The 144,179-nt window shown below is 39.4% G+C and overlaps 3 protein-coding genes, 2 long non-coding RNA genes and 1 pseudogene across 13 annotated transcripts; 5 read left to right on the top strand and 1 right to left on the bottom strand.

Moving 5' to 3' along the window:
- The first annotated feature begins 51,692 nt into the window (after positions 1-51,692).
- Positions 51,693-52,246, top strand: LOC134734437 (cell cycle checkpoint protein RAD1-like; annotated as a pseudogene).
- Positions 52,247-56,479: 4,233 nt separating this feature from the next.
- Positions 56,480-71,165, top strand: AIM2 (absent in melanoma 2). Of its 4 annotated transcripts, none has more exons than XM_063626953.1 (7): positions 56,753-57,046; positions 58,695-58,859; positions 60,168-60,449; positions 64,995-65,128; positions 67,366-67,785; positions 69,975-70,163; positions 70,930-71,165. In XM_063626953.1, exons 3-7 carry the CDS (start codon positions 60,188-60,190, stop codon positions 70,963-70,965), a joined length of 1,041 nt encoding a protein of 346 aa, XP_063483023.1. In that variant the 5' UTR covers positions 56,753-57,046; positions 58,695-58,859; positions 60,168-60,187; the 3' UTR covers positions 70,966-71,165. The 4 variants fall into 4 exon arrangements, with proteins under 4 accessions (XP_063483022.1, XP_063483023.1, XP_063483025.1 ...); XM_063626955.1 differs by lacking the exon at positions 58,695-58,859 and adding an exon at positions 59,147-59,225 and having other exon boundaries at positions 56,781-57,046; XM_063626954.1 differs by having other exon boundaries at positions 56,781-57,046; positions 58,695-59,225.
- A 6,074-nt stretch (positions 71,166-77,239) lies between these two features.
- On the top strand, positions 77,240-81,283 carry LOC134734439 (uncharacterized). The gene is made up of 3 exons (XR_010117604.1): positions 77,240-77,810; positions 78,397-78,473; positions 81,143-81,283. It is a non-coding gene; the product is annotated as an uncharacterized lncRNA (long non-coding RNA).
- Positions 79,090-119,905, bottom strand: IFI16 (interferon gamma inducible protein 16). 6 transcript variants are annotated; one of them, XM_063626944.1, is made up of 11 exons: positions 119,536-119,905; positions 114,769-115,053; positions 113,725-113,840; positions 113,007-113,174; positions 111,120-111,524; positions 109,232-109,420; positions 97,393-97,560; positions 84,615-84,782; positions 82,098-82,517; positions 80,484-80,675; positions 79,090-79,426 (listed from the first exon to the last, which is right to left on the bottom strand). In XM_063626944.1, exons 2-11 carry the CDS (start codon positions 115,043-115,045, stop codon positions 79,346-79,348), a joined length of 2,184 nt encoding a protein of 727 aa, XP_063483014.1. In that variant the 5' UTR covers positions 115,046-115,053; positions 119,536-119,905; the 3' UTR covers positions 79,090-79,345. The 6 variants fall into 6 exon arrangements, 5 of the variants coding, with proteins under 5 accessions (XP_063483014.1, XP_063483013.1, XP_063483015.1 ...); XM_063626943.1 differs by having other exon boundaries at positions 79,090-80,675; positions 119,536-119,834; XM_063626945.1 differs by lacking the exon at positions 84,615-84,782 and having other exon boundaries at positions 119,536-119,803.
- Positions 119,906-122,364: 2,459 nt separating this feature from the next.
- Positions 122,365-127,948, top strand: LOC134734440 (uncharacterized). Its single transcript, XR_010117605.1, has 2 exons — positions 122,365-123,386; positions 127,354-127,948. It is a non-coding gene; the product is annotated as an uncharacterized lncRNA (long non-coding RNA).
- Positions 127,949-129,056: 1,108 nt separating this feature from the next.
- PYDC5 (pyrin domain containing 5) lies at positions 129,057-129,428 on the top strand. Its single transcript, XM_063626957.1, is given in 2 exon segments — positions 129,057-129,216; positions 129,219-129,428. Coding segments are annotated over 2 exon segments (342 nt in total). The 5' UTR covers positions 129,057-129,084.
- The last annotated feature ends 14,751 nt before the right edge of the window (positions 129,429-144,179 follow it).

The following is a 144,179-nucleotide window of genomic DNA, read 5'->3' as shown; positions in this document are numbered from 1 at the left end:
TTGAGATGGAGTCTCGCTCTGTCACCCAGGCTGGAGTGCAGTGGCGCCATCTCAGCTCACTGCAAGCTCCACCTCCCAGGTTCATGCCATTCTCCTGCCTCAACCTCCCGAGTAGCTGGGACTACAGGCACCCGCCACCACACCTGGCTAATTTTTTGTATTTTTCGTAGAGACGGGGTTTCACCGTGTTATCCAGGATGGTCTCGATCTCCTGACCTCCTGATCCGCCCGCCTCGGCCTCCCAAAGTGCTGGGATTACAGGCGTGAGCCACCGCGCCCGGCCTATTCTATCAATTTTAGATTACATTTTAATAACTGATAATACCAGAGACTTTGCAAACTGGAGGAAGAGATATTCCCTGGTAACTACCCATAGCAGTGGCCACAGTGCAGGAAATGAGTGGAGACTCCCAGGCCAATGGCAGTTTAGTCTTGCATTTTCCTTCTCCCTTCCCTGACTTCCATTCTCAGATAGGAAATAGCTCTCATCACACGAATGTGTTCAGAGGCTTTTGAAAAGCTGAGAATGTCAGGAAACAAGAGATTCAAGTTAGAGGCAGAAATGAAGGAACATTCCTTTGCACAGTTTTTGAGGGTCTAGAATGGCCATCAAGCAATAGATTGGAGTGGACTGACTTGCAAATGTTTTGCTCAGAATTCCTGGCCCTAGAATGGAAGTGTTTTTTGTAGCCATGAATTCTTATAGTCACAGTAGGACTGACTGTAAGAACTGCATGTTTTCTAATCTCTTGTCCACAAAGGTCATGGAAATCTGGACGTAACTCTACCTGAAATTCTGATGCCTTGACACACAGGCCAACCTTGCCCCTGCATTTCCTGGTGTAAGCACTTTTTATTTACACACCTTCCTCTCTCTGTCCTCTTTTTCTCTAAAGGCTCAGCCATGAACCATTCACATTAGAAAAACAGCCTCTAATCCTCACAAAATCTATGAAAAGTAGATATTATTCCCACATTAGAAATGGGAAAACTAAGGCTCAGAGAAGTGAGTAACTTGCACAAAATTTCATAGCTTCTAAGTAGCAGATTTGACAGTCAAAGCCACATCTGTCTAAATTCACCTGTTCTCTTTCTCTCTCTGGCTTTCCCTGGCCCTCTAATTCTTTGTATTGTCATTTATAACCATGTGGCCCTTAACAAGTGACTTACCCTGTCTCAGCTTTAGATTAAAATATAATAGTTCACATAGGCTCAATAAATGTTTATTTAAAAATGAAAATCACTATATGGACTTACATTCTAGTAGGAGAAATGTTGTGGGTCTGCAAGCGTCTTTGCCTTGACGCTATTACTGCTTTTATATTTGTCTCCTAAATCTAAGCTCACAGCCTCTGGCTAAGCATGTGAATTTAGCTTGTTCTACTGCTAATATGTGCCTACTATTAGGTAGGTCTTTGCTATAAAGCATGTTCCAGTGTATTGTTGCTTATCTATTATTTTGCTTTCATACCATTGTGCCGACTGGGAGCATATTTCCTCTCATAATGGTCACGATTTTTAGTGGAGGCTTTCCCGGGATATGCTGTTACCAACTCACGACATACTTTGGCTCTGGTACTTGTCTCAGAGAAGCAGTCAGGCTTGGCAGCACAACCAGCATGCCAATAGCCTGTTCCCTGGGGACACTGCTATCGCTGCCTCCCAGACACTTTACCTCTCCAGTTGCACCTCAGCCTGCTAACAGGGGAGTCAAAAGCAGAGAGGAGGCATCACTTGAAGGTAGGAAAAATAATAAAATCAAGTTTCTAGCTTAATGTGGTTTGGAAAGATCTGTTGCCACCACCTAAGATGCACCTGGAAGATAAATTTTTCAGACTTTTCTCCTGCACAACCTTCTTGTTGCCTCCCATGTCATCACCATCTCACCTGTTTTCCTCCTGCTCTCCTGGGCTGGGGAGAGAGGTGCGCTGGTGGTTCTCCAGTGGACCTCTGAAACATTGGGAAGGTCAAGGCTGTGATCTGAGGGGTTGTTCTGTGTAACCAAAAATATGTTACTCTCCAAACAGAAAAATGAAATAAAAGATTTTTAACTCTTCTAATAATTGTCATGCCACATGAAGAAAAATTTTAGGAGCGTTACATTTCAGTTCCTGTTTGCATCTGGTTGCCCTATAACACTGTATCCTCTACTTTAGTAAATAAACTGGGGAGAGGATTCCAAAGAATAGTAAAGATTACAGAGGACGGCAATAGATGAGAGACCAGAGGTTTTATATAGTCTATAACGGGGGCTAGGATGCTTTTTCCAGAAAGGGCCAGAGAGCAATATTTTAGGTTTTCTGGGTCCTTCCATCTCTGTCAAATATTGCTATTTGTTTTTATTTACAATTCTTTGAGAATGTAAAAAACATTTTCAGCTTGGAGTCCATATCAAACTGCATTGCAGGCTGAATTTTGCTTGTAGTTTGCCAAGGCAAACTCTAGAAGCTCATTCTCAGTTTTACTACCACAAAATATCATTTTAAAAAAAGAGAGATGTAATATGGCACATTTTGAGAGGAAGCAATGAGCAGAAATATTAGGAACGAGCATTAATAATTAGGTAAGAATTTCTAGAAGACAAAAATGAAAGGGAGGACAGAGATTATGAGGCAGTAATTGAAAGGAGTTAGGGGTGTGAGAAAGAGACAGATCTAGAATGAGAATGGAACAGTGTCTTGAGCAAAATAGAGAATTTGGGAAAATGGAGTAAATGAGGTAAATTTTCTCCTTAGCGTAGATAGTGGCAAATATACCCCAGCCCTGCTGTGTAATAGAGTGAATTTGCATGGGTATTTGAGAAAAAATCTACTCTTATCTTGTTTATAACTATAGTCTTCTTTTGACTATATGTGGCAGGTTGTAGGTCTTTACCTGCTTTCCTGCTACCTTCCAACACTGTGGTTTAGCACTTGTTCAGTTAGCTGTTGTGATTTAAAAAGAATGGAAAGTGTGAAACACCCACTTGTTGCAGGTTGGCGAGGATTGGTGGATGGGTGGGAAGGATGCACAGCAATAAATCTGGGCAGCTTTCTATGGATTGTGAAGCAAATGCACTAATATCAGCCATCTAACTTTTGCCAAAGTATGAATCTTTTTTCCCAGATACTTAACTATCAGGAAACATTTACAGATGAAGAAACAAGAACATCTAAACACAGACTGAGGTAATAGAGAAAACAAGGAAATGAATCTCAAATATACGACGAAGTTGGAAAACAGAACAACAGGATACTTTTAGCTTGAAGTAATTTGAAAGACAGAGACTGCTAAATACCTTAGAAATGTTGGATATCACAAGAAAGGGCCAACTTCCCTCAGAATTATGACAAAACACTGAATTATGAGTTAAGGTGTCTTGGCTTCAGCCTTTAGCCTACTCCTTGCAAGTCTTGTGACTTTAGGAAAGCAATTTAGATTATCCAAGTCTCAGTTTTCTCATCAGGGAAATGCAGAGAGTATTTTTTTTATAATGGTGTTTTTATTTGTATGTAAATATTAAAGGTCTTGTAAGCTATAAATAACTATGATAATGACAGAGATTTTATTAGTCTTAGTATTTCATTTGTGGGTTGACTTTACTCCTGCATAATAGGAAGCCACTTGTGTACAGTGACTTGAGGGGTTTCCAAAGGATTCTCTGCCTGTCAGATTTCTCCTAAATTAAACTATGATGAAATGACTAAATCATTTTCATGGAGACCAAAGTTTTTATAGCCTCAGGTTAATTGATTTAGGAACATTAAGATGCAAATGTTATCAAAGACAGGGCTCAACACAACTGTAGACATCTAAGCTCTTGACTAACTGGTCACCTAGCAATGTCTGGAGTGAATGGGTCAGAATTGACACTAAATAGGATGGCCCAAAGAACTTGGGGTCACCATGAAAATAGTAAATGCCTATCAAGAGAACACATGAGAGGAGCAAGGCATAAAGAAGAGAGGAAAGGCCTTCGGCAAGTGACTTCACAATTTTGACTCAGGCTGGTTTGTTCTGCCGAGAACCAAGGTCTTTGAGAGATGGCAGCCTTTGGTCTTTGTTCCTTTGCATTCCTTCTCAGTGCCATTGTTTTTCTGAACAAATGGATCCCAGGACTGTGTCCCGAGTAATCCTCCTAGAGCAATCATGGTCTGGACAGCTAACTTTACACCAGCAAGTCATGCTTCCCATCCAGGGGCCACTGCTTTCAGACTCCCTTGCTTCCAGTTGGGAATGGAAGCCAATGGCATGGGCATGGCTATGACAAATCTTTTATAGGCCAGCGTGGTTAAAAAGCAGATGCTCTTTCTCCACTCTCTTTTTCTTGTCAGCTTACTGGATATTGATGCCAGTGGCAATATTGGCAAACAAATCTTGAAGATAGACGGCCAGAGAAATGATGGAAGGAAACTGTGTCTGAGTCACTTCTTGGAAGAGAGCCACCAAACCAGGAGCACTTACATCCGACTGGAATGTGAGCAAAACATTCTTTTTTTTGGTGTTAAGCCATTGAGATTTTTGGTTGATATAGCAACTAGTGTCACTGAGATTAATGCAACTACTGATATTACTAAACTTTCTCCTGAGATGACTCTGTGTTCTGCAAATTGAGATCTGCTGGCCTTTTTTCTTGATCTGTACCCTTCACTCTTTACCTTCTCTCCCCAGATTCTTTCTGCTTTCTCTGCAATCATATCTTCAAATGAATAATGAAATCAACAATGAGCAAGAGAACAGAGAAGTAATGATTATTTTATTAATTTATTTTATTTTTCTGTTTGATTTGACTGCATGGGAATAACCAAGAAGCTGAGTAGAAATCAAGGACAGATGTTTGCAGGCTTAAACTCCTGTGCTGGAAGTGGAAAAGGTATAAACAGTAAAGGCTTTAAGTTTCAGTGACATGATTTTAAATTGAGAGCCAAGAGAAAGGATACTTTCTCACACTTTGCATCCATAGGATCACTTTCTTGATTATTTCTGACTTTCCAATTGGCAGAGTGCCCTTGAAATGTCAGCTTTGTCAGTGGAGCACCCTGCAGTCATTACCTGGCCTATAACATTGGCACAGGATGCTCAGAGAGTGGTTTCTACCTAAAACCAAGCTATGTGCTGGGAGCCTAGGTATAGATACTTGGATAGGAGAGAAAACTGAGAGCACAGGTGTTGAAGGAGATCAAATTACACACACAAAATAAGTAAACAAAGAAACAAAAATTTAGAAAAAAAAACATGCTTACAAAAGCACGTCAAACTGGTCTCTGAGATCTTATAATTTTCCCACTTTCACATTTATATAAATTGTGTTCACAGGTACACTCACAATATGATCAAGTAGTGTTTGTACCTAAAACAATTGTCACAGTGTGTTATTTGAGCAGTAGTATTGGGTAAAATGATGGCTTCTAAATAAGAATTACTCTACAGTTACCTAGGGATTAAGTGGCTTAACTGGAATTGAAAACATGGTTTTTGAGGGCTCCCTCAATGCTTCCCATCACCAGTTTATACAGGCAATAGAGAACTCATTTGTCTTGAATAATTCTTTAGCTTTCCACAGCTGAATATCTTGCTCTTGGGGAAAGAGCGTGCTATGATGTGCTGGATTCTGGCTGAGAATCTCTGGGTTTGAATCTTGGCTCTGCCACTTACAATCTTTAGGAGGTTGGTTAAGTTACAATATTTCTCTCTACCTCAGTTTCTTCATTGATAAAGTAGAAACAATCAAAGGACTTACCACATACATTCATCAAAGGGATTAAATGACCTAATAGAAGTAAATTATTGGAATAGTAACTGCTAAATAAGAATCAGTTGTTGCTAGTGTTGTTTTTCTGTTGTGGGGTAAATGCATTTCCTTCTGTTTGAGCTTCTGTTTGACTGGAACACAGTTGATCATGCCTTCTGACTCCTTCAGCCTTCTCTAGAATGTATTTACAGCACTGGATGTCCATAACCAGCCGTTCCTTCCAAAAGTCACAGCTAGGCTCTAGCCTTTTCTGTGGAGCTGTAATTCCTTCTCCTTCTCCATTTCTCCATTGATTCTTATCTTCCTTGCAATTGAGTGCTTTCCCCTCAATGGCAGTTTTACACATGCTAATCCAATCTTCTAGATCTGGTTCAAGGGTTGTAATGATGAAAGATTTTCATCAATTGGAATAAGAATACTTAATCCTTAACATTTTTGACAGCCAGCTCTGTGGCAAGAGAGGACAGTTTGGGAGCAAAAGACAGAACAATAGCTGTGATAATGACACAGGCAAACACAGAAGGGCAAGAGAACAAGCTGTCCTAGGATGCTTGTGTAAGAAAAATTGCACGTCTTGTCTTCCTAATTAAAAGCTAAAAAATTGACTGAATTGCATATCTAATAGATAACATGACTGTACAATAAAAGGAATTATATTGTCTTTTGCACACAGGACCTTTTACTATACGTCTTTTGGTGGCACAATTTTTCAGGATGAAAAGTACTCAAGGAAATCTTAAACTTAACCCAGAGAGAGGGATAGGGAAACAGAGAAAGAGAGACAGAGAGTGGCACACACACACACACACACACACACGCACACACACACACATAGGGTGGGGGAGAGAACGAAAATACATGCTTTATCCACTCTGTCCAATGAAAAAACTTAGAAACCATTATGATCCAGTAGTATTGAGCACACCTGACATTCAGGTGTTGTTTTCTAAAATACCATTCTCTCTAAAAAGAACAAGGGCTCCTTATGGAACTGGCTGATTCTAGGTTTCAGACAGGGAATATTTACAGTGATTTTAAGATCTCTTATTGTATCAGGACTTTCTAGAGAACAACTGGGGTCTTGACAAAAGGATACAGCTTGAAGGGGCTGTCACTGACTGAGTTTGGGACAATATGAGCATTAAAAAATAATGTTTGTGATTGATCATATTAATAAAAATGTCCAAGTCCAAAATGACATTCAAAAAAAGAAAAAAGGGAAAGATAAAATCTAAGATTATTTGCCAGAGTAGAGGTTATTAGTACACCAACTCCTTACACTGAAAATTAGTAATTAAAAGGAAATAATTAAGCTGCACCCTCCTTGTATTTGTCAGGATAGATAGGTTATGGTGCAGTAACAAACAACCTTAAAATCTCAGTGGCTCAAAACTAAAAAGTGTATTTTTCACTTTCACTACATGTCTCTCCTGGGGTTACAAGCGTTCTGATTCATGTCATCCTCACTTAGGGAGGCGTCTCATGCTTTCACTCTTTGGCACTCATACCATCCAGTAAAAGAGGAGCAGATCCCAAGGAGCCATTGCTTCTTTATTCGGAGTTCTGATGTGAGAGATATGTAATTCCAAACTAGGGACTGGAGCAAAGCACACCAGAGCCACAGCTGGGCCTCAGCCAAATCACAGACCTGTGAGCAAGAAATCTGTGTCATTATATGCAACCAAGATTCCGGATTGTTTGTTACTGATGCAAAAACTGATTAATACACCCGTTATGTATGCAGAAGGGGAAAAAAAACCCCCAAACACCAGAATATTGGTGAATAGCCCAAATGACAACCGTATGGCGTTTTAAAGGACGAGCTCTGTGAGTATTGCAGAAGATTCCCAGCAAATAAGTGTAGAAAGAATAATACCAGTAAAAGTCACCATTTTGATATCCTGAAATAATTGGTTCAGGAAAGAATTATCAATGAATTTTGGAACCGTTAGGTAAAAGTTTTTTAGGAAATAGAATATTTGGATGAGGCCTAAGTACCACCCTACAGATATTTGCTCTTTATAATGGGTGAAGTACCCTTTAAAATAAAACTGTCATCATGAAACTACGCCTCACTGACAATGGACAGCTTGACATTGTGTGCCTCCTGAGGTAATGCATTATGAAGTAACATCACTGCCTTTGAAGTACCCTTACCTCAAATGTTTTATCTGTGTGTAATCAAGGCATTTGTTCAGATTCCTAATACATAAGGAGTACAGGAGACACAGTATGTGTTAAACAATGCTATGAGATACAACAAATCAGGAATGTGGTAATTTTATAAAGCTGTTGTTTGAGACTCTTTAACATGCTCATGTCATGGGGATACAAAAGCACAGTCTGTGCTTTGTTTTATTCTGGTTTAAAATTAGCAAAATATATAGAACAACTAAATGCAGTGCGTAAGCCTTGATTGGATTCTAGTTTGAAAAAGCTAACTACTAATGTGTTTGTTGTTCAGTTTGGGAAATTTCAGTATGGCCTGGATGTTGGGGGATATCAAGGTATTTTGGATAATGTTTCTGGGTGTGATAAAGGTATTGAGGCTGTATAAGAGATTTTTCTTAGTTTAGGAGATGTAAGCTGATGTAGTTAGTGGTTAAATGTCATGACATCTAACCCGGTTTCAAATGCTTCATCAATAAATTTATACAGGGACACAAACATACATACAATTTTGCAGTTAAGGCAAAATGTTAACATTTATTGCACCTAAGTGATGGGTATATAACTTATCTTACTCTGTCAAATTTAAATTTGATTTTCTTTGTAATAAAGCAGGAAACAAAATGAAGCAAGACACTGCACAGGGAAAGGTGTGTGTGTGTCTGCCTTTGTGTGTGTGTGTGAGTGAAATTCAAAGCTGTGTCTAAAATGTCATCCTGATCTAGAAGTCTAGTAAGGTCAACATGGCCTCAGCTGTTTTCCTTTTCTTTTGTATTTTTAACCATTTTATTTTAAAGGCTCTGAGCCTGAATGATTGCTCTTGAACTTCTATGTCCTTGATATTTTTTCCTTGTCCAAAGAATAATTCACTAATTAAGGAGAAAGAGTCGATAATTATACTTTACTTGACTCAGAGCCTCCTGGAGAAACCATATATTACTGGATAGCCTGGTGCTTCTCTGTTTTATAAAAAAATCTTGGATAAAAAATTTATTTGTTATACTTGATATATTATTATTTTTCCTAAGGTGTTTTTGTTCCTTAAGGTTAACTTTACCTTTTCTCCAGAGCATATGTTTTCCTAATGCCTCTAGAATCCTAATCTGATCTTTTTTAAGCCTCATTCTTTGTGAACTTTTTGTTGATTCTTGGCCTTCAGCCTCTCTCTCTGTCTTTCTCTCTCTTGTGCGCACACAAATGCACCTGTTTCTTCCGTTTTTAAAATAACTTTTTTCTGCTACTACACAGCCTTTCAAGATGTTTTGCCCTATCTGTGTTCTTCTCTTGACAGCTAAATTTCTGCTAACTACAGTCTATACAAGCTATTGCCATTTTCTGGCCACTTACTCATTTTTCTCATTCATTTCTGAAACAACTCTCACTAAAATCACACAAAAAATAACTTGATAGTCAAATCCAATTTTTTTTTCTGTACTCACATATCTTTCTCTTTCTGCAACTTAAAAAAAAAAAATCAGTACCTTTTCCTTCTTGAATTTTCTCCCTGTAGCATTCAGGAGACCTTAATACAGTTTCAGAAGAATTTCTAATGCCAGGTGACTTTACTTTTTTTTTTTTAATTTGAGAGGGTCTCCCTGTGTCACCCAGGCTGTAGTGCAGTAGCACAATCTCGGCTCATTGAAACATCCACCTCCCGGGTTCAAGTGATTCTTGTGCCTCAGCCTTCTGAGTAGCTGAGATTACAAGCATGCGCCATCATGTCTGTCTAATTTTTTTGTAGAGACAGGGTTTTGCCATAGTGGCCAGGCTGGTCTCAAACTCCTGGCCTCAAGTGATTCGCCTTGGCCTCCCAAAGTGTTGGGATCACAGGCGTGAGCCACCATGCCCATCCCCAAGTGACTTTAGAAGACTGCAGTTACACTGGCGTTTTCCAGGTAGGACTGGTCACTTTATTGGACCCTTTCCCACTAAACCCAAGGCCACAGTTGTTCTAATTAGCTCAAACTGCTGCCTTCTCCCAGGCTCAGTTTTCCTCTTCCATTTGAAACCCTTTGTGCTCATGTGTTTTCCCCTTACTTCCATTCTGTTGGCTTGTACCTCATGACTCCTCAGCATAGTCCCTCATACTGACCATCTGTTTGGGGTATTTCCTTTGCTTTGACTTGAGTTCTCTCCATTACCCTGTCTCTTGTCCGCTACTCTAAGTTGTGAACTCCCTTGAAATCTGGGAAACAAAGAAAGAGCTGTTTGCTTTCATTTCTCTACACCTAAAATAATCTTTGGCTGAACTCTCAAGCTAATAGGAGAAAAACTGTACAGGCTTGTCAGAAACAGGAAACAGAAAGCTAAGAATTTTAATGGGAGGAGCCTTAAAATCCTGTAACACTTGTGCCTTCTCTTTCCCAGGGATTAGCACACAGTTAAACAGTAAGAGCTAGTCAAGTTTCTAAGTGAAAATAGCCAATAGCACTTCTTCCTGGCTAACTTTCAAAACTTCTTATCATGTCCCACCATTATTCAATAAAGAACTCTATCTGATATATGTTCTTACCCTATCAAAATACATGGTCATCCCTGAAGCTCTGACTTAAGGACTAGGCTGCTGTGGAAGGAGATTCCAGTGAGGTAAGGCCTGTGGGAAGTTTTCTAGAAAAAGCTCGGAGAACCAGTTTCTAATCAGAAAATTAGGAGGAAATAGTAATTATGGGTTTCTGTGATGGAAAGAAGGGCTGGTATTGACTATATTCCAGAAAAGAAAAAGCTGTAGGTAGTCCGATTTGAAACCTCAGTTAACTGAAAGTATAGACGTCATCTTTTATTTCACTACAACTGAGGCCTTAACAAAAGAAAGTACATTTGGCTGCATCAGGAATTAGAATAGATTGTTGAATGGGTTGACCCAGATGAAGTCTAAAAGGAATTATAACTTTCTGGGTGTGTTGTCTCCAAGTATCTTAATTGACATAAATTTATATTTAGAAGAGATCTTTTGATTTCTGGCTGAAGGAGAGAGAAATATAGGGCCTGGGGAGGAGTTCCTAAATAAAAGATAACAATGATATGACAAAATGCCTATCATGTAATATTAGGTTTGGGCCGGGCGCAGTGGCTCATGCCTGTAATCCCAGCACTTTGGGAGGCCGAGGCGGGTGGATCATGAGGTAAGGAGATCGAGACCATCTGGGCTAACACGGTGAAACCCTGTCTTTATTATTGCGGCACTATTCACAAGAGCAAAGAGTTGGAACCAACCCAAATGTCCAACAACGATAGACTGGATTAAGAAAATGTGGCACATATACACCATGGAATACTATGCAGCCATAAAAAATGATGAGTTCGTGTCCTTTGTAGGGACATGGATGAAACTGGAAAACATCATTCTCAGTAAACTATCGCAAGGACAAAAAACCAAACACCGCATGTTCTCACTCATAGGTGGGAATTGAACAATGAGAACTCATGGACACAGGAAGGGGAACATCACGCTCCGGGGACTGTTGTGGGGTGGGGGGAGGGGGGAGGGACAGCATTAGGAGATACATCTAATGCTAAATGACGAGTTAATGGGTGCAGGAAATCAACATGGCACATGGATACATATGTAACAAACCTGCACATTGTGCACATGTACCCTAAAACCCTAAAGTATAATAAAAAAAAAAAAAAAAAAAAAGAAACCCTGTCTTTACTAAAAATACAAAAAATTAGCCGGGCTTGGTGGTGGGTGCCTGTAGTCCCAGCTACTCGGGAGGCTGAGGCAGGAGAATGGCGTGAACCCGGGAGGTGGAGCTTGCAGTGAGCCAAGATCGCGCCACTGCACTTCACTCTGGGTGACAGAGTGAGACTCTGTCTCAAAAACAAAACAAAACAAAACAAAAATATATATATATATTAGGTTTGAAACATCAGAGTATAAAACTGTATTCTGAAAACAGTATTCTTGCAGTTAAAAAAATGTCTAGTAGATAAACTCTTATACCATAAACTCCATATTCAAGAAATTTGGCTTTAAACGTTTTTCTGTTACATATTTTAACTTCTATTTCCTTTAGTCCATTAGGTGTCAAAAAATTTATTTCATTTCATTTAATATTGGACCCCACTTTTCCCATAGCCATGGATAAATTCCTAGGGTTTAGGGAACAAATTAGATTCATATAACTATTCTTTGAAATTTGTTGTGACATCTTTTATAGACCTGTTGAGTATATAATAAATATTTCTAAGTATTCCATCAGATCAAAGTTGTTAATTGTATTCTTTGACTCCCATATTTTTGCCTTTTTGGCTACTTGAATTATAACTTATTGAAATAAGAGTGTTGTAGTCTCCCATTCTCATGGTGGATTTGTCAGTTTATTCCTTGAGGTCTCTCAATTTTTGTTTATGTCTGTTAAGTCTATTTAATGAGGTGCATGCAAGTTTAGAATTGTTATATTGCTTTAGTGACTAATGTTTAATCATTGCATAGAAACACTGTCTTTAACGAAGCTATTTGTCTTAAAGTCTTCTTTGATTATTATTAATATAGCTATACTAGCTGTCTTTTGGTTAGTATTTGGCTAATGTATCTTTTCTCATTCTTTTCTTTTCAACCCTTCAGTATTTTCATGCTTTAGGAAAGTCTTTTTTAAATAGCACAGGAACTAGAGTGTGTCTTATTCCAGTCTGACATTGTGTTTTAACTGGCAAGTTTAATTTATACATATCAGGGTAATTGATATATTTAGATTTGGTGTTAACATCTTGTTTATTTATTTATTTTTCTTTCTTTATTTTTTGAGTCTCGCTCTGTCACCCAGGCTGGAGTGCAGTGGGGCAATCTTGGCTCACTGCAACCTCCACCTCCTAGGTTCAAGTGCTTCTTGAGTCTCAAACTCCTCAGTGGCTGGGTTTACAGGTGCCCACCACCATGCTCGGCTAATATACGTATAATTATATATATATATATACTTTTTTTTTTGTAGATATGGGTTTCAACATGTTGGCCAGGCCTCGAACTCCTGGCCTGAAGCGATCCACCCGCTTCAGCCTCCCAAAGTGAGGCACTGCACCTGGCCCCATCTTACTTATTTCATATTATACTTCTTTTTTCTATGTTTGCTTTCATCTTTCAAAAATCTTTTTTAGGACCAATCTTTATATATATTTTCTTTGATTTTTGTTTCATAAATCCTGTCATAAACTCTGTGGGGGCAAGTCATTTTCTTAAAGTACAAGTAAATTGCTTCCAGATGTAGTTTTTTTGTGTAACTGTTTAGTAGCAAGTTCTCTTTCTCTCTTTTTAAGTGAGGTGAAACCCACGTAATGTAAAAGTAACCATTTTAAAGTGAGCAATTCTGTGGCATTTAATACATTCACAGTGTTGTGCAACTACCACCTAACTAGTTTTAAATAACAACAACGTCTATTTTGCTTTGCTTTGTGATGCATTTTAATAGACCCTACGCCAGGTTATTTTAGCCTTCTTGAACAAGGCTATTCATACCCAGCACTTTCCAAAGGAGATGTGGACTGTCCTTGGCCTAATTCCTATTCACTTTGCTATTAGAATAACTATTGGTCTAATTTGAGGTCAAAGAGCAGATTTCTTTACCCAGTCCTACTGTTCTTGCTGTGGTTGTTTTTGTGAGCTGGCATTTAACTAGGGTGGTTTTGTCTAATGAAGATGATTCTTGTCCTACTTACTTTTCATTGTAGATGCTAAATACTAGATTAGAAGAAAGCCATCCCCAATAAGCGTTGTTATTAGAGCTCTACCTGCCTTTACCCTCACCTAGAGCACATTAGTGTAAGTGTGTATAATTCCCTAGACGGTAAATGGAATGTGACGTTGCAAGAGTCCCGCACTCTCACCCTACCCCAAACCCTTCTCTGATGTGCTCTAGACATTCTAACTTCTGAACCTATGTACAAAAGAGAGGAATGTGAACAGATGACACTTTAGCCACTAAAAAAATTAATATGTGTGCAGTGAAGGGTCTGATCTCAGTTGTCTGCTTGGTGCAGATACCATTTCTGTAATCTAGAGGGGCAGGAAATAGAGAAGGAACACATATTTTCCTAACTATGATTTTAGGCAAACAGATTTTGGGTAGCACAGTTTATTAAAGTACTGATTGCTCTTATCAAATCATTTCCATCAGCTTCTCACACTCTGGCAATAGGTTGGCTGACGGTGTCAGTTTTTTTTTTCTTTAAAATCTGCTTAATATTTTTAATGGCACTTTGAGGTCCATAGACCCTGGTATACCAACGGCACAGCTAGAGGGTCTAAAGGAACATAGAATTTGGGCTTCTTGTACCTAGTGGTGCTTCTAATAAAAAAGAATTTTTTAAAAAACATCAGTCTGACTATGGTCAGATAACCTGCACACGCAAAAGTTTGGTGATAGCTCTGATTTTTTTCTCAAAATGAGATGCCATAGGATGGCTCCTGAGAGAGGTTTTTTGCTGACCATGGTCTTGGTCTTCACTTAGAATAATAGTCTCCAATCTCATCCAGGTTGCTGTGAATGCCATTAATTCATTCCTTTTTATGGCTGAGTAGTATTCCATTGTGTATATATACTACAGTTTCTTTATCCACTCATTGGTTGATGGGCATTTGGATTGGTTCCATGTTTTTGCAATTGCAAATTGTGCTGCTATAAACATGCGTGTGCAAATATCTTTTTCACGTAATGACTTGTTTTCTTCTGGATAGATACCCAGTAGTGGGATTGCTGGGTCAAATGATAGTTCTACTTTTAGTTCTTTAAGGAATCTCCATGCTGTTTTCCATAGTGGTTGTACTAGTTTACATTCCCACCAGCAGTGTAGAAGTGTTCCCTGTTCACTGCTTCCGTGCCAACATCTACTATTTTTTTATTTTTTGATTATGGCCATTCTTTCAGGAGTAAGGTGATTTCACATTGTGGTTTTGATTTGCATTTCCCTGATCATTAGTGATGTTGAGCATTTTTTCATATGTTTGTTGGCCGTTTGTATCTTTTCTTTTGAGAATTGTCTATTTGTATCCTTATCCCACTTTTTGATGGAATTTTTTTTTTCTTGTTGATTTGTTTGAGTTCATTGTAGATTCTGGATATTAGTACTTTGTCAGTTGTATAGATTGTAAAGATTATTTTCCCGCTCTGTGGGTTGTCTGTTTATTCTGTTGACTGTTCCTTCTGCTGTGCAAAAGCCCTTTAGTTTAATTAAATCCCACCTATTGATCTTTGTTTTTATTGCATTTGCTTTTAGGTTCTTAATCATGAAATTCTTGCCTAAGGCAATGTCTAGAAGGGTTTTTTCCAATGTTATCTTCTAGAATTTTTATAGTTTCAGGTCTTAGATTTCAGTCCTTAATCCATCTTGAGTTGATTTTTGTATAAGGTGAGAGGTGAGGATCCAGTTTCATTCTCTTACATGTGGCTAGCCAATTAGCCCAGTACCATTTGTTGAACAGGGTGTCCTTTCCCCACTTTATGTTTCTGTTTGCTTTGTCGAAGATCAGTTGGCTGTAAGTATTTGGGTTTATTTCTGGGTTCTCTATTCTGTTCCATTGGTCTATGTGCCTATTTTTATACCAGTAGAGTATGCTGTACTGGTATGCTGTTTTGGTGACTATGGCTTTATAGTATAGTTTGAAATCAGGTAACATGATGCCTTCATATTTGTTCTTTTTGCATAGTCTTGCTTTGGCTATGTGAGCTGTTTTTTGGTTCCATATGAATTTTAGAATTGTTTTTTCTAATTCTGTGAAGAATGGTCATTGTATTTTGATGGGAATTGATTGAATCTGTAGGTTGCTTTTGGCAGCATGGTCATTTTCACAATTTTAATTCTAGCCATCCCTGAGCATGGGATGTGTTTCCGTGTGTGTGTGTCATCTATGATTTCTTTCAACAGTGTTTTGTAGTTTTCCTTGTAGAAGTCTTTCACCTCTTTGGTTAGGTATATTCCTAAGTATTTTATTTTATTTTATTTTGCAGCTATTGTAAAGGGGGTTGCATTCTTGATTTGATTCTCAGCTCGGTCGCTGTTGATGTATAGAAAAGCTACTGATTTGTGTACATTAATTTTATATCCCAAAACTTTGCTGAATTATTTCATCAGTTCTAGAAGCTTTCTGGAGGAGTCTTTAGGGTTTTCTAGTTAAACTCTGATATCACCACAAACAGCAACAGTTTGACTTCCTCTTTTGTGATTTAGATGCCCTTTATTTCTTTCTCTTGTCTGATTGCTCTGCCTAGGACTTCCAGTACTATGTTGAAGAGGAGTGGTGAGAGTGGGCATCCTTTTCTTGTTCCAGTTCTCAGAGGGAATGCTTTCAACTTTTCCCCATTCAGTATTGTGTTGGCTGTGGGTTTGTCATAGATGGCTTTTATTATATTGAGGTATGTCCATTGTAAGCCAATTTTGCTAAGTTTTAATTATAAAGGGATGCTGGATTTTGTTGAATGCTTTTTCTGCATCTGTTGAGATAATCATGTGATTTTTGTTTTTTATCGCATTTCTTGACTTGCGTATGTTAAACCATCCCTCCCTCCCTCCATCCCTTGTATGAAACCGACTTGATCATGGTGGATTACTTTTTTGATACGTTGTTGGATTTGGTTAGCTAGTATTTTGTTAAGGATTTTAGGATCTATTTCATTGGGGATATTGGGTCTGTAGTTTTCTTTTCTTGTTATGTCCTTTCCTGGTTTTGACATTAGGGTGATACTGGCTTCATAGAATTAATTAGGGAGGGTTCCCTCTTTATCTATGATGTGGAATAGTGTCAATAGGATTGGTACCAAATTTTCTTTGAACATCTGGTAGAATTCTGCTGTGAGTCTGTCTGGTCCTGGACTTTTTTTGTTGGTAATTTTTAAATTACCATTTCAATCTTGCTGCTTCTTATTGGTCTGTTCAGGGTATCTAATTGTTCCTGATTTAAGCTAGGAGAGTTACATCTTTCCAGGAATTTATCCATTTTGTCTTGTTTTTCTAGTTTATTCACGTAAAGGTGTCCACAGTAGCCTTGAATGATCTTTTGTATTTCTGTGGTGTCAGTTGTAATATCTCCCATTTCGTTTCTTATTGAGCTTATTTGGATTTTCTTCTTTCCTTGGTTAATCTTGCTAATGGTCTATCAATTTTATTTATCTTTTCAAAGAACCAGCTTTTTGTTTCATTTATATTTCATATTTTTTTGTTTCAATTTCATTTAGTCATGGGTATGCTCCTGTCCTAGAGTTTTCACAAGAGCTTTTTCGTCTTTCTGCAACACTCTTCCCCAGGTGGCTGCATAATCTCAACTCCTTCAAGTCTTTGCTTAAATGGTACCTTCTCACTGAGGCATAGTCTGACTACCCAATTGAAATCACATCATCCACTCCCCCCTGCAATCCTGATCCATTTTTCTTATCCTGCTTTAGTAATTCTTATTTCAGTAACATGCTGTAGCACACACACACACACATACACACACACACGTGTACATCTGTTGATTTAAAGAGTAAAAGAATAAATGAAAACCTACCTAAACCGTGGCTCATTTCCTCAAAGACTTATCAGGTCACTGCAAGCTCTAAAGAGACAAGAGGTTAATAGATGATGGTGATTTACTAGTTTATCCCTAAATTGGATGTCTTTTGCATTTTTTTCCCAAAGGATTATTGGAACTTTCTACAGCATAGTATTTGACTACTTTACCATAGACCAGTATAGAGAAAGTTTGGAAGACTAGTAGGTCTTCATGATCTCTGGAAATAATCTTATAGCAGCATCTATATGTTTTGTCCAGGAGGAAAGCTAGTCCTGCAGTAATGGTTCTAAAAGTAAAAGGTATTGGCACTGGCACAGTACTGTGTAGTTTACAGACCTCTCTCTACCCTGCCATTTTATTTAATCCTCATAATAGCACTTCCTATTATCTCTATTTAGTTGATGAAGAAACAGAACCCAGAGAAACTAAGGACTTTCTGAAAGGTATAAGGCTAGTTGTGGCAGAGAGCCTTTACACTTGTGGTTCAGTGCCACATTTTTACTAATATCACTTTCTAAATTATATCAGGGCAACCTTTCATTAGTTGTGCCTTTTGGGATTTTGTAGGAAAGTATGCAGGAGACAGAGAATGTTCTGATCCACAACCCGTGAGGGGATGTCAATGGTGTCCTAGTGTGCAGCTGCACGCCCTGGGAGCAAGGCCTCAGGCATTTTCCACCCAGATCTGAATGGATATTTTCTACAAGGCTTTCAGAAGAAAGAAAATTTTTTTCTTTCTCACATTTCACAGTCCTTTTCCGGTTTCTTGCTGTTCCCACAACCATGACAGCTATAAGCATAGTGATAGGTAACATATATTGAACACACCATGTGACATGAACTATTCATGAATTACACACTTAATGTGTTGACAGCAGAAGCTTGTCTAGAGCAGCCACTGTGAAGATGCTGGCTGTAGCAGGGGAGGCATGGCTGGACCTATGTGCTCCACAGAGCCTGTGGGAGCCAGGAACAGGTGGAAGCCCTGCCTGCTTCTGAGTTGGTGGAGCGGGAGACTGGCGCTCCCTGGGCATGGCTGCAGCCACCCAGCTGCAGCTCTGGACCCAGCGTTGCTGTGCTCTTGGGGGTTTGGAAGCCCCCCCTTCCCCTGCAGTCTCAGAAGTGCCTGCTCTCACTCCCTGGCCTCTCCCTGCACCTGGCATCTACTCCAGTGTGGAGCAAAGTTGTAGCTGAGCCCAGGCACTGTCATGACCTTGCTGTGAACAGCCTGGGTGCCTGTGGACAACACAATTAATGGAGACAGGAGGAAGACAGGATCCCAGGCAGAAAGGGGTGGGTCCCCAGTGAAGCCTCACCTTCAAACCAAGGATAGACCGAAGCATGGGGGCCAGGCTGTCAGTGTTGGGTGGAGTCTGCAGCCTGGAGTGAGAACTTATGGTGCTTTTTCCAAGCTCACCTATGACTACCCATGGACCAATAGCCACACCCTTTCTCTCTTCTGAGCCCATAAAAACCACAGATTCAGCTGGACTCACATAGACATTGGGACTACTAGCTGCAGAAGGAGCTACCCAATTCAGGTCTCCTCAACTCATCAGGACGACATGCCTGCAGATAGGAACTACTCACTCCAGGTCTCCTCTCTGCTAAGAGCTGGACACTCATCAGGACGACCTGCCTGTGTATAGAAGCTGCCCACTTTGGGTCTCCCAAAAGATGTTCCATCATGCAATAAAGCTCGTCTCCACCTTGCTCACCCTCCAGTTGTCCACTTACTTCATTCTTCCTGGACATGGGGCAAGAACTCAGGACCGCTGAATGGTGGTACTGAAAGAGCTGTAACACAAACAGGGCAGAAACATGCCCCCCCACTCACTGTGTTGCAGGCTATGAGAAAGAGGAGCTGTGGCCCAGACCAAAGGGCTCCACGGGCAAGGGCTTTAACACCCTTTTTGGAGGTCTGTGGTTTCTGGCATCTGCAAGCTTTTGGATGCTACTGCATTCCCCCTGTCCAGACGTCAGTGCCTGCAGCAGAAGCTGCTTGCAGTACGTCTGGTCCAGCCATAGCCTCACATGGAGCCAGTGCCTATGCTGGTGCCTGGAGCTGCCTGCCCTGCCACAGCAGCTGGAGTGCCTGGCTGTGTGCAGTGGCTGGACCCCACACTTGCTCACTCACATACCCCTTGCTGCTCTGTGCATGCCTCACCCTTGGGAGGCATGGGATCTGGGCTGGTAGCGCAGGCCAAGCACTGAGTGGGTGGAATGAGCCCAGCAGGCCCAAGAAAAACTCAGGCAAAAGTGCCACTAGCCACAGGGGTTTCCGGCTGGTGAAACAACCCCTGAAACATCCTGTGACACATATAATTCCCTTATATTTCACACCAACTCAATGTCGTAGGTACTATTATTGGTCCACTTTTCATAAAAGGCCCAGAAAACACATTTGAGCACATCTCCTAGCTAGAAAGTGGTAGAAATGGAATTTGAACTCATGTAGTCCATGCTCCAGAAAAGCATTGTCCAATAAAAATATAAAGCAAGCACATGTATAATTTAAAATTTTCCAGTAGCTACCTCAAAAAAGTAAAAAGAGACAAATGAAGTCAATTTAATATGTCTGATTCAACCCAATATATCCAAAATATTATCACTTCAACATGTAATCACTATAAAAATCACTAATAAGACATTTTACATTTTTTGTATTAAGTCTTTGAAGTCTGGTGTGTATTTTAATCTTACAGCACATCTCAATTTGAATGATAAATTTTAATCAGAAATATTTCATTAGTATTTAGATTTCATAGAATTTAGTTGAAAATGAAGGTTTACGTGTTTAACTTATTTCAATCATACTTATTTTCAATAACTGAATTGAATATGAGTTTTAAATTAAAACTAAATACAATATAAAATTCAGTTCCTCAGTTGCACGTTTAGGATGTTTGAGAGCCGTGTGTGGCTTATGGCTGCTGCTGTGGGCCGTGTAGGTTCAGAGTCCATGCGTGCAGCCATGATGCCATATTGCTTCAATATCAGGGGAGAAGCCCTCTTGTCACTGTGGCTCTGCCCCCATTTCCCCTACCCTGGAATAGTCTCTTTCCATCTTCTTCTCATGGAATTTTCAGATCTTCTGACATTTAGCCCCTAATATTGGCATCCTTATATTGGGCATTAGTATTCAAATACCCCAGTTTACACAGACCATACCACCTACTTGGGGAAAGTGAAACTTTATAAAATAAAAAAAAAGTGTAGGTTTTTCCTGTTATTTCTGCTTACTAGATCAGAAAATTTGGGATGACTCATCCTGGGGGAAAATAATAGCCAGAGAGATTTATGCCAAACCTCATTACTTTTTTTTTTCTTTTTATTATTATTATTATACTTTAAGTTTTAGGGTACATATGCACAATGTGCAGGTTTGTTACATATGTATCCATGTACCATGTTGGTGTGCTGCACCCATTAACTCGTCATTTAGCATTAGGTATATCTCCTAATGCTGTCCCTCCCCCATCCCCCCACCCCACAACAGTCCCCGGAGTGTGATGTTCCCCTTCCTGTGTCCATGTGTTCTCATTGTTCAGTTCCCACCTATGAGTGAGAACATGTGGTGTTTGGTTTTTTGTCCTTGCGATAGTTTACTGAGAATGATGGTTTCCAGTTTCATCCATGTCCCTACAAAGGACATGAACTCATCATTTTTTATGGCTGCATAGTATTCCATGGTGTATATGTGCCACATTTTCTTAATCCAGTCTATCATCATTGGACATTTGGGTTGGTTCCAAGTCTTTGCTATTGTGAATAGTGCCGCAATAAACATACATGTGTATGTGTCTTTATAGCAGCATGATTTATAGTCCTTTGGGTATATGTCCAGTAATGGGATGGCTGGGTCAAATGGTATTTCTAGTTCTAGATCCCTGAGGAATCGCCGCACTGACTTCCACAACGGTTGAACCAGTTTACAGTCCCACCAACAGTGTAAAAGTGTTCCTATTTCTCCACATCCTCTCCAGCACCTGTTGTTTCCTGACTTTTTAATGATGGCCATTCTAACTGGTGTGAGATGGTATCTCATTGTGGTTTTGATTTGCATTTCTCTGATGGCCAGTGATGATGAGCATTTTTTCATGTGTTTTTTGGCTGCATAAATGTCTTCTTTTGAGAAGTGTCTGTTCATGTCCTTTGCCCACTTTTTGATGGGGTTGTTTTTTTCTTGTAAATTTGTTTGAGTTCATTGTAGATTCTGGATATTAGCACTTTGTCAGATGAGTAGGTTGCGAAAATTTTCTCCCATTCTGTAGGTTGTCTGTTCACTCTGATGGTAGTTTCTTTTGCTGTGCAGAAGCTCTTTAGTTTAATTAGATCCCATTTGTCAATTTTGGCTTTTGTTGCCATTGCTTTTGGTGTTTTAGACATGAAGTCCTTGCCCATGCCTATGTCCTGGATGGTATTGCCTAGGTTTTCTTCTGGGGTTTTTATGGTTTTAGGTCTAACATGTAAGTCTTTAATCCATCTTGAATTAATTTTTGTATAAGGTGTAAGGAAGGGATCCAGTTTCAGCTTTCTACATATGGCTAGCCAGTTTTCCCAGCACCATTTATTAAATAGGGAATCCTTTTCCCATTGCTTGTTTTTGTCAGGTTTGTCAAAGATTAGATAGCTATAGATATGCGGCATTATTTCTGAGGGCTCTGTTCTGATCCATTGATCTATGTCTCTGTTGTGGTACCAGTACCATGCTGTTTTGGTTACTGTAGCCTTGTAGTATAGTTTGAAGTCAGGTAGCGTGATGCCTCCAGCTTTGTTCTTTTGGCTTAGGAATGACTTGGCGATGTGGGCTCTTTTTTGGTTCCATATGAACTTTAAAGTAGTTTTTTCCAATTCTGTGAAGAAAGTCATTGGTAGCTTGATGGGGATGGCATTGAATCTATAAATTACCTTGGGCAGTATGGCCATTTTCATGGTATTGATTCTTCCAACCCATGAGCATGGAATGTTCTTCCATTTGTTTGTATCCTCTTTTATTTCATTGAGCAGTGGTTTGTAGTTCTCCTTGAAGAGGTCCTTCACATCCCTTGTAAGTTGGATTCCTAGGTATTTTATTCTCTTTGAAGCAATTGTGAATGGGAGTTCACTCATGATTTGGCTCTCTGTTTGTCTGTGATTGGTGTACAAGAATGCTTGTGATTTTTGTACATTGATTTTGTATCCTGAGACTTTGCTGAAGTTGCTTATCAGCTTAAGGAGATTTTGGGCTGAGACAATGGGGTTTTCTAGATATACAATCATATCATCTGCAAACAGGGACAATTTGACTTCCTCTTTTCCTAATTGAATACCCTTTATTTCCTTCTCCTGCCTGATTGCCCTGGCCAGAACTTCCAGCACTATGTTGAATAGGAGTGTTGAGAGAGGGCATCCCTGTCTTGTGCCAGTTTTCAAAGGGAATGCTTCCAGTTTTTGCCCATTCAGTATGATATTGGCTGTGGGTTTGTCATAGATAGCTCTTATTATTTTGAGATACGACTCATCAATACCTAATTTATTGAGAGTTTTTAGCATGAAGGGTTGTTGAATTTTGTCAAAGGCCTTTTCTGCGTCTATTGAGATAATCATGTGGTTTTTGTCTTTGGTTCTGTTTATATGCTGGATTACGTTTATTGATTTGCATATGTTGAACCAGCCTTGCATCCCAGGGATGAAGCCCACTTGATCATGGTGGATAAGCTTTTTGATGTGCTGCTGGATTCGGTTTGCCAGTATTTTATTGAGGATTTTTGCATCAATGTTCATCAAGGATATTGGTCTGAAATTCTCTTTTTTAGTTGTGTCTCTGCCAGGCTTTGGTATCAGGATGATGCTGGCCTCATAAAATGTGTTAGGGAGGATTCCCTCTTTTTCTATCGGTTGGAATAGTTTCAGAAGGAATGGTACCCATTACTTAATGAGGTTCCAAAATAGCTCCTGCAATTACTTTTTAAATCTCCTTACATCTTCCTTTGGCTGGCATGGGTGAATTTGGGAGAGAAAAGTGACTCGTCAGAAACAGAAAGGAGGAAACTCCTCTTAGAATTTCGTTTGCTACTGCAGATTTGTTATTCGGGAAGGCTATGGAAGTGAAAGTGAGAAGAAAGGAGAGGTGTGCAAGGCAGTGGAAAAAGGGAAGACTCAAGAGTGAGTGTATCTCTCTTGTATTCTAGTTAATGGTAAGCACCACCTTAAAAATAAGGAAAATGATTATTTCAGTCACCTTGCTCATGTATGCCAGGCCTAGATCCAAAAGCAATGGGTTGAGGACTATGAAAAGCTTCCTCCACCTACCCTTGTTTTAATTCCTCTCTTGGTGAAGTGGAAAGAGGAGATGGCTGTCTCTCCAGATTGACCTGGAGCAGGTTTTGCTGCTGTGACTGACTGTCTTTCTGAGATGAACACTAAGCTGAGGAATATTGTGAACCCATACCAACATAGTAGATGCAGAAAAAAAAAAAAAACGTGGGGATTGTGAAAACTATGATGTATTAGCCTGTTCTCACACTGCTATGAAGAAATATCCAAGATTGGGTAATTTATAAAGGAAAGAGATTTAATTGACTCACAGTTCTGCATGGCTGGGGAAGCCTCAGAAAACTTATAATCATGGTGGAGGCATTTCTTCACAGGGTGTCAGGAGACAGAATGAGTGCCAGCAGGGAAAATGCCAGAAGAACATAAAACTACCACATCTCATGAGAACTCACTCATTATCATGAGAACAGCATGGGGGAAACCACTCCCATGATCCAATTACCTCCCACTGGGTGCCTCCCACGACATGTGGGAATTATTACAATTTAAGATGAGATTTGGGTGGGGACCCAGAGGCAAACTATAACTTCCCACCCCTGGCCCCTCCCAAATCTCATGTCCTCATATTTGAAAACACAATCATGCCCTTCCAACAGTCCCCCAAAGTCTTAACTCATTTCAGCATTAACCCAAAAGTTCAAGTCCAAAGTCTCATCTGAGACAAGGCAAGTCCCTTCTCCTTATGAGCCTGTAAAATCAAAAAAGCAAGTTAGTTACTTCTTAGATTCAATGGGAGTACAGGCATTGAGTAAATACACTCATTTCAAATGGGAGAAATTGGCCAAAAAGAAGGGGGCTACAGGCCCCATGCAAGGCCAAAATCCAGGGGGGATGTCAAATCTTAAAGCTCCAAAATGATCTCCTTTGACTCCGTGTCTCACATCCAGGGCACGCTGATGCAAGAGATGTGCTCCTGTGGCTTTGGGCAGCTTTGCCCCTGTGGCTTTGCAGGGTACAGCTCCCCCGCTGGGTGCTTTCACGGGCTGGTGTTGAGTGTCTGCTGCTTTTCCAGGCACATGGGGCAAGCTGTTTGTGGATCTACTTTGTGGGGTCTGGAGGACGGTGGCCCTCTTCTCACAGCTCCACTAGGCAGTGCCCCAGTGGAGACTCTGTGTGGGGGCTCCTATCTCATATTTCCCTTCCACACTGCCCTAGCAGAGGTTCTCCATGAGGGCTTTGCCCCTGCAGCACACCTCTGCCTAGACATGCAGTCATCTCCATACATCCTCTGAAATCTAGGCAGACGTTCCCAAACCTCAATTCTTATCTTCTGCATACCTGCAGGCCCAACACCACGTGGAAGCTACCAAGGCTTGCAGCTTGCACCCTCTGAAGCACTGGATTGAGCAGTACATTGGCCCCTTTTAGCCACAGCAGGAGCTGAAGCAGCTGGGATGCAGTGCACCATTTCCCAAGGCTGCATAGAGCAGGGGGCACCTGGTCCCAGCCCAGGAAGTGATTTTTCCCTCCTAGGCCACCGAGGCTGTGATGGGAGGGGCTGCTGTATAGGTCTCTGACATGCCGTGGAGGCATTTTCTCCATTTACTTGGTGATTTACATTTGCCTTCTCATTACTTACGCAAATTTCTGCAGCTGGCTTGAATTTCTTCCCAGAAAATGGGTTTTTCTTTTCTACTACATGGTCAGGCTGCAAATTTTCCAAATTCTTATGCTCTGCTTCCTCTTGCACACTTTGCCACTTAGAAATTTCTTCCACCAGGTACCCTAAATCATCTCTCTTAAGTTCAAAGTTCCACAGATCTCTAGGGCAGGGACAAAATGCTGCCAGTTTCTTTGCTGAAGCATAGCAAGAGTGATGTTTGCTCCAGCTCCCAAGAAGTTCTTCATCTCCATCTGAGACCGCCTCAGCCTGGACTTCATTGTCCATATCACTATCAGCATTTTGGTCAAAACCATTCAACAAGTCTCTAGCAAGTTCCAAACTTTTCCACATCTTCTTGTCTTCTTCTGAGCTTTCCAAACTATTCTAACCTCTGCCTGTTACCCAGTTCCAAAGTCGCTTCTACATTTTGGGGTATCTTTACAGCAGTGCCCCACTATCTCAGTACCAATTTACCGTATTAGTTCATACTCACGCTGCTATGAAGAAATACTCGAAACTGGGTAATTTATAAAGAAAAGAGGTTTAATTGACTCACAGTTCTGCATGGCTGGAGAGGCCTCAGGAATTTTACAATCTAGGCAGAAGGCACCCCTTCACAGGGCAGCAGGAGAGAGAATGAGTGCCAGAAGGGGAAATGCCAGACGCATAAAACCATCAGATCTCATGAGAACCCACTTGCTATCATGGGAACAGCATGGAGAAACCGCCCCCGCCTCCAACCCCGCCTCCACCCCCACCCCATGATCCGATTACCTCCCACCAGGTCCCTCCTACAACACGTGGGGCTTATTACAATTCAAGGTGAGTCTTGGGTGGGGACACAGAGCCAAACCATATCATATGAGTATATGTGATTTTTTCTAACTTATCTATGATGAAAGTGAGGTGAAAGTGAGGTGTAATTCTTGTTATGTATATAGATGAGACAGCCTGGGTCAACTGAATCTACACTTCAGCCTGGGGGACGGTAGATCTGGGAGCCATGTAGATGTAGATCCAGTGACAGAAGTTTCATCCATCCTCGGTGCCCTTTAGATTTTACAAAGACTTTTCACTTCCGTTATCTCACTTGAACTTCCCCAAAAGGACATAGAGCAGATATGACTAGCCTGCTGACACTGAGATTCAGGGGGTTTAAGTGGTTCATTTGGGGTCACAGGACCAACTAGCCACACAACCAAGAACCAGGTCTTTGACTTTAGCTTCCTCTTCACTAAGCTTTGCTTTCCTCTACAGGTAAAATGTAAGACAAAGAACACAGGAATGCAGATTCAATTGTTGTAAAGGAACATTATAGACTTTCTAGACCCTAGAGACTAATGCAGGCTTAGGTTCAGAATGAGTCTAATAGCCACTTCTCTACTTATTCCTGCCTCCAGCTTTTGTAACAGGAACATCTAGAATTTCATCATTTCTCTCCAACTGACCCATTGTTCCTCTCCTTCCTGATTTCATGCACTCCTTCTTTCCTTCCTCCCTCTTTCCCTTGGTCCTGCTTTTTCTTCTTTTCTGCCAAAAATATTCATTACATGCATTTGATGTGTTAGATATTACAGGAGTACTAGAAAAATAAAGATGAACGTAAAAAAATCATTTCCAAACACAAATGGTTTTATAAGGTGACCAGGTAGATTTTTTTAAAGTTGCAGTAGAGAAATAGTAGTGTCATATAGGAGAGAGTGTTTTATAGGTGAAGGTGGCTAAGGGTTGGGAAAGTCTTTATTAACATGGCGAGTCAAAAGAGCAAGGTCTGGAAGGGTAAGTAGGAATACCCTAGGCATTATAAGGTAAAGAGCAGACCATGTTTCTGGAAAGTTTACTTTGCATGATGATTTTGCCAGGTTTTATCAGCCAGTTCACTTATTGTGGGCATGGTGTCAGGGTTCCTAATTTGATTGCAGACCATGGAGCCTTGGCTGAAGCACAAACGATTCTCATGGTAGAAGCTAAAATGAGGGGAAAGGCTGGGAGTAAGAATGACATTTTGCTCTCATTTTTTTTAAGGCCAGAGAAGGCAGTTATTAAAGCCAATGTGCAAATGTAAACCCAGTTGGGGGAATTATTTGAAGCTAGGGGATTTTCTTGCTGCTCTTTAAATGAGTCTCAGACTGATCAGTCTCTTGTCTTAGACTGATCTTGTTTTTAGAGGCAAGGTTAGGCCTGAAAGCCAAGATTAAGTGATCCTCTGGCTTTTGCTGGGAACGTGGGAGGATCCTAGAGCTGTAGGGCATCTCTATCAAGGAGAATCAATTCCAGCTGGGGAATTTGGGTACTTCGTTGCTGATCTGAGCAGACACCAGCCCATTAGCAGATGTAGTTATGTTCCTGCTTTCAATCCAAGTAGGCGACTTGAAAAAAGAAAAGTTGTTCCCTGAAATGGGCACAAAGTCATGTGATAGGTCTAGTAGTCTTCGGGAGGGAAGATAAATAAAGTAGGTCTATGGTGACCTTGTGGAATGAATCCTGAGTTGTACCTTAAGGGGCAAGTCAGAATCTCACATCTATGCATTTTCACCTGCATTGCTTTCACCTCTAGTCTCTTTTGTCCACCCAGTTCTATGGCCACTCCCTGGAACTTTTCTTCTCTGAACAATAAAGCTTGAACACTTTGCTCTCTAACCATTGCCTACCTGGCTCTTTCAATCCTGTGGCCAGTTGTCCCTGCCCTTTGTCTCCTCTTGCCCCATTCAGATCTGCAATTTTCGACCTGTCTGTTTTCTCAGTGTGTATTAGTCCACCTGTCTTCACTGCCTTTTCTGTTAAAGTTGGATTTCATGGTCCTGAGCATTAATAACCCTTGCCATATTCTTAATTCTATGGACCCACCATTCTACTGTTACAAGACCCCAACGGTCTGACTTTCTTCAACTTTCTCCAGAGTGACTGAGCACTCATGGAAAAAAAAAATCACACAACCATGAAGCTTGTGCCACTATGTTTTTAAGACTCTCAAACTCAACCGAGTCCTACCTTTTCAGTGGATTGAAGTAGCCTCTTTTTGTCATCCGTTTTTTTTTCTCCATAGCACTCATCATAACAAGAAATTATCTCAGGAGTGTGTTTGTTTATTATCTTCCTCCACTAAAGCTCCATGAGAAAGAGCCTTTGTTTATTCTTCCCTGTATCTCCAGCACATGGTACATATGCAGTATGGCACATGCTTAGAAGATGTTTGTTAAACAAACAGTCTCAGCTTAGATGTCACTAACTCTAGGAATTTTTCTCTAATCCCTATCTCTTACCAAGTCTGACCTTATAGATATTTCCTTCAGCATCCCGTGTTTTTCCATCATAGCATTTTCACACTGTATTCTCATTGCCTGTGTACTTATTTTTATATTTCTCTAGGTCAGCAATACACAATAGAACTTTTCATAATGCTGGAAATATTCTATATCTCTGTTGTCCAGTACAGTAGCCACTAAGCACATATGACTATGAAACACTTGGAATGTGTCTAGCATGACTGAAGAAATACATTTTTACTTTTATTAATATTTAATTTTAATTAATTTTGAACTGAAATAGTCATATACAGTTAGGCAACTGTTGGAGAGCACACATGACTCTCGATTTTCAGCTCTGTGAGGTAAGGGGCTGTCTGTATAGCTCTCTGTTGTATTTCTTAGGGCCAGCACAGTGCCTGGCTTGTGCTGCCAATATGAAGAAAGTTGGGCACATAATCTGTAGATTGTGTGTCTCTTAGTGGTTATTCTTTTCCATGGTGAGATGAAAGTTCAATGTGAAAAAATTCTGTCTCAAAAGGATTTGGATATCTACACTGATGGATTTAAGATATTTACATGATCATTATTGGGCATGTGAAAGGTCTTCAGCTATGAGCTAGCATTAGCTGGTAGGCTTAAGATATCTGAATTCATGGTAGAAATTGCTTATTCTAACTCAACTCTGAACTATACCATAGAGATTTTTAAAAATGTGTTTTCATAAATTGTCTGGAGATGTACAAAATGAGAAAAATGAAGAAGACCCTTCCTGGAAATGTAACACTGTCTCAGAATGGCGTTTTCACTTTATTTCTCCTTTGTGGCTGAGTGGTTTCAGTGCCTGCAATTCTTGAGTTAGAAAATTGATTTGCCGATTTGGTAATGTGAATTAATACTTATAGTTTGTGTCATATAACAAGCATTCGTCTAAGTGTTTCATGTACATTAACTTATGTGATCCTCACAGCAACTTCATTAAATAGGTACTACTATTATCTCCGTTTGACAGATAAGGAAATTTAAACATAGAAGGGGAAGGGACTTGACCAAGATTACTCAGATAACTCAGTTAAGTGGAGAAATAAGGATGTGAGCCCAGAAATTCTGGTTCCAAAATCCATTCTCACTTGGATTGCCTACTGTATAATTACTTGTACTATCTTGTACTATCTCTCTGTTCTTAGCATAATTCTGCTCTTCATTATGGCTGTGAAACTGTGTGTGTCCCCATGTGGTGCAAGTTTCCTAAAGATAATATTTTGGGTTGCAGGCTGGGAGGTGAGGGGACTGGAAGGAATAAAGAGTGGGAGGATGTAGCTATGGCCCAGGGGACAATAATTCACCTTGGAGTTAGAAGCCTCTGCTTCTAATTTTTTCTAGTTTATTCTATTATGAAATTTGGGGAGATATTACCTAATTTTATTATTAAAATGACATAAAATTTGTACGTGAAAGGGCTTCAACCTGAGAAGGGGCTGAGAATCTGATGTATTGGCACAGTGGCTAGTAAGGAATGTCAGGTCTCAGAGACTACACCGTTATAAGACTTAGTGGTTTGCCTGAGACTGGGGCAGAATTCAGACTTTTCTGTCTCCTGCAGTTCAAGAATTCATGCCCTTGTAGGGGTGAAAGACAGGTAGGGATCTGCCTACTCCCTGACTTTATTTTCTTTTTTACAATCCCAGATTTTCTGTGCCTTGGAGCTGCCTAAATCTCAGAGCAACCTAATGAGTAGGAAATCACCTAGATCACAAGCAGGTGACAATATTGAAGGATGAAGGGAATACTTGTTGTTTGTTTTTGTCACTAAAGGCCAGTTTAGTCTCTGTATACCCCCCATTCCCCCCATCATCCTTCACCCTCAGGGAATGAAATTTACCTCTAACTCTTGAAGCAACCCATGTCATACCTGTGCTCTCCAACCTGCTGGTACCTACAAATAGTTACAGGCATTCTTCTTCTTGGTTGGTCCCAGCTCTGAGTCTACTGAGCCATGATGTGTCTGCCCTGAGAGTGCCTTTTGCAATTCTGTCTATGATCATACCTCAGGAAAGAAATGGCAAGCCACAGAAATTATGAAAAGTTTAGAGAGGCAGTCTTACAAAGAAATAAATTTAAATGGTCTCTTAAAGCTAGAAAAGGAGCCCGTGGATATATAGAGCACTAAAATCCATACAATTTTGTAAGTGAAAATAAATAGCAATTTATTTATTAAATATTATATTATTATTCCCCTAGTATACATGACACAACCAACATTGATTAAGCTCAGACTATGAGCTATTCATTGTGCTAGGTGATTCACACATTATCCTGTTTCTTTTCACAACATTACTGCAAGATAGGCATTATATTTTTATTTTACCGACAAGAATCAGAGAGAGAGAGAGGCTAAGTAACCCTCCCAAGGCCAACTAGCTAGTGAATGAAGAAGTAGGATTTGAAGATGTATTAAAAAATGTTTTAAGTGTCTGCTCTTTCTACTACACAAAGTTCCCTGTCTTGAAGCACAAAGGAGAAGGCTGGGACACCTAACTAAAGAAGGATCTTTTCAGCATACAGTAGCATTGTGTTTATGTTGAATCAGGAACCAGCACCCTTGTCTCTGGTAGTGGAGTCATCCCAAAGCTCAGACGTACTCTACCAAGACAGTTTATGATCTGGCTTGTGGTAACGTGAGATTTTGTGAAAATGGACCTGTATTATGTGATGTCTCAAATTTTATTGAGATTTAATCTATGAGACCCTAGTCTAATTCCATACTCTTTGCAATTTCTTCTCAATTTGGTCCCTCTTTTCACTATAATATCCCTGACATGAAAATGAACATCCATGGTCACCAGTATAAAGCACTGAATTGAAATTTTGAGGCTGTCCTTTTCAGTGGTCTTACCTTCTTAGGGAACTCTTGATAATATACAATGTATGATATTGCCCATTAAGAGACTAAAATGTTAAATACTTCTAACCACTACAGATTTCCAAGTATCTGTTATAATATTTTAAGAGTATTTTTTTTTTCACTTCAGGGCAAGCGTGGTACCTTAAAATTCTTAATTTACATACATTTTCTATACCAGACAGAGTAAACTAGGTATCTTTCAGCAAAGGAGGAAGGCCAAGAAAAAAGTGCAGAACATAGCAGAGAGCATTCTTGAGCACATAGCTGGGGAAACAGAGGTAACAGAGGAAGCTGTCACATAAGCAGAGGGCCTGTAGGCTGGGCTGGCAGATACAAGGTCCCAGTGCTCTTACTTCACCTTTCTCTTCCTGAGCCCTCAGTACTGAGAATTCATAGCTCAAGTACATGCAACCACTACCAAATTGATTCGAGTTGACATTTATAACAAAAACTATTCTCTATCCATGCTGTATTTTTTTCCTGCCTCGGGGAAATGGCTGAATCATTTCACAAATCCCTTAGGATACAGAGACAGAGAGGAGGGATAGATTTAAACGTTTTCTTCCTTTTGATTTAGACTGACTATAATGCTTGATGACAGAGCATGTACAACAAAAATAAACAATTTCCATAATTATATTAATTTACGGATAGCAATGAAAATGATCTGAAGGGATTTCTGCAGAAGAGTTAATACCTGTAGTGCTTCTCTCTCTGGATGATGGGATTATGAGTGTTGTTCTTTGTCTGCTTTTGTTTGGCTACATTTTCTGGATTTTTTTCAGTAATGATTTAAATTGCTTTTGTAACAGAGACAAAAAGAAATGGGCTTAATAAAAGAAATAATAATTGTTTTGATATTCAGGTTTTTTTTTCACCTTTTTCGCATAAGCAGCCTAGACTAAGAATAATTGGCCCCAAATAAATTAGACATACAAAGCAAAAAGGTAAAATGACATTCTCAATTTTGGAAAGTTGATTTTTAAAATGTAAATCTTCATAAATCATTGCAAAAAATTTGTATGGTATGTCAAGTTACCAATACTTAAAAAAATTCAGTGAGAACATTTGATTTCTTTTCTTTTTTTTTTTTCTTCGGAGACAGAGTCTCGCTCTGTCGCCCAGGCTGGAGTACAGTAGTGCAGTCTCGGCTCACTGCAACCTTTGCCTCCTAGTTTCAAGTGATTCTCCAGCTTCAGCCTCCCGAGTAGCAGGGATTACTGGTGCACACCACCAAGTTCAGCTAAGTGTTTATATTTTTAGTAGAGACGAGATTTCACCATGTTGGCCAGGCTGGTCTCGAACTCCTGACCTCAAGTGATCCACCCACCTCAGCCTCCCAAAGTGCTGGGATTACAGGCATGAGCCACCGCACCTGGCCTCGATTTCTTAAAATTGTTGAATACTGCATACAGAATACTTTTAAGCACATGTTTAAGGTGTAAAAATACACCAGCTCAATGAATAGCTATGTACCTACCACTCAGTTTATGAAATATTAGTATTAGGTTGGTGCACAAGTAGTTGTGGCATTTGCCATTACTTTTAAATGGCAAAAACTGCAATTACGTTTGCATCAACCTAATAGAGTGTTATCATTATTTCTGAAGCTCCTGTCTGTCCTCTGGTTCTAGCCACTTTCCAGTTCCCTGAAGTTACGACTAAATTTTGTGTCTTATTATCTCTCTGCTTTTCATTTAAGTTTTATAACAATGAACAATATGTTGTTTTTACACAGTTTTATAATTTATATATGCCAGGCGCAGTGGCTCACGCCTGTAATCCCAGCACTTTGGGAGGCCGAGGCAGGTGGATCATGAGGTCAGGAGATTGAGATCATCTTGGCCAACATGGTGAAACCCCATCTCTACTAAAATACAAAAAAAAAAAAAAAAATAGCCAGGCATGGTGGTGGGCGCCTGTAATCCCAGCTACTCGGGAGGCTGAGGCAGGGGAATCACTTGAACCTGGGAGGTGGAGGTTGCAGTGAGCCGAGATTGTGCCACTGCACTCCAGCCTGGCGACAGAACAAGACTCCATCTCTCTCTCTCTCTGTGTATATATATACATATATATACACACACCTGTGTGTATATATATGTATATATGTACATATACGTATATATATGTATTTTCTAAATAAATGAAATGTTATATACATTCCTCTGTAACTTGCTGATCTTCATTATGTCATAACTGCAGTTCATTTTCACAGCTGTAATGTATTCCAGCACATAAGTATCCATGAATATGCCACAATTTATTTGTCCCTTTGACAGGTTTCCCTGTTTTTTGGCTTTAACAGTGCTGCTAAAAGTTTCGCTGGGACTGGGAGTGCTGTGTCATAAGATGTATGTGTCTTCAAAATTAATAGATAATACAGCATTATGTTCCAAACAAGTTGTGTCTCCCTATGCTACCAGCAGTGAATAAGATTTGTTAATCTGTAGGAGATATTAAATCCAATTTTTCTCCCAGAATTCAATGTGTTCTGGCTACGTCACTGCACTGACCCTCAGGAAATTTAGATGCCTTTTAATATTATATAGCTGGGAAGGGGAATTGAAGTATCATGCTAGATCTTGTAGAATTATATATATGCTGACATTAGTACTTCTTTTCCATTAGTGTCATGAAGTTGCATGTGTTTGTGTATTTGTATGGGTTAATGTGCTTTCAGTATTTTATTTATGGGGAATCAGATTGGTATGGGGTTAAGATTTCAGCCTCTGGAAATAAAAGTTCTGGGATCAAATTATTTATTTATTTATTTATTTATTTTTATTTATTTATTTTTATTTATTTATTTTGAGACGGAGCATCACTCTGTCGCCGAGGCTGGAGTGCAGTGGCGCGATCTTGGCTCACTGCAAACTCTGCCTCCTGGGTTCAAGCAATTTTCCTGCCTCAGCCTCCCAAGTAGCTGGGATTACAAATGCCCACCGCCATACTCAGCTAATTTTTTTGTATTTTTAATGGAGATGGGGTTTCACCATGTTGACCAGGGTGGTTTCGAACTCCTGACCTCAATTGATCCACCCACCTAGGCCTCCCAAAGTTCTAGGATTATAGGCCTGAGCCAGTGCGTCCAGCCCCTGGGATCAAATTTTGACTCCCCTACTTACACCTTTGTAACCTCAGGCAAGTAACCTATCCTCTTTCCTCTGCATCTTGGTTTCTCTGTCTGAACGTGGGTACAATTGTTCCTATTCCTAGAGTTGTGGCTGGGCCTAGAGAATACTTAGGACATGAGGATTCACCTCTTTCTCCACTTCCTGACATGATGTTGCCTATGCTTCCCCACCTCTCCCACCTTACCCTTCACCATGTTCTTCCTTGTCCTCAGAAAATAAGCTTTAATCTCCTTCAGTCTGATAATGTGGGCCTGGGTCCAGAAGAGGGGTCAGTCTCTAATCTGTGTAATTGCGGAGTATGTTTTTGGAGTTTAACTTTTTCATAGTTAGGGCTAAAATTGTTATCTGCTATTACAAACTCCTGCTGCATATATATTTATAACATTTAGGCCATCTTCTACATATTATGTAGTAACTTAATTGTTTTCAGCTTATGCAACATGGTGAATCATTTCCTGAGTCACTTTGGTGGTTAGTCTCTTAGTTTTGCATGTTCAGATAATATTTTCATGTTTTATTGCTAAAATTGTGAATAGTCATTTATTTAAGTGAGTTTATATATTTGTTTCCTACAGTAAATATCAGGAATTAGAATTGTTAGGTTATAATTGCCCTCTTTTTTCAATAATTTTTAATTCATGATAAGATGACTCACCTAAGGATTTCACTTAAATTGTTTTTTTCCTTGATTTGAACATTAGAAACAGGGCTATGTTTAGGGTGTGTGTGCCCTTGGGCAATCACCCTCTCTTTCCTCTGGCCCTGCTATATTGCTGACTTCAGAGGATACCATTTACTTTCTGTTCTGTGTGTCCTTGAGGTCCCTTTCATGCTAGAATATTTTTATAGGTGACAGCAGTTTAAGCATCCACATTCTAAGCAGGCCCTTTTCAATAGAGAGTGACGACACCACTGTTTTTGCTTTGGCAATTGCTGGTGTGTCAGTGAATACACACACACTCATATCATTTGTTACCACATCCTTTACACATCACCCCCTGAGTTACTCTCCAAATACCTTCCCCCAAAGGCATCCAGAGGGCAGGACTTCAGCTGGCTGCCTTGATTCATCCCATCCTACAGATTGCTCTCAACACAGAGATGATCAGGATAATGTAACGATTGCACTTTATAAGTATACAATTTTATTCGTTGTCACCAGTTACATGCTGGCCATCCTCAAGTATATAAGATAGTCTTGTAACTTGTGAATCTTCAGAAATCAGAGGAGCTTCTCCTCCTCTTCACTGATGACAGTAGTCAAAAGGGACCCAGCCTAGAATAAGTAAAGGGAAAGGCAGAGCCTGCCAAAGCATGTCGTGACAAGTATGTCATTGTGGACTGACTCTACCCAGCATTTTTTCAGTGGTTGTAATGTCACACATGGCTTTCAGGTATTAATAGTATTGGAGACAAGCTTTTCTGTCTTCTACACTTACAAGACCAAGAATGGCTAAATGTAAAAAAGTAATCTTTATCCCATCATTCTCTTTTCTAGCTGTACTATTTGTTACTTTATTAAGTAATGTTTAAAGTTATTTGTATTAATTATTTTTACCATTCTCAGGACCATACAAGCCAATTTCTACAAGTCTAGCATTAGGATTGAGGTTTCTCATTTAATGGTGATTCATCTTTCCCACATACAGCCTGCCCCTTCATTCTGATGTTTCCATTTCAGCAAGAGACTGAAAGGGAAAGGAGGTCAATAGGAAGTTACTCAGGAAGAAGAATACCAGGAGGGAGTGAAGGTGCTGAACACAAGGGAGCCATTTGAGGTGGAATCTTTGAAACTCAGACACTTTATGCTAATGTGGTAGAGGTTGCTTAGGGAAAGTCTTTAGCATCAATGTAAAAGGCAATTTTAACTCAAAGAACGATCAAAAGTTATTTCCCTGAAGGCTTCCTAGAGTCAAAACATGCCTTACGCATGTTTGATGCTGACTCTGACAGAGGGATCTGTGTCTCCAGTTACCATGTCAGGAGACTAGACAAACAGCTCACGGTAAAAAGTAAAAGACAAACGAATAACCTCCCAAACACAGCCTTGTAGGAAAAATAGTAAGAGTTTTCACCTTAAGGTAAAGTTTTGGACTTGGTCTGAAGTGTCCATAGAAGGCATTTAATTAAACATTTTTATTTAGAGATAAAAACAAAAACAAAATTGAAAGGCATGGAATTTTAGTGGCGTGATGACAATTACAATGACAAAATTATGAAATGTGAAGCAATCACACAATTTCTAGCAGCATGCGAGAGAGACTGATTCATGGACTTTAAATTCATGTATTATTTTTACATTCTGGTATATTTTTGCACTTTATACTCACATCTTTTTCTGGTGTATGTATCTTTACACTGCATTCCTGCACTTTATTTAAAGTGACAGCATTTGTGGATATGACTGAAGTTAAGAGTTGAATGTTGTCTTATGTTGGGTCCCCAAGAAACAGACTGTTAGATTTGCCTGCAAGAAGTTTATTAGAGGGTGCTCTTGGGAACACCTGTAAAGGAGAGAGGGAAACTAGGTTGGGCAGAGGGAGAAGTTAAATTGTAATGAGGGCTGCAGCCAATCCCCCTGGGAACCCTAGAGCTGGGATGGCCTCTAGTTATGCCTAAATGAGGCAAGAAGGCTGTGACCTTGAACCTCCTCATAGACCAATCCTTGGCTTCAGGCTTTCTCCATGGAAGGATGCAACCTTGGGAAAGGCAATTCCCTTCAGCATAGGGCAGTCCTGGAACACAGACTCAGGTGTCAGCTGTAACACTTCTAGCAGCTGGGAGAATAGGCACTTTGGTTGTCTGGTTGAGGGGTCTAGAGTCCAGTTACTGAAAACAAATAGTTACTGAACTAAAAACCAATAGAATAGGTAGGGCAGAGATGAAAGAGCAGTGATTTATGGAAAGCTTAGAAGAATAACTTCGTCATAGGAAACCATGTGTATATTCTTATGATTGTGTGATTCTGGGACTCAGGGTACATGTTTTGAGTGGCCATTTTTGTTTTGACTGGTACATAATTTAAACAACTAAGCAGAGTGATCCTGTGTTTGTTTGTTTGTTTGTTTGTTTGGTTTTGCATTCAGCTATCCTGAGAATAAAGGAGTGAAACTAGGAAAGAAACTTCTTAAGGAAGAACCAGATAGTGAAACTAAGCAGGGGAGCCTGTAGGTAAGGGGGTTGAACAAACAATCCAACACAGGGGCTTCTTTAAGCAAGTGACATGCTTTATGTCTACCTTCTGTGCTTCTATCCTGATCTACCTTGGTTTTTATCCTTTTGGTTATGGAGTTAAACTTCTTCATCTTGCCACCAGGAGGCAGTGTTTTTTAGTGCTTAGGAGGATGTACTTCGGCTACACCAGATGAAGTTCAAATCCTATTTCTACCATTCACTAATTGTATGACCTTGGTCCATTCACACAATACTGCTAAGCCTCTATTTTCTCATCTATAAAATAATAATAATTGACGGTACTCACTTTGCAGGATTGTTAGGAATATTAAATTGAAATAATGCTTGTAAGCACCTAGGTCAGAAGCTCACAGCTGGTCTCTCTTGCCAGAAATGGTCTCCCAGGCTACGAACACTTTCCATCTCATACAAATGACAGTCCTTAACCAAGTTTTCTTAAGAAATTAGTCAGCATTTTCTTTGAATAAAGGATGAAGGAGGGAAGTAAGATGTAATGGGTTCGGTGATGAACTAAGTTAAAATGTGAAAATGGAGATACCTGTGAACACAGCTGCTGTTAGTCATTGTTTCAGTCCGTGTTGTGTTGCTTATAACAGAATACCTGAAACTGGGTAATTTATAAAGAAACAAAATTTATTTTTTACAGTTCTTGAGGCCGAGAAGTCCAAGGTTGAGGAGCCCATCTGGTGAGGGCCTTCTTGCTTGTGGAGACTCTGCAGAGTCCCCGGGTAGCACAGAGCATCACATGGAGAGGCAGCTTAGTGAGCTAGCTCAGGTCTCTGTTACTCTTCGTTTAAAGCCACAAGTCCCACTCCCATCATAAGCTATTAGTCCATTAAGCCATTAATCCATTCATGAGAGCAGAGCCCTCATGACCCATCACCTCTTAAAGACCCTACCTCTCAATATTACCACATCAGGGATTAAATTTCTACACGAGTTTTGAAGGAGACAAATATTTAAATCATATCAGACATCAATACATAGAAAGAAAAAGCTGCAGTTATTTAGACACTGCAGTTTCATTGAAGCTGGGGCTTGGTGGAGGAACATCATTTGCATCCATGGAGGTATATGTTTTGATACTGAATTGGGGAAAACCAGACTGAAGCTGTAAGTCATGCCCTTGGCATTATGAAGCAGCAAACATCAGGCCCAGCTGACTCATGCAGCTCTTGAATCCTGGTATTCCTTCCTCTCATGGTTCTAAGGCATGTTCTTTTATTGAAAAAACTTCTTCGCCACATGTTCAGGAAGATGTAGGATCCAAGTGTCAGAGACATAACTTTTGTGTCTCACATCTCACAGTCACATACCTCAAAGCCATTTTCCAGAGGCAGTTCAGTCACCCCCAGATCTCAAGCAGGCCTGATAACATCAAAAGCATCCCGTGCCTCATCTATGCCTCTTCCTCTTTTTCTGTCCACCTCATGTTCCACCTAGAGATCCAGCTTATCACCAGCTGTATTAAATCTTTCCACTATTTTGTAATTTCCCTTCATCTACTTTGTTAAATGAGAAACAGGAAAGAAGCAAGAATAAGCTGAAAAAAAATTTTTTTTTTTATTATACTTTAGGGTTTTAGGGTACATGTGCACAATGTGCAGGTTTGTTACATATGTATCCATGTGCAATGTTGATTTCCTGCACCCATTAACTCGTCATTTAGCATTAGGTGTATCTCCTAATGCTGTCCCTCCCCCCTCCCCCAACCCCACAACATTCCCCGGAGTGTGATGTTCCCCTTCCTGTGTCCATGAGTTCTCATTGTTCAGTTCCCACCTATGAGTGAGAACATGTGGTGTTTGGTTTTTTGTCCTTGCGATAGTTTACTGAGAATGATGTTTTCCAGTTTCATCCATGTCCCTACAAAGGACACGAACTCATCATTTTTTATGGCTGCATAGTATTCCATGGTGTATATGTGCCACATTTTCTTAATCCAGTCTCATGTTGTTGGACATTTGGGTTGGTTCCAACTCTTTGCTATTGTGAACAGTGCCGCAATAAACATACGTGTGCATGTGTCTTTATAGCAGCATGATTTATAGTCCTTTGGGTATATACCCAGTAATGGGATGGCTGGGTCAAATGGTATTTCTAGTTCGAGATCCCTGAGGAATCACCACACTGACTTCCACAATGGTTGAACTAGTTTACAGTCCCACCAACAGTGTAAAAGTGTTCCTATTTCTCCACATCCTCTCCAGCACCTGTTGTTTCCTGATTTTTTAATGATGGCCATTCTAACTGGTGTGAGATGGTATCTCACTGTGGTTTTGATTTGCATTTCTCTGATGGCCAGTGATGATGAGCATTTCTTCATGTGTTTTTTGGCTGCATAAATGTCTTCTTTTGAGAAGTGTCTGTTCATGTCCTTTGCCCACTTTTTGATGGGGTTGTTTGTTTTTTTCTTGTAAATTTGTTTGAGTTCATTGTAGATTCTGGATATTAGCCCTTTCTCAGATGAGTAGGTTGCAAAAATTTTCTCCCATTCTGTAGGTTGCCTGTTCACTCTGATGGTAGTTTCTTTTGCTGTGCAGAAGCTCTTTAGTTTAATGAGATCCCATTTGTCAATTTTGGCTTTTGTTGCCATTGCTTTTGGTGTTTTAGACATGAAGTCCTTGCCCACGCCTATGTCCTGAATGGTATTGCCTAGGTTTTCTTGTAGGATTTTAATGGTTTTAGGTCTAACATATAAGTCTTTAATCCATCTTGAATTAATTTTTGTATAAGGTGTAAGGAAGGGATCCAGTTTCAGCTTTCTACATATGGCTAGCCAGTTTTCCCAGCACCATTTATTAAATAGGGAATCCTATCCCCATTTCTTGTTTTTGTCAGGTTTGTCAAAGATCAGATAGTTGTAGATATGCGGCATCATTTCTGAGGGCTCTGTTCTGTACCATTGATCTATGTCTCTGTTGTGGTACCAGTACCATGCTGTTTTGGTTACTGTAGCCTTGTAGTATAGTTTAAAGTCAGGTAGCGTGATGCCTTCAGCTTTGTTCTTTTGGCTTAGGAATGACTTGGCGATGCGGGCTCTTTTTTGGTTCCATATGAACTTTAAAGTAGTTTTTTCCAATTCTGTGAAGAAAGTCATTGGTAGCTTGATGGGGATGGCATTGAATCTATAAATTACCTTGGGCAGTATGGCCATTTTCACGATATTGATTCTTCCAACCCATGAGCATGGAATGTTCTTCCATTTGTTTGTATCCTCTTTTATTTCATTGAGCAGTGGTTTGTAGTTCTCCTTGAAGAGGTCCTTCACATCCCTTGTAAGTTGGATTCCTAGGTATTTTATTCTCTTTGAAGCAATTGTGAATGGGAGTTCACTCATGATTTGGCTCTCTGTTTGTCTGTTATTGGTGTACAAGAATGCTTGTGATTTTTGTACATTAATTTTGTATCCTGAGACTTTGCTGAAGTTGCTAATCAGCTTAAGGAGATTTTGGGCTGAGACAATGGGGTTTTCTAGATATACAATCATGTCATCTGCAAACAGGGACAATTTGACTTCCTCTTTTCCTAATTGAATACCTTTTATTTCCTTCTCCTTCCTGATTGCTCTGGCCAGAACTTCCAGCACTATGTTGAATAGGAGCGGTGAGAGAGGGCATCCCTGTCTTGTGCCAGTTTTCAAAGGGAATGCTTCCAGTTTTTGCCCATTCAGTATGATATTGGCTGTGGGTTTGTCATAGATAGCTCTTATTATTTTGAGATACGTCCCATCAATACCTAATTTATTGAGAGTTTTTAGCATGAAGGGTTGTTGAATTTTGTCAAAGGCCTTTTCTGCATCTATTGAGATAATCATGTGGTTTTTGTCTTTGGTTCTGTTTATATGCTGGATTACATTTATTGATTTGCATATGTTGAACCAGCCTTGCATCCCAGGGATGAAGCCCACTTGATTATGGTGGATAAGCTTTTTGATGTGCTGCTGGATTCGGTTTGCCAGTATTTTATTGAGGATTTTTGCATCAATGTTCATCAAGGATATTGGTCTGAAATTCTCTTTTTTGGTTATGTCTCTGCCAGGCTTTGGTATCAGGACGATGCTGGCTTCGTAAAATGTGTTAGGGAGGATTCCCTCTTTTTCTATCAATTGGAATAGTTTCAGAAGGAATGGTACCAGTTCCTCCTTGTACCTCTGGTAGAATTCAGCTGTGAATCCCTCAGGTCCTGGACTCTTTTTGGTTGGTAAGCTATTGATTATTGCCACAGTTTCAGAACCTGTTATTGGTCTATTCAGAGATTCAACTTCTTCCTGGTTTAGTCTTGGGAGGGTGTATTAGTCGAGGAATTTATACATTTCTTCTAGATTTTCTAGTTTATTTGCATAGAGGTGTTTGTAGTATTCTCTGATGGTAGATTGTATTTCTGTGGGATCGGTGGTGATATCCCCTTTTTCGTTTTTTATTGCATCTATTTGATTCTTCTCTCTTTTCTTCTTTATTAGTCTTGCTAGTGGTCTATCAATTTTGTTGATCTTTTCAAAAAACCAGCTCCTGGATTCATTAATTTTTTGAAGGGTTTTTTGTGTCTCTATTTCCTTCAGTTCTGCTCTGATTTTAGTTATTTCTAGCCTTCTGCTAGCTTTTGAATGTGTTTGCTCTTGCTTTTCTAGTTCTTTTAATTGTGATGTTAGGGTGTCAATTTTGGATCTTTCTTGCTTTCTCTTGTGGGCATTTAGTGCTATAAATTTCCCTCTACACACTGCTTTGAACGTGTCCCAGAGATTCTGGTATGTTGTGTCTTTGTTCTCATTGGTTTCAAAGAACATCTTTATTTCTGCCTTCATTTCATTATGTACCCAATAGTCATTCAGGAGCAGGTTGTTCAGTTTCCATGTAGTTGAGCAGTTTTGAGTGAGTTTCTTAATCCTGAGTTCTAGTTTGATTGCACTGTGGTCTGAGAGACAGTTTGTTATAATTTCTGTTCTTTTACATTAGCTGAGGAGAGCTTTACTTCCAACTATGTGGTCAATTTTGGAATAGGTGTGGTGTGGTGCTGAAAAAAATGTATATTCTGTTGACTTGGGGTGGAGAGTTCTGTAGATGTCTATTAGGTCCACTTTATGTAGAGCTGAGTTCAATTCCTGGATATCCTTGTTAACTTTCTGTCTGGTTGATCTGTCTAATGTTGACAGTGGGGTGTTAAAATCTCCCATTATTATTGTGTGGGAGTTTAAGTCCCTTTGTAGGTCACTGAGGACTTGCTTTATGAATCTGGGTGCTCCTGTGTTGGGTGCATATATATTTAGGATAGTTAGCTCTTCTTGTTGAATTGATCCCTTTACCATTATGTAATGGCCTTCTTTGTCTCTTTTGATCTTTGTTGGTTTAAAGTCTATTTTATCAGAGACTAGGATTGCAACCCCTGCCTTGTTTTGTTTTCTAGTTGCTTGATAGATCTTCCTCCATCCCTTTATTTTGAGTCTATGTGTGTCTCTGCACGTGAGATGGGTTTCCTGAATACAGCACACTGATGGGTCCTGACTCCTTATCCAGTTTGCCAGTCTGTGTCTTTTGATTGGAGCATTTAGCCCATTTACATTTAAAGTTAATATTGTTATGTGTGAATCTGATCCTGTCATTATGATGTTAGTTGGTTGTTTTGCTCGTTAGTTGCTATAGTTTCTTCCAAGCCTCGATGGTCTTTACAATTTGGCGTGTTTTTGCAGTGGCTGGTACCGGTTGTTCCTTTCCATGTTTAGTGCTTCCTTCAGGAGCTCTTTTAGGGCAGGCCTGGTGGTGACAAAATCACTCAGCGTTTGCTTGTCTGTAAAGTATTTTATTTCTCCTTCACTTACGAAGCTTAGTTTGGCGGGATAGGAAATTCTGGGTTGAAAATTCTTTTCTTTAAGAATGTTGAATATCGGCCCCCACTCTCTTCTGGCTTGTAGAGTTTCTGCTGAGAGATCAGCTGTTAGTCTGATGGGCTTCCCTTTGTGGGTAACCCGACCTTTCTCTCTGGCTGCCCTTAACATTTTTTCCTTCATTTCAACTTTGGTGAATCTGACAATTATGTGTCTTGGAGTTGCTCTTCTCGAGGAGTATCTTTGTGGCATTCTCTGTATTTCCTGAATCTGAATGCTGGCCTGCCTTGCTAGATTGGGGAAGTTCTCCTGGATAATATCTTGCAGAGTGTTTTCCAACTTGGTTCCATTCTCCCCATCATTTTCAGGTACACCAATCAGACGTAGGTTTGGTCTTTTCACATAGTCCCAAATTTCTTGGAGGCTTTGTTCATTTCTTTTTATTCTTTTTTCTCTAAACTTCCCTTCTCTCTTCATTTCATTCATTTCATCTTCCATCAGCGATACCCTTTCTTCCAGTTGATCGCATCTGCTACTGAGGCTTCTGCAATCTTCACGTAGTTCTCGAAACTTGGCTTTCAGCTCCATCAGCTCCTTTAAGCCCTTCTCTCCATTGGTTATTCTAGTTATCCATTCTTCTAATTTTTTTCAAAGTTTTTAACTTCTTTGCTATTGTTTTGAATTTCCTCTCGTAGCTCAGAGTAGTTTGATCGTCTGAAGCCTTCTTCTCTCAACTCGTCAAAGTCATCCTCCATCCAGCTTTGTTCCGTTGCTGGTGAGGAACTGCGTTCCTTTGGAGGAGGAGAGGTGCTCTGTTTTTTAGAGTTTCCAGTTTTTTTGCTCTGTTTTTTCCCCATCTTTGTGGTTTTATCTACTTTTTGTCTTTGATGATGGTGATGTACAGATGGGTTTTTGGTGTGGATGTCCTTTCTGTTTGTTAGTTTTCCTTCTACCAGACAGGACCCTCAGGTGCAGGTCTGTTGGAGTTTACTAGAGGTCCACTCCAGACCCTGTTTGGCTGGGTGTCAGCAGCAGTGGCTGCAGAACAGCGGATTTTCGTGAGACCACAAATTCAGCTGTCTGATAGTTCCTCTGAAAGTTTTGTTTCAGAGGAGTACCCGGCTGAATGAGGCGTCAGTCTGTCCCTACTGGGGGGGTGCCTCCCAGTTAGGCTGCTCAGGGGTGAGGGACCCACTTTAGGAGGCAGTCTGTCCGTTCTCAGATCTCCAGCTGCGTGCTGGGAGAACCACTACTCTCTTCAAAGCTGTCAGTCAGACAGGGACATTTAAGTCTGTGGAGGTTTTTGCTGGGTTTTTGTTTGTCTGTGCCCTGCCCCCAGAGGTGGAGCCTACAGAGGCAGGCAGGCCTCCTTGAGCTGTGGTAGGCTCCACCCAGTTCGAGCTTCCTGGCTGCTTTGTTTACCTAAGCAAGCCTGGGCAATGGTGGGCGCCCCTCCCCCAGCCTCGCTGCCGCCTTGCAGCTTGATCTCAGACTGCTGTGCTAGCAATCAGCGAGACTCCGTGGGCATAGGACCCTCCGAGCCTGGTGTGGGACACAATCTCCTAGTGTGCCTTTTTCCAGGCCCGTTGGAAAAGCGCAGTATTAGGATGGGACTGACCCGATATTCCAGGTGCCGTCTGTTTCCCCTTTCTTTGACTGGGAAAGGGAACTCCCTGACCCCTTGCGCTTCCCGAATGAGGCAATGCCTCGCCCTGCTTCTGCTCGCGCACAGTGCGCTTCACCGACTGTCCTGCACCCACTGTTAGGCACTCCCTAGTGAGATGAAACCGGTACCTCAAGCAGAAATGCAGAAATCACCCGTCTTCTGTGTCGCTGGGGCTGGGAGCTGGAGACCGGAGCTGTTCCTATTCGGCCATCTTACTGAAAAATTTTTAATTATGCAAAAAAACTTAGGGATCAAAGGATCACTCTGGCAATGCAGAAATCTACCAAACTCTGCCACTTACCATTATTACATTTTAAAAAATAGACTTGGCTGGGCACGGTGGCTCACGACTAATCCCAGCACTTTGCGAGGCCGAGGCAGGCGGATCACGTGAGGTCAGGAGCTCAAGACTAGCCTGGCCAACATGGTGAAACCCCGTCTCTACTAAAAATACAAAAATTAGCTGGGCTTGGTGGTGGACACTTGTAATCCAAGCTACTTGGGAGGCTGAGGCATGAGAAGTGCTTAACCAGGAGGCAGAAGTTGCAGTGAGCCGAGATCACGCCACTGCACTCCAGCCTGGGTGACAGAGCAAGACTCCATCTCAAAAAAAAAAAAAAAAAAAAAAAAAAAAAAAGACTTTCCAGAATAAAGGAAAAGCCTGGCATTGCTTTTTATAACACACAGATGGCATCATAGGTTATTAAGAATTTATTAATAATTGATTAATATAAATGTTGGGCTATAAATACCAGAATCATCCTCCTGATCCCCCCATCCTTATCTTCAGGTATACTTCCACAGTTCAGCACAAGTATGGTTCCTTCCACTGACATTTAAAGGTTAACTTAGTCTCAGCCACGGTGATCATTTTTATTTTTTTATCGCAACCTCACCTGACTGCCATCATCCTTACCATCACCCCTGACTCAGCCCTATCACTAGAATTGTCAATGTAAAGGACATTGAGTAGTGTAGGGGTCAAGGAAAAGGGAAGAAGTAGAGACTGTTGGGTTGGGAGCCTAGGTCAGTGGGAGAGTTGTGGTTCCATTAACAGTAAAAGGGAAGTAAGAATGAGAAAGTACCTAGAGTCCTAAGACAATCAATGATTTAGGATATGTATAGGTTGAATTTTTCATTTTGTATTTAAATAAAAATGCGTAGCACGAAGTTTCAAATGTACACTTGGAGTTTTAATGTGGTGAGTCTTGGTGATTTGAGTTTGCAATTATTTTACACAGATTCAGTTTCTGCCCCTAAGGAGTTTACACTTCACTGAAAAAGGCAGACAAGACATTAGACCTCATAAAACAATATACTGATAGTCATAATGATAATGGATAGAGTTTACTGAGTTCTATCTTTCAGTTACTTTGCTTAGTGTTTTAAATTTGTAAACTCTTAATTTTCACAACACCTTCTAGGATTAGGGACTGACAGCCTTCAATAGATTAAGAGATTTGCTCAAGGCCACACAAGTTGGTGGAGCAGGGTATGGTGCCCAAGCCTGTGAGTTTACTTCTTTCCACTTTATTGCTGTGATGGAAAGTCCTGGAGATGATGGAAAAATAAACAACAGGAGGACTTAACTCAGACTTGGGCTTGCAGGATTTGAAAATAATTTTGGAGAAAGTGAGACATAAAGAAGGACCTGGGGGTGAGTAGGAATTAGCCAGATGGGGGAGGAGGATGAAGTAGAGGGCGAGGTGTGTGCAAATTTGCCTGGAGCCTAGTGTATGTGGGCAGAGGGAGGCCAGGAAAGGCCTGGCCCCAGAGCTGTCTGATGAGCTGGCCAACAGGAAAACAGAGACAGCCTCATGTCACAAACAAAGCATCCATGTTTACGAGGTGGAAAGAGGAGAGACACTGATAATGAGGACAAAGATAGGTGGTTCAGAAGCTGGAAGAGCTTTAGGATCTATTCTCTGGCTTTTATTAATATTTTTGCCTCACCCTTGTTGCCTTTTTACCTGCTCCCTGTTTCAGTACATTGATATCAAATATAAGTAGAGCAAACCAAATTAAACATCATAGAATGATGGGTAAAATCTGGTGGAAGCAAATAATTATCTGTTGGGCGTTTTCTAGATCCGAAACAGGATTTGCTAGGTCTGAGCCCTATCCTTCTTTCCCCTCACACTCCACCACCACCTTTATTGAGGTATAATCAACAAATAAAAATTGTATATTTATAGTATACAGTGTGATGTTTTGATATTTGTGTACATTTTGAAGTGATCAAGCTAATAAGCATGTCTGTCACCTCACATAGTGTGGGTGTGTGTTAGAACATTTAAGATCTACTCTCTTAGCAATACTCAAGTACACACTACGTCACTGAGTGCCATCTTCCTTGAAATACTCTTTGCCGTGCCTTCCAGCACTCCACCAGGTCTGGTTTCTTTTCTCTACTGCTCTGACCTTTCTTTGTAAGTCTTCCGTGTTGACTGTTCCTCTTTAGCCCAACCACTTGCTGTCTGAGCTCTATGTGGCTTGGAGGCCTGCCCCCTTCTCATTCATGATGGCCTCTCCTGACAGTCTCATCCTGTTCTGCAGCATCGGCTGCCATCTGTATTTGGATGCTGCCCACGTTACTGTCTGGAGTTCTGACCTTTCATCTAAGCTCCAGGCTCATATATTCAATTAAACATCTCCATTTACATATCTCACGGGCACCTCAAACGCAACACCTCCAGCGCTAAACCCACATTTTCCTCACTTACTTTGAACTACTGCTCCTTGGGTGCTCCCTGTCTCTGTAATGACACTATCATTCACCTACTTTCCTGAGCCAGAAATCTGGGAGTAATTCTGGAATCCTTATCTCTCTTAAATGAGTTTTTAGTGGCCATGTGTCATATTTGTGCCTTCCCAGAATCTTTTAGTTATTCACATATAATAATTCTCATGTCCTCAACTCAGAAGACAGGAGTCAAATTCTCAGTTTTTTTTTTTCTTGCAGCCCAGATGGACACAGGTGACCTAGGCTTGCCCCGTCGGATGCTTCCTAGGGAGGCTTGATTTAGAAGTCATCAACATGAGAACCTGGCTCTCCATGGAGTTTTCATCTTGCTGATGTGGCTGGCTTCAGACATCTGGGTTTTAGGCAATAGCAGCAATTGCAAAGTACATACAGAAGTGGCATTTGTACTGTAGATTTAGCAATTGCAGTGTAGTCAGGTCTTGGCATTATATGTTTAAGGAGCAGAAACAGTTAACTTACTCAGAATAGTTTTGTTGCCTGGTTTGGTGTGTATGTATGTGGGTGGAGGGAGAAGGTGTGGGAAACACATTTTTATTTTTTCTGTGAGTTTAGTCTTGACTTTGTTCCTTCAGTCCTTCAGACTCTCCAGTGGTCTCTGAGGGGTGTGTATGTGTGTGTGTGTGTGTGTGTGTGTGTGTGTGTGTGTTTTGCTCTATCACTCGGGCTGGAGTGCAGTGGTTTGATCACCGCTCACTGCAGCCTCAAACTCCTAGACAATCAAGTGACCCTCCTGCCTCAACCTCCCAAGTAATTGGGACTACAGGCATGTGTCACCAAGCCCTGCTAATTTTTAAAATTCTTTGGAGAGATAAGGTCACTGTTTTTTGCTCAGGCTGGACTTGAACTCCTGGCTTCAAGCGATTCCCCCGCCTTGGCCTCCCAAAGTGCTGGGATTACAGGCATGAGCCACCGTGCCTGGCCTGGGTTTAATATTTTTAATAAAGTTTCTGTCTCCTTAAACTATCAAGGGAGCTTATGTTGTTTGCACTAGGAATCTTGAGCAGTTCAAGATTGTTGCTTTCTCTCCAGTAGGAAGTCTAGCTGTGTTTTGCGCTGCGTGAAAGGAGAAGGGAAGGATGTGGTGAGTGAGAACCAGAAATAAGTGGGCTTGGAGGAGGGAAGGCCCTGCCTTTCCAGGGTTTTTTCATTTGATCACATTATATAGAATATATAAATTATGTACAAATATGCCAAAAAGCAGGGCAGAGTGATGGAAAGAGGACTGGAATTTTAGAAAATAACCAGGTTTAAATTCTGACTCTACCACATACTAGCAGGGTACCCTTGAGCAAATGACTTAACTTCTTTAAATTCTGTTCCCTCACTTATGGGTTTCAGTTAATATATTTACCACATAGAATGGCAGGGTTACATGAGATAGCCTGTGAAAAAGATCTCTCACTCATTGGCTTACTGACTGAGTGGTAAAGGTTAGCTCTGTTGTGCCAGAGGCAATTAGGGACTCCAGAGAATGCATCAATAATTGGTTATATATAGGTGGTCCATAAGTATTGACTATTCAATTCCATTGGCCTAGAATTCCACTTTTTGTTTTTCCACATGTTGAAACTCTTATTCCTTCTAATAGGACTAGTCCAAGTGCTATTGTTTTTCTCTAATTGGACCTTTCCAAATTCACTTAGCTGGAAGTAATGAATTCTATTTATGAATTATTATTATATTTTATCATAGGTCATATTTGGATTAATGGTGTAGAATATAGATCCTTAGAATAGGAAGATACTTTGGTGAGTATTTAGTAGAGCTAAAATTTAGTAGAGCTAAATGGTATAGAATATAAATCTTAGAATAGGAAGATGCTTCAATGAGCATTTAGTAGAGCTATTTATGTTTTAAATTTATTTTCATTGAATTAATATATTAACTATTGATGGAAATTCAATAATATTACAAGGATGATAATAAAGAGTAGTCCCCTGCCTCATACCTTACCACGCCCAATTCCCACTCACTCAAGGCAACATTTTTTAACCTTTCATAATATTGTTATATTCCTAGTTTTCAATTTTAGTCACTCCATTATCTATTGATTTGCTGCAATAGAAGATACAAATTTAGTTTTCTTACACCTCTTTTCTTACATTGTTGGAACCCTACATCTTACAAATACACGTACATCGTCTCTCTTCCCACTTTCCCAATATGGTCATTCCACAATTGCTGATTAAATCACTGTTTGGTGTTTTACATTACCATAACTATCTAAATAAAACTAATAGTTAAGCCATGTAGTATGTTTAGATTCCTTCTTTATGCATCTTTATTTTTTTCTGAAGTCAGTGACACATCTTTAATAATTTGTTCCATCTTGATGTGCTTATCGCTAATTCTTTTAAAAGATCCAAAATAGTAAAATTTCTCTCAAAATAAATTCAGGTAATTTCTCTGCAACCACCCACTACCTGCAAAACTTACACATATATCTCACACACTCTTTCCTTAGGAAATATTCTCTTTTGAGCTTTCTGTCCCCCTGCTTTGAACAAGTTTCAGTCCAGCTGTGTACAAGTCAAGGTTCAAGGGCTTCTGGTCACCATTATCCTGGGGTGACATCATCCTTGTGGATGTTTGTGTTATCCCCAAAATTCATATGTTAAAATCCTAACCCCTAATGTGATGATATTAGGAGGTGGGGCTTTGGGGAGGTGATTAGATCTTGAGGGTATGGGCTTCGTGAATAGGATTAGTGCTCTTATACTATGTGGGATAGTGCCCAGGGAGGACTTTCATCTCTTCTGCCATGTGAGGACACAGCAAAAAGCCATCATCTTGCTAGGTGTGGTGGCACACACCTACTGTCCAGAACTTAGAGCCCAGCTTTGGCAACATGGCAAGACCTTGCCTCTAAAAAAAAGAAAGAGAGAAAGAAAAGAAAAAAGATGGCTGTCTGTGAACCAGGAAGCAAGTCTTCACCAGATACTGAATGTGCTGGTACCTTGATCTTGGACTTCCCAGCCTCCAGAATTGTGAGAAATAAATGTGTATATAAATTGTTGTTTATAAGCCACTTAGTCTATAGTATTTTTGTTATAGAGGGCCAAACAAACTGAGACATGGAGACTCCTGCACATGTACATGTAATTATTATAATTATCAGCTAGGTATAGAAGACTAGGCTGAAAATTGTTTTCCTCAAATGTTAAAGGAATTGCTCTACTCTCTTCTAGCTTCTAGTGTTGTTGTCAAGAATGCCAATTCTATTCTTATTCTTAATCCTCAGATACGATCTATTCTTTCTCAGGAAGCTTTTAGGATCTTCTCTCTCCTTGGTGTTTTGTAATTTTAAAAGCATGTGGCTAGACAAAAAGAAAGACCTAAAAATCAATCATCTAAGCTCCCACATTAGGAAACTAGAAAAATAAGAGTAAATTAACTGCAAAGTAAGCATAAGAAAATACAGTTTTAAAAAATTAGAGCCTAAATCAGTGAAATTGAAAACAAAAATTAAGAGTGGTTGGAGCTGCTTCATTGCCTCCTGTTTTCAGGGAGCTGGAGCTTACTTCCCCAGGACTTGGCTGGGAAGGGCTTTCTAGCATCTGGGCCACACTGCAAAGGCTGGAGTATTTTAAGAGTTTACATGTCAGGAAGAGTCTGTTACTTTTCAAGTTAACTTAATTGTCCTTTTAGACTGTTTATTTTTGGATCAAGTCCTATGCCAGGGATTTTAACTGCACTTTGAATGTGTTACCAAGGTTATGGTGACCCTTGGATGCTATTTTTGGAAGAAAGAGGAATGGTGACAGTCTGCAAAATCAATACCCAAGAGCCTGAGGAGCCTCTGGATTTTGACTTCTGCAGCACCAATGTTATTAATAAAATTATTCTGCAGTCAGAGGGGCTCTGAAGCATTTCCCAAATCGGATGTGATGACTGAGGTCCTAGAGATTATCATGTCTCCTGACAAGAATTATTTCAGGTTATCTACTTTTGAAAATTTAAAAAGTTTGCAATTTGACTTCCAAAGATTTTTATTTGATGCAAGCATTTCATTGTAATCAGACCCAGGTCAACAGATTTTATTTCTTTGCTAATACCCTTTACAAAGGCATTAGTCCTATCTTGTAAGGTATTTTATTCATACAAATAACAGGATTTCTTTCATTATAGTATATTATTAGAATGAAGGGGGGCAAATATGTTTTGTGGAATATTACTGTTGCCTTGATGAAGAAGTTCCTGAATCTAAGTCTTGAGTATGATGATTCATTGTGATATTTATGTGTACATTCATGATAAGTTGAGTTATTCTGAGTATAAAAATCTTCATAATTTCTTATTGAATTTTCTGTAGAGAAGATGCATGGAGAAGATAAAAGCAACGTCCCTGTACCCTAATAGTTACGTATTTTGTGAACAAATGCTTTCATGAAGTCATAGATTATGTAGTATTAGACTGTCCTGTGGCTCTGTCTTTTGAACTCATGGGAATCACTGTGAGCCAAGATGAATAAGTTATAGGTTCTATTCCACTTAAATAAAATATTTCAAGAGTCTGAAGATTTAAAGTTTGTTGAAGGCATATCAGAACTGTTCTTTTGTTTATTTACTATTAGAAAATGCAAAGGCATATGGACATTGCTTATTAGTTTAAATGCCAGAGATTAGATATTAAAGCAGTGGTTCTCTAAGTGTTGTGCCAAGACCAACAGCATCAGAATCACCCAGGAACTTGTCAGAAATGCTGGGGGTGAGGCCTAAAATCTGTATTTTTCACAAGCTTCCCCCAGGAAATTCTAATGCATGCTAAAGTTTGGAAACCACTGTTTAAAGGATACATTTTTTAAAATTAGCATTTAATTGCACTGAGGTGTTTGCTTTTACTTGTGATTTCTTTACAAAAGTTCTGAAATTGAGGCATCACTAAACAAGTCTGAACAATTCTTTATATGATATCAGTATTTCTAAAGTATACCATTTTAAGAAATCTGTGGACAAGATACAAAAGTCTTCAGAGTCATAGATACTCTCCTTATTCTTAAAACTGTTCAATGCAGTACTTATTAGATACCTTTTGTTTCCTCATAAACATTTCTTGACTAAATCATTGTATTAAAAACCAGTTAGTGGTTTCTGGCCGGGCGCGGTGGCTCACGCCTGTAATCCCAGCACTTTGGGAGGCCGAGGCGGGCAGATCACGAGGTTAGGAGATCGAGACCATCCTGGCTAACACGATGAAACCCCATCTCTACTAAAAATACAAAAAAAAATTAGCCCGGTGAGGTGGCAGGCGCCTGTAGTTCCAGCTACATGGGAGGCTGAGGCAGGAGAATGGCATGAACCCCAGGGGGCAGAGCCTGTAGTGAGCCGAGATTGCGCCACTGCACTCCAGCCTGGGTCAAAGAGCGAGACTCCGTCTCAAAAAAAAAAAAAAAAAAAACCAGTTAGTAGTTTCTTACAAAACTAAACATACTTTTATTATATCTTATTATACAATACAGCAATTGCATTCCTTGATATTTATCCAAAGTTGAAAAATTAAGCCCACATAAAAACATGCACACAGATATTTATACAAGGTTTATTCATAATTGACAAAACTTGGAAGCAACCAACATGTTCTTCAGTAGGTGAATGGATAAACTGAGATAAATGGAGACAATGGAATATTTTTTAGTGCTAAAAAGAAATGAGCCATCAAGCCACGAAAAACCATGGAGGAATCTTAAATGCAGATTACTAAGTGAAAGAAGACAATCTGAAAAGGCTATATACTGTATGACTTCAACTATATGAGATTCCGGAAACAGCAAAACTATGGAGACAGTAAAAAGATCAGTGGTTGCCAGGATTTGTGGGGAGAGAGAGATGACTAGACAGAGCACAGAGGATTTTAGGGCAGTGAAACCACCCTGTATGATACTATAAGGGTGGATACTCATTATACGTTTGTCCAAACCCACAGAATGTACAACACCAAGTGTACCCTAGTGGCAACTCTGGAGTCTGGGTGATAATGATGTGTCCATGCAGGGTCCACCCTGGTGGGAATGTTGATAATGGGGAGGCTGTGCATGTGTGAGGGAAAGGGGTATATGGAAACCTGTACCTTCAGCTCAGTTTTACTGTGAGCCTAAAACTGCTTTAAAAAATAAAGGCTACTAAAAAGAAAAAAACTGGAAAAGAATGCAAAATGACATGCTTTTGTGTGTGTTCTTTCTCATTCGTCAAATTTGATATTTATTTGACAACTTTCTTTTTTCTCCATTCGCTCTTGTTTAAATGCTAACTTATTAGCTGGTTATTATTCATCGGGGCATAAACCTGTATATTTCTTATCTTTTCTCTCCTGTTTTTCCATTTTATTCATTTCTACGAATACTTTTAGAAAGAGCTCTTCAGCTTTATCACTCTATTAGCTTTAAAACTTTTCTGCTATCACATTTAGAAAATATATTTATAAAATCTCTTCTGTTAATTTGTTCATTTTTTACAAGTATTAGCACTGTCTTTTTGTTTCATGGATGCAATGTCTTTTCTTATTTCTCTGATGACCATATATATTTCTTCTTCTACCCTCTGCTTTGTCCTTAAGTTCCTCCTTCTGATTTGTTTTCTGTTTTTTTTTAAGTTGGAGGCTTTACTGAATGTTATTTATATCTGTTTACTCATATTTAAGAAAGAAATGTCCATACATATATACACACAAAACTGACTTGAATTCTTTTTGTTTTGGCCTGGTTTATTTATGAGTTAGTTTAATTATAGTATTAGCATGAAAGGGCCTGAGTCTTTGTATTGGAAAACTCAAAATGTCAGTAACGGTGGGAGTTTTTCCCCTCTTGGGCCAGTCACTACAGTAGGAGCCTTCAGTCTTCTGCTTATGGCATAAACCTTGCTGTCAGTACTCTAGGAGTCAGGGAGGAAAGGGCTTGGGGATCCCACTTTTCTCTGTGAGACTGTTAACAAACCTCCTTTTTCAGCACAGTTGCCTCCTTTCCCTTCTGTGTCTTGTGTCACCGAGTAGGGTATCTCTCTGATTAAATTTCTTGGTAAAACAAAGCTGGAGGATGAGTACTTGTCTCTCTGCCCCGGGTGCAGCAGTGTACTTGCTCCTCATTGAGACCACTTGCCAGCTTAATCACTTAACTCACCTTTACAGGACCTGAAGCCTCAAAACAGTACGACTTTCTGGGGTTGGTGCTTGTTGGGTTCTCCCTCAACAGGGAGCTTTCTCTCGTTTACTCAGTAGGTTACCAAATTCATAGACTTCACATCTTTTTAATTCTTACATATTGTTCTCTTTGGTGTTCTTTTGCCTTGTGTGATCCACTCATTCATGCATTCACTCATTCAACAAATATTTTCTGAACACCTTCTCTATGCCTGGCACTGTGTCAGGTGAAGTGGATGCAGTGAGCCAGTGGGCAGAAATCTCTTCCTTCATGAGCCTTACATTTTAGGAGCATGAGGCAGAAAATAAACGAATGACATATACAGTGTGTCAGATGGTGGTCAGTAACACGTGTGGGAAAAGATAATGTGGGGAAGAGGTAGAGAACATGCTGGTCAGAGAAGCCCCACAGATAAAGTGCTATTTGAGCTGACAGCTGGCAAAAGTGTAGAAACAAGCCTTGCAGTAGAAAGTGAAGGAGGTCCTGCAGCTCTGGGCTGATTACCTGGGCATGGTTAGATGCTCTTCCTCTTCTCCTTGAGCATCTTGAGCATGCTTTAATTATAACACTTACCATCATGTCCTATTGTGATTATTAAATTACATGTCTCGGCAGAGCCGCTCAACGTCTGGAACTTTGTCTTATTAACTTTTATATTCTCAGAATCTAATACATCATATTAGATGTTCAGTGCATAATTGTTAATTCAATGAATAAGAAAGGAAAACCTCAAGTAAATTGCTGACTAGAATCAAGCCCTCAAGCTCTGAATTTAGGGTTAGGAGCCTGGGTTAGGAAGAAAGACTGTATATATGCTTTTGAGGCAAGCAGTCAGTGAGGGAATGAGGCATGATTACTTGCAGGTGGCTACAGGCAATAAAAATGGGGTCAAAAAGGTTAGCAGAGGGATTGACCCACTAGTAGACAGGAACTGTTACAACAGGCTGTGACAATGAAGACAGATTGCAGACTTCCTACTTAGGCACAGATGAGAAGGTAACACAGAAGAAACTGGCCGCAACTGGTTAAAGCCAAGATGGTCGAAAACTTGGCTGACTGCTGACCCTTAGCTTCATTATGCCCTTAATATCATAAAACTTCCGTGGGGAAATTCCCACTCCCATCATGCACCTGACGCCATGACAGTTCCGGATTAACCATCTTTAGTCAAGTAAAGAGTGGCACCCCGATTCCGGGAATTACCCACTCATTTCCCAGAAAACCCCTCCCCTTTATTATAGAGTACTCCATACCTTCATTGTGTTTATTCATATCGTACGTGAACCACATTGCCTGTGACTCAATCTTTGAGTGCCTGCACTCCTCCCTTGAGGACATCCTTGCTTTTGCTCCACAATAAAATGTCTATACTTTCGCTTTGGTCTCATTTTCAGATTCTCTTATGCTTTGAAGACAAGAGCCTGCACTGTCCTACTGGCAACACTTTTAGATACCCTCTGAGATCAGTGTGCTTGTTTACACCAGAAAAATGTCATCACCAGGCCCCTTAGTCACAAACTGTGTCAATAAGTTATCTGCGGTCATTTTTTACAGTTTCCAGGCCACTTTCTGTTTCCAATCCGTGGCATGACTCAGATACAAGTTTCTACAGACATTTTCTTCTGTGGCTGCTAGTGAGAACCCAAACCAGCTCAGCCAATTAGAGCTCCAGTTGTCACTCCTACCCACACTGGGCCTGGGGGTGAAGGGAAGTGTTTATTAGGGGTACGTGTGAAGCCGTCCAGAAGTGTCAGAGTCTTTGTAGCTTTGAAAGTCACCTAGGTTATTTGGGCACGCTCTCCTGAGTCCTCTGCTAGTCAAGCTCTCTGAAGAGAAGGTGGCAGACCCGGTTTGCCGATCGATCGCCCCAGGGATCAGGAGGTAAGCACCATAGAGGAGCTGGGTTAGAGATGAGAGACTTAACTGTTTCTCTGCCGAAAAAGACAACTGAGGAAAGGCCAGCCATGCTATGCACACCTCTGAGAACTTGAACCTGCAGACATGGACATCAGCTCTGAAAGGATGGGTTCATTTCTCTTGTATTCACTTTAGCCATGTCCTCTGGTGTCTCTGAGCTGGTGTTCCTTAAGCTTTGCCTTCCTTTGGGGTTTGTCTGTCAGCCTATTTGCAAGGCTGGCTTTTATGCCAATAGCAAATACAAGCATTTTTTAAGTTAACAGATATTATGAAGTAAAATGCAAGTTTTTCATGTATAAGGCAACGTAACTTCAGAGAAAAAGCTGAGTCAATCATATAAAATGTGATTAAAATGTGATTGTTATTATATCAGAGGGTTATAGGAAGATTAGTTTCTTATGGACCAGTAGAAAAGTAGGAATCATGCCAAGCTGATTGTCACAGTAGATATTCAACAAAGGTAGTGTCCTTCCTTGCTTTCATCAGTAGGATGGGGGCATTTGGATGGCTTTATCATTACAAATATTTTTAATGTATTCCTTATTTTGAAAATGGTCCTGATAATAGTTTTAATTTTCACTCATGAACTCTACACGTCTAAGTAGAGTTTCTCCAGGCCTTACCAACATATAGGAAAAAACATTATAAGGCCATTAACAGTCATAGTTTAGAATTTATTAACATTGACTCTACTGATGGGGGTATTCAAGCTTCCCTAAAATTCACAATCAGTTATTTTCAGCTCATAAACATCTTTTCCTGTTCTTTGGCTTATTTCTTCCACTTTATATGTTGCTGCTCTGGAAATCATTAATTGCCAATAATGTCAAACATCTTTTTTATGTTTATTGGAAATTTGAGCAAATTGCTCATTCACATCTTTTGCACACTTTTCACATAGGCTGTTTATTGTTTTCTTATTGATACACGATTCTCCATGTATTCCAAAAGCAAAACCTCTATTAGCTATATATATATATATATATGCATATTGCAGGTATAGCTGTATATATATATATATGTATAGCTGTATATACATATACATGTGTGTATATATATATATATATATGGCAGGTATCTGCCCAGTTTTTGCCTTGTATAATCACTTTGTTTAGTGTGTGTCTGTGCACGCATGTGTGTGTTTCCTACAAAGAAATTAAGAATATGCATGCAATCACATTTGACAAAGTTTTTTTTTTTTTCTGGCTTGTCCTTTTTGTGCCTTATTTAAGAAACCTCCTTCTACTTCAGTGTATTGAGAAATTATGTGTTTTATTCAACATCATTACTATTCTATTTAGATAATTAATCCAGCCAGATATATATTTTGTGTATGATATAAGAGAAAGGCCGAATATATCATTCCCCGTATATTGTCATTTGTCTGAACACTTTTTATAGTTGGCCATTCTTTCCTTGTGGTTTTTAATGCCACTTTGATTATATACCAGGCTTTAATTTACATGTGGTCCTGTTTCCACACTCTATTTATTAATTCATTTTTCTCTATGCCACTGCCATACTGATTTAATTATTATACATTTGTAGTAAGTATTGATACCTAGTAGTACGGATAGTATATCCTAATAAACATATTCAACTTGTTTTGCAGGTTTTTGTCTTTATTTTTTTCATTTAGGTTTTAGGATCATTCTGATAAGTTCTATGAAAAACCCTTTGAGATTTGGGATGGGAGTTTATAGATTAATTTGACAACATTGCTGTCTTCATTTTATCAAATCTTCCCATTTAAAATATCACACATACACCCACTTAAGTAAGTCTTTTAAATCTCCCAATAAAGTTTTATAAGGTTCCCTTTAAAACTCTTAAATATATTATATTAGATGTTCTTATGTACTTTGTAGTTTCGTTGCTATTGGAAATTACTTTTTTTATGTAATTTTTTTTCTCTCTTGGAATGGTGCTAGAATAAAGGAATGCATTTCTGTATATTAATCTTATAGTTATAAACTGTTGAATTGTTATTTATAATGTTTTGTGTATTATTTTGGATACTATACATAAACAACTATATTACTACAACGTGATTTTGGCAACGAGATACAAAAATAGATTGATGGAGAGAATAAAGAATCCAGAAATAGACTCACTCATTTTTGGACAACTAATTTTTGCAAAGGTAAAAAAAATCATTAAAAAGGATAGTCTTTTTAACATATGATTCTGGGAAAATTCATATTCATATGAAAAATAAATGAACTTTGAATCATCGCTTATATCATATACAAATTAACTCAAAACAGTACATACACCCAAATGCAAAATGATCAAACTGCAAAATTCTTAGAGGAAAACATAAAATCTTCTAGTCTTGAGATTGGAAAAGATTTCTTAAATAAGACACTGAAAGCATGATCCATGAAAGAACAAATTGATTAATTGCACTTCATCAGGTATATATATATGCCAAAATTTATCAGATTGTATATTTTCAATGTATGCACTGTGTTGTATGCCAGTTATGCCTTGATAAATCTATTTTAAAAATAACAGGAAAATGTATCCTGTTTCTTTGTTGTTGTTGTTGTTGTTGTTGTTTTGAGACTAAGTTTCGCTCTTGTTGCCCAGGCTGGAGTGCAATGGCACGATCTTGGCTCACTGCAACCTCCACCTCCCAGGTTCAAGCAATTCTCCTGCCTCAGCCTCCCGAGTAGTTGGGATTACAGGCGCCCACCACCACGCCTGGCTAATTTTTGTACTTTTAGTAGAGATGGGGTTTTGCCATATTGGCCAGGCTGGTCTCAAACTCCTGACCTCAGGTGATCCGCATACCTTAGCCTTCCAAAGTGCTGGGATTACAGGTGTGAGCTACCGCGCCCAACTGATGTATCTTGTTTTCTGAGAATTCCAGAGGTGTTGTATACTTTCTGAAGATGTCTTTCCCAGGAATAGTGATCACCTTGCTTAAGAAGTTCTTACCTATGTGCCACTCAAATCTTTTTTCCTACTGCAAATATTTTGCTTATTTTTCTTTAAAAAATATTAATAGCTCACCTTGCTTTATTTTGAATGTAGAATCACTTTTGGTGGTGTAATCTTACGTGTTTTGGATTCCTTATAGGCTGATCCCAAAGTTGTCAGATGGAGAGTAAATACAAGGAGATACTCTTGCTAACGGGCCTGGATAACATCACCGATGAGGAACTGGATAGGTTTAAGTTCTTTCTTTCAGATGAGTTTAATATCGCCACAGGCAAACTACATACTGCAAACAGAATACAAGTAGCTAACTTGATGATTCAAAATGCTGGTGCGGTGTCTGCAGTGATGAAGACCATTCATATTTTTCAGAAGTTGAATTATATGCTTTTGGCAAACCGTCTTCAGGAAGAGAAGGAAAAAGGTAATGTGGGAGTCCTGCCCCTGCCCAGTCCCTTTTTCTGCCAAGCCTGGGCCTTTCCTTTCATGGCGTCCCTGGGATATGACCCCCAGTGCACATTGTTGGAATTTGTTTTCTAACTTAGTGCACCTGTCTCTTTGCCCCCTTTTACTGAGAATCACTTCTAGGAAGTGTTTGTTACAAATTCCACAAATCCATTCCAGCCTTTGTTTGCATCTCTTGTTCCAGCCCTTAGGGTTACCACTTCCATTTATCATCTTTTCTCCTTGCCCATCTTTGTCTCCAGTTCAATTGCAGTGAATATGGACGTAGAATTTCAAAGTTAACTTCTCCCAACTCCATTTACACAGTATGTAATGCTCTCACATTCTACTGAAGTATTGAAAATATAAATTATTGCATGGGAAAACTGTAAACCAGGATATTGAGCACCTTTTTTCCTTCACACAGTCTGTCTATTCCTCTCCTTGTCCCCAGCTTTCATGGTCCCAGACTATCCTTTCTTTAGGCGATGATCTCCTCCTTCTTCAGGGAGGGAGAATCCTCCTTCAGGGATTTTCTTTCCTCTCTATCTCCAGCACAGGTGACAGTGTAAATTACCCACAACACAAAGATTTTTTTTACATTATTCAATAAATCACTCATCTCCATCTGAGTTATCTACATTTAGTTTAAATTTTTGATTTTGTTTATTAAGAACAATTGATATGTCCCAGCTTTATGTCTGAAGAACAAAAAGGAGCTAACAGAGGAGCATATTACTCAAGGACTCTCCCAAATGAAAGTCTCCAAATGCCAACAGTTTTAGGATTCAAAGTACAACCGTAACAGCAAAAATTACAACAGCTTTTAAAAGCATTTGTGGGTGTACAACACGGATGACATGGCTTCTCACACATGAGTTATAGGAAGGCTAAATGAAGCCACATAAGTGATACTATGTACATTCATAATTCTATACAAATATAAACTGTTATGTAGTTTCTAAGGCACGAAAGAGAAAGGAGTGGTTGTTTTCCCAGGCTTTAAGTCAGAAGGTGTAGTTCTTAGAGATGGCCTTTAGATGGCAGTAACTACACATGTTACTTCCAAGTAACCAACTGCCCTGTGTTTTTCTTATCTGGGATGAGACAGGAATCTAGGCATATTGGCAAACATAGGCTGAGATATTAAGAAATAGCTTTTATTTTGGCAATAAATCAAGAATTAATTCTTCTCTTTGTCCAGGATAGCACAAAATTTCCCCTTCTACAATCTTCTCTCCATTTTGCTGTTCTAATGATTCTGGGATTTTGTTATTCTGCTTAGCTAAAAAAGATCCAGTTTGGGACTAGCTTGGAAACTCAGGAGTAGATCATCCAAGGACTCTCCCAAATGAGAGTCTCCAAATGTAACAGTTGTAAGATTCAAAATATGCTTTTGGGCCAGGCGCAGTGGCTCACGCCTTTAATCCTAGCACTTTGGGAGGCCAAGGCAGGCGGATCACTTAAGGTCAGGAGTTCGAGATCAGCCTGGCCAAAATGGTGAAACTTTGTTTCTACTAAAAATACAAAAATTAGCCAGGCATGGTGGCGGGCATCTGTAATGCCAGCTACTTGGTAGGCTGAGGCACGAGAATCACTTGAACCCGGGAGGCAGAGGTTGCAGTGAGCTGAGATCACGCCTCTGCACTCCTGCCTGGGCAACAACAGTGAGACTCTGTCTCAAACAACCACAACAACAAAACACAAAGTATGCTTCTTGCATGCTATACAAGAAGGCAATTAAGTTCCTTCATAGCTCCAAAAATCTATCCACGGGCATACTTAGGCCTCTTTTGAATGTAGGAAATTTTTATGTGTCCATGCTATTTCTTATTATTTTAGGAAAACAGTTTTTGTTTTATTTTTTGAGCAGTTAATCTGTCATTCTTGGTTAAATGATCCTTCTCCATTGCCATTGCATGTCTGCATGCAGAGTGCTATATGCTATTCTACTCACGAACTCACCTCATGGAAGGTAGAAGACACCTAGAGAATCTTTAATGAAGACAGAGGCAATAATTAGTAGATAAGAGAAGCTTTTGTATGAAGCAAGATGAGAAAATATAAGGACACATAAGCATAGAAAAAGGAAGCTAAGAGAAAATGTGATCAAAGTCCACAAAAGTCCTGCAAGATTAAAATAAAATGCTGAAAATGATAAATGAAATAATCAGTAACAATGTGCACCTGATTATTAAGGCAAATGAGAGGTTTATAGTGAGCAGACAAGCTTGTCCACAAATATTGCATTGGTACCACTGTGTGTGAGATGAAATATGGCTGATGTGATGTGGTAGAATGGTAGGTTGATTCCTTTGGCCTCCCTTAATGCTGTTTTCTCTCTGATGCTGTGAACATAGAAGAGAGACTTTATCTGCATACCTTTCTGAAACCAGTTTCATGGAACTAACTTACCATTGGAAGGTTAGTTTAACTTCTTCCTAGAGCAGAGATCCTGCTACAATATCTCTGTCAGACAGTCAACCACTTTCTGATCTTTGAAAGGTAATAACAGAGTACCTGCTACCTCATAAAACAGTTCATTCTACTCTTAGCTCTAATAATTAAATTGTTTCTCTTTTTAGTAAAATCAAAGTGATTGCCTTGTTATTTCAGCCCAGAATTGTTCAAATTCTGTCAGAAGAGACATCTAATAATTTCTCAGGCCCTCTTCTGCCTGAGAGTGCCTTAAGTCATCAAACATGGCCATCTTGTTACATGGCCTTTTTAAAAATCAGGACTAGGAGTTGGCTTTTCACAATGACATATAACCTGACCATAGACGTGGAGGAGCCCAGCCATAGTATTCAACTGCATTTTGTAGGCATTAGTGAAGAGCCAACATGCCACCCATCCATCCATTTCTTCATCCATTCAGTAAATATCCATTGAATTGCTAATAGGTACAAGGAAAGCTTTTGGGTTTTTATGATAAAACAAGGTGCTAAAAACAAATCCAAATTTTGTACAGCTTATACTCTAAAGGGAAAGTAGATATTTTTCTTACAGGCAAATTAATGAATGTAATTAACTGAGACAAATGCTCTGATAGAAAGGAAGATGGTTCTTCAGCAGCATGTGTCAAAGGAGCATTAACATAAGCCAGGAGTTAGAGTTGGTGTTGGTCAAAGCGGGTTCCATGGGGAAGTGACCCTTGCACTAAGCTGTGAAAAATGCATAGGAGTTAAAAGTACCTTCAGTCAGAGGGAACACTGTGTGAAAATCCCTATGACAGCAGGTGTTGACTTGCTTGAGGACTGAAAGAAGGCCAGTATGGCTGGAGTACAGAGAATCTTGAGGGCAGGATGGGGTCCCTTGATAGAAGGACAATGCAAGGCCTTGTAGAACATAATTAGAAATCTGTGGCCAGGCGCGGTGGCTCACGCCTGTAATACCAACACTTTGGGAGGCCAAGGTGGGCACATCACGAGGTGAGGAGTTCGAGACCAGCCTTATCAACATGGTGAAACCTCGTCTTTACCAAAAAAATACAAAAATTAGTCAGGCATGGTGGCATGAGCCTGTAATCCCAGCTACTCAGGAGGCTGAGGCAGGAGAATCACTTGAACCTGGGAGGTGGAGGTTGCAGTGAGCCGAGATTGCACCACTGCACTGCAGCTTGGGTGACAAAGAAAGACTCTATCTCAAAAAAAAAAAAAAAAAAAAAAGAAAAGAAAAGAAATCAGCCCTTGTTTCATAGCAGCAGTTTATTCATTTTCACTACTACATAAGATTCCATTTAATTGATAATTACATATACACATAAACTCATATACATATATAGAGAGAGAGAATTGGTATATTTTTTGTTATTTTAGTCATTTGAGGCCATTATGAATAATGCTGCTATGAATATTTATGTACATTATAAGCCTTATGTACTTATCTTTGTATGTTTGTATTTGTATGTGTGTTTCTCTTGACTGTACACCTGTGAATGGAATTACTGAATGTTAAGGTAAGTAGATATTGAATTTTAATAAATAGTGTTCCAAACCATTTTCCAACGTGTTATACCAATTTAAGACAACTACTACTTCATAGTTTTTGTTTCTTGTCTTTTTTTTTTCTTCTTTTAAGACAGACAGCGTCTCCCTGTGTCATCCAAGCTGGAGTATAGTGGTGCAATCATGACTCACTGCAGCTTTGAACTCCTGGGCTTAAGTTATCATCCTGCCTCAGCCTCCCAAGTAGCTGGGACTAAAAACATGTGCCATTACACCTGGCTAATTTTGAAAATATTTTTTGTAAAGATAGGGTCTCCCTATGTTGACTAAGCTGGTCTCAAACTCCTGGCCTCAAGCGGTCCTCCAGCCTTGGCCTCCCAAAGTGCTGGGATTACAGGTGTCTGTGCCAGGTCCAGTTCCTTTCATTTTAAAATAAGATTTTTTTTTTTTTTAGAAAAATTAGCTGTTCTTGAAGATATCTTAATATGGCTTTAGTATTTATTTCTGGTGACATTTGAAAATGTGCACTGCCCATATGTTTATATGCTTATTGGCCATGTCTTTCATTTTTTAATCAGTTGATAAGAAATACAAATCGGTAACAAAACCAAAGCCACTAAGTCAAGCTGAAATGAGTCCTGCTGCATCTGCAGCCATCAGAAATGATGTCGCAAAGCAACGTGCTGCACCAAAAGTCTCTCCTCATGTTAAGGTAGGATGAGGAGAGTGGAGTGGTCTTTGTCCTTGTAAGAGCATCACCGTCACTGTCATTTCCCACATTGTTCTCTGTTCTTTATCTCACAGCATGCAAATAAGGGAAGCAAGGCCCCAGTATGAAAAGCATTCTGAGTCACAAAAACAGGAACTACCTCTGATTCATCAGATTAAACACCTGTTGAGCTTTTAATCTCTGCCAGGTTCTGGATACATTAACACTTCGTTATGGTTTGGATTCTATAAGAAGAAAACTCTGAGATAGAGAGTTGTTTACAGGAAGTCTATTTTGGAGCACTTTCAGAATTAATATCTGTGAGGAAGTGAAAGGAGAAGAAGAGGAAGAATGTCAAGTCCAATGTAGTTGCAATAGAGGCCTTGGCCTACCCTACAGGGAGCTCGGGAGCTGAGAATGCCTTTCAGGGCTCCCAAGATTTGTGAGGGAGTCTGGTTTGTACGGGCCCAGGCTCTGGGTCACATCAGAGATCCAATTCAGAGACTCTTACACTCGGCCTGCCATGCCTCTGTTTGTTTTCTGCTTGGTTCTTGACAGCAAATTGCTTTTTAAAAGTAATATAAAAAAGCCCTTCATACACCTGCATGGACAAGGTGCAGTGGCCCCATTTAGCTGAGAGAGTAGTGCCTGGAGAGTCTCATCGGTGAGAATGATTACTTTAGTTCTGAGGGAGCGGCAGGCAACATTAGAAAGGCCCAGCAGAGAATCCGCCACACATGCAATTTCATTTCTTATGAAGCAGGTATTACATTATTTTATACCTGTGTGAGCTCTAGAAACTGATGATATATAGTTCATTCTCTGTGTCTAGAGGAACCATTTCCTCTGGGTTTGGCCCAGAAACTTCTGGATTTTTCAGGAAAACAAGGTTCAAGTATAAATGGTGTGATTACATCATCAGTAATGAAAATATGCATTATTTAGTCTGGAAGACCCAACTAAAGATACATGGACCAAAGAGAAGGACTTTTATAGTGGACCTCAGTGTAGCTGACCTTTCCTGCACTGATCCAAATGCAGTCAGTTATACTGCCCATCAGGGCCCCTTACTGGCCCAAGCTCCACGGGCCCAAGCTTCAGGTCACATCAGAGACACTCTTCGGAGACTCCTACACTTGGCTTTTTATGCCTCTGTTTGTTTTGCCCTGTATTTCCCTTTGGTTCTAGATGGCAAGGTGCTTTTAAAAAGTAGTATTTTCTCCCAAAACAAACAAAAAAAGGTATCTTATCTCTGTTAATTCAGAAAAATAAAAAACACAGAGAAGAGAATAAAATTACCTATAATTGTATCGTCTAGGAAAAAAATATATTGATGCTGGTAAATATCTCTCTAGTGTGTTTGTGTGTGTGCTTTAACTGCTTATTTATGCAATAAGAAACAGATTCTTTATCTGTTTAGGACGTTTCCCTTTATTGAATCAGTTATAACAGTTTATCATATTTCTCTAAAGCATTTTTAATATTTGCATAGTAATCTTTTTGTGACTATACCATATTTTATTTAACCAAATCTATTTTTTAGGTATTTAAATTATTTCTTTTTTTATAATTTCAAATAATAAGATGTACTTTTTAAATATAAACCTTAGTGCATAATTCATTATTTAAGGGTAAATCCATAAATGTAGTATTAATTCTACTTTTAAATTTCTCCTTTAACTCACTCGTAAGATCTCTGACCTAGGTCTCCCCCTTAACTCACATTAAACATAATCTGCATTTTGTTATGTACGTGCCTCTCTAGGAATTTGGGGAGCCCTGTGCTGGTCACTGAGCTCCCTCACTTTTATACCAGAGTAAAGTGAATGTTTAGGACAGTATTGGATAGAGAAACAAGGACACATTATGCCCGAATGGAATTGATAGAAGATGGAATCAGATTTATCAGACTTACCCTAAGGCTTAGCAATATTTCAGAAATCTGATGAAGTCTTTATATATAGCACATGGCAAAGCAAGGATTTGGTTTCAGGGATCCTACCTCCAAAACGTGTTACACCATCTTATCTGAATACAGGAGTTGAAATCTTCCTTCTGCACTCTCTGTTCTATCTAGACCATTCTAGGCCTCAACTCTCTTCTTATCCCCTCTATATCTCTTCCCTTGATTCCACCTATCTTCTGCTGGCTTTCTGAGGTTTAGCACTGTGAGTGAAGTAAGGTCCGCTCAATAGTACCTTTTTGACTCACAGCTGATGTCTTTCCTCTCTTGTCTTCAGCCTGAACAGAAACAGATGGTGGCCCAGCAGGAATCTATCAGAGAAGGGTTTCAGAAAGGCTGTTTGCCAGTTATGGTACTGAAAGCAATGAAGCCCTTCACGTTTGAGACCCAAGAAGGCAAGCAAGAGATGTTTCATGCTACAGTGGCTACAGAAAAAGAATTCTTCCTTGTAAAAGTTTTTAATACACTGCTAAAAGATAAATTCATTCCAAAGAGAATAATTATAATATCAAGATATTATCGGCACAGTGGTTTCTTAGAGGTAAATAGCACCTCACGTGTGTTAGATGCTGAATCTGACCAAAAGGTTAATGTCCCGCTGAACATTATCAGAAAAGCTGGTGAAACCCCGAAGATCAACACGCTTCAAACTCAGCCCCTCGGAACAATTGTGAATGGTTTGTTTGTAGTCCAGAAGGTAAGTTTTCATATCTAATTTCATATTGATTAGTAAGAATAATGTATTTCCCATCTGATCTTAAAGAGACTTTAGAAATGGTTTTAGTGTCTTTCTATACAGACAAAATTAAAAAATACAAAGTTCTAAAGAGCTGCAGAGTTAACATGCCAAAATTCCTACAAAAACTCAAAAACTGTTTTTATTGTCAAAAATGTCACTATCCTATTTCAACTTATTCTTATCCCAGTAGCCTCTGAAAAAGGAATTAGTTCATTCACATAATTTTTATCCCTGCATTATTTTTGTACTTTGTACATATTATCTTTATTTTAAGTGACTATTGTGATTAAGTGACTATTGTTGTGAATGCAAAATAAGTGTAGTTGAGTAATAAACCAGATTAATTGACCTGAAAAACCAATACGCAAGGCAGGATTAAAAAACTGTGATTAAATGAACAGAAAAAAGAGTTAGCTTGAGGAGACTTTTTTTTTTTTAATTAAAAAGTAAACTTTAATGTCGAAAATGCAAACTTGGGGAAGACAGAAAAGATCACATACAAGGCTGTCACTTCACACTTGGAAGGTTGCACAGAGGCCGGGCAGAGGCGCTCCTCGCTTCCCAGATGGGGCCGCGGGGCAGAGGCGCTCGTCGAGGAGACTTATTAGAAGTGAGGAATAATAAAGTATTATAATTCTGAGCCTCAGGGAACTAGCCTTGTAGGATGACTTTTTCTGGTCTAGGGCAGCACCTGCTGCCCCTGCATTCAGAGCCTCAGAATAACCTCTGCTGCCCTGGGTTAGTTTCAGAAGGAATTGATAGGAAGACTCTCCAGTCCTCCTGGAAAACTCAAGTGTAAAATGACCTTGGATAGGAAGGTCATGTTCTTCATCCCAGTTTTCAGCTTTCAATCTGGCCAGCTATCCACTAATATATATTGATTTAGTACATAAAATTAAACCTTAAATACGATCAATCTCCTAGATAACTGACCAACCTCCTGTTCCCTTTTGATCTAGACTTGATTGTGAATTATTTCTTGTCTTTGATTACTTACCAGACTGGGTCTTGCATCATTACCTCATGTCTCTCCTGGACTTGTTTTAAATAGCTCTCTTCAGGCTGGGCGCGGCAGCTCATGCCTGTAATCCTAGCACTTTGGGAGGCCAAGGCGCGTGGATCACCTGAATTGAGGAGTTCCAGATCATCCTGGCCAACATGGCAAAACCTACCTCTAGTAAAAATACAAAAATTAGCCGGGTGTATTGGCGGGCATCTATAATCCCAGCTACTCGGGAGGCTGAGGCAGGAGAAACCCAGGGGGGTGGAGGTTGCAGTGAGCCAAGATTGTGCCATCGCACTCCAGCCTGGGTGAAAAAGTGAAACTCCGTTTCAAAAAATAAAAAAAATAAATAGCTCTCTTCCAACCCCAGGGTCTTCTTTTTTCCCCTGACTAATCTGGCTACTGGCCCTGGAGAAGCTCCATCTTCTCTATCCAGCAGTTGTTGCTTCTATGGGCCACCCTGGCCTCCTCCTAAAGGAAGGGAGTTTGGGACTGGAAAGATGGGCATAGGAGACAACATGTTCTAAGTAAGACACGTCTGCCTCCTCTGTGTGAACTTGCTAACATCTATTAGACATATACCTGCTAGTTTCAAAGCAGAAACTTTTTTTCAAGTTGTCCCTTGAACAATGTAGGGATTAGGGCTGCTGACCCCGAGCAGTTGAAAATCTGCAAATAATTTTGGACTCCCCAAAAACTTAACTACTTAATAGCCTACTCTTGACCAGAAGCCTTACAGACAACATAAAAAGTCACTTAACACATATTTTTGTGTTATACATATTATATACTATATTATTAAAAAGTAAGCTAGAGAAAAATGTTATTAATAAAATTATAAAAAAGAAAATATACTGACTATTCATTAAGTGGAAGTAGATCATCATAAAGTTCTTCATCCTGATTGTCTTGATGTTAAGTAGACTGAGGAGGAAGGAGGAAGAGGAGGGTTGGTCTTGCCATCTTGGGGTGGCAGAGACAAAGGAAAATTCCCATATAAATGGACCTGCACAGGTAAAATCTGTGTTGTTCAAGAATCAACTGTATTTCTTTTTAGAGCCTTCTTCTGGCATGTCTGATGTGTGACTGATGTGGCATTCCTTAATCCGATTATCAGAGGCTGGGTGTTAATTTTCTTTTACAGGTAACAGAAAAGAAGAAAAACATATTATTTGACCTAAGTGACAACACTGGGAAAATGGAAGTACTGGTGGTTAGAAACGAGGACACAATGAAATGTAAGGAAGGAGATAAGGTTCGACTTACATTCTTCACACTGTCAAAAAATGGAAAAGAACTACAGCTGACATCTGGAGTTCATAGCACCATAAAGGTGGGAACTGCATGGAACAAAGTCAACTCTCCAAGGGGGTGGTATTTTTTGTTTTCTGTCAGAAGGCTGGACTGGAGCCATTGAACAGGATATGGAATGGAAGACATTGATATTTAGTACACATTCATCTCACAGAACTGAGGAACCTCCCTCTTAGAAAACATGTATTCTAGATACACAGTTAAGAGAACATGGGCTTTTCAAGGCAGAGGCGCATACTGTTGTGCACACAGAGTCCAACAAAGAGCTCCTCGTTTATACTACAAGTCTAAAGCAGAAAGCTTGCCCAGAGTTGGAAAAGTCATTCTCACTAGTGTCTTTGAAAGTAGACAGACAATAAATACTTTGAGGACACATTTCCCTAGCCAGTCCCACCACGCCTGCACCTACCATAGTCCAGTGCAGTTGAGTCCATGTAAACCCCTACTCTTGACCTTCCACCACACCCTCCTACCCATGTCCTGCCCCTACTTGGTGCTCTTCCCCAGGTCTCAGTGTCGGTTGCACTGCCTGCTGTCTCTGTAAGAGTGGAGGCCAAGATTTGAGAAATATGCATATGTGACCTTGCTAAGTGGGAGTGTATTTCTCAGGTCAGATATTCGCTTCAGGAGTATGATCCAAGACAGACCAATGTATCAGAAGGATGGGAACAAAATAATTTTATGAGAAGATGATATACACTTCAGAAGGCCATAGTGACTGCAAACAGAGGAGGGGCCACTCATCGACTACATCCTTACATTGCATGTTTTTTTCCTCCATCCAGGTTATTAAGGCCAAAAAAAAAACCATAGAGAAATAAAAAGGACCAATTCAAGCCAGCTGGTCTAAGCAGCATTTAATTGAAGAATACGTGATACAGCCTCTTCAATCAGATTGTAAGTTACCTGAGAGCTGCAGTTCACAGGCTCCGCTCTCCACCAAATTAGGATAGGATAATCGCTGGATAAACAAATTCAGAATATCAACAGATGATCACAATAAACATCTGTTTCTCATTCATTACAGTCCCACTATCTCATTTAGTTTGTCAATCCCTTGTCTCAAGCAAAAATACTTTATCAATGTATTATATGTTTACACAAATTTGAAAGTAAACTATATGATAACACTTGCACAAAATACAAGAGGGAAGAATTAGGAGTACACTGTTAGAAGATCCTGTACAACATGTGAAGAAGCGCAGTATTATTTGAAAGTAGATACTGAATAATTAAAGATGTATATTTTGTCCCATAGGGCGATGATTTAGAAATATTTTAAAAGGTATAGAAATAATAACACAATTTTGTGTTATTGGAGAAAGAATAAGCATAAAGCCCAATGGAAAACTAGAGAGCCAAAACTAGGCTTGCACATTTATAGTCTATTGATTTTCTACAAAAGTACAAACACAGTTCAATAGAGAAAAGACTAAAAAAAAACTACAACAACGATTAGATATCCACACTTAAAAAATGAATCTGAGCCATTCCTCACTCTTTATACAAAACTAAACTCCAAACAGATCGTTGGCTTTTTATAAACATCTAAAACCATTAAACTTCTAGAAGAAAACATGGGAGAAAATCTGTGTGATCTTGGTCTAGGCAAAGATTAAAGATTTAGATATCACACCAAAAGCACAATCTACATAACATAAATGCTTAATAATTTGAACTTCATCAAAATGAAGAACTTCTGTTCTTCAAAAGGTACCATTAAGAGCATTGAAAGGCAAACCATAGATTGGGGCTTAATATTTGTTAGTCACACAGCTGCTGAAGACCCTGTATCCAGGCCAGGCATGGTGGCTCACGCCTGTAATCCCAGCGCTTTGGGAGGCCGAGGCGGGTGGATCACCTGAGGTCAGGAGCTTGAGACCAGCCTGGCCAACATGGTGAAACCCCGTCGCTACTAAAAAAAAAAAAAAAAAAAAAAGTAGCCAGGCGTGGTGGTGGGTGCCTGTAATCCCAGCTACTCGGGAGGCTGAGGCAGGAGAATCACTTGAACCTGGGAGGCGGAGGTTGCAGTGAGCTGAGATCATGCCATTGCACTCCAGCCTAGGTGACAGAGTAAGAGTCTGTCTCAAAAAACAAAAAGATCCTGTATTCAGAATTTATAAAGAACACTCAAAATTCAATAATTGCAGAACAACCAATTAAATGTTTAAAATGGGCAAAAAGATGATACATGGATGTCAAATAAGCACATAAAAATACACTCAACATAATTCATCTTTAAGGAAATGGAAACTAAAACTGCAGTGAGATACCATTATACATTTATTAGAACAGCTAAAATTAAAATAGATTACCCATACCAAGTGCTGACAAAGATTTGGAAAAACTGAAACTGTCGTGCACTGCTGGTGGGAATGTCAAATGGTATAACCTTTATGCAAAAGAGTTTGTCCATTTTTAAAAACTTAATATGCACCTACAATGCTAAGGTCTTAGAAGGATACAGAGCAATTGAAACTCTTACTTATTGCTGGTGGGAATGAAAAGTCACATTAGAAAAGAGTTTGGAAATTTCTTATAAATTTAAACATATGCTTACCACATGACACAGCAAGCTTGCTCTAAGTTTTTTTATCCACTTGAAATAATTATGTATGTTCACACAAAAATCTGCATGTAAATATTCATGAAAGTTTATTTGTAATTATGCAAAAGTGTAAAAAACTCGATTATCCCTCCTCTGAAAAATGAATAAACAAACTTTGGTAGATCCACATAATTGAATTGTACTCAGCAATAAAAAGGAGTAACTACTGACACCCACATCTACATGGATAGATCTTTACTCTAAGTGAAAGAAGCCAGACTCAAAATTCTACATACATTTTAATTTCATTTTATGACATTCTATAAAGGGCAAAAGTATAGTAAAGACTAGATCAGTGGTTTCTAGGAGCTTGGAGTTGAGAGGAAGGCCAGCAACAAAGTAGCAGGAAAGAAATTTTTGTTATGATGAAACTATTCTCTATCTTAACTTTTGTGGTAGTTTCATGACTACATGCATTTGTAAAAATTCACAGAAATAAGTATGATTGTTTGTAGATTATGCCATGATAAACATGGAAAACATGCATCAGATTGGAAGATAGAATTATGGATGTTTTTGATATTCTGTTGTCTTTTTATTTCTCTGGAATAAATACTCATTGCTTTTATAATAAATAAGAAAGATGAAACTTTTTTTTTTTTTTTTTGAGATGGAGTCTCGCTCCGTCACCAGGCTGGAGTGCAGTGGTGTGATCTCGGCTCACTGCAACCTCTGCTTCCCAGGTCAAGCAATTCTCCTGCCTCAGCCTCCCGAGTAGCTGGGATTACAGGCGTGTGCCACCATGCCCAGCTAATTTTTCTATTTTTAGTAGAGACGGGGTTTCACCATGTTGGTCAGGCTGGTCTCGATCTCCTGACCTCGTGATCCACCCGCCTCGGCCTCCCAAAGTGCTGGGATTACAGGCATGAGCCACCATGCCCGGCCAGATGAAACTTTTTAAAGAGACCCACAGAAAAGAAAACAGGGACTTTAAAACAATGAATATTCCTTATCCGTTAGGTTAATAATGTCCAGGATTTGTGAATGTGATGATGATATGATTAAGGAAAATGTCCTCAGAAGTGTTAGTTGAAACATCAGTTTGGCAACATTACTAGTAATTATGTTCATATTATTTGACCCAGTAATTCCACATATAGGTATTTAACCTAAAATGTCGGCTTTGGTGCTATTGCATACCTTAAAACCACTTGATACAAACTGGTCTGTAAAATGTTTATGAGGACAGATTAGCATCTCTGTGAGTTGTTCTGTCCTCTCTGGTCTACACACTACAGATCTAGGGGAAGCTCCAGCTTCTCATCTACTTGATTTGAGTCCCATGGAGAAGCTCTGATATGTGGTAAGGTGGAAAAATATAAGACACAGTGCGGTCAAGGCATTAGAGGATGAAGCTATTGAAGTGAAAATAAAATTGAAGAGGCAAATTCTTTTGAGCAGAGAGTAATTTTTTTCTTATTTCATTTAAAGATAGATTGTCCTTAGGAAGTACAGTTCAAAGGGGAATCAGCATGATGTTAAGGAAAGCAAGCAAAGGCAGAGATGTAGCAGCCCACCTGAATGACACTAACTCCAAATCACCATCATCCAGGATACTCAAGAATAGGCAATTACAGAAAGCTTACATCAAGTGATATGAATATGAAATATTAGACTAGCTGAGAATACAAACATCATCTGTGTATAAAACAGTCCTTTTTCTTAGTGTTCATTAAGTCAAATTTGAATTTAGAGGCAGTTTTAGCAGTCTATGACATCTTAGGATGGCATCTGTTCCTAACCAGTTGAGTGATACTGTGATTTTGACCACTTCACTCAATCTCTCCGAACTTCAGTATTCTCACAGATGAGAAAACTGGCTTCTGTAGCATCTGAAGTTTCTTCAGAATCTGGTTTCCCAAAATGAGCAAAATAATCTTAAACACATATACATACACATATATATATATATATGTGTGTGTGTGTGTGTGTTTGGTGTGTGTGTGTATGTATACATACTAGAATAGCAAATAGCATTGGGCAAAAAAATATAAAAATATCTAATTGGCATCTAAGCCTACTATAATGAAAGACACATAAGCAGAAAGGTAGTGCAAAACAGTACGTTTTTATTATTTCACTCTTTGACGGCAGACCACAATGGTAAACTTTAACGTCTCTTTTCCTTATTGGGCATAGATAGCTTTGGACCTTCATAGTAGTGAGAGAGCCAGATGGGAAGGGGTCCCCAGAGAAACTCCAGCTTGCATACTGGGCAGAGTGTGCACTGGGGGAGAGCCACAGAAGTTTGCGACATTTGCAGTGGACAGAAGCCTGGCCCCTCCTCTTCCTGGATGGAACCTGGAATTCAAACTGTGAGGCGGGAAGTGCACTAGCAGGGACTCTGGCTTTGTGGACCATCCCTCTTTCCCTCTTTTCCTTTTCACCCAGAAAACCCTACCCTCCTCATGTTTCATGTTGTCTGTGAGCCTAATTTTTCATGGCCATGTGATAAGGACCCCTGTCTTCAGCTGAACTAAGGAAAAGTCCCACAACATTTTTGGTGCCCAAAGTGGGGCTTGAGAATTGGTGAGATGTAAACCAAGGAATCTTTTTCCCTCTCCTTTCTGAGCTTTTCATCCTCAGACTTCTGAGGGTAGGGGAAATTGTGCCCCCACTCCCGTCGCTTCCAGGGGTTGGGACGGTCGACCTGAGTGTCCATGGCCTTTTACTTCCTTTTTCCAGATGAACCGGTGAGCAGTGGCTCCTCACCACCCTCCCCTCCCTGCTGGAGCTGGGATACACAGCCCAAGGCGCCCCAGGTGGCTGGCTGTGTTTACTGCCATGGGCCCATGGAGTCTCTCCCCAGGTCAAAGAGGCCAGCTTCATCCCACACTCCTTTTTTTTTTTTTTTTTTGAGATGGAGTCTCGCTCTGTCGCCCAGGCTGGAGTGCAGTGGAATGATCTTGGCTCGGTGCAACCTCCGCCTCCCAGGTTCAAGCAATTCTCCTGCCTTAGCCTCCCAAGTAGCTGGGACTACAGGCATGCACCACCATGCCTGGCTAGTTTTTGTATGTTTAGTAGAGATGGAGTTTCACCATGTTGGCCAGGCTGGTCTCGAACTCCTTACCTCAAGTGATCTGCCGGCCTTGGCCTCCCAAAATGCGGGTCTAGAGGCATGAGCCACTGTGCCCAGCCTAAGAATGTCACTTTCTAACAGGTCCAAGAACTCCAAGTTTATCTTGGGACCTTAAGAGAAGAGAATCACTTCACTCACAGGCATTTGAGGATACAAACCCATGACTGGGCTTGGTTTTAAAAGGTCTTATCTGAGACTCCTTGTGAAACAGAGTTCCATCAAAACTGATCCAAAAGGCCTATGTAGAAATAATTATTCTTCTTGCACTTTATGCAAATAATCAGACCAAGTGTAAGACAACAATCTATTTTGCAAACAACTCAGTCGTATCATGATTTATGTTTTTGTTTGTTTTTTCCAAAAATGAGGACTGGAGAGAAAGAAATTGTGTTTCAAAACTTATCATACATTTGCCATTAAATTCTAAACTCATTAGTTGTTTTTAAGTTTTTGCCTACAGTTTAGATGGAACCTTGCTTGTTCCTGTGAATCAACCAGCAAGCTCCAGCTACAGCTCAGAAAGAACAAAAGGTATGGGTAATGTAAAAATCTCCATCAGCATCCTAGTTCTGAGCAATAATCCTGCAAAATCCTGCCAGGTGATGGGAATAAATAGGATGCCCATCACTCGAAGGTTTCCTCTTTGGGAAGGTAACACCAAGGGAGCTAACCAAAGCCAAGCACCATGCACCCAAATCCTAGCAAGCATAACTATAGCCACCAGTTATCTAGGTGTGTCACAAGACATCTTTCTCTCTTCCTTGTTGGAGGAGGACTCAATTTCACAGCTTCAGTTTAGCATTCAGCTTATGATAAGGAGTCCATGCAACATCCTTCAAGACACATTTTGTCCCAAACTCAATTCATAAATGAGGTCTAGGGAATCAAGGCTATTGACAGCAGGGGAGATAGGGCATACATGGGTAGAGCAGATAATTCCCGTCCCCTAGGCCCCCCTGCTTCATGAGTACAAGCTGCTTTACCACCCATGGTGGTGCCTGCTAAGGTTGCTGGGACTTGGGGATGCGAGGATGGAAGAGGGAAAGAGGATGCTCTTCCTCCTCTCCCTCACTTACCCCAGGTATCTGCTAGGAAGAGATGGGAACCAGGGATGCCTGCTCCCCTTTCTAGATGAGCAACCATTCATTTTCAATCTGTACCCCTTTCGAAAGCATCCTGAACCTTTGGGACTCCTTTGAAAAAACATCTTTCATTTTCCTTTCTCCCCCTCAGTTCTCTCTTCACTGATACGCAATTGTGTCTCCGTACTATGGGACACTCCCGTCAGATGCATCCTTCAAACTGGGAAGAGTTAATTTCCCCAACCTGAAACTGGTCAGTTTAGGATTGGGCTCAGGGGAAGGGAACCCAGAAGCCCAACATGCCGACTAAAGGGTAAAGATTTTTTTTTTTTGAGACGGAGTCTCTCTCTGTCGCCCAGGCTGGAGTGCAGTGGCGCAATCTGGGCTCACTGCAAGCTCCACCTCCTGGGTTCACACCATTCTCCTGTCTCAGCCTCTCCCAGTAGCTGGGACTACAGGCGCCCACCATCACGCCCGGCTAATTTTTTGTATTTTTAGTAGAGACGGGGTTTCACCATGTTAGCCAGGATGGTCTCGATCTCCTGACCTTGTGATCCGCCCGCCTCGGCCTCCCAAAGTGCTGGGACTACAGGCGTGAGCCACCGCGCCCGGCCTTTTTTTTTTTTTTTTTTTTTTACCAGGTGGGCTTTTGGCCTCCCTCTCCTTGTGCAAACTGATAAAAGGCCTCAGGATTTTTGAGCTGCCCTTACCCCTCCCCTTGTTTAGATACATGTTTTCTAGTAACACAATTTGTCTCTTCTTGCCTTCAGGCCATCATACTCCAAACAGTCATGCAGCTGGAGAGGCGGACAATGGCCCATTCTGCTGGGAACCCTTAAATAGGCCTCTGAGGGACTTTGACTGCTGTTTTGCCAAAACAGCACCCCCTGTCAGCAGGTAGCAACTAAGATCGGTCTTCGTCCTTGTCCTTGTTCTAATGGCAGTTAGATGCATTTCTTTAGAGGGGGCAATGAGACAGCCAGGTGGGAAGGGGTCCCCAGAGAAACTCCAGCCTGCACACTGGGAGGAGTGTGCACTGGGGTGAAGCCACAGAAGTTTGAGCCATTTGCAGTGGGGAAGAGCCTGGCCCCTCCTCTTCCTGGGTGGAACCTGAGATTCAAACTGTGAGGTGGGAAGCACAACAGCAGGGAGTCTGGCTTTGCAGAAGGACCGGTTCCCTCTTTTCCTTTTCACCCAATAAACTCTGCCCTCCTCACGCTTCAAATTGTCTGCGAGCCTAACTTTTCATGGCCCCATGATAAGGACTCCCATGTTTAGCTGAACAAAGGAAAATTCCTGCAACAGTAGACTTCCCCATTCCATCCCGCACAGCTTCCACCACATCCCCACAACCCTCTCCTAAGGTACACACCCCAAACGAGAACAACAGCCTGGGTTCTAAATCAAGCTCTCTAATTTACCATCTAAGGGTCATTAAGAAAGTGACTTTGCCTTTCTATTCTGTGTTTGTCACATATTATAGGGTGAGTAAAGAGGAGAAAACAATCAACCTTCTAGAATGAATATGAAGACTGTCACAAAATAATTGCAAAGTACCAGGTACCAAATATATAATAAAGTTAGCTAAATTTTAGTTTTAGATACTTTCTGCTATTCTATTCTAAAGAAAATTATCTTCAGTGTTTGCCTAATGTAGCTTTTCCTAGGGCAGCTTTCTAATGGATCAGATCACTATAGTGGATTGCGAGAACAGGAAATATGGTTTGAAAGTGCCTGAAGAGCAGTTGGTGTTTGAGGAAATGCATAAAACCAGTTATTTCACATCAGGCAGGCCCAGATATTCCTCTAACACAGACAAGTGCCTTCATGCACATCACCAGAAGGTGCCTCATTTGGCAGAAAAATTACCCAATTATGCCCCCTCCAGGAGACCAATTCTGAAAAGATACCTACTGCTGTGGGCTAAAACAGTAACACAGCACTTGGCAACTGAACCACAAACTGGATTTCACGCTTACCTACCCCTTCAGCCTGGTTTCTTTCAGCAGAACACAGCCTGTTCATTCTTGACCAGGGCTTTACCCAGTAAAGATCACACCCAAAGTATAAATCCAAATATTGCTTGAGGCCTGTGTGCCCCACCCTGATTTGCAGACCACAAACTATTTGCTTTTATGCAACTCATGGATGGATTAAAGTGACTGCCAGGAAAGAATTCCTTTCACAAAAAAGATAATGTTTATTTATTTTTTTCAAATTATAGAAGTTGTAGATGCAAAATATGCCATTTTATAAAAAAAAAAAACAATAAAGAATTAAAAAAGCACTCCCAATACCCCATTCCATAGGATTAACAGCTGGTATATGTGGTGGTGTGTATGTATAGTGTTGTATTTCAACCAGGTATATGTACATTTTTTAGGCACTTAGACCTTATCTCCATAAACATTATCGTCAATGACATCCAGATTTTAGAAGAAAAAGTCTGCTGAAGTTTCCATACTTGAATCAGGATTGAGTGTGTCTTTCTTGTTTTTCCTGGTCTTGATGACCTTGAAGGAGAAAGAGAGAAAGACCAGTTGAGATGCTGGTGATCCCACATTTCTCCCTTCAATCACACTGTATCTCCTCCCCATGCACCGTATCTCTTCCCCTATTCCTTTCTAAATGATTCTTTTCTCACTCTCATCTATCTCCTTTAATAAATTCTTGACCTTTGAGTCATGCCTCTCTGTTTAATTTGGACCGTGAAGTGAGATATTCACTCCTACTTAGCATGAGTGCAAGTGAAAGAGCAGGAGATGTCAGGGAACAACAGGAGAGAGAAAGGAGCTGGTGCACCCAATGACAAGAGTTGAGGAGAAGGTTTTCATTGGGCAGAAAGGAAGGAGGAGAGTACAAAAGGTATTCCTGGTGCAACTGCTATCAAAGAAGGCTTGGAATGTTTGACTGATGGTCCCAAGAACTGGAGCAATCTGAGAGCATGTGTGTGCCTGAATATGTCAGCCTTTGTTTTGAACTGTTTGCCTTCCAATATTAGCCTTTGTTAGTGTTCCAAAAAGCATGGACTTTGTTCTGTAGACCCAGCTACCTCCGTCTGATGTAAACCAGTGTATGCATCTCACTAAAGGCAGGTACCTTTGTGATCTGATTTGCTCAGATGCATTCTTGGTAATTTAGGGCTGCTGTGAGCTAAGTTGATGACCCTCTATAGTAGACAATATTTCTCCCATTTCACAAATGATGAACCTGAGGTTCCTAGTGTAAGTCTTTAATCAACTAGAAAATCACAGAGCCAGCAGCTGAAACAAATGTGCCTTAACCAAACCCAAATTCTTATTAAATTATCTCCACACTGTGGTAAAAGCAACCAATTCTTTCTTATTTAACTTAGGTATCATAGCCTTTGAAAGTCTCTAATGTTTTTTATCATGAATACAAGTATCCTTCTTTAAAAACAATGATGGGAAGTTTACACCCAGTAAAGTGCAAGGCTTTGTTCCTTTTCCACTTGCTAGACTCTCTGTAATAGTAGCAGTCTAGTCGTCTTAAAGTATAAACAAAACGATTTGCCACTTTGGAAAAATGATATTCCCATAAAGTTCCAACCTTGATGTGACTATGAGTTACAGATCTTAACTCCCCGGTATTCCCACTCTTCGGTGCCAATTCAAAGCAGGTGAGTTTCAATTTATCTCCTTCCTCACAGTTGATTGTGGTCAGTCGTCCATACACCACCACTTCCATCTTCCCTGTATTATCTTGTATTTCATAATAAGTGAATTCACCCCTTACATTTTTCTGCAAAAGAAAATTAACACTTATCTTCTGAAACTGGATCAATAATTTTCAAATCTATGAGAAATACAGGGTGTTTCTGGAAACTTTTGTCTTTGATACAGTAAATAGAGCTGCAGGTCCTGAATACAGGTACCAAATAGCTTAAGATACTTGGTCTTTGAATCCTGCCTTTCAGATCCTCCCATGAGCCTCTTTTGTTGAAGTTCTTTATCTGCCGGATTTTTTTCTAGGAAAAAAAATTGATTACTTTCCTAATTCTTCCTGTTTCCACATCAGCATAGCTGGGATTTTTTAAGGAGCCTGGATACAGAAAAATCTGATTAATTTGGTGGGTTTCTTTCACACCTGCCCAAGAGCAGATAATAGAGGCTTTTTATGGCACTTTATAAGTTTGAGAAGAATGTTCCAAGTCCTCATTAAGTAGACTGTTATTTCAATATGTAACTACTTCTTTCTTCTCCATATAGTCACTCTTCCCCAAACTGCCCAGATCGCAAATCTAGATCATCCATCTGGTCACATTGTTCTGGTTTGTAACTCATTACTTTATTCATTAATTTTACAACCACATATATATGTACAGTCATTTAAACAGAGTCTACAGAAAACAGCACAATTAAAAGTAAGCCACCCGAGAAGACATATATAATGGAGTATGAAACAGTACTTCAAACAAGAAGTTAAATCAGCTAAGCATAATATTTACGTGATGTGTTGAGACTGAAAGGCACACTGTAAGCCTAAGAATTCACCAAACTTTTTTTTTTGTTTTATTGCCCCATTTATAAATTGAGCAGTTAAGCTATGTGACTTTTCTAGTCTTTTTGCTTTCATATTTCTCTTATTATTTAATGCAGAAGTCAGTTGCTCTACAATCTCTTGATGAATTAATGAATGAGAAGAGGCAAGAAACTTTGGAGTCCAAATGATCAGAATTCTAGCTAACTGTTAGACATAGCTGCATTCTAAAGCAGAGTAGTCTATTTTATTTCTTACTCTGGTTGTCACAATCAGGATTCAGGCTTGGGAGGGCAACTATTTTATTCACAATTAAATTAAGTTGTCATTGATACAGATGGAGAAGAACTCAAAGAAACAAAATTCTAAGGACATGTGTGTTGATATAAACTCTGCACTGTCCTGGACAAGGGTGGCTCTGAATAGATCATCATAGCTAATAAAATGCCAAGTTTCCTGGTGACTGTCTAAATAACTTGCATGGTGATACCTTAAGAAGAGGAATGTTACGATATAACGTACCCCATATCCTGAAATGAACTCTATTCAATTATCTCTAGTGCTGGGGGCGGGGGTGAAGGGGTTGATTTTCTGTGTCCAGTAAGTTGACCAAACTCCAGTTGACAAGACTTTAAAAATTGGGGGTTGCAGGAGAAATTTTATAAAACAATGGTGTGGGCTTACCTTATGTACCTCAAACACCCCATTCACAAAACTTCCTTTAGTTTGTGAGCAAAGCTGATTGATTTTAGGAGTTGTATTGGCACTTCTAATCAATCTTTGTGGGATCTCCATCTTTCGGTCAGCATTCACATCAGCCACAAGTGTGGAAGGATATACCTCCAGGAACCCATCGCGGCAAACATAATTTGATATGGCAATGATCTTCTTTGGGGTGAACTTCTCCTTTAGGTCAGTATTAAAAACCTTCACTCGGAAGACTTCATTCTCAGTTGCCACTGTGGCATGAAACATTTTCTTCTGCTCTTCGGGCTTATATACAAATGATTCTGTTACGTTCAGCACCATCACTTTTTTGAAGTCACTCTGGGCACTGTCTTCTATGGAAACTTCTTCAGGTTCAGTCTTCAGTCTTGGTTTCAACTTAGAAGGTAGAGACCAAAACATAGGCACAATTAAAACAGGAAATACAGGGTGACTCTCTAGTGAGAGTCATCTCAGTCTTAGTGTTGGTCCTCAAGTATCACCTTAACTGGGTAAAGTAGGGAAAACTAGACAAAGATCACTGAGATAGTATGATTTAGGTAACGGAAGGAATGAAAAAGATGTAAGGAGTAATTTTATTATCTTCATTGTTTTATGAGAGTGGAAGGAAGAATATTTCTTTTTTAATCAGAATTAACCCATAAAGAAAAGGCATATCCCCTATCAAGGTATGCCTTTTCTTTCTATCAAGGTATGGGGAAGCAGAGGGTAAAGGCAAAGCTGCCACGAAGTGACTCCCCAAAGAGATGAGATTTTAAAAGAATCTCAATTTTACTCCTTTCTACCCAGGTCAGGTCATATTGAGCACTGCTGGTCCGTGGAGGCAGCTGTCCTGCCTCCATGTTCTGGTCTCTAGGACTCCCTTGATCCCTTCTTGCCTCCATACTTCCTCTTCCAGATCAGCAGCCCCTCCAATTCAAAGTGCCCTCCTACAACTCAGAAATAGTGCAGGCCACTGTGGAGACAGGAGGTTAAAGAAAAGCTCCCTCCTGCCTAATATGACAGTGACCAAGGAAAATAAAAATAGAGAAAAAAATTATATTACTAGCATTCAGAGTAAGGAATAGTCTCAACCACAAACCTTAGATTTCACGAGATTTCAGTTGGAATTCATTCTAGTAGATAGGGCATTTTAAAGAACCAAATCGCAAAGCCCTTTCTAATGAAGCAGCACTATGTTGCAAAAACATCATTAAGGCAGCCACTGGAAGACTCCACAAACTTCCCTAATCTGAAGGGGCCCAGGTTAGAGGCTCTCCAATCTGAATAATGGCAGGAACTAAAAAGAGTCATGGACTTGGAAAATTAGGCGGGAGGGGACTTTTCTTTAACCTCCTGTCTCCACAGTGGCCTGCACTTTTTCTGAGTTGTAGGAGAGCACTTTGAATTGGAGGGGCTGCTGATCTGGAAGAGGAAGTATGGAGGCAAGAAGGGATCAAGGGAGTCTTAGAGACCAGAACATGGAGGCAGGACGGCTGCCTCCACAGCCAGCAATGTGACCTGACCTGGAAGATGAGATCGGCCACCTGTGAGTGATGGCTTTAACTCTGATGGACTTAACTCTAATGAACTCATCAATGTGGCCAATTTTCCATAACATTAGGAAACCCATTCCCAATGAAGTTAATCAGTATCAAATCACCTCACAATAGCCATGACATCAGTACCCTGACACAAGGTGCACAGAACGTAATGAAATAATTATAAAGCTACTGTGAGGGCAATGAAAGAAGATCTGAGAGACATGTGATCTTATTATGTTCGTTGTAAATACACAGAATACTGGACACAACATAAAGCCAAATAAAAAATGATCATTTTTATAATGTATGGAATAACTGTGCAATTTTTCTAGTACAATAAAATAATTTAAATCTATATTGTGTGATTGAATGGCAGTTCAAGATATATTAATAAAAAACATGGGTTATGGAAAAATATGTGAATGTGATTTACTCTGAGAGAAAATAAGACTCTTTGTATATACATAATGAAAGGTATAAAATCAGAAAGACCATATACTGAAATGTGGCATTAGATACAGATTTCTGATAGTTAAAAGTTAATTATTTTTGCTTATGTACCTTCTTTTCGTAAATTTTTAAAGATATTGTGAGTTATAATAAATGAAAGAGAAAAAATGAGTGACAGTGTTACGGGCGGCTCTGTTTTTTCCCACCTTGTTCTACTTTATGATTTTCATGGTGTATTGAGGGAAAAACAAAAATGTAAGCCAAAAGAAAAATAAAATTAAACAAACATCTAATTATACCTGCTATGGAATAGAGATGATAATAACAGAATTTTAATTTTGGATAGGACCTCAAAATATACACTTGATAAATAAATGACTGATTTGGTTAAATTAAAGCATTGTATGTAGTAGGAGATTGGTGAGAAGTGCTTTCAAGGTTGTGTTAATCCCTGTCATTATATTGTAGAGAGCGGAATGTATTGGGAAGAGGGAACTTGTACCGTGGTTAACAAACTGCTGCTTGGTGTTGATGGAGGCATCTGGGGAGTGTGGGGATAGCTCTCAGCTGGGCCTATGCTGGTCCTGAACGATCCTGGAAAATGACTCTCTTCCTTCAGTATCTGCATCCTCATGACGTCATTCATTTTGGTGATTGTGTCTTCACTTTTCTAAAGGAAAATAGATGTTTGTTCTTTTTTTCTAGTTAATGTTTTTCGAGATCAGATGAAACACATCTTTTCCTTTTTTCTTTTTTAAATAGGATGTTCACTTTGCCAGTTTCTCTTTTTTTCCCTGAGTTGCAGGAGAAATAATAGCACATATTCAGATACTTCTATCACTCAGCCTTCTCTCATCCCAGTCAGGATTAAAAACTCAGATGACTGAAATTGCATTGTTTGGGGATGGATACTCAGTCTTCACGTCCTGTAAAACTGGACTAAGTTATTTGGTCAGGTACAACTCTTAGGGCTATTTTGGGGGCAGCATGGCTTAAATAAAGTTGGCTACATTTATGGACATTTATTAACTAGGCCTTTCTCATCAATTAGATACACAAACCAGTCTCTCTCAAGTGCTCTTCAGCATACAAGAAACCCAGATCTCCATCCTTTAGGGAGCTCTGATCATAGCCATAATAAGATTCTCTCAAATTCACAATTCCTCAGGCAAGGTTCTATGATCACTACAGTGTGGATCAGGCAATCAGAATCTTTTGGGTTTTTAGCTGTATTCAGAACAATTTAATATTCCACCTAAAGCATTCCCATTAGCTACATTTTTATACATTTTTTCAAGTAAGATTGGAGAATATCTCTAAAATCACATACTTTGACTACCTTTAATTAAACTAATGGAAGTCCAAAAAATATTCACCCTATTTGGCCAATTTGGCACATAATTTTATCAGTTTTGCCATTCAGTAGCCTAATTTTTAAGTGGCAATTGTTGACAGAGATGTACACAAAAGAATTGCTTGTAGTGAGCTCACACGGAGAACAGCTTCTTCATTAGAACAGTCTCTGACCACCACTGAGCATCTGGGCTATGGAAATAAACCCCCAGCAAAACACTGTATATTCAAAATTGATTAAAAATAAACTGCAGACATTTTAACATTTGCACACCTACTGTGGATTCAGTCTATGCTCATTAAATTGTTCATATTTTAAATGTGAACATTTTAAGTTCAATAAGGCTGCATTTGAATCCTGACTCCAATACTATCTGTGTGACCCTGAGGAAGATTTCTTTGCACCTCAGTTTTCTCACATGTGAGATGGGACTAGCCATAGCATTTTTGTATGATGTTATAAAGAACAATTTAGGTAATGTGCACAAAGAATGGGTTTTAGAGTCCAGAGCTCAGTAAATGCTCAATAAATAAATCTTTGTTGCTATTATTTTTCCATGATCTATTAGGGGTTTGCATGTCTGCTCTGCTGAACAGATATTTCATGCTTTATGATGCCCTTGTTGATAGAAACCTTGTATGGAGGTAATATAGGAAGCATAATATGAGAGAAGCCCCTCTATTCAGATCTGCCATGTGTAGCAATGTAATTTTATTGACAAGATTGTCTTGAGATATTATCTTTTAAAAATAAGTGAAATCTTAAACTGTCATCACAATAGCCCAGTTTGGATGATGAAATTATAATCTTTGTTTGAATATTTTAAAGTGCAAGCATTGTTTTCCCTCAGAGGAAATCCTTCTCCACCCTACCCCGTTCGTAAATTAGGCCCTTCTGTGCTGTTTACTTCAGGATACGTAGCAGCATAAATCAAAGGTAATAGTCTGTTTCTGGCTTTGAATTAACAAGTGAAAAAAAAACTCTATTATAGAAAAACTACTTGGGAGAAGCTGTGATGTATAAGAGCAAGGATTCCCAGCTTGCATTGTGAATCACAGACTGATTGGTCAGACACCATTTTTGTAGGCCTCCTGTAAAGATGGCTGGATCCCAGAGAAGAAATGACTACATGGTGTGTTTAGGTGGATGAGTCTGCCTTGGATCTTGTGCTTTCAGAGCAGCAGAATGATTCCTATGCAAGTAGAAATGATTGTGCTGCATATTTAGGCAGGCAAGGTCTTAAAAAGTGTCACTTCCAAGCCAGTATGCATGGACAGAGTAGTTGTCTTATGATGTCTATGTATGTCATTACAGTAACAGAGACACAGTGGGCCTGAGATTTTCATGACTACACATGGGCTCTACCTGTGGCCTTGATGGCAAGTCCCAAGATGGCAACAGTTACAAGCAGCTAGCTCTGCCCAAGAAGAACCAGGAAAGACTATATAGGGGGAAATATGAATTCTTGAAATTAATAACCAAAAAAATGACTGTCTAAAAAATTGAGAAAACCCACATGTAGAAAGCCTGTCCTCAACTGACATGTGTGGATGGTGCTCGGGTCTGCAACCTGGGCCGGGGGCAGCTTGGGGCTTGGGCGAGAAAAGACACTGGAGAATAGTAATGTAAATCTTAAGTTTTTCCTATCCCTCAAGTTGCCGTGGGTCAGTATTTCCCTGCCCATACCTTTCCTGCCCATTTGCCTTGGGTATAGGCCCATAGCACTGGATTGTAGGTAATACAGGGAGTGATATCAGGGCAGAACAAAAGGCAAGCTGGGATAAGAGTTGATACACACAAGTGTAAACTCACTTCCCCACCCCTGTGTTGTCTTCCCCTAGGAAAAGTTATCTATAACCTACATTTATTGCTGAGTAGGGAAGAAAGTCATAGGTTTATTTTAGCTATGATAAATGCTCTAAAGAAATAGAAAGGTACCTATGAAGGCAAACAGTGAGAAAATATGATCTATTTTGGGAGGAGGGTATTAGTGAGAACTTGCTCAAGGAATAGATTAGACTGGTACCTTGTGGTTGAAGATATTTGGGAACAGAACTGAGATGGAAAAATCTGACATCAAAGGAAGTATCCAAACCCCTGATGTGGTTAAGAGCATGGATACTGAAACTAAACTCTGATGTAGGGTAAGAGAGCAAAAGAGAAAGGCTTGCAAAGAAACTGGAATGTAGAGGATGAACACATTGGTATAGTAATACTGGGGGAATTATTATTCAGGAAAAAATAGCAATTATTCCTATTCATACTTCACACCATTTTGTGTTGTTTATTTTAAGGGAGACATGGCAGAAGATATCAAATATAAAATTGTTATGCTTTGGGTTTCCAATCAAAACCAGGAATAATCCATATCACACACAAAATTTGTGAAAGAACCTATCATCAGTAAGAATAAAGCTTTCCTGCAGAGCTACTGGATCATATAGAGGGTAGTCAGACAGGTTTTGCCTCCTATGGGTCTGGCTGGACACCAGAGGGAAAATGGCTGTACCAGAGGTAGAAGACATATGATCCTGGCTGAGATTCCTAAGCTAAGGAAGGTTTAGGTGCAGCAGAATAACTCCTATGGCTACAGAAATGGACACGTTGCTTATTTAGAAGGGTTGGACCTAAGAAAATGTCACATGTCCCTTTTAAGCCAGTATGTATGAGAAATCAGAATTTTCCAGGGATATTCATTTATGTCTTTGAAGTAGAAGACAAAAAAATGGGTCTGAACTATTAACGAGTAGGTACGGGTTCCATATATGATTTTTTCAAAATCCCCCTTTTTATAGGCTCTTCCCTCTGCTAATGTCTCTGGATACTGACACAACTTTAGTTTCCTCAGCCCACATTTCAGCATACACAGGACCAGGATTATAGTCTTCGGTCTGAAATGGTCAAGACTCAGATGACTGAAGTTTCTTTCACTGGTCTTAGAGTCTTGGATCTATCTGTGTTCTATGCTGATGTGAGACCACTTAGTTAAAGCACACCTCTTAGTGTCATTTTTTGATAGATAACCCTTCCTGGTGATGAGGGGAGCATGACTCAGAGTAAAATCAGCCAAACTGAGGAGTATTTATAAGTAAACCTGTCTCATCAAGTAAGTACACATACAGGTAACAGTCATCTGCTCTTCAGGCTCTAGTACACCAACCTCTCCATCTTTTTATTCAGCAAACTGATCTTTGCTGCAAAGATTCTCTCGAAGCTACAGTTCCAGAGGCAGGATTATGTTGCCCTTGCAGTCTATATGAGGCAAACTGAGATCGTCAAGATTCTCAATCATAATCACAGAGGTTCCAGGTTCCATCTGGGGGATTCCCAGTAGCTGGCTTCCTATACTTTGTTCAAGTCAGGACAGAGAGTGTCTGCAAAATCATATACTTTGACTACCATTAATTATAATAGTGAAAACCCATTTCTAACCATTTACATGTGATGTCCATTTGTCATTGGTTTTCTCACTTCTGGCTTTCACTAATATAATTCTATTTCACCATTTGCTGAAAAAGTGGTTGGTGAGAGGGCTGCAGGAGCCTGCTGCGGTGCTGTGGCTGTCTGATGAGAACAGCCTCTGACCACTCTGGTGCACCACCTCCATCACTGAAAGGCTGCAGAGTTCAGGCTATTAAACAAACCCAAGCCTGACACTGTCTATTCTGAAATGTTAGTGTACATATACATACACTAGAGACACTTTTAGAAGTTGTCTCTCACACTGGAAGAAACATTATTCCAAAACTATGAATGCTAGCATTCTCAGGTATGAATTGAGACTAACAATATCATATTTATGGGGTTGTAAAATGAAGAATAACTTACATAATATACATAACTAATAAGTTTAGAGCCTAGACCCTAGAAAACGCCCAACAAGCAAAAATATAATTATTGCCATTGTTAATAATGGCCTGTGCAGGATTTGAATTTCTGCCTGATGCACACATTTTCCATGCTTTATGTTCACTCTGTTGATGGATACCCCAGATCAAGGTGAGATGAAAATCGTTTTATTAAAAATGTTTCTCTATTTAAGTATGCCACATGTAGTAATGGAATCTTATTGAAAGGAGTATATTTCTAAATTTAGAACATAAAATTTTTTGTTCGGCGTTTAAAACTATATACTTGGTAGCATGAGTAGCTATGAAAACACTCAAACAATTTAAGAAAGAAAATGTTACCAACATGCTTCTCTCTGAACTCATCCTCTACCAGCTTTAGCTCCCAGAGCTAAGGACAGTCTTGAATCATGAAGAATAGTTCTAAAAATAGCGTTTACCACACAAGGCATTTATTCTCAAGGAATATGATATTTAGTTTTATTAGTTTCAGAGCTTACAAAAATGTTATTATACTATTTAAAATTTACTGTGATTTGCTTTTTCCAATTATTATATGCCTCATATGCATCTGTGATGCATGCATCTGCAGCTTATTTAATTTCAATTCAGCATCATGTTCCCTAATTTACCCATTCTCTTGAGGTAGGTCATGGGTTCTTCTAAGATTTTTCCAGTTCACGTGATGCTGCTGTGACTATTTGTACACGTTTTATTTATTCATATGCCCAGTTGGACCTGCAGCATTGGTAAAGTATGCGTGTTTTCAGTTTTAAGATAGCACCAAATTGGTTTTCAAAATGTTTGTACTAATTTGTACCTCTTCAGCAATGATTCCCATTGCATTATACAATGCAAATACACCTTTGAAGAGGCACAAAGAATGATAATAGTAAGCTAGTGATTTGGCTAAGAAATGGCTGGATGGGGTTTATGTAATTTTCTGTGAAATCTGAGGATGGCTCACTCCTGGAGGTTTTCTGAAGCCAGAAGTTTGCAGATGCAGTTTCAAGTCTTGAGAAGACTTTACTCTATTGAAGTCATCAATTGGGGTGATTCTGGCCTCCATGTTCTCAGGAAAAGATTGAGTTTTTTCTGTCTTGTGGTTTTCAGAATGAGATACAACCCGGCCAGGCACAGTGGCTCACGCCTGTAATCCCAACACTTTGGGAGGCCAAGGCAGGAGGATTGCCTGAGGTGAGGAGTTCAAGGCCAGCCTGGCCAACATGGTGAAACCCTGTCTCTGCTAAAAATACAAAACTTAGCCTGGCATGGTGGTGCACACCTGTAGTCCCAGCTACTTGGGAGGCTGAGGCAGGAGAATCACTTGAATCCGAGAGGCACAGGTTGCAGCGAGCCGAGATTATGCCACTGCACTCCATCTTGGGTGACAGCGAGACTCCATCTCAAATAAACAAACAAAAACCTAATATATCCATGTCTATATCTATATAAGTTTGGTTTTCTTATTTTTTCCTTTTATTCTGTTCTCACTATCATCTCTCTGGTATATTCTATGGAAGAAGAGTGTAAATTTAGATATCCTAACTCCTTCAACTGTACACCCACAAACCAGTGTTACAGCCTTCTTCCTATTAGTTGAAATTTTATTGGTGTGTGATTTGGTCCTGGCTCTATTTCTGCGAAAACCCATCTAGGCCAACCTGGTTAAGCCCCTCCACTGAGGTTATTTTTGTTAAATAACCCTCCCAGTTTATAAGGGCAGCAAATTTCAGAACAACATTAACCAAAGTGATAGAAGCTATTCTCATCAAGCAAACACACAAACTGACTCCTGTAATTTGCACTTCAGGTTCCAGGAAACTCATGTGTTGGTTGTTTGGGCATACTGATCCTCCCTTTGCTGGAAGCATTCCCTGAGAGCACAGTTCCAGGGGCAGGATTCTGTTGGTCTTGTGGTGGGCATCAGATATTCAGAATCCTTCAGGATTCCCAACAGTAATCAGGGTCAGTCCAAATTCCACTAGGGCATTCCCAACACCTGTCTTTTTATATCTTGTTAAATTAAGGATAAAGAGTGTCTGGAAAACAATGTGTGACTCCCTCTAATGTCAATAATGAAAGACTTTAAGACATTTAAGCTGGGTGCAGTGGCATGCACATGTAACCCCAGCAACTCAGGAGGCTGAGGCAGGAGGATCACTTGAGGCCAAGAGTTCAAGATCAGCCTGGGCAATATAGCGAGACCTTGTCTCTACAAAATATTTTTAAAAATTAGCCAGGCCTGGTAGTGTGCACCTTTAGTCCCAGCTACTTGAGAGACTGAGGCAGGAGGATCCCTTGATCTCAGGTGTTTGAGGCTGCAGTGAGCTGTGACTGCACCACTGCACTCCAACCTGGGCGGCAGAGTGAGACCCATCTCTAATATATAGAGATCCATCTATAAAATGTATTTATCTGGTCCTTAAATAGATTGAAAAAGGGGCTGTAAAACCTGCTTGTTGATTATGGCTTCAAACACCCAAGCCTATAGGCCCCTTATGCACCTTATTCTGGCTTATAGCATCTGGATTATGAAAACAAATGCAAAATTCAACACTATGTATATGAATATTTATGGATATATTGCAGAAATTTTAATATATACTGTCCCATATTGGAAGAAGCATATTTGCATAGTTACCAAAGATTTTTAGTTGACTAAAGCTCGATATGAATCCTTACTCTAACACTAATTATTTTTATTATCCTGAATGGTATTTTTAACCTCTTTGTAACTCCTGATTCTCATATGTGAAATGAGATAAAAATTGTATCTTTATAGAGATACAATGACGAATATATGACATATTTTTGTGATGAACACAATTTTTACAGACCAGCATCCAATAAATGCTCAGTAAGCAGAAAAATATTTTCATTGTTATTTTATGTTCTGTGCAGGTTTTTTTTTTAATGTCTACCCTATTTAAAGATATTTAATGCTTTATGTTGACCCAGTTGTAGAGAGCTCCTGATTGAGGAGGTATAGGAAGATTACCAAAAAAGCCCCTTTATTCCCTTCTATAATGTGGCAGCCTAATATCATTGATAAAACTGTCTTGAGTAATTTTCTTTTCAAAATAAGTTGAAACAAATATTCTCATTGTTTCAGCAGAATTTGGATGCCTAAAATCATAGATTTGGTTGAGTAATATTTTAATATAGTAGCTGTTTTTTTTTATAGTAGCTGATTGTTTTTCTCATAGTAATTACTCACCGCTACCATACCCGATCATGATTCAGGCCACTATGTGATCTATGCTTTAGAGGAGTCGTGACTAAAGGTCATGCTTCTGTCTTCTTCAGGTTTTGAATCCAAAAGCACAATGAACCCGAATCATACACAAAATCTTTGGGAGAAACCATGATGAGAAAGGACAAGGCTTTCCTGCTCAGCTGGTGAATCTTGGAGTGAGTGGTGAGACAACCTTTGGGCTGGTCACCAAAGCAGAAGTAATGCATTGTGTTATTAAGCATCGGCGGCTATGGAGACATGTGCCTCTTTCTAGAATCCCTGTCCTAGGGTCTTTAGGCATAGCATAATTATTCCTATGGCTGCAGAAATTGCTGTATCACATATTTAGGCAATTGGGAACTTTGAAACTGTCACTAACTTTCTTTCAAGTCATTATGCATCAGAGAACTGACTGTCCTGAGATGTCCAATTTTGTCCTTGAAATAGCAGAGAAGATCAGAGCTGAAAATGACTTTACTAGGCACAGCCTCTGTCTATCCACCTGAAGCAAGATGGCAAACAGGCATGATAGGTAGCTCTATACGACATATAAAACTCTTAGAAAGTATACAGGGGAATATAAATTTTGGAATTTACCAGTCAAACAGACAATAACAACAACAAAACAACATGAAAAATTGAGAACTCTGTATGTGGGAGGCCTGTCTTCAACTGGTACCCATGGACGAGTGATTAGAAAACAGTGTGGTCACAGTGCAGCTGGCACCTAGATGAGACACTAGCCTGGAAAATTGTCATCTAGTTTTTTTTTTGACTTACACTGAAGATACAGCATCTGATTATTGGGTGCAGATGAACCCAGGGGTCTTAACATGGCAATGTAAAACATAGGATGATACAGAGACTTACAGCACCTAATTTTTCATTAGGAGCCTTGCTGAAAGTAGATTATGAAAACAAACCCAAACAAAAACAATGTCTAATTTTAAATATATGTAAACATATGAGACAGTTCAACATCTATATTCTGACTTTGGAAGTAATATGTGACCATTAAATGCTCAAGCTTTAGAGTTCATTAAGGCTGGATTTGAATCTTGGCTCTAACACTAAAAATCATTATTAGCTTGAGTAAAGTTTTAACCTCTAAGATCCCTGGTGTTTAGAAATGTGAAATGTGACTAACAATAACATCATCTGGGTGATGTAAGGAAGAATGAATAAGAAAAAGTACATAAAGTGCACATAATTTACATTTAGCACACTCACTGTCTTTGTGAATTTTGAGGAATATTTTAAAACTGTATTTATCTTGGTTGTCTCTTATGTAAAATGAGGCTGAGAATAGCATCAATCATGACTGTTATGAGGAAAGAATGCAATAATATACCTAAAGAATACAGGTTTTAAAACCAGCACCTAGTAAGGGCTTAAAAAGTAGAAATACGATTTATGTTACTGTTATTACACTGTCTCTGCAGGGATTTGTATGTGTGCTCTGATTAATTACTGTCTCATATTCTGTTTACCTGGTTGACAGAAACCCTAGATCGAGTTGGTACGGGAAGCTTTTTATTAAAGAAACTTCTCTATGCATTTCTGCCACTTATTGACAAGAACACCTTGGAGTATTATCTTCTTAAATTCATTTAAGTAAAACAGTCCCATAACAAGAGTAGAATTTAGATGAGAAAAATATAATCTTTGGTTGAATAATATTTTAAATCACTATGTAATTTTTTTTCTCAGAGTAATTATCTCCCCTCCCATCCCTGCGTCTGATTCATGTCAATTTGTGTTTCTTGCTTTAGGGGTACAGAACAGAAAAAAAAATCAATGATAAGAATAGGCTGCTTGTTTCAAATCTCAATGAATATAGAACGAATACCATAGAGAAAATCTTTGGGAAACCCTATGATCAGTGGAACAAGACTATGCTCATCTGGGGAGTCACCAGGAAAGTAGACAGTCACTGTATTTACAGACAATGGTGGACACCCAAGAATAAATGGCTGCATGGTGTGTTTAGGGGCATGAGGCCATGAAGGCATACAATCCTCCTGGGATTCCTGTGCTCCACGGAAGTTCACATACAGCACAATCATTTGTACAGCTGTAGCAAGGGTTGTGATTCATATTTTAGCAGGTGGGACTTAGAAATTCTCACATAATCCTTTCAAAGAAATATGAGTGATAAAAGCATAGTTGTTTGGAGATGCCACTTAAGTTATTGAAAAGGCACAAAGAAAATGGATCTTAGGTTGCAATGACTGAGCAAGGGCTCCTTCCATAGCCACCTGTGCCAAGATGGCAAAAAGGCACAGGTTCTGTTCTTCAAATAACACCTGCATAAACTATGGAGGGAAATAGAGCTTTTTGAAGCTAACTAAAAATTACAACAATGAAAACAAACCAAAAAATAAATCAAAATAGAGAATCCTTAAATATAGGAAGCTTCTCTTCCAGGATGTGTACATGGTGGCTGGAGGCATCTGTAGCTGGGTCAGAATACAGCTTGGGGCTTGGGTAAGAAACAACTGTAAAAAATAATGATTTAATCCTTTTGCTTTTCCTCCACGTTTCCTGCCCCTTCACCACAGGTACAGGCTTCTGAACTCTCAGTGCAGGTGACTACAAGGGTCATATCACTGCTGAGCAAAGGTAATCTGGAATGAGAATTGATGCACATAGCATGAACTGACTTTTTCCCCTCTTGTATTCTGTTCCTCTGGGGTAGATGCTACCTACCACCTGAGCTTATGGTATAGAAAAGGAGAAAATTACTCCCACACTTCAGTTGTTTAAATGCTATTAGGAAAAGTAAAGGGAGCTAGGAAAGCTCACAAAGGGAGGACCAGAGAGAACCAACTACGGGAGGATCTCATCGAATCTGAAACGTGGATGCCAGTGAGGACTTGCCCTAGGAAGGGATTTAGGCCAGGTCCTGTGGAGAGTTGGGTTAGAGAAGAGACTGGAGAAAGTGATCCCAGCAAAGGAAGCAATCTATATGTCAAAGCTTCTGATTTGGAAAAGACCATGGATAGTTTAAAATAAAACCTGGAATGTGATCATGAACGAAGTGAAAGGAAGAAAGGTAATTGGATAAAGATAATGAACATATTCTTGTATTCATCTTCCTCCATCTGGCTACTTCCCCACAATCTCTCTCCACACCTGGATCAACAAAAGACAGTAATCCTCTGGAGTCAGGAAGCACTTCATGAATGCATACCTTGTAAATATCAAAAGACACAGAGACTAGTAGGGTCTCAATGAATGATTTCTCACTTAATTAATAGTCAGAAATTTAATCACATAAATTTTATTTGATTAAATTACTCTTTCTCTTTCCTGGAGCTCTTCAGGCTCCAGGAAACCCAGCCTTATGTTGCTTTAGATGTTTTGATCATCACTTTGCTAGAAAGATTCTTTAAAATCCACAATTCCAGATGCAGAATTCTGCTGTTTTGTAGTCTACATCAGCCAGCTAGAATCCTTCAAGGTTCTCAAATGTATTTAGAAATATTCAAGAACTTACCTTGGCATTACCAAGTAAGTGATTTTTTTAAAATACTCTTTACCAAGGAAAGCCATACAAGGAAATATAACTTCATTTTCACTATTTTTTAACTTTTTTTGTTATTAATATTAGTTTAATTTCCATAGTTCTATCACTTCTGTCATTCAGATATTTAATACAGAAAATGCACTCTGTTAGAGAGGCGAATGAAAGGATTCTACTTCTGGAGAGTGGTTTTCTGATCACCACTGGCCACCACATTTGTTATCAGAAGGTTTGCAAAGCGTGGGCTATGTAACTGTTATGCAACTAATAAATAAATTACTGACATGGCATATATAAACTCCTAATATAAAGCCATATATAATCATTAATTTTTCACATTTTAGGTTTAAATAAGACTGAAAATGAATCATGACTCTGACTTTCTTTGAAAGCTTGAGGGACATTTTTAACCTTTGTGTACCTCTATTTTATTCTCTGTGAATTGGAGCAGAATTAGCATCCTCCTAATGGTTATGAAGAAAGAATTAAATAATGTACATCAGGAACAACACATAAGAACCAACATCTAGTTAAGTGCTCAAAAAGTAGAAATATAATTATTGTCATTGTTGTTCCATGTTTTACCCTGAATTTGTAGGTTTGTTCTTGTCCACAGATATAACCTGAGCTATGCTGACCCTGTTAAGGAAAATCTCAGATCAAGGAAGTACGGGGAACACATTATAAAGTAAGTCTCTCTGTTCACTTCTATGATATTAGTAATTTAATCTCATTGACAGGAGACCCTGTGAAAGCAAAGAATGGGAGGACTCATCAGTTCCAGTATCTTGTATCAGCGAGAACTTGCCAGAGGAAAAAATTTAAGTTGGCATGTAAAATTTGAGGATATTCTCACCAGTGATGATATAAGAGAAACAGATACCCATCAAAAAATAGCATGTGTCAAAATATGTAATGGGGGCAGGAACTTGGAACTATGAAAATAAAATCAGAAATATTACTAATAAGCAAAGGGGAAAGGGGTAAAAGAAACTGGAATGTAAGATCTGAATGCATTCTTGTCTTCATCTCTGCTTGTCTGGCCACTCTCTCTTACCCTCTCTACAAATGGAGCAATACAAGATAGTAATCCTCTTAAAGTTAGAAATCATTATATAAATGAATGCCTTTTAGATAGTAAAGATTATGATGTGGTGCTATCTCACTGTATGAATTCAATAAATGATTGAGTGGCATAATTTCATACCAAGATTGTACATACACAGAGATTACAGCAGTAACTCTTTCAACAGTCTAATGATCCCTGTAAATTATGGTGGGGAGACATGAGGCACGGGACCCAGGAAATTGTACCTTGGTGAAGAAACTGCTGGATGGAGTTGTTGGTGGCATCTGAGGCGTCCAAAGATGGCTCTCAGAGGAGGTTGTGCTGGTGTCTGAAGGATTTGGAAGCTGACTCTCTTCCTGGGGTTGCTTCATGCTCTTGGGGTCATTGTTTCTCGGGTTTGTTTTTTTCTTTATCTGAAAGTATTCATTTTCTGTTTAATGGTTTTCAATATTAGAGGAAGCACAACATCTTTTCATTTGTGAGAATACCATCCCTTATTAGATTCTAATAGGTCTCATTACTTCCAAACATGGTCTCTCTCTACTGTATCCCTCCAGGCAATTGTCAGAATATTTTTTTGCTAAAATGTGAAATGATCAAGTACTCTTCTTTCTAAAATCTTTCAGTATGTACTTACTGATGTTTTTACACTGGAGATTCCATTTCTGTCTTTATGACAAAAGCCAGCTTGTTGGAGGGCTGCTTTCTACCTGTCTTGCATCATTTTCCCATACCTTTCTACATATACCAATGTTATACAGAATTCACTATGCTGTTTCACACTTTAACATTTGCATGTGACATTTTCTTTCCCTAGAAATCTTTCCAATGTTTGTCTTTATCTTGCTAAGAGCAGTAGGACCTATTGCACATTGATTTCCCATAATGTGCAAGGCAATGGAATAAGAAATGTTTTTCCATTATCTCATTTAGTTTTTAAACCAATCTTATGAGATATATTTAAGCTATTTTTCCCAATATCAGGAAACTAATGGGCCAGATGTAGACCAAGTCTATCCTACTCCATAGCTCTTGCTTTTGGCCACTGCATTATACTGGTTCCCCACCCTCCTAATTTCTTCAAATATTTTATTATTTACCACGAGTTTTATATCCTTTAGAAGCCTATGGGGAATGTCATTCTCCTAATATATCTTAATAGGCTTTCCTATTTAAATGTGAGTAGAATATTCAAAATGGCACGTTTGAAAAAAAGCGGATTGCTGCTGCAGGCTCCAGGGGACAGCTGAAAAACTGTGAGTGCGCAAAGTGTGAAAGTGTGAAAATGTGAAAGGGGATCATCCACCCCTGAACATACATCCTTACTGGGGAACCTGAAGGTCTGGATCACAAGTGAAGGATTTGACCTTACCTGGAGCTGAGGTGAATTTAGAGAGCTGAGCGAGATACAGGGGTAGAGGAAGCAGCGGGAAGAGCCCTGTGGGCTCTCTCAGTCCCCAGGGAAGTCATTTCTGACTTTGTCTCACAAAGGTCCTTCAGGGGGGCTGCCAGTGGAATTGGGGAAAGACCACAGGGAGAAGAAAACTTCCAGCTGAAGTTTCGACTGAACACAAAATTTCCTGGACAGAACCCAGGGGAAGGGGTGATCTGGGAGTGCAGACACCAGCACAGAAGCCACAGCAAGCAGGGAGGCTTGAACTCTGAAAGCCCTGCTTGCTTTCTCAGCAGGGAGGGTGGTAGCAAGTTCTCAGCTCTGCTCACTTGCTGCCTGGAAATAAACTCAGTGCTGTTGGTGGTCGCATGGTGGGAGTGAGACTGGCCTTTCAGGCTGTGTGGGAACTGGATGAGGCCTGTAACTGCCAGCTTTCCCCAACTTGCCTGGCAACCTGCATGACACAGCAGAGGCAGCCATAATTCCCTTGGGAATATACCTCCATTGGCCTGAGAATCACACCCCATCCCCCACAGCAGCATCAGCTTTCCCTGTCCAAAGGGAATCTGAGCTCAGACACACCTAACCCTGCCCCCACCTGATGGTCTTTCTCTACCTGCCCTGGTAGCCAGAAGACAAAGGACATAATCTCTTGGGAGCTCTGTGGCTCCCACCCACCACCTGAGAAACTCAAATCTTATTTCAAGTGACCCTAGGGCAAGCTTGTATCCTCCCTATACTATTACAGCTGATGCTCTCTTAAAAGCTCTACCTCCTGGCTGGAGGACAATCAACACAAAATTATCCCAGTAAACAAAATTAAAACCAAGGACCCTCACGGACACTTCACTGCCCTGCCACCTCCACTGGAGCAGGTACTGATATCCATGGATGAGAGACCTGAAGACGAACCACATCACAGGACTCTTTGCAGACACTACCCAGTACCAGCCTGGAGCCTGGAGCACAGTAGCTCTGCTGGGTGGTGACAATCACTGTAGTTCAGCTCTCAGGAAGCCCCATTCTTTGGAGAATGAGGAGAGCACCACATCAAGGGAACACCCTGTGGGACAAAAAAATCCTAACAGCAGCCCTTGAGTCCCAGATGTTTCCTCTGACATAGTATACCCAAATGAGAAGGAAGAAGAAAAACAATTCTGGTAATATGTCAAAACAAGGTGATTTAACACCCCCAAAATATCACACTACCTTACCAGCAATGGATTCAACCCAAGAAGAAATCTCTGAATTTCCAGAAAAGAATTCAGAAGGTGGATTATTAAACTACCCAAGGAGGCACCAGAGAAAGGTGAATACCAACTTAAAGAAATTTTAAAAATGTTACAGGATATGGATGGAAAAATCTCCAAAAAAATAGAGAGCATAAAAAAAATCACAACTTCTGGAAACGAAGGACACACTTGGAGAAATGCAAAACACACTGGAAAGTCTTAGAATCAAACAAGTAAAGAAGAAAGAACTTCAGAGCTTGAAGACAAGCCTTGTGAATTAACTCAATCTGACAAAGATGAAGAAAAATGAATTAAAAATGAACAAAGCTGCCGGGCATGGTGGCTAACGCCTGTAATCCCAGCACTCGGGGAGGCTGAGGCAGGTGGATCACCTGAGGTCAGGAGTTTGAGACCAGCCTGGCCAACATAGTGAAACCCTGTCTCTACTAAAAATACAAAAAATTAGCTGGGCGTGGTGGCAGGCACCTGTAATCCCAGCTACTTGGGAGGCTAAGCCAGGAGAATTGCTTGAACCTGGGAAGTGGAGGTTGCAGTGTTCCGAGATCGCCCCATTGCACTCCAGCCTGGGCAACAAGAGCTAAAGTGCGTCTTAAAAAAAAAAAAAAAAAAAATATGAACAAAGCCTCCAAGAAGTTTGGGATTATGTTAAACAACCAAACCTAAGAATAACTGGTGTTCCCGAGGAAGAAGAGAAATCTAAAGGTTTCAAAAACATATTTGAGGGATTAATTGAGGAAAACTTTCCTGGCTTTCCTGGAGATCTAGACATCCAAATACAAGAAGCTCAAAGAACACCCGGGAAATACACAGCAAAAAGATCATTGCCTAGGCACAGTCACCAGGCTATCTAAAGTCAAGACAAAGAAAAGCATCTTAAGAGCTGTGAAGCAAAGTATCAGGTAATTTATAAAGGAACCTATCAGGTTGAAAGCAGATTTCTCAACAGAAATCCTACAAGCTAGAAAGGTTTGGAGTACTATCTTTAGCCTCCTTAAACAAAACAATTATCAGCCAAGAATGTGTATCCAGTGAAACTAAGCTTCATAAATGAAAGATCTCTTTCAGACAAACAAATGCTGAGAGAATTAGCCACTACCAAGCCAGCGTTATGAGAACTGCTAAAAAGAGCTCTAAATCTTGAAATGAATCCTTGAAATACACCAAAATAGAACATAAAACATTTAAAGCATAAATCTCATAGGACTTACAAAACAATAACACAGTAATAAAAAAGTAAGGTATTTAGGCAGCAAATGCCATGATGAATAAAATAGTACCTCACATCTCAATACTAACATTGAATGTAAATGGCCAAACTGCTCCACTTAAAACATACAGAACAGCAAAATGAATAAGAATTCACCAACCAAGTGTCTACCGTCTTTAAGAGACTCACCTAACACATAAGGCCTCACATAAACATAAGGTTTCATATAAACATAAGGTAAAGGGGTAGAAAAAGATATTCTATGCAAATGGACACCAAAAGGGAGCAGGAGTAGCTATTCTAACGTCAGACAAAACAAACTTTAAAGCAACAGCAGTTAAAAAGACAAAAAGGGACATTATATAATGCTAAAAGAACTAGTCCAATAGGAAAATGTCACAATCCTAACACTGGAGCTCCCAAATTTATAAAACAATTACTACTGAACCTAAGAAAGAAGACAGACGGCAACACAGTAATACTGGTTGACTTCAATACTCCACTGAAAGCACTAGACAGGTCATCAAGACAGAAAGTCAACAAACAAAAATTTTTGGAATTAAACTATACCCTACAACAAATGGACTTAACAGATATTTACAGAACATTCTACCCAACAACTGCAGAATATACATTCTTTTCATCACCACATGGAACATTCTCCAAGATAGGCCATATGATAGGCCACAAAACAAGTCTCAAAAATTAAAAAAAAATTGAAATTATATCAAGTACTGTCTCAGACTACAGTGGAATAAAATTGGAACTCAACCGTAAGGAACCTTGAAACCATGCAAATACATGAAATTAAATAATCTGCTCCCGTATGATCATTGAGTCAATAATGAAATCGAAATGGAAACTAAAAAATTCTTTGAAATGAATGATAATAGAGACACAACCTATAAAACCTCTGAGATACAACAAAGGTGATGCTAAGAAGAAAGTTCATAGCATTAAATGCCTACATCAAAATGTCTCAAAGAGTACAAATAGATAATCTAGGTTCACACCTCAAGGAACCAGAGAAACAAGAACAAACCAAACAGGAATGCGGCAGAAGAAAAGAAATAACAAAGATCAAAGCAAAACTAAATGAAATTGTGACAGACAAAGAACAACACAAAAGATAAATGAAACATAAAGCTGGTTCTTTGAAAAAATAAATAAAATTGATAGGCCGTTAGTGAAATTAACAAAGAAAAGAAGACAGAAGGTCAAAATAAGTTCAATTAAAAACAAAATGATAAATGTTACAACTGATATCACACAAATACAAAAGATCATTCAATGCAACTATGAACATCTTTATGTGTATAAAGTAGAAAACCTGAAAATATACAACCCTCCTGGGTTAAAACCAGGAAGATATAGAAACTCTGAACACAGTGATAATAAGCAGTGATATTGAAATGGTAATAAAAATAATTTCCAATAAAGAAAAGCCCAGGACCAGATGGAATCACAGCTAAATTCTATCAGACATTCAAAGAAGTGTTGGTACCAATCCTATTGACATTATTTCACAAGATAGAGAAAGAGAGAATCCTCCCTAAATCATTCTATGAAGCCAGTATCACCCTAATACCAAAACCAGGAAAGGACATAACAACAACAACAAAAAAACTACAGACCAATATCCCTGATGAACATAGATGCAAAAATCTTCAACAAAATACTAGCTAACAGAATCCAACAGCATGTCAAGATAATGCACCATGATCAAGTTGGTTTCATACCAGGGACGCAGGGATGGTTTAACACACAGAAGTCAATAAACGTGATATACCACACAAATAAAATTAAAAACAAAAATCACCGGATCATCTAAGTAGATGCGAAAAAAAAAGCATTGGACAAAATCCAGCATCACTTTATGATTAAAACCCTCAGCAATATTGGCATAGAAGTGATATACCTTAAGGTAATAAAAGCCATCTATGACAAACCCACAGCCAACATTATACTGGACAGGGAAAAATTGAAAGCATTCCCCCTAAGCACTGGAACAAGACAAGGATGCCTACTCTCACCACTTCTATTCAACATAGTACTGAAGTCCTAGCCAGATCAATCAGACAAAAGAAGCAAAGGAAATCCAAATCGGTAAAGAGGAAGTCAAACTGTCGCTGTTTGCTGATGATATGATTGTATACCTAGAAAACCCCGAAGACTCATTCAAAAAGCTCCTAGGATTGGTAAATGAATTCAGCAAAGTTTCAAGCAAAGTTTCAGGATACAAAATTAAAGCATGAAAATCAGTAGCTCTGCTATACACCACCAGCAACCAAGCTAAGAATGAAATCAAGGGCTCAACCACTTTCACAATAGCTGCAAATAATAAAATAAATAAAATAAAACACTTAGGAATATACCTAACCAAGGAGGTGAAAGACCTCTCAAGGAAAACTAAAAACACTGCTGAAAGAAACTGTAGATGACGCAAACAAATGGAAACACATCCTATGCTCGGGGATGGGTAGAATCAATATTGTGAAAATGACTATATTGGCCGGGCGCGGTGGCTTACTTGAGGTCAGGAGTTTGAGACCAGCCCAGCCAACATGGTGAAACCCCACCTCTACTAAAGATACAAAAATTAGCCAGGCGTGGTGGCAAGCGCCTGTAATCCCAGCTACTCGAGAGGCTGAGGCAGGAGAATCGCTTGAACCCAGGAGACGGAGGTTGCAGTGAGCCGAGATCACGCCATTGCACTCCAGCCTGGGGGACAAGAGCGAGACTTCGTCTCAAAAAAAAAAAAAAAAAAGAAATAAAGAAAATGACCATACTGCTAAAAGCAATCTACAAATTCAATGCAATTCCCATCCAAATACCACCATCATTCTTCACAGAACTAGAAAAAAAATCCTAAAATTCATATGGAACCAAAAAACAGTCCACATAGACAAAGCAAAACTAAGGAAAAAGAACAAAAGGAAGAAATCAGGAAGCATCATATTATCTGACTTCAAACTATACTATAAGGCCATAGTCACCAAAATAGCATGGTTCTGGGTATAAAAATAGGCATATAGACCAATGGAACAGAATAGAGAACCAAAAATAAACCCAAATACTTACAGCCAACTGATCTTTGACAAAGCAAACAAAAACATACAGTGGGGAAAGGACACTCTATTCAACAAATGGTGCTGGGATAATTGGCAAGCTACAGGTAGAAGAATGAAACTGGATCCTCATCTCTCACCTTATACAAAAATCAACTCAAGATGGATCAAGAACTTAAATCTAAGACCAGAAACCATAAAGATCCTAGAAGATAACATCGGAAAAACCCTTCTAGACAGTGGCTTAGGCAAAGACTTCAGGACTAAGAACCCAAAAGCAAATGCAACAAAAACAAAGATGAATAGATGGGACTTAAGCTAAAAAGCTTTTGCACAATAAGGGAAACAATCAGTAAACGGACAACCCCCAGAGTGGGAGAAAATATTCACAAACTATGCATCTGACAAAGGACTAGTATCCACAATCTATGAGGAACTCAAACAAATCAGCAAGAAAAAAATATATAAAAAATTAAAATGAGTCTATAGAAGTTTTACTTTATGGTCAGACATTAAAATTGGATAAATAATGTCTACAATATTTTATTAAAATTAAATTTAACATTAATAGCACATTAATATAAAGGTAAAATTTAACTTATTTAGTATAAAATTATACAAAAAGTAGTCAAATATAAAATGATGTTTATTTTTTTTAAGTCCCAAGGGTGGCCAGGTAAGTCACAATGACCCTCATCCCCAAGGCCATAGCATGCAGGGGCGCTGAAGGCCACAAGAAGTCCAAGACTTCAAGAGGGGGCAGGGACGCAGCGTCCCTTGGGCGGCGCTGAGCAGGAACGGAGCGGAGCGGGAGGTGTCACCATGGGGCTTCAAGCCCCAGGATATGCAACAAAAATTATGTACTTATTTTCCACTTTCTTTTCCCTCAGAACTAAAAGTCTCTTAGCACAGGTACCACCCCTAGAATTTCCAGTACACCAGCACCAGCCTGAAAACCATGTTCCTATTAAAAGATTAAAAAAGATAAAAAAAAAAAAAAACTCGAGCCTGGGAAGGACCCTATTTTATGTGTTAACCACTGAGACTGCCTTCCGCACGGCCGAGAAAGAATGGACCCATCATATTCGAGTCAAGAAAACATCTTTTTGGTTAGAATTATGGGTTACTGTACTAAGATTAAGCCCTACTAAGTTAAGTTAAAGCAAGCTTCATTTTAATATATCTTTTATATATTTTTTCTTGTTATTAGCTCCTTTGTTATAAATATAACTAAGTCTAACTCACCTTAGACCATTGTGTTTAATGCTTGTTTTCTCATACTTTGTGGAAATAAAAAAAGATTAACGGCAGCTAGCCTTTTCACACAAATATTTATGTCCCAGCCCTCTAATTGACAGTACCCATAGCACTCATCGTTGTGATCACCTGCAGCCAAGGCATCGATTTTCTGCTCCTACAACCTGGCAACCTTGTAGTAAATGAGACTACATCCTTTAAACTACTCAAGAGCAAAGTTAGACTTCCACGAAAAAAGTTTGTGCAGATCTAAAACCCTTCATCTATTTCACTAAAAGGACTACCCCTTCTAACTGTCAGCCCTTATCAATGTAACCCTGTCCTTCTCTTTATCACCACCTCCACCTTAACTAACTCTAGACCTGCCCTTAGTCGCTTCGATGGTATGGGGATTGACATAAATGAAAAAGACCCCCTAGGTGTTTTTAAAATATGCATTATTCCCCCATCTTCCCCTTCTTCAGTAGCCTCAGTTCCAGATCTCACACCAGTTGCTCCTACATCTAATAATAAAACTAGGTTGTTTATTGTACAAATAAGAGATCTAAGACAGACCTTAGCCATCAAGACAAAATATCAAGATGCAAATGCCTGGCTGGAATGAATTAAATATTAATTTAATTAATTAAATATTCCCTTCGCACTTTAAATAAAAATGATTATCACGCTTGTATGCATGGTAGGCCAGAGGTCCAGATTATCCCCTTTCCACTCGGATGGTCTCCTCATTGACTAGAAATGGACGTATGGTGGCTCTCTTGCAAAATCCCACGGTTTAGGATAATCCATCATGCCCAGCTCTCTATCTGCTATTTCCTGAAATTCAATACTCTGGGGGTCCGCCCCAGAGGGCAATCCGGCTTCCACCTCTGAATGCCAAGTTTACTTTGTGCCTCTCAGGGCAAGAGGAAAATTTGGTGTTCCTTAGAAGCATAAAAGGATGCAAGGAGCTCAAGGCCTTCCAAGAGCTTGCCTATCAGTCCACGCTTATGGACTTGCTGAAAAAATTAAATTTATATTCCATCCCCAAGCAAACATATGGTGATACTGTACAGGACTTTTACTAGACACTCTGCCAAATAATCGGAGCAGTACTTATGCTCTAATCCAATTGGCTATCCCCTTCACCCTGGCATTTCACCAACCGAAAAAAAAAAAGGTAAAAACAAGACACTGCAGGCCAAAGGAAACTCCTCATGAGTCCTTTAATCCTTAGGTTTACATAAATGCTATTAAGGTCCTATGAGAAGTGCCAAATAAGTTTAAAGCACAAAATCAAATAGCTGCAGAATTTAAATCCATGTTGGTCTGGTAAGTAACTATAAATTTTTTTTTAAGTAGACTAAATAAACTATATCTACTATAATCAGCAACGAGTCATAAATTACACTGAGGACGCCATCAAAGAGAAAGCTAAGCAATTAGGACCTACTAGCCAGATGGTCTAGAAAAATAAAATAGCTTTAAATATAATATTAGCAAAAAAAGATGTTTGTGTCATAATTAAAACTCGATGTTATACCTTTATTCCTAATAATACTGCCCCTGATAGAACTATAACAAAAGTGCTACAAGGATTAACAGCCCTATCAGATAAACTTGCCAAAAATTCTAAAATAAATAACTCTTTTTCTAAAATAATAAAACATTGGTTCAGTGGATAAAAAAAAATTTAACTTCAATTCTCACCTCGTTTGCTCGTTATTGGTGTACTTATTCTTGTAGGCTGTTATATTATTCCCTGCCTTTGAAATTTTATACAAAAACTTATCTCTGCCACTCTTGCAGAGTTAACTCCTAATTCTCCTCCACCCTATTCTGAAAAATTACTTCTCTTAAAAGGACAAAAAAAATTAAGTCAAAACATATTAAACAAGTTTAAAGAATTATGAAATAAGAGGGGAAATTGTAAAAAGTAGAAGTTCTTCTTCAAAAACTTTCCTCCGCATCTAATTAGAAATAGTAACTTCCCTTAAAAGCAAAATTTATTCAAAGACCTGTACAAACATTCTTAAATATCTGATAGCCATAATAAAAAATCAATATACTTTATGTTCTTAGCTCCCACAATTTAGCCTAAATATTTGCCCTAACATGCTTATACTGATCCAAACAAGCATTAGGTCATAGCCTGTTCCTCTTCCTTATTTAAAGGTGTTTTTACCTTTCTCAACATTCCACAAGTTACCTCCTCCTTCCTTTGTTCTCCTCTGCCTTTCCCTCTTTTAAAAAGTTCTAAGTTGCTAGCCAATAGGGACAAATACAGAATGTGAGGTCCTGTCCCAGCCAACAGAAACCGAATGCAGAAGTAGGGTGGATGCGTCAGATTATAAAAGAGCCTGTCTCCTTTGTTCGGTGTACTCTTGCGGCAAAACTGCTGGCGAGTGTGCCCTTTCTACAAAAAGTATAAAAATGGCCTTGCTGAAAAAATTAAATTTATATTCAAATGCTATTTCTTCACGGCACCGGGAACAAGCATTTCAAATACAAATAATCCCATCAAAAAGTGGGCTAAGGACATGAACAGACAATTCTCAAAAGAAGATGTGTAAATGGCCAACAAGCATAAGGAAAAACGCTCAACATCACTAATGATCAGGGAAATGCAAATCAAAACCACAAAATGATGTCACATTACTTGTGCAAGAACGGCCATTATCAAAAAATTTTAAAAAATAGACACTGGCATCAATGTGGTGAAAAAGGAACACTTCTACACCGCTGGTGGGAATGTAAACTAGTAGAACCACTATAGTAAACAGTGTATAGATTCCTTAAAGAACTAAAAAGCAGATCTACCATTTGATCCAGCAATCCCACTACTGGGTGTCTACCCAGAGGAAAAGTAGTCAGTATACAAAAAAGATCATTGCACATGCATGTTTACAGCAGCACAATTCACAATTGCAAAAATATGGAACCAGCCCAAAAGCCCATCAGTAAACAAATGGATATAGAAATGGGGTACGTATACACCGTGGAATACTATTACTCATCCATAAAAAGGAACAAAATAATGGCATTCACAGCAACCTGGATGGAATTGGAGAGCATTATTCTAAGTGAAGTAACTCAGGAATGGAAAAAACAAACATTGTATGTTCTCATTCATAAATGGGAGGTAAGCTATGAAGACACAAAGGCATAAGAATGATACAATGGACTTTGGGGATTCAGGGGAAAGAGTGGGAGGGGGGTGAGGGATAAAATACTACACACTGGGTACAGTGTACACTGCTTGGACGATGAGTGCATCAAAATGTCAGAAATCACCACTAAAGAACTTATTCCTGTAACAGAGCACCACCTGTTTCCCAAAAACCTACTGAAATAAAAAATAATTAAAAACATTCAAAACGGCAACAGTGTAAAATCATGTACTGTAAGGAAACTTAACAGGTGAATATTTGAATTCAAATTAACAAATTGGAGAGCTTCCTTTGTATAAAACTTTGTCAGTGGGACATAATTTTGATCACTGCAAATAATTTTAATTCTCAAATTAGGTATTTTTATGGATGACTAAATACACACATATGTGTATTTTAATGTTACAAACTAGAAAGTATCTCACACACACACACACACATACACACACGACATTTTCTAATTCACAAATGGAGAACATGTAATTTTAAATCCCAACCCTACAATCACTTAGAAGTTTATATAAAATTCAGAGTTTAATTTTTTCAATAAAGTTCAGATTTCTTTCTTTTTAAAATTGTATCATATCGTATCATTCCATCCAGAAAAAAAAATTAAAAAAAGTGAGTACAAAGAGAACATGTTTTCTCATGTCTCCTGCTGAACTCTGTAAAAAAAACCTACACATTTGTTTTTGCCAAAACTTAAAGCAAATCATTTCCACTTTGGAAAACTAATATTTGCCTATTTAATTCTTACCTGGATAAAACTATGCATTTCTGAAATCAGTTTTGACATATGGTTCTTTTTTCTAAGTCGAAAGCAGAAAAGTTGGAGCTTATCTCCTTCTTCACAGGGGATATTGTGACATTGTCCTGTCCCCACTACATCCATTTTTCCTCTATCATCCTGAATTTCATAGATTGTGGTCTTCTGATTTACTGTTTTCTGTAACAGAAAATTAATATTCTGTTCCTGAGAATGTAATTAATAAGAACCACATATAGGCTAAAGCCCCTTGTAAGAAAATTAAACAAGACGCAGGACAGCAACTCCTAGTACAGATATGCATATATCTTAGGCCAGATATTTGCAGAAAGCCCTCCCTCAATATCCTTTTTGTTTAAGTCTTTCATATCTGAGGTATTTCTATGACAGTTCTAGAACAATGAGTTTTCTTCCAAATTTCTACTGCTTTCACCTCCAGGGCAGCTATGCTTCCCAAAGCACCTTGATACAGAGGAAGCTGAAATCTCTGATAGCCTTTCTGGGTCTCTGGCCCTATGCAAAAAGAATGGATATCTGCTATGACTATTTATTCAGTGAATTATGAGGAATCTGTAAGAAAAAGCAAGCTTCTAGTAACTCTCTAATTACTTTTTCTACCTTCTGCATTTACTGAGTCTCTTCCAATATTTGTACCCCCTCCTGAAACCAAGTCCTTGAGCTCAAACATTCCAGCTTTTTGCTCATTACTCATCATCCTAGAATTGGGTATGTAAGAATCATCTCTTTAAGAGTGTGTATATAGGCCATGCGCAGTGGCTCATGCCTGTAATCCCAGCACTTTAGGAGGCCAAGGTGGGCAGATCACGAGGTCAGGAGACCGAGATCATCCTGGCCTGGCTAACATAGTGAAACCCCGTCTCTAGTAAAAATACAAAAAATTAGCCAGGCGTGGTGGCACACACCTGTAGTCCCAGCTACTCAGGAGGCTGAGGCAGGAGAATTGCTTGAACCCAGGAGGCGAAGGTTGCAGTGAGCCGAGATCATGCCACTGCACTCCAACCTGGGTGACAGAGTGAGACTCCATCTCAAAAAAAAAAAAAATAGTGTGTACAGAAAGTAACGCAGGTTAAATTAGTTGTTCCAGGAAACAAATATAATGGGTAGTGAACTACTGATCAGATAAGAAATTGCTTGAATCAATAGCAGAGGATAGATGCTTTTTTGGAGGATGAATATCTCATGCTAACTGGTTTCATGAATTTGGACAGGAACATACCAGGAAAAGCACTCTGTGCTCTATTTGTTTTGGTTATTTATATATAAATGACAAATTTAGATTACCTGATTTTCCAAGTATCATCCAAATTCATATTTCCCAATTGTTCCATTTCTTTATGATGAATTAGTTTCATTTGGTCAGAACATTGTCCTACTTACTTTATGTATTTGTTTTCCAGCCATGAGTAGTCAATTTATTTCTTATTCTGACTGTCACAACCAGAACTCAAGCCTCAGAGGACAATACTTCATTCAAAAGAAAAATAATGTGATTTTTATGACAGTAGATATAATAATCAAAGGGATAAACTTAATATTATGTGTGTATGGATGTAGACCTCACACTGTCCTTGACTGCTTAGCATAGATAGTAACAACTGATAAAGTCTTAAGGTTTCTCAGTGCACATTACTATAAAGACTAAAGTTTAAAGCTCTGGGAAGGAGAACATGGGAAAGAAACATTAACAGGTCCCCTAATCCCAGTCTTATCTTCAGAGAAGTCTTTATCCACCTGTCATTAGTCTTCAGAGTCCTAGATTCTAATATCCAGTTTATAGGCAAAGCTTCATCTCACACATCAAGGCTTTTGATTTCAGGTGTTGATGGAAAAATGAAACAAAACAACTTTGAGGACTTACCTTATGTAGCATAAATACCCCATATACAATATTTCCTGAAGCTTGTTTGTGAAGAATATCAATCCTCAGAGTTTCCTTTGCTCTGCTGATGATTCTATTTGGAACCTCAAACGTTTGATCAGGACCAGCTTCAGATACAGTAGATTTTTCGTTGACCTCTAGGAGACTATCATATTCCAAATAATCTGATATCATGATCATTTTCTTTCCATTGAATTTCTCCTTCAAGCTGGTGTTTAAAACCTTCACATGGAAGAACTGTGTCTGTGTAGCCACTGTAGCATGAAACATTATTTTTTTCTCCATTTCTGGGGTCTCATATTCAAATGGCTTTGTTGTACTCAGTACCTTCACTATCAATGGACCTTTTTGGAGAACACTTCTTCTGGCCACTGTTGTCGGGTTCTGTGTATGATAGCACAGGAGAACAGAGAAAAATGTCTAATTGAGAAATACAGAACTGCTATTCAGTGACCTCAGTATAACACAGGGCCCCAAAACTTGCACAGATGTTTAGAGCTGGAGTCAGGATAGAGAGGGATTGCAAGCCAGGGCAGAAGATATCTTAAACTGGTATAATAGCAAGATGAAGTAACAGAGGAGACCATATAGTGAAAAGACGACCTTTCTGTAAACAGAATCATCCTTAAGAAATAAAGCATAAGAGCAACATAAGACTAGTGGATACTGAAAGCCAGTGTCATGAAGTAACAATAAATTTTAGGGCCAGGCGCGGTGGCTCGCACCTGTAATCTCAGCACTTTGGAAGGCCGAGGTGGGTGGATCACCTGAGGTCAGGAGTTCGAGACCAGCCTGGCCAACATGGTGAAACCCTGGCACTACTAAAAGTACAAAAATTAGCTGAGTGTAGTGGCAGGCGCTTGTAATCCCAGCTACCTGGAAGGCTGAGGCAGGAGAATCACTTGAACCCGGGAGGTGGAGGCTGCAGTGAGCCAAGATTATGCCGTGGCACTTCAACCTGGGTGACAGAGAGAGACTCTGTCTCAACAACAACAACAACAATAAATAAATAAATAAATTTTAGAATGAAATAATTTCTTATACTATTTCTCTTAGCAGCTTAAAGTGCCAGAGCCTAAAAATAGACAAAGTTAAATGACATTTAAAATGAAAAATGGTGCCCACCACAAACTATAGACACAAAGAGTGTTGAGTTATCACCAGTGTAGACAGGGCAATTTTAAGAGCACATCTCATAGTGTTCCTACCCAAGATTCAGTTAGCTTACAGCAGGTGAGAACACATGCAGGATAAACCCCTCAGAATGCCATCATCTCAGTTGGTTCAGGCTGGAGACACTCTACAGAGTGTCATTCCCACCACCATAGCCTTTCTCAGTGTCAGGGCTCTAGCAGGTAGCATGCTAACAGAAACCTGGGGCTCAGAATGGGTTTTCTTTAACATCTTTTCTCTTTAACATCTCAGTCTCCTTGAATTGCAATAGAACACTTTTAATGCAGGGGAGGTTGTTTAATCTATAAGAAAAAGAGCTGAGGGTATGGATAACCTCATTCACAAACTAGCAGGTGCTGGAGAGGTCTGACATGGAATACTATAGTGAACCAAGGGAAGAAGTATGAAGGACATGGTAGCAGTAGACAGTGAGCCCACAGCTGACAGTTCTGTACTCCATAGCTCTCTCTCCCTTCCCCAAACAACACAGAACAGAAAACTTCCTGCAGTCAGAGATAATGTCAAGTTCATCAGGTATCCCTGTGGAAGCAAAAGATCAAAATGTAGTGGTTTCTCAATACGTACATTTGATTAACTGGCAAATTATCGATGCAATTTTTAAGTAACAGGTGAAATCAGTCCTTTACTTTGGGTTGAAAAAAACAAAGCAAAATGGGACCAGGAAGAGTGTACCTCAGTTAAGGAAGTGTTGGGTGGAGCTGACGATGAGGTCTCGGGAGATGGGGAATGGCCCATGGCTGTGGACATGCCGGCTCCTGCAGGACAGGGAGGCTGAGTCTGCTCCTCGGACACTTTACTCCTTTTGGGTCCAGCCTTTTCTTTGGTTGGTTTTTTTCTTTTCTGCAAGTGGTTTGATTTTCCTGTTATTCGTTTTCAGTGCCAAATGAAGTAGAGCATATTTTCATTATTGGATAGTAGTTTTATTAGTCCTAAGAAGATATTTCTTGGAAACTTGAGAGGTTGCTGCCCATCTCTGGCCAGTTGTAAGAGATGGGCATAGATGGTTTCATTAAACGAAGAAAGAGGAAAATGTCCTACACATTATTTCTCTAATTATTTCTGTTATGGGATGTGCTGACTTGGGATTAGAAAAACTAGGTTTTTATACACATGGACAAAGTATTTACTTACCTGATTCTCATGTTGACACTCCACTCTACTAGAATGAAGGTATCACATTTATGTTATATATATTTACATTATGTTTACTCATGTGATTGGTGCATTGCTTTGATCATCAATAAGATGATCAATTATCATACAATTTGCTAAATCTGAAACTTGACGGGAAACATGAAGAAATAACTGCCTGCTGGAGAGATTGAGTGGAAGAGCCGTAGCAGAGCTTCCTCTGTGGGACTTGAAGCCTGCTCCTCTTCCTGAAGCTTACCTGAGCTCCAGGAGTTGCCTCTGCTCCTTCAGTTTTGACAGTGCTGCTTGTGGAGGGTGCAGGTGAAGCAGCATCCACTGCCTTCTTCGTCTTTCTTGATGCGGCTGATCCTTTTGCTGGAATAGATTCAATTTTATTCACAACCAATGCAGAAAAAAGGAAGACATATAAACGATCTCCGACAGCTGAAGCAGTTTCAATACAATTTGCTCTCAGTTCCTGCTTGAGGGTTCAGCTGTGCTTTAGTCTACCTCTACTGCATTAGCCCAGCCTGGCCTCAAGAGACCAGCAGTCACAAGACAGGAACAAGAACTGACTCATGCTCCTCAGCGCTTTCCTCACTCCTCCCCTGTGCACTGAGCACATGCTTCCTGTTCTCTGAACTCTATGTGCTTCAGTTAACCCTTTCCCAATGTGGTTCTCTGATCATTTCGTTTTAAAAACTAATGTTTTCATGACGCAGACTGCTAGGTCACATTCCCCAGGTAAGCTATTCAAATTATAGAAACCAGCCAAAGGTTTCCATGAGGAAGGATATACTGATTTTGGACTTAAGACTCTTTTAAATCCTTTTTTTTAACTTGATATAACAACAGGGGAGATCACACTTCTGAGAGGCAGGCTCACATTTAAGTATTGCATTTTTTTAAATTATAAAGGGTAGTGATGTGTTAAATAGTCTCAATAGAACAGATACATTAATTGGTTAAATGTACATATCTTGAATTTAAACAACAATTTTTACGATTTTATTATTATATAATCTTTCTAATGTACTAGAAGTCTCAGTCCTCCTTCAACTCCCTCTCACTTTTGTTCTTTCACTGATCCCAAATATACACTCTGAAATACATCAATCTACACTAGTAATGGAATGCACTGACTTGTCAACTTGTTGGCCTCTGAAGTACCAACATTGTCTCAGCTGTTGAGTCACAAACTGGGGAAAACACAACTCAAGTATGGCCGAGGTGGGGCTCTAATCAATGTTGGGGAGGGTTTGGGGATGGTTGCAGGGAGTGGGTGTTCCCTCTTCCCAATTACCTTTTAACTTTTCTTTTTTAAGAGTTTCAGCCAGGTTTTCAAGGGCTGGTATATTTTTGAAAATTTGTATTAGTTTGCCCAAACCAGCATCACCTCGGAACTTTTCTTCCATCAAGTCAGCAATCTGAATTTTGTCATACTCTTCTCTCATTTTAGAATTAAGTTTTAAATCGCTGCTCAGTAAAGACTTAACCGTTCTAAAATGATAATCATTGATGACCTCTAATCCTTTTAGTAGAACGATGTTCTTGTATTTTTTTTCCATCTTTACAGACATAAGTGAGCCTACAAGAGAAAATGGTATACAGTGTTACACATGTATACAGACAATTCAAAAGATGTATGCCTGTGTGAGTGGCCCATATGAAAGAGTTGTTCATGAATATGTGTGATAAAGAAGGACTTAACGACCAAATGTGTTACTGTAGAAATTGAGTGAAGAACTGCTGTGTTAGGAATGTCTAAGAAATTATTCCCATTGAATGAGAATAGTTGAGTTGGGTCCAGTTGTTAGAGGGAAGTCTGAGAGCAAGCAATTGTCTCAGTGTTAAGAGTATGAGCTCTGCAGTGTCAAAGCCCTTAGTTCCTCTTCTTATCCTTTACTGGGGCTGAAGCCTATCCCCCAAATCCTGCCTGTTGTTTCTTAAATCTTCCCACACCCAGTATGACTGGAGTGGCCTAGGTGTAAATGGGCTGCAGCCTCCCACCTTATATGAATAACTTTCTGCTACAGTGCTACAGTTTCATGCTGGGGCACCGACCCTATTCTCCTTGACTCTTCCCTGGTTGGCTCTCATTAGCATCCTCCCTTCTTTGGTGCTAGACCATGGCTTCTGTTCTCTGTACCCATAAAACCATCACTTTGCTGAATATCCGCATGCTTTCTAGTGCTGCATCACAGTATTTATTCACTGAAATGATTTTATTGGTTGTTTTATTTTTCTTCTTTCAGACTTGATTTGTCTAATTATTTCTTTTCACACAACCAGTTTTCTCTCAATAAGCCACATTTATATTCCACTGAAATCCTTCAATATTTCTCTTTTTCCTTTCCAAAAATTCCTTGCATCCTATACCGTCTCAGAAAGTTTTGAATAAGCTGCATCTTTTTTACTTCTAGTACTTTTGTATTCTTTGTATCTATGCTTCACAAAGATGCCGGACACCTTGTGTCTTCATGCCTCATGACTTTGCTAGTTCCTTCTTATTGCCTGGAAAGCCATTTCCACATTTCTTTCTTTGACTACTTCCCATACAACCTTAAGACTCAACTGAGGCTTTGTCTCCTGGTAGATTTCAGAGTCCCCTTATGGACAGAGTGTCACTCTTCTTGACCTCTTAACACCTGTACGCTTCGATGATGACAGTGCAAGGTATGGATTCCAAAAGTGTTAACTTAATGAATTTCTTAATTTTAGGAATGATGTCTTTGTGTATAACCAAGATATCTAAATTTCAGGGGCTATGAATTGGGCCAGGCGTGGTGGCTCATGCCTGTAATCCCAGCATGTTGGGAGGCCGAGGCGGTCGGATCACGAGGTCCGGAGATCAAAAGCATCCCGGCTAACACGGTGAGACCTCGTTTTCACTAAAAATACAAAAAATTAGCCAGGTGTGGTGGGAAGCGCCTGCAGTCCCAGCTACTTGGGAGGCTGAGGCAGGAGAATCGCTTGAACCCAGGAGATGGAGGTTGCAGTGAGTGGAGATCATGCCACTGCACTCCAGCTTGGGGGACAGAGTGAGACTCCGTCAAAAAAAAAATTGCTGCCTTCTTACGAGAACGTGAGGATTCTTGGATTGAAAAGGTCCAGAGAATGAAGGGAAAAACTATACAAAAACACTTTATAGTGAAACTGAAGAATATAATAAACAAAAATACTCTGTAAGCCTTCGGTAATGAGGAATAGATCACCTACAAAGATTCAAGAATCAAATTGAAAGTGAATCTCTATATCAAAACTGCCTGAAGCAGGACGATGGAGTTATTTTTATATAATGCTGGTCCAAAGTTCCATATCAATTGCAAAACCAAAAAAAAATTTTCAATGGAAAGTTTTGACTTATTTTGTGAGTGTGCTAGAAACAATAAGTTCGTCTTCAAACTTTCCTGTTCTTTCCTGTTCTGTAAACAACCTTTCCCTCTTTTGCCACCCCAGACATGCCTTCCTGCCTAATTGGTAAGGGACAGTCTCTTCCTTCCCGCCTAATTAGCCCTATACAATTTAAAGCAGTAGCCAATCCGGTCAGCTTAGACTGTACGTTGTGACTGACGCAGGCAGCACCCTTCTGTAGAAGCAAATATGCTTTGCTGAGAAATTTCCTGTTTAAGTGCTGGTTTTTCTTTGTGGCACTGAGCACTTGTTTTCAACAAGTGTGACAGCACAATTTATTTGCAAAATAAAACCAGATTTGGGATGACAGTAGGCTATGTATAATCTTTATTTCACTGAAATGTGAACATTCACGTTTTGTTTTGCAATATTAGTGCTTTTGATTTTGGAGTAATTATTTATATCCCAATGGAGTTTCTAGTAAAACACTATTTAGAATATATACACTAAATAGCCTTACTGAAGCCTCCAGATTCTTAACTTCAAAATATATCTAGCTCCACAGCACAGAAGAGGTGCTTTCATCTTGTCTTAAGGGAAAATATAATTTTACATTTAGAGTTTTAATTTAGGCAAAATGATATTTAAATAGAAGAGTCTCAAAAATTATTTTGTGATACTCAGGGCCTCAGTCTTTTTGCAAGACAAAAAGACTCATACATACCACAAGAAAACATCCATTGAAAATAATATTTAATAAGAAAACAATGAATAAAATTAAAAATTCTGACAGCCAAAAGATAAGAAGAGTGAAAAATAAACTTTTTTAGGTGTTCCTAATGCCTTAAAAAGAAAGCCCTGATCAAAGATAAAAGAAACAGAAATTATAACAGCGTAGTAAAGGGAGGGAAGAAAAAGAACATGACAATTCACTAAAGCAATTGTCTTAGTGAGATGATATAGAAGTGTCATAAATTGAAGTAAAGACAGCAGATTGTTAATTACCAGCATATACCTAAAAGGTCTGACCTGTTAAGTGACAACTTTCATCAAATTTGGTTTAAGAAATCTACATATATGTTAACAAAAGGTGAAAAAAATTGTTAAAAATTATCTTGCAAAGAATAACTAAAGAAAGCCAGTTTATCTATGTTTGTGTAACTTTAAATATACCTTAAGCCCAAAAGTAACTTCAGATACCACATAATGATAAAAGGTTCAACTCCTAGAAAATTATAACAGTTTTAGTTATGAATTTATCTAATTTATCTAATGATATTATTTTATAGTGCTTCATGGTACTATAATTAGTATATATTTCTCTTCATATACACACATGCACAGACATCACTACACACATATATTTCTATGTGTGTACCTGTTTGTATACATGATTATATATACATATATTTGTGTGTGAATGTATATTATATATACACATAATATGTATGTGATTGTGAGAGCACTACAAGGAAAAAAAAATTTTTTTTTTTTTTTGAGACAGAGTCTTGCTCTGTCGCCCAGGCTGGAGTGTAGTGGCACAATCTCGGCTCACTGCAACCTCTGCCTCCCGGTTCAAGCAATTCTCCTGCCTCAGTCTCCTGAGTAGCTGGGATTACAGGCACACACGACCATACCCAGCTAATTATTGTATTTTTAATCGAAACGGGGTTTCGTCATGCTGGCCAGGCTGGTCTGGAACTCCTGACCTCAAGTGATCGGCTCGCCTTGGTCTCTCAAAGTACTGGGATTACAGGCATGAACCTCTGTGCCTGGCCAAAAAATCAAACTTTATAATAGGATGTTTCAGTTTATGTTTCAATTACTAAACGAACAAAGTAAAAAAATCTGTAATGATATAATAAATTTGAACAACGTAATTAACAACATTTATCTAATAAAATTCTGAAATCAACATTTAAGAATCTCACATTCCATTTAAGCACACATGAAATATTGTACCAGGCTATAGAAAACATCTTTTAAAAATTTGAAAAGTAAACAATAGTAACCTTTTCCTAATTGCCTTCCCCTCCACTCCCCTGTACCTTGCCACAAGGAAAAAAAAAGTCATTAACTTTCAGGAAGGCAGAGAGTAATTCCAAAATGATTGAAATTCTGCCCCTAGCACCCGGTGTAGAATGGAGCTAAAGTAAAAGATCAACATACTTATGAAAATATTAAGACACCATGTACTTGAATAACTGTGTTTGTGAAACTGAAAAAAATTTTCTACTCTATGTGTACATTTGTTCTTATGTTTTGTAAAATTGGGATGATGCCATGTAATACGTCTCTATGCTCAGATATGTTTTTTACTTAATATTCTTTCATGATACTTTTTTCATGTCACTATCTTGAGAACCCACCATAGCTACCAAGTTTCCAACACTTCTTCCAGCCAAAATAACAGAAGCCCTCTTCTAAGTACCAACTTACACCAATACACACTCAGATAATTAATTTTAAAATCTGCAATGGTCAAAATGCATTTTCTCTTGTTCAGTCCTCAGTTGTGATGGAATAGAAGATGCCTGTTATCTTCCTAAGTAAATGAAGGATTCATATCAAGCAACAGTTTTCACTTTTTTGAATACTCAGCTCTACTCCCATCATCCCACGACCCTGAATAACCAATACTGATTGTCCCCTTGTGATTCTGGGGACTTCCAGGAAGGAACAAGATCATATTTACAAAATCAGCAACAGTACTCACCTCACTGGAAGTCTTTTCAACAGTAGTCCAGATCTTGAGATCTTCAGAAATGCAGGAATCAATGCTTATTTTGTGTGAGGGAGGAGATAAATCAGTAAAGTTCCCAGAAACGGAACCGCAGTATGTTGTAATCTCCAGAAATGCTAAGAAAATGAAGTGTCTGCAAAGATAACAAGGAAAAAAGGCCGTGGTTGAGTCACTTAGTTAGCTTACTAGTGCTGGCTTGCTCCTACTCTGCTACTGCCCCAGAGAAAATGGAGTAGGAAGCAGTGTGGAGACTCCTCCCACCAGTGTTTTTAGGTTTCGTTTCTGTTAGTCAGAGACAATGAACAGTTTCCTGCTGGCAAGGGCTGGAGCATGTGGTGAGGGGAAATGGGGGATGAGAAATTAATGGGTATAGTGAACATTTTTCGGGTAATGTGTACACTGAAATCTCTGACTTCACCAATATGCCATATATCCATGTAACGAAATTACACTTTTATCTCATAAATGTATATAAGCACAAATAAATAAGTTTTTTTTTTTTACAAAATTCAATAGCTGAAAGGAGTTCCAACATTAGAACTTTCTTAGCCAGCAGACTTACATGTGAGTCATTAGAGACTTATATTCCCTTAAATGATGCTCAAATATAAGAGAAGCAACATGGCTTCTTCTCCCTCCTTTCCTGTGCACAGAGTGGCAGTGGCAGGAGGAGATCTTGGTAGGAGCATCTATTGCTACCAATACTTTACTGCATCTCCTGGATGGGGAAATGTCTGCTATGAAATCGCTATTTGTTTAAATACTACCTGAATTATTCATCCAATTATTAATAACTGACAAACCTGGGCTTTCCAGATCAGAAAGTCATTATGAATATGTAAATCCTTCCTCAAATTTATACGAAGGAGTTTAACACTAGCTGTCCTCTTGACTATGACTAGGTTACTTTACCTCAATGATTAGATTCATGAATGCTCACGTTTTCTGCATTATTCATGGAAAAACACAAGTGGATAGTGGACTCTCAACATGACAGCATCGAAGCCTTGAAAATCCTGGAAAATGCACTGAACATCTGGTAGTGTGAGGAGCCTGTTTAATCCTTTGTTCAGCGGTGTATTTTTCTCTGTTGAGGACAGTGGATGCCCTTTAGAGTGCTGTAACCCCAGGATGTCAAATAAATGGTATCAACTAGCAGATGATGTGGTGTTAACCCAGCAGCAGATCTGCAAGCAGGATGTGGTCATGAGTGGAAAAGAGGCCCCATAGGCAGTTAAGATGTACTATCCAAGGCCATCTACAGAGCAAAAGAAAGCTGATTGTTTTCATCCAAACTAGGGCCATGAAGTGAATAGCTGAATTCTGGATTTGAAACCATATGAATAACTTTATCAAAGAAGGAGTAAGTCAAGAAAAAGCAAAGAGGATCTGGAATGATGGCCATAAACACCTCTGGGTGTTCGTGATGATCTTTTACTGGCTTTAGGGTACTCTTTACGTGGATACACTGAGTTGGCCTTAAGGCAGTAGGTAGAGAAGGATATTAGGGCAGTCATTGGGAACCCCAATCCAGAGGTCAAAGGGTAGAGGACCCTTGGAAGTTATGACCATTCAAAATGTTTTCTGCCTTTTACTTATAATCATTTTATATGCAGTAATGTCCTCATTTGGGACTCCAGCATACAACACACAAACTGCTGTCACCTATAAGGGCAATTCAGGACAATGCTCCATAATTCATACTGCAAAGATGAAATTTTCACAGATGAAGCAAAGAAATGCTTAAAAATGTGCATTTTCCCCCACTTTGTGGCAGTGGCCAACAATTGTAATTTGTGCTATCATACAGAAAAGTCATTAGTAGAATATACAAAAATTCCTGATAAAGCAAAAAATGTGTGAATATATATACACATGTATAAATTATGTAGCTATATTATTACAGTGACCAAATTTATATTAATCAGGCATTATTCTGAATAAAATCTCTCAATTGTGTACCTATTTTTTAACAATGAGGGTTCCATTTCTCTCTTTATGACAAAAAGCAGCTTAGTATTTTACCTTTCTGGCTTCATTTTCCATACTGTTCCACATATACGAAAGTTTTAGTTGTGCAGAAACATTTATGTCACTTCACACTTTGGCGTATTTGTAGGTGACATTTCTCCTGTCAGTATTGCAAATGTCTTTACCTTGCTAAGAACAAAAAGACCTATTGCATACTGGTTTTTCATGATGCAACAGACTGTGGCATATGCATTGTTCACTTGTTTCTCAAATCAACTCTATACATCAAAGTTTCCCCTTTTTAGAGAAGACTACTATCTTAGTTGACTTGGGTCTTCTGGATGCTGAGGATTCCAAGATCAAGGATGGCCAATTTGGTTCCTGGTATGAGCCCTCTTCCTGGCTTGCAGATAGGCATATTTATGCGGGGTCCTCACCTAGTGGTGAGAGAGAGAGAGAGAGCACTCTCTGATACCTCTTCTTATAAGGGTACTAATCACATTATGAGGACCCCACCCTCATAAACTACCCACCAAAGGCCTCGTTTTCAAATATCATCACTTTGGGAGGTTATGGCTTCATCATATGAATTTAGGTAACATAATCCAGTGTGTAGCAATAATTGAAGCTATCTTCCAAAAACTAGGTGACTAGTTAGTGTTGGAGCCAGATTCAAACCAGATCTACCTTATTCCAAAGCCCATGTACTTGACTGCTAAGCAAAATTACTTCCTTGATTTACTAATTTCTACACATATTTTATTCTTTAGCAAACCATCCATGTCCTTTTAAGCTTGTGAGAATGTCATTTTCTTCATTTTCTCTTTACAGATTCTCCACTTAACAATATCAACGCAAGGGCATTGTTTGGATTCTCATGCTTCCTGCTGGGGCTGGACGTTTGCTGTTAAAACACAGAATCTGATTTTCCCGAAGCCTAAACCGAATTATTTTCTTTTTTGGAATACTAATATTTGTCTCTCCAACTCTCACGTGAATGAAACCATGAATTTCAGATATTGGCTTTGATGTTTTGTCCACTGATTCTCAGTTGAAATTAGAAGTCAAAGTTTATCTCTTTCGTCACAATTGGTTTTGTGCTGTTTCCTTTTCCCCACTGCATCCATTTTTTTTTTCTGTATTATCTTGTATTTCCTAGATTGTGTTCTACTTATGTATTTTGTGATTAAAATTAAAGTATATTATTATATGATAGGGTTAAAGGCCAATTCAGTTCTATAGACAAACTGAGATAAGTGTCAGAAATGCAGAATAACACAGAATTATGGACATAAAAGATGGGAGAAGTTTATGGTGCAAACACCTATCGCCTTGGTCTTTTTTTTTTTTTTTTTTTTTGGCACTTGCACCAAGGGTGAATGTAGTTAAATAGTAGGGTGGCTATTGGGAAAACACCGTGCTGGACTAAGAACCACCCTATATAAGCACAAGGCAAGCTCAGACCAAAGAAGAGGCAGACCACTCCAGGCTGGTTGGTAGTCAAAGGTCTAGACAGGAGAAACTTACATAGGAGGCAGTCTTAAGCGGGAACAAGAGAAGGCAGATTTCCACCTCGGCAATGTATGCCTGATTAGTCTTTCAGACAGTGAGAAGAAAAGAGGAAGGAAAAGCTGGTGGCCGGCTGAGGGGTGGGGATAGCTATACTGATAGTGCCTTAGGCCATCTGGTTGCTCTCTTAAACTATTTACTTCCTGCTTAAATGGATTGTTTCAGTTTCCTTCAATCTGTTCCACATTGCTAAGGAGGGGGAGGATATTCCTGGAAGCAGCAGTTGTCTTGGCACCAGTATGCATTTTCCAGTGGGACTGCAGCCTCCTACAACTCAATTTAAGGTCAGTTCCCAGAACACGTTTTCACAACAATGCCATTCCTTCCCCTCCAACCTGAATGCTTCTCTCAGCCAGTCCTTCCTTGAAATTTTGTAGTTTCTATATTGCAGTTTTGTATTTTACTTTTCCTGTTGCCCAAACCTAATGCCATAAACTCCAGACAACTCTGTTGGCAGAAAGCTTCTGTAGTTCTAGGGACGACCTCTTTACTTTGGAGTGGAATAAAAGAGACTCAGTGTTGAGGTAGGAGAGGAGAGTGAATGCATATGGAAACCTCGGGAGTGATGTGAACCAGTCATGATATACTGTACACAGCCAGAGTTGGCATCATTCATCTCATGTTTATTGCATGTCTCATGGAGAAAATATGAGTGAAAGAAGTTTCTGGTTCATGAAAACTCCTGTTCTCTGACCCTCCTTGTAATGGGCATGCATACTTTCTCACTGTCTTAGTCCATTTAGTGCTGCTGTAATGGAATACTATAGACTGGGTATTTTATACAGAACAGAAAAGTATTTCTCACAGTACTTCAGGTGAAAGTCCAAGGTCAAGGCATCAGTATCTGGTGAGGCCTTCTTGCTGTGTCCTCACATGACAAATGGGGCGAATTCACCCCCTACAAGCCCCCTGTTAGAGTGGCATTAATCAGTCTATTTATGTGAGTGAAATTCTCATGATCTAAATACCTCCCATTTGGCCCAAGCTCCCAACACTGTTGCATTGGGTACTAAGTTTCAACATTATTTTTGAAGGGGGTAAAACATTGATAGTTTCTACTTCTCTGGCTTTATCTCTGCTGTCTTCATTCTTTGCTTATTTTATCTAAAACTATTCTCCAGAAAGCATTCTTTGAGGATCTTTACTAGATTGATAATTTCTTTACTCTGTTTAATTTCAGGACTTCACTTTGGCTGTCAAAATTTCCCTTGATATAATTTATCTCTAAAATTGAAGATCAGATTCTCTACTGTTGTCAGTGATGAACTCCCCACCCTAAACATCTGGTTTTGGGAATTTTTTTTTCTTTTGAGACGGAGTCTTGCTCTGTTGCGATGGCACGATCTCGGCTCACTGCAACCTCTGCCTCCCAGGTTCAAGTGATTCTCTTGCTTCATCCTCCTAAGTAGCCAGAATTACAGGCATACACCATCAAGTCTGGCTAATTTTTGTATTTTCAGTAGAGACAAGGTTTCACCATGTTGGCCTGGCTGGTCTCAAACTCCTGACCTCAAGTGATCCACCCACCTCGGCCTCCCAAAGTGCTGGGATTAGAGGCATGAGCCACGGTGCCCGGCTGGTTTTGGGAATTCTTACCCTAAATTACTAACATCCATAATTTACTCAGATTTACTTGGCAATAAGGGCAAAATTAATTGAAATTTAGATTTCTTAACCTTTTTCTTTCTTTTGGAGATAAGGTCTTGCCATGTTGCCCAGGCTGATCTCGAACTCCTGAGCTCAAACAATCTACCTACCTCAGCCTCCCAAAGTGCTGGGATTACAGGCATAAGCCACCACATCCATCCTTAATATTTTGGCTCAAACTTGGGTATTAATATATTAAGAAGAGAGAAATAAAATTTACAAGTAATGGAGAAGTGGTGTTTGAGTTTTATTTCCTTTTATGTTTTAGATTAAGGGTTGACAATCTTTGCTTCAAGGAAAAAAACTGCTGTTCACACAAATAAGTGTTTCTATATGTTTGAATGTTTAAGGTATCAAGTCATGAGTGTCAGAGATGCAAAATAATACAGAATTGGCCGAGCGTGGTGGCTCACGCCTATAATCCCAGCACTTTGGGAGGCTGAGGCGGGCGGATCACAAGGTCAGGAGATGGAGACCATCCTGGCTAACACAGTGAAACCCTGTTTCTACTAAAAATACAAAAAATTAGCCGGGTGTGGTGGCAGGCGCCTGTAGTCCCAGCTACTCGGGAGGCTGAGGCAGGAGAATGGCGTGAACCCGGGAGGCGGAGCTTGCAGTGAGCCGAGATCGCGCCACTGCACTCCAGCCTGGGCAACAGAGCGAGACTCCGTCTCAAATAATAATAATAATAATAATAATAATAATAATAATAATACCGAATTACGGACATACAAGATAGGAGAAGTTTATGGTGCAAATACCTATGGCCTTGGTCTTTTTGTTCCCTAACTCAGTGACAGGTGGCTAACTGCTCCTTAGGCTGATAGAGCCAAAACATGATTCCAGCCTAAGAATCACAAAAGAGCAAAACAGAGAAGGGATTACTTAGGGAACAGAGATCGAGCTCCTTTAGGAATTTGGAATATGGCAAGTTATTTCTTCTTAGCTTTACGGCAGTAATTTAAGTGTTATGTGATTTTGTAATTGCAGAATATTATGACATAGCCAGAATAAAAATACATCTATTGTCAAAATAGATATTGGATTCACCAGTTAAATTATCGTGAAAAAATAACTAATAGCAGAAACATTAAAATAAACCATGTGTTTTTCTATCAGCTTAGTCTGAAAGTTCACACAAATTCAATTACTCGAAGTTTCCCTGCAATACACCATGTTTTACTCCCTTCTTAGAAGCTAGGGTAACTTGCATAGTGGAACCATAGGAAGTTGAATTAATCCCACCAGAGATGGAAGTTTCCAAATTTTCCACTTTTATTATATATATGTTATATATTTGGCATAATGCCTTGGATTTTTAAAAGCCTTCTTAACTTTGCTCTCTTTTGAAATTATTCTACAAGTAGATAAATATGGTTTGATTACAATTCTGCTTTTTATCTATGCTATTTCTGGCTTGAACATCCCTCTTCAAGAATGTGCAGTGAGGACATTTGCTCTGTGCATTCTCAGGTAACTCTGGCTCTTGAGTAATCAAGCCATATGGATGAATACAGCCTAGGAAATAGAGATTCCCAGGGCTGAAGTTTTAGATGGGATGCCTAGACAGTTGATTCAACATATGTTTATTTAACAAATGTTTATTGAGGACCTACTACTCTAGGTGGTAGAAGTACAGCAATAAACAGCACACAAATCCTTGACCACAAGGCACTTCTATTTCAGCAGGCTGGCCGTTAAAGAATAAACAAATAGCAACAGCATTTATACTATAATGTCATATATAATATAATGCTTATATATTACAAGCAGATAGGTGCTATGAAGAAATATAAATGGTATGAGGTAATAGACAGTAATGGTATCAGGTGCTGTTTTGCAGCATGTGTTCATTGAAGGATGAGCTTAGAAAAAAACAATTAAGCAGAAATCTGAACAGGGAAGGAGCAAGCTTTGCCAATATTCTAGTTGAAAAGAAATAAATGATTTGACAATGAAAATAATTGCTAATGCTTCAATTATAACACTACTATATATCTGAGGGTTGGTGTTTACGAAGCAAATAACACTAGTTTTTTTTCTTTTTTCTTTTTTTGAGACGGAATCTTGCTCAGTCGCCCAGGCTGGAGTGCAGTGGCGCAATCTCGGCTCACTGCAACTCCGCCTCCCGGGTTCACGCCATTCTCCTGCCTCAGCCTCTCCGAGTAGCTGGGACTACATGCGCCCGCCACCACGCCCGGCTAATTTTTTGTATTTTTAGTAGAGACGGGGTTTCACCGTAGTCTCGATCTCCTGGCCTCGTGATCCGCCCGCCTTGGCCTCCCAAAGTGTTAATTTTTTTAAACAGGGAATCATTCCATACTCTCTGTATGATAAGCAGGCAGTTGGCATAAGAAAAAGCAGAGCTCCTGGATTCAGAAGCCTTGAATTCAGTAATTTGTACTGTCTTTTACTAGCTGTTTGGTTCTAGGTAGCTCATGCCACCTAATTTAAAATGTAACAATGGGAGACTATAATAAATGCCAACTGTTTTGTATCAGGCATACCATACTGTGTATTTACGACCCGGAGATAGGAATTACCATCCCCATTCAGGGATGATTATATGCTCCCTCAACATTTTCTTTTCTTTCTGTCTTCCAGGATCCATGTGAAAGCACTTTGTACACAGTAAGGTGCTACCCAGTGTCAGCTATTATGCATGGTACAGGACCATACTTCTCAGCTACAGTGTGTACACCCCTGGGTCATGAAGCCACCAAATCAATTGTCTGCATTTTCTTTGGGTATACATTTTACCCTATAGCAAATACTTTAAAATGTGTTTTAAGTAAACAGATATCATGGAGTAAAATGCAAATTTTTTATTTATGTGATAAAAGCTGTCTTAATTTTCTTATATATAAATTGTTATTGATATGTGAATGTTAGCACGTAATAGGGATGTATGAGGGTTGCATTCTTATAGATAAGTAGGAAACATGCTGAGTTGACTGTGTTTAGCATATAATAGATGCTCAGGAAATGCAAGTTTCCTTCTTTTCTTTCACTGGTAAGACAGGGGCGTTCAGGTGGTTTAATCATTTTAAGTATTTGAAATGTGTTCCTTATTTTGAAAATGTTCCTTATAATACTTTATAAATACTTTCAATTTTCGCTTATGAATTCTACATGTATAAGTAGAGTTTCTCTAGCTATCACCTGTCTATAAGAAAAAATAAATTCATATTAAAAATAATAACTCAGAATTCATTAACGTTGTCTCTATCAATGGGAGCCTCCCCTAAAAGTCACAGTTGTTTATCTTCAGCTCATAAACATCCTTTCTTGTTCTCGGCTCAAGTCCTCTACCATATAGGTTGCTACTTTTAAAGTAAAATTACTAAATACTGGTAATTTTGAGCACCTGTTGTGTTGGGCATTTGAGTAATGTGGTTATTCACATCTATTGTCCATTTTTCACATGGGCTGTACAAATGGGACAATATGTTGTTCTACACACATGCTGAATTATATACATTGCCTATGTTTTCTTTCAGGATTTGGAAGTATTATGTTTATTTTTTCTTTTTTATAAAGAAATTTAGAGTTTACATGCAATCAAATTTAATAAACTTTTCCTTCCTGACTTGTACCTTTTGTGCTTAGGACACCTTCCCCTACCTCAGTGTATTGAGATTATCCTGTTTTCTTCTAATGGGTTACTAGTCACATTAGGTCTTCAATGTGCTACACACTTTAAGTAATCAGATCTATGTGACTCAGAGGAGAACTCACTCATCAACTAGGGGATGGCACTGAGCCATTCATAAGGGATCCACCCCCACGAGCCAAGCACTTCCCGTCAAGCCCCACCTCCAATGCTGGGAATCACATTTCAGCATGAGATTTGGGGAAAATAAATATCCAAACCGTATAAATATGATTCCAGAAACATGATCCATGAAAGAAGTGAAAAATTGAGCTTTATCTACTGTATACATGTCAAAAAAATTTCAATCGTACACCTGAAATATGTGCATTGTGTTGTATGTCAGTTATGTCTGAATAACTCTGCTTTAAAAATAACGGGAAAGTGGATCCCATTTCTAATAACTCTGCTTTAAAAATAACAGGAAAATGGATCCCATTTTCTAATTCTGGAGGTGGTGTTATACCCTCTGAAGATGTCTTTCCCAGGAAGAAGGACTATCTTGCTTAAAAAGTTCTTCCTTATATTTCACCAAAATCTCTTTCACTATACTGTAAACATTTTATTTTCCCTTTAAAAAATAGTAACAGCTCACCTTGCTTTATTTTGAATGTTGAATCACTTTTTGGTGGTATAATCTTACATAGTTTGGATTCTTTATAAGCTGATCCTAAAGTCATGAGATGGAGAGTAAGTATAAGGAGATACTCTTGCTAACCGGCCTGGATAACATCACCGATGAGGAACTGGTTAGGTCTAAGTTCTTTCTTCCAGCTGAGCTTAATATTGCCACAGGCAAACTACATACTGGAAACAGAGCACAAGTAGCCAACTTGATTTAAAACGCTGGTGTGGTGTCTGCAATGAGGAAGACCATATTTTTCAGAAATTGAATTATATGCTTGTGGCAAAACGTCTTCGGGAAGAGCAGGAAACAGGTATATGTGGGAGTCCCTCATCTGCCCGGTCCCTTTCTCAGTCAAGACTTGGCCTTTCCTTTCATGGCATTTCTGGGAATGCATGCTGATGAGGGAAACGGGATGGCACGAAGCTATTCATGAGGGATCCACCCCCGTGATCCAGACACCTCCCATCAGGCCCTACCTCCAACACTAGGGATTGCATTTCAGCATGAAAGTCCTCCAGGGTGCGCTGCTGGAATTTGTTTGCTAACTTAGTACATCAGCCTCGTTGCCCCCCGCTTTTTTTTTTTTTTACTGAGAAATCACTCCTAGGAAGTGTTTGTTACAAATTCCACAAATCCATCCAAGCCTTTGTTTGTGTCTCTTGTTCCAGCCCTTAGAGCTGCCACTTCCATTTGTCATCTTTTCTCTTCTCCAGTTCAGTTGCAGCGAACATAAACATGGAATTTCAATCTTAACTTTTCAAGACCTCATTTACACGTTTACCAAAGATTTGAAGATAAAGGAAAGAAATCATAGCACTGGAAAAAAATAAACTGGGATACTAGGTCATTTTGTTCTTCCACACAGCCTGCTGTGGTCCCAGACGATCCTTTCTTCTTCAAGGGGGTCTTGTATTCATACATCCGCTCTTTCAAATTCAAATATTATTTATCCTTCTCGCTATTTCCTCCACTAATGACAACAAGATACCCGCACACAGAACTGTTTTTATATTATTGGACAAATCATTGAATATCTCCATCTTACCTGCGTTTTGTTTACATTTCTGATCTTCTCTGTGTATAATTAATATATCCTTTATTTATGTCTGTATGATTAAAATTAACCAACAAAGGAGCATCTCACACTAGGATCCCCCAAAATGAGAGCCTCCAAATGTAACAATTTAGAGATTTTTAAGTTCAACTCTAACAGCAAAACTTATACGACATCTTTTACTCTGTGTGTGTGTGTGTGTGTGTGTGTGTGCGCGCGCGCACACAGGCACGCAACATGTATAACATGGTTTCTATGTTCACATGATTTCTATGAAGGCGAGATAAGACCATGTAAGTGATGATATAAGCCATAGATCTATACAGATATAAACTGTCAGGCAGTATTTAAGGCGCTTTAGCGAAAGGGCTTGTCTTATGCATTACGTTTTCCTAGGCTATTCAAAGTCAGAAAGTGTAGTGCTTAGATGTTGCCACAAGGTGGCAGTAACTTCACACAATGTGCGGAAGCAACTAACCGACCTGCAGAAATTAATTAAGTTCCTTTACAGCTTTAAATTTCTGTTCTAGATCACGCCTAGGCCTACTTTGAAAGTAGCAAATTTATTTATTTGTGCCGCATGCTACCCTTAACTATCCCTGGAGGAAACCAGTTTTTTGTTGTGTTTTCTGTAGGTTTCAACTTTCATTCCTTCTTGGAAGTTCTTTCTGCATAACCATTGCTATGCCTGCACAAAGAGCACTTATATAGTATTCTACCCACGACCTCACCTCATGGAAGATAGAGGAGATCTGGAGAAATCTTTAATGAAGATGGTTAATAATCATTTTATTGGAAAGATCAGTAGGTGGAAAGAGAGATGACAAAGTATGAGGACATTTAAGCCTGGAAAAAGGAAGCTGAGAGAGCTTGTGATCAAATTCTATAAAAGTCCTGTAAGATTAAAATAGAAAGTTGAAAATGATAAATGAAATAATAAGTGAGAAATCTGCACCTGATTATTAATGAGAAAGAGATTTACAGTGGGCAGACATACTCGTCCACAAATACTGCATCGGTACCACTGTGTGTGAGATGAAATATGGCTGATGTGATGTGGTAGAATAATAGGTTGATTCCCTTGGCCTCCCTTCACTCTGTTTTTTTCTCGTATACTCTCAACACAGAAGGGAGACTTTATCTTCATACCTCTCTGAAACCAGTTTCATGGAATTAAGTTACCTTTGAAAGTTAGTTTTACTACTTCTTAGAGTAGACATTCCTTTACACTAACCCTGACAGAGTCCATGACTTTCTATTGTTTGAAATGTAGTGACATATTGTTAGATACATAGTTTACAAATATTTTATCCCATTCTGTAAGCTGTCCCTTCATTCTGTTGATTGTATACTTTACTGTGCAGAAGTTTTTGAGTTTGATGTAATCTCATTTATCCATTTGTGCTTTTGCTGCCTGTGCTTTTGAGGTCTTAGTCAAACAATTCTTACTCATACCAATGTCCTGAGGCATTTTCTCTGTGTTTTCTTCTAGTAGTTTCATAGTTCTGGATCTTACCTTTAAGTCTTTAATTCATTTGGAGTGACTTTCACATGTTGTGAAAGATAAGAGTCTAATTTTATCCTTCTTCATGTGATTATTCAAAACTTATAAGGAATTCAAAGAACTCAATACTTGATATAAAATAAACAAAAACAAAATAACCTGATTACAAAGTAGACAAAAGCCTGAATAGACATTTCTCAAACGAAGTCATACAGATGGCCACCAAGTATATGAAAAATGCTCCACATCACCAAACATTGAGTAATGCAAAGCAAGGCCATAATGAGATTTCACCTCATCCCAGTTTGAACGGCTATTATCAAAAAGACAAGAGATAACAAATGTCAGCAAGGATGTGGAGAAAAAGGAGCTCCTTACACTGTTGGTGAGAATGTAAACTCATACAGCCATTATGGGAAATAGTATGGAGGCGCCTCAAAAAATTAAAAAGAGAAATACCATATGATGTAGCAGTCCCACTTCTTATAGTAAGAAGACATGAAATGAGTATATTGAAGAGCTCTCTACGCTCTCGTATTTATTGCAGCATGATTCACAGTTATGAATGGCACTATTCACAATTCACATTGACTGATGTGGATTCAGCCTAAGTGTCCACTAGTGGATGAATGGATAAAGAAAATGTGGAGGCATATACTGACAAACATACAGATGCACTTAAATTTATACTAAAAATCACTGGACCACATTGCTAACTTCCATTAGGGAAGAATGTAGAACAGACCATGGGATTCTTTCATTGCCAGGTTCATATGACCCTTTCCATATGGTCAACACCAGACCAGAAATTTAATCAATTCCAGCCCAAGTGCCATCACCAAAATGTGAGAAGGCTGCCCACTGCTCAAAGGTTTTCAATTAAGATAGTTACTCTTGGCTGGGTGCGGTGGCTGATGCCTGTAATCTCAGAACTTTGGGAGGCCGAGGAGGGTGATCACGAGGTCAGGAGATCGAGACCAACCTGGCTAACATAGCGAAACCCTGTCTCTACTAAAAATACAAAAAAAAAAAAAAAAAAAATTGGCTGGGCATGGCGGCGGGTGCCTGTAGTCCCAGCTACTCGGGAGGCTGAGGCAGCAGAATGACGTGAACCCAGGAGGCGGAGCTTGCAGTGAGCTGAGATGGCACCACTGCACTCCAGCCTGGGCAACAGAGCGAGACTCTGTCTCAAACAAACAAACAAACAAAAAAGATAGGTACTCTTTTTTTGAACATGTGACGTGGGTATAGACAACTGTGTTTCAGTTTGGGAAGATAAAATTGTTTTCTTTATAGAGGAAGAAAGCCCAGGTCTGTGCCCTCAGGGTAGGCTGGGGAAATTGAAAGTGTGGTTTGGGTAAGACGGTACCTGGTAGAAAGGACATCCAGGTAGAATCAGTGCACACTGAGTGCAAAAGGTGGCTTTGGTGGCCAGACAAATGGCCTTTTGTGAGGAAGGCTACACACACTGGTGTCAGCAGCTCTGGCCAGTTCTAGCTGAATCTACAGAACCTGACAGGGCATGATTGATGAACCCCTAAATTAGAAACACCTGAGTCCAGGTAACTGAGGACTGTTGCACACATACAAAAAGCATGGAGAAAGACGTGTGGCCTATCAACAAAAAGTAAAATGTTAAGCCCCTCACTGACTGAACAGATCCCTTCTTGGCCACGGGGACCCCAGGAAAACCTTAAAACTGAGTTCCTGGCCATGATGGGTGGGAGGTCAGACACACCTCACTATACCCTGCTTCCCTTTTATGGTTTAGGCACAACAACTGATCAGCATTGTTAAAACAGAGATCATAAAACTGACAGAACAGACTCCTCATGGCAAAAAAATACTAAATTATACGCAGGACCTAGGGCCATGCCAGGCAAGGATTAAGTCGTGCACTCCAACACTTAAAGAATAAATAATGTTCTAGTACTTCCAGTCCAGGCCAGAGGAATTAGGCAAGAGAAAAAACAATAAAGGGCAAGAGTAAGTCAAACTATCCTTTTCTGCAGATAACGTGATTCTATATCTGAAAAACCATAGTCTCAGCCCCAAAGCTCTATCAGCTGATAAACAACTTCAGCAAAGTTTTAGGATACAAAATCAATGTACAAAAATAAGTAGTATTCCTATACACCAACAACTGCCAATAAAACAGGAATGCAATCCCATTCACAGCTGCCAATAAAAGAATAAAATACCCAGGAATACAGCTAACCAGGAAGGTGAAAGATTTCTACAATGAGGATTATAGAACATTTCTCAAAGAAATCTGAGATGACACAAACAAATTGAAAAACATTTCACGCTCATGGATAAGAAGAATTAATTTCATTAGAATGTCCATACTGCCCAAAGCAATTTACAGATTCAATGCTATTCCTATCAAATTACCATTGACATTCTTCACAGAACTAGAAAAATCTACCCTAAAATTAATATGGAATCAAAAAAAGAGCCCAAATAGCCAAGACAATCTTAAGCAAAAGGAATAAAGCTGGAGGCATCATGTTACCTGACTTCAAACATACTACAGGGCTACAGTAACCAAAGCAGCATGGCATTGGTACAAAAACAGATACACAGACCAATGGAACAGAATAGAGAGCTCAGAAATAAAGCCATACACCTACAACCATCTGATCTTTGGCAAAGCTGACAGAAGCGAGCAATGGGGAAAGGACTCCCTATTCAATAAATGGTGCTGGGAGAACTGGCTATCCATATGCAGAAGCTTGAAACTAGACCTCTTCCTTATATCGTATACAAAAATCAACTCAAGCTGGATTAAAGACTTAAATGTAAAACCCAAAACTATAAAAATCCTGGACGACAACTTAGGCAATACCATCTGGACATAGGAACGGTCAAAGATTTCATAACAAAGATGCCAAAAGCAATCATAACAAAAGCAAAAATTGAAAAATGGAATCTAATTAAACGTAAGAGTTTCTGTACAGCAAAAGAAACTATCAACAGAGTAAACAAACAATCTATAGAATAAAAGAAAATTTTGCAAACTGTGCATCTGACAAATGTCTAATACCCAGCATCTATAAGGAACTTAAACAAATTTACAAGAAAAAAACAAACAACCCTGTTGAAAAGCAGGCAAATAATGTGAACAGATGTTTTTCAAAGAAGACGTGTGTGGCCAAAAAGCACATGAATAAAAGCTCAATAGGACTGATCATGAGAAAAATGCAAATCAAAACCACAATGAGATATATCTTACACCAGTCAGAATGGCTATTATTTTGTTTTTAATTTTTAATTTTTTTTTTTTTGAGACAGAGTCTCACTCTGTCACCCAGGGTGGAATGCAGTGGTGCAGTCTTGGCTCACTGCAACCTCTGCCTCCCGAGCTCAAGCAATTCTCCTGCCTCAGCCTCCCTAGTACCTGAGATTACAGGCGCCCACCACTGCGCCCGGCTACTTTTTATATTTTTAGTAGGGACAGGGCTTTGTCATGTTGGCCAGGTTGGTCTTGAACTCCTGACCTCAGCTGATCTACCCACCTTGGCCCCCGAAAGTGCTGAGATTACAGATGTGAGCCACTGCCCCTGGCCAGAATGTTTATTATTAAAAAGTCAAAAAATAACATGCTGGCAAGGTTGTGGGGCAAAAGGAATGCTTTTACACTGTTGGTGGGGTGTAAATTAGTTCAACTATTGTGGAAAGTGGTGATTTCTCAAAGAGCCAAAAACAGAACTACCATTCAACCCAGCAGTCTCACTACTGGGTACATACATGAAGGAAGATAAATCATTCTACCATAAAGACACATGCAGGTGAATGTTCATTGCAGCACTATTCACAATATCAAAGACATGGAATCAACCTAAATGCCCATCAATGGTAGACTGGATAAAGAATATGTGGTATATATACACCATGGAATACTATGCAACCATAAAAAAGAATAAGATTATGTCTTTTGTGGGAACATAAATGCAGCTGGAGGCCATTATCCTTAGCGAACTAACACAGTAACAGAGAACCAAATACCACATGTTCTCACTTACAAGCAGGATCTAAATGATGAGAACTTATGGATACAAAGAAGGGAACAACATACACTGGGGTATACCTGAGGGTAGAGAGTTGGAGGAGGGAGAGGATTAGAAAAAATAACCATTGGGTACTAGAGTTAGTACCTGGGTGACAAAATAATCTGTACAACCAACCCCTGTGACATGAGTTTAACTATATAACAAACCTGCACATGTACCCCTGAACCTAAAATAAAAGTTCAAAAAAGGATAACCTATGGTCTAACTGTGACAAAGTTATTTTTTTAAATCTCTAGCAGCCAAAGAAGAACTGACCTTGAAATAAGCAATATTAAAACAATCACAACTCATCCAGCTCACAGGTGCTGATTAACTGAGCCCCTGTTCCATCAGCCATAGCTACAGCTTTGATTGGACAAAATACTGATTTCAATATTATTATCCTGATAAGAAGATGACCAAACATGGGCTGACTGGCCAGTTTGCAGAGACTGTGCACTTGTGTACCTTTGTGTCCTGAAAAGACCTTTTGATGTATATGTTCTAATTGTAATACATTTCAATGTTAACTCTACACCACAAAGTGAACATGGGTCGTATACTACATGGATGTTTGTTCAGTATGCATGTGCATGTGTCAAGACTATTGATTAGTTCATTCTCACACTGCTAATAAAGACATATGCAAGACTGGGTAATTTATAAAGGAAAGAGCCTTAATTGACTCATAGTTCAGCATGGCTTGGAGGCCTCAGGAAAATTACGATCATAGTGGAAGCACCTCTTCACATGGCAGCAGGAGAGAGAATGAGTGCCAAGCACAGGGAGAAGCCCCTTATGGAACCATCAGATCTTGTAGGAAGTCCTTCACTATCACAACAACAGCATGGGAGAAACTGTCCCCGTGATTCAATTACCTCCCACTGGGTCCCTTCCGTGACACATGGCAATGATTACAATTCAAGGTGAAATTTGGGTGGGGACACAGAGCCAAACCTTATCAGTTAGCCCATGGTTCCTCCCAAATCTCATGTCCTCACACTTCAAGGCAATCATGCCGTTTCAACAGTCCCCTAATGTCTTAACTCATTCCAGCATTAACACAAAAGTCCAAGTTCAAAGTCTCATCTGATACAATACAAGTCCCTTCTGCTTATGAGTCTGTATAATCCAAAGAAAGTTAGTGACTTCCTACATGCAATGGGGGTACAGACATTGTGCAAATATACCCCTTAGGAATGGGACAAGTTGGCCAAAACAAAGGGGCTACATGCCCCATGCAAGGCCAAATCCAATAGGGCAGTCATTAAACCTTAAAGTTCCAAAATGAATGATTTCCTTTGACTCCATGTCTCACATCCAGGTCACGCTGATACAAGAGGTGGTCTCCCATTGGTTTTGGGTAGTTTTACCCCTGTGGCTTTTTTTTACCCCCTTCTGGCTGCTTTCACGGCTGACAATGAGTGCCTGTGGATTTTCCAGGTGCATGGTACAAGCTGTTGGTGGATCGATAATTCTGGGGTCTGCAGGACAGTGACCCTCTTCTCACAGCTCCACTAGGCAGTGCTCCAGTGGGGATTCTGTGTGGGGGATCCAACCCCACATTTCCCTTCCTTACTGCCCTAGCACAGGTTCCCCATGAGGGCTCTGCCTCCGTAACACGCTTCTTCCTGGACATCCAGGTTTTTCCCTACATACTCTGAAATCTAGGCAGAGGTTCCCAAAACTCATTCTTGACTGCTGTGCACCTGCAGGCCCAACTCCACATGGAAGCTGCCAAGGCTTGGGGCTAGCACACTCTGAAGCAACAGCCTGAACTTTACATTGGCCACTTTTAGCCATGGCTGGAATTGCTGGGACACAGGGCAGTAAGTCCCAAGGCTGCACAGAGCAGGGCACCCCTGGATCCAGCCCAGGAAACCATTTTACCCTCCTAGACCTCCAGGCCTATGATGGGAGGATTTTCCTTGACGGTCTCTGATATGCCCTGGAGACCGTTGTATTGGTGATTATTATTTGGCTCCTTACTTTCGCAAATTTCTGCCACATGCTTTAATTTCTCCTCAGAAAATGGGTTTTTCTTTTCTGTTGCATCACCAGGCTGCCTATTTTTCAAACTTTTGTGCTCTGCTTCCTCTTGAATGCTTTGCTGCTTAGAAATTTCTTCCACCAGATACCCTAAATAATCTCTCTCAAGTTCAAAGTTCCACAGATCTCTAAGATAGGGGCAAAATGCTGCCAATCTCTTTGCATAGCAAGAGTGACCTTTGCTCCAGTTCCCAAAAAGTTCCTCATCTCCATCTGAGACCACCTCAGCCTGAATTTCGTTGTCTGTATCACTATCAGCATTTTGGTCAAAACCATTCAACAAGTCTCTAGAAAGTTCCAAACTTTCCCACATCTTTCTGTCTTCTGAGCCTTCCAAATCTCTAGGAAGTTCCTAACTTTTCTGTATTTTTCTATCTTCTTCTGAGCCCTCCAAACTTTTCCAACCTGTACCTGTTACCTAGTTCCAAAATCACTTCCACATTTTCGGTTATTTTTACAGCAGCACTCCACTCTCTCCCATTACCAATTTACAGTATTAGTTCTTTCTCACACTGCTAATAAAGACATACCTGAGACTGGGCAATTTATGAAGGAAAGAGGTTTAATTGACTCACAGTTCAGCATGGTTGGGAAGGCCTCAGGAAACCTACAATCTTGGTGGAAGGCACCTCTTCATGGGGTGGCAGGAGAGAGAATGTGTGCTGAGCAAAGGGGGAAGCCCCTTATGAAATCATCAGATCTTGTGAGAAGTCAGTCACTATCACAAGATCAGCATGGGGGAAACTGTCCCCATGATTCAATTATCCTCCCACTGGGTCCCTTCCATGACACATGGCAATTATTAAAATTCAAGTTGAGATTTGGGTAGGGACACAGAGTCAAACCTTATCACTTAGCCCATGGTTCCTCCCAAATCTCATGTCCTCACAGTTCAAGACACAATCATGCCCTTCCAACAGTCCCCCAAAGTCTTAACTCATTCAAGCATTAACACAAAATTCCAATTCCACAGTCTCATCTTAGACAAGTCAAGTCCCTTCCACCTATGAGCCTATGAAATCCAAAGCAAGTTAGTTCCTTCCTAGATGCAATGGGGCTACAGGCATTGGGTAAATACATTTGTTCCAAATAGGAGATATTGACCAAAAAAAAAGGGCTGCAGGCTCCATGCTAGTCCAAAATCCAATATAGTAGTTGTTAAACCGTAAAGTTCCAAAACATTATACTCCATGTCGCACATCCATGTCATGCTGATGCAAGAGACGGGCCCCTGCAGCTTTGGGCAACCACCTTCATGAATATTTATAGCTCTTTCTGTAATCTGTTGAATATGTATGTTTAGCCAATCCATTCAGCATAAAGCTCTTACCTCAACCCCACCTTCTTTGAAGTGCCTGCCTCTGGCCTTGGCCAGAGATACATTGTATATATGTGTGTGCTTGTGTGTTTTAAATTAACAAACTTGACATACACTAGTGAACTCCAAAGTGAAAGGCCAGTAGAGAAAACCAGGTCAGAGGTCATTTGCTTTACTCAACTAGCAAGGTGGATGGAATATGCCTATTGCCCTAACGGAGTGAGGCAGGTCCACACATGTGTAGGCTGGTAATGGAAACAGAGAACAGAACCCCGAGGTGCTGGTCTGCTCATCCCATTTGCAGTACTGCTAGCTTTTTGGTCAGCTTTTGCATTTAAAGACAAAGCTAAGAAATGCACGGCTATGTAATAGACTTGTGTTTGTGTTTGTGTTTGTTATCCTGGTTTTTTGTTTGTTTGTTTGTTTGTTCTGAGACAGTGTCTCACTCTTGTTGCCCAGGCTGGAGTGCAATGGCACCACCTTGGCTTACTGCAACCTCTGCCTTCCAGATTCGGGTGATTTTCCCTCCTCAGCCTCCTGAGTAGGTGGGATTATAGGCATCTGCCCCATGCCCAGTCAATTTTTATATTTTTAGTAGAGACGGGGTTTCACCATGTTGGCCAGGCTGGTCTCGAACTCCTGGCCTCAAGTAATCCACCTGCCTTGGCCTCCCGAAGTGCTGGGATTACAGGCATGAGCCACCATGTGTGGCCAAAGATTTCTTTTTCTTTTTTTTTTTTTTTTTTTGAGACAGAGTCTCACTCTGTCACCCAAGCTGGAGTGCAATGGCACCATCTCGGCTTACTGCAACCTCTGCTGTTATTCTTAAAAACTCAGAAAGGTGGAGACCACATAAGACTTGAACACAAGATTGCATGATCCCCAATGATCTTACTTGCTTTCATGGGCTTTTGGGACACCCATTTGCCCATAAATATCCAGGCAACTCTCTCTGCCCTCTCCTGGGGAAGGAAGATGATGTCTCCCAAATGCCAAAAAAAAAAAAAAAAAAAAAAAAAAAAATCCCCAAACCCCCACAAAAAAGAAAGAAAATATATATATACAAAATATAATACTTTTAACCATAAAAAGGAAGGAAATCCTTTCATTTGTGATGACATGGATAAGCCTGAAGGAAATTTTGTTAAGTGAAATAAGCCAGGCACAGAAAGACAAATATCACATGATCTCATTGTATTAGTTTGTTCTCACACTGCTATGAAGAACTTTCCAAGACTAGGTAATTTATATGAAAAACGTATAAATAAAAGAGGTTTAATTGACTCACAGTTCCACATGGCTGGGGAGGCCTCAGGGAACTTATAATCATGGCAGAAGGGGAAGTAGTCACATCTTACATGATGGCAGGTGAGAGAGCATGTGAAGGAGGAACTGTCAAACACTTATAAAACCATCAGATGTTATGAGAACTCAGTCATTATCATGAAAACAGCATGGGAGAAACCACCGCCTGGTCCCACCAAGTCCCTCCCTTGACACTTGGGAATTACAGGGATTACAATTTGAGATGAGATTTGGGTGGGGACACAGAGCCAAACCATATCACTCATTCATATGTAGAATCTCAAAAAGTTGATCTCATAGTGGTAGAGAGTAGAGTGGTGGTAACCAGAGGCTAGGGAGGTTGTAGGGGAGGGAGAAATGGGAAAATGTTGGTCAAAAGATACAATTATAGTTAGATAGGAGTAATAAGTATCAAGAAATCTATCTTATAGCAAGATGACTATAGCTAAAGATGAAATATTGTATTCCTGAAAAATATAGGGAGAGTGGATGTTATGTCTTCTCATGACAAAAATGACAGCTGTGAGGTAATATATTTGTTAATTAGCGAGATTTAACCACCTCACAATGTATATATACTTCAAAACATCATATTGTACTTGATAAAAACATACAATGTTATCTGTCAACTTAGAAAGCTAAAAAAAAAAAGAAATGATAGACTATTATGGCCTCCCAAAAAGAAAAGTCACAACAGAGAACTCACCATCTCATAATACAGCTCATTCCACCCCTAGACAGTCATATTAAATTAATCTAATAACTAAATCATTCTTCTTTCTGTTAAATGCAAGGTGATCACCTTGTTTCTTCAGCCTAGAACTGCTTAAGTTCTATCAGAAACAATACATAACAATTTCTCTTATCCTCTTCTGTAGCAGAGTGCCTTAAAAAATTAAATTTGGCCACCTTAATACATGGTCATGTTCACATCATGAGTGGAAGTTGACTATTCATGCTGAAATGTAACTTGGCCATAGAGCCTAGGGACTTAAGCCAGATTTTACAGCTGCATTAAAGAAGCATTGATGAGAAGCCAGCATGCCATTCACTCATTCACCCATTTATGCATTTATCCATTCTATTGAGTTCTCAATAGCTACCAGAGACTCTTTAAGGTTCTGTAGATAAAAGAGGAAATTAAAAACAAATCCAAGTTTTATGGAACTTGTACTTGGAAGGTAGTCATTTTTTTTAACAGGAAACTAATAAATGTAATAAACGGAGATAAATGTTCTGATGAAAAGGAAGATAGTCCTTTAAGAATGTATTAGTTTTAAAGGGTTGCTGTAACAACGTACCTTTGACTGGGTGGCTTAAGCAACAGAAATTTATTATTTCATGTCTTTGGAGGAATTAAGCCTGAGATCAAGAGGTCAGTAGTGTTGACTTCTTCTGAGAAAGCAACTGTATCATGTATCTTCCCTAGCTTTTGGTGGTTTGCCAGAAATCTTTGGTGTTCTTTTGGCTTATGAATGCATTATTCTGATCTCTACTTTCATCATTACATGATGTTCCACTTGTAAATATGCCTCTGGAATTTCACTTTTTAAAAATAAGGACACCAGTGTAATTGAATTAGAGGATAATTAGCCTAATGCCCTCAGCTTACTTCATTGTACCAGTAATGACCCTATTTCCAAATAAAGTCACATTTTTAGGTATGAGAAGTGAGGAATTGAGCACACAAACTTTGGGAGGATACAGTTCAACCAGTAGAAGTCCACTCTTGACCCTTACTAATTCATATCCTGATGAAATGCAAAATATAATCACCTCACCTCAACATCCCCCAATGTCTTAATTCATTCATTAAAATTAACTAAGTCCAAAATCTCAACTAAATATCAAAATAAATATGAGTGAGACTCAGGATATAATTAATTCCATGGCAAAAGTCCTCTCCATCTGTGAAACTGAAAAGCTAGAAAATATGTTATCTCTTTTAAAATACTGTGATCTGACAGGCATAGCATAGACATTTCCATTTTAAAAGGGGAAAACCAGACAGAAGAAAAGTGATACAGGTCCCAAACAAGTCCAAAAACCAGTGGAGAAAATTATATTAGATTTTAAGGCTCTTTGGGTCCATGTTCAGCATACTTTGGTATAAGCTGACAGCATGTCAGCTGAAATGGTTGATGGTGTCCACTTGTCATATACCTGATCTCTTTAGCAAGTGGTTATCCAGCACCCAAGGGGGGTGTCTCTTGGTATTCTTTTCAGAGTCTCTCTCTCAGCAATGTGAATAGAATAAGCATTTTTCAAATGCTTGTATTCAAATTCTCATTTATTTTTCTCAAACATTTTTCTCTTCCGTTTATCTCTCTCCTCATTTTATTTTAAACAGTAAGAAGAAATTAGGGTATTCCGTCAACATTGTGCTTAGAGTTCTCCTCAGCTAAATATCCAAGTTTATTACTTACAGAGTCTACTCTTTATTCAACACAACACAATACAGCCAAGAGAGCCAAGTCCTCTCTCACTATATAATGAGGATTGCCTTTCTTCCCATTTTCCCTCCATATAGCTCATCTCCACCTGAGACCTAATCAGAACCATCTTTAACATTTATATTTCTAGCAACATTCTGTTGATGATGACATGTTTATTCTAAAAGATCATAGAGGCTTTCTCTTTGGCTGTCCTCTTTTTCTTTCTAAGTCCATACCAGAACCTCCTTTAATGTTCATGTTTACCAATAATCTCTTCAAGGCAACCTATACTTTTTATATTACACACCTCATTCTTCCAGTTTAAATCCATTATATTATATACCTCATTCTTCCAGCTGATACTAATTTTCCAATTCCAAAGCCATCTCCATCCACATTTTTAGGTATTTGTTACAAAAGTACCCTGTATCACTTTTCCAAACTACTACTTTTCTAGGGCCTCTAAAAGAAAAGACCACAAACTGGGTGGCCTAAACAACAGAAATTTATGGTTTCACAGTTCTGGAGGCTATAAGTCCAAGATCAAGCATCAGCAGATTTGATTCCTTCTGATGGCTGTGAAAGAATCTGTCCTGTGCCTACTCCATAGGTTCTAGTGGTTTGATGAAAATCTTCAGTGTTCTTTGGCTTATAGATGCATAACCTTCTATCTGTTTTTATCTTCACACGGTATTCTCCATAGCATGTCTTTCTCTGTGTTCAAATTTTCCCTTTTTATAAGGCATAGTCATATGAAATGGAGGCCCACTGTAAAGACTTTATCTTAATTTGCTTTACCAGGAAGACACTATTTTAAAATTCACGGGTATTGCAGCTTTCTCTCTAAAAAGAAAAGACTAGTCATTTTCAAGAAATTATACTGGGACAACTAGATAGTCACATACAAATGAATAAACTGGATTCATTATTTCACATCACATGAAAAAATTAGTTCAAAATGGATCAAAACTCTTAAATGTGAGAACTGCAATTATATACGTCTTAGAATAATACATAGGTGTAAATCCACATGACCTTGGATTTGGCAATAGATTCCAAGATATTATATCAAATGCACAAGCAAAAAATATAAATTGGACTTTATTAAAACTAAAAACTTTTATGTATCAAATAACATTATTAAGAATATGAGAAGACAACCAGTAGAATAAAAGTAAATATTTGCAAATCATATATTCCATAAGAGACTTATAAGGAATTATACAACTTAATAATAAAGACAACCTAATTAAAAAATAGGGAAAGACAGGCTGGGCGCGGTGGCTTAAGCCTGTAATCCCAGCACTTTGGGAGGCCGAGGCGGGCGGATCACGAGGTCAAGAGATCGAGACCATCCTGGCTAACATGGTGAAACCCCGTCTCTACTAAAAATACAGAAAATTAGCCGGGCGTGTTGGCGGGCGCCTGTAGTC

The sequence above is a fragment of the Symphalangus syndactylus genome, chromosome 12, assembly GCF_028878055.3.
Source record: "Symphalangus syndactylus isolate Jambi chromosome 12, NHGRI_mSymSyn1-v2.1_pri, whole genome shotgun sequence".
Classification (NCBI taxonomy): Eukaryota; Metazoa; Chordata; class Mammalia; order Primates; family Hylobatidae; genus Symphalangus; species Symphalangus syndactylus.
Note: the sequence above shows the minus strand (reverse complement) of the source record. Positions and strands in the feature narration are given on the sequence as shown.

What these genes read in the sequence shown, in the direction of transcription:
- AIM2 (XM_063626952.1), top strand. Translation starts at nt 60,188, where the DNA reads ATGGAGAGTAAATACAAGGAGATACTCTTGCTAACGGGCCTGGATAAC. An exon ending in AAGTCTCTCCTCATGTTAAG is followed by an intron (nt 65,129 to 67,365) that starts GTAGGATGAGGA and finishes TCTTGTCTTCAG; the next exon opens with CCTGAACAGAAACAGATGGT. An exon ending in GAGTTCATAGCACCATAAAG is followed by an intron (nt 70,164 to 70,929) that starts GTGGGAACTGCA and finishes TCCTCCATCCAG; the next exon opens with GTTATTAAGGCCAAAAAAAA.
- IFI16 (XM_063626943.1), bottom strand. Translation starts at nt 115,045, where the DNA reads ATGTCTGTAAAGATGGAAAAAAAATACAAGAACATCGTTCTACTAAAA. An exon ending in AGGCAACTCCTGGAGCTCAG is followed by an intron (nt 113,175 to 113,724) that starts GTAAGCTTCAGG and finishes AACCACTTGCAG; the next exon opens with AAAAGAAAAAAACCAACCAA. An exon ending in CCAGCAGTTTCTTCACCAAG is followed by an intron (nt 84,783 to 97,392) that starts GTACAATTTCCT and finishes ATTTTCCTTTAG; the next exon opens with AAAAGTGAAGACACAATCAC.